Raw genomic sequence first — 104,680 nt, forward strand, 5'->3', positions numbered from 1 at the left:
TAAAAGTGCATATGCCGCTTTCGAAAGATAGTCCCTTGAAAACATCTTTCAACTCCAGCTGTTTGTAGTTTATTGCACAGAGCATGAACAGGTTAGACATGTTGTCAAACCACAGGCACACAGCTGAATCTCTCATGTTAAATTAAAGCATCAAAAATAGACATTGTTTCATAAGAGTGTACTCAGATTGTACTGTAAGCACACATGCAGGTGCCTCATTCCTCACCTGCCTCTGAGAAGCAGCACTCCCTCCACACAACGGTGTTATATAAGCCAAGTCAACTATCTGCAGGGGTCAGTGTGTCAGAGGGCCGAGGGGATTATTTTTAGAAGTAAAAGTCACAAATTTGACTCAAAACACTGAGAAGGGGGAGGGGTGGAGAAAGAGGCGGTGGGAGTGACAGGAATACAAAGAAAAAACAAAGAAACTTAGTAAAAAGATAAACATGTGGAAGAAAAGGAGGTTGAAAAGAGGGGAAAGGAGCTGGAGGGGAAGATAGCCACGTCTGAACAGAGGAGGACAGGAAAAAGGAAACACTGTATAGGAGAGATATACAGTGGGGGAGTGGACAGCTATCCAAACACACAAGGACGCACAGTCACTTCACACCACTGTGGGCATTCAAGCAGCTCTCTGTCAATATATTATCATACCAGAACAAGAGCAGCCTCGAAGCTGTGAATTATCTAATGCTGTCAGTGCTAATGCTCATCAAGACAGACTGCTTTAGATTGGTATATAGTATAAATACATTATTCAAAGATTTTAATCTTTAATCTTATCTTCATTATAATATATTAATTACTGTAATTCGATAAATGTCATCCTTCAGATCACACCTCTATCATGATCCTTAACTACACTCATGTTTTGTAACCTGTAACTATTTATTGTGTTAATATGAGTTGATCCAAACACTAACCTTTTTTCCCTGTGAAAGGTTATTTTTGGGGAGTTTTTCCTGATTCGATGTGAGGTCCTGGGACAGGGATGTCGTATGTGTACAGATTGTAAAGCCCTCTGAGGCAAATTTGTAATTTGTGATATTGGGCTATACAAAATAAACTGAATTGAATTGAAGTGAATACCTGTAATAACTTATCAAGACATAAGAGAGCGCCTCTGGACTTCATCAAAAGGAAACACCTGGAGAACATCATGTATTTCTGATTCTGACTGATAATCCAGGGAGTCAGTGTTGCAATGAGGCAGAGACCCATGACTGTGAGTGCAATGTGAAAATTAAACATTACATTGTATTTTTTAGAAGATTGGTGCTCTCGTCACAAAAATTGTAAAACAGCCAGGTGATGTTTCGACGTCACCTGTACTTAATGTACCTCTTTTGTATATTAACTTAATGTGCATATTTCCATCAGATGTGGAAGCATTTAAACACACATTCAGTGAAAGATATAGTGTGGGAGTGTATTTACACATTTTTGGTCTTGCATTAATAACCTGGATGCTGCTAGAGTAACAAGGTTCCTTCAAATCTACCATCAACCATTGAGGTGCATCTGATTGACATTTCAGTTTCTTATACCTACATTCTTATTTGAATTATGTAAACATACCTCAGAGCAGAATCATAATGTCTAAAGTTATACAATTATGAAGGTTAACAAGTGGAATGTAAAGGGAAATTAAAAGCAGCCAGCTTCATCTTTACTCAGACTCTTAATATGACTTTAATAAAGCTACCGCTTCCTGTCTTCCTGTTTATGATTTTTGCTCATCTGCTTGAGCCTGGACTGAATGTCTGGCTCTGTAAAATGTGTCCATGTGTCCTGAAAATTCTCCAGAGAAAGTCACAAGTGTCTGTTTCTGCCGCTGGTTTCAATATGCTCTCGAAAATATGCAGAGGCAACTTGTATCATGGGCAAATGGCCTAATATGTCCTGTGGCAGTGCTGTCAATGACTCTGTCCTACAGAGGGCAGTATTCCATATTCAAACATTTCAAAATAAAGTTCAGTGTCTTAATGACCTTTGGGTGACAGTCCTTAACCTGACCCTCAATGACACATTAAAGCCACACAACCAGTAATTTCCCCAATTTAAATTAGTGTCTCTTTCAGTGAGACTTTCTTCTGTGAGTCAAACATCTGATGAACTGCAATCAATGTTGTATATCAGAGAAAGATTAAATACAAATCCACATTACCAGGAGTCAGATGGTACAGTAATCCTTTTTATTTATCTGGCAAAATAATAAAAAGGGCAACATTTGGAAAGAGTCAAAGTTAACAGTCAGGAAATACAAAAATATAGATAAAACAATTATAACAGCTGTTTTGATTTATTTCCTTTTTCACTCTCCAAATGGAAAAAAAAAAACTATATTTCTTTGGATCAACAAATAATATGGACTGAATGCTTCAAAGACATCTTTTACACAGGATGCACAAATCCATGTTCAGCCCCATCATGCAAACTCCATCTACCCATCAGTTCAGTTCATGATCTGATGATGAACTGATGGGTACATGAAAAGATCATGTATCCCCCGTCATTGATTTCTAACAGATACCTAAATAGTATCCCCTAATGCACAAAGATGGACCTGCCCTCCCTCTGCCCTCCCTCTGCCCTCCCCCCTCCCCACTGAACCCCTCCAGTCTCTCTCTGGTGAAAAAGATCACAGCGATACCTCCTCGTGGTGTGTCAGGAAGCCTGGAGACTCGCAGCTTGATGGAGGACGATGCTGTTCATGCTTGTGGTTGGACTTTTGTCTGGAGAGTCCTGAGCATGATGCAAAGCATTGACATGGCTGGTCTCCAGGCTCCCCTCTTCCGTCTCCTCCTCTAGTCCTCCAGGGCTAACGCGCGTTTGGATGGGGGAATCAGGTGTCCAGGGAGCGAGGGTGGCAGCTCGTGGCCCTCCAGCTTCACTTTGATCAGGTGGTTGGCCAGGGCGAACTCCTCGTCATCGAGGAGGCCATCTTTATCCACGTCTGCTAGCTTCCAGATCTTTCCCAGGACTGTGTTGGGCAGCTTGGACTTCAGCATCTCCTTCTTGGCTGCAGCGCCGGACACTTTGCCATTGATGGGAGAGAGGGTGTAGAAGATCTCATCATATGTAGGCTTGTCGCGACCCACCACCCACTCCAGCTCGTCGATGCCTTCGCTGGCACCCTCTCCATAGCCATGGCCAAAGGGTCCATTCATGGTTCCCTCAAAAGCTCCACCCTTGACGGACTGGCTGGGCATGGCGGCCTCTTCCTGGCGCACCATGGCCATAAGACGGGCGATGTCGTTGGCCAGCATGTCCTCCACAGCCTCCAGCAGCTTGGGCTTCAGTGCTGCGAACTTAGTGAAGTCCTGGCCATTCAGTTGCTCCTGAAGGGATGGAGGGTTGAGAGAAAACAGGAATTGGTGATAGAAATAGATCAGTCTTCAATGGCTACCATTGGGTGAAGCATACAAGAAGCAGGATTTCCTGACAAACCAGGAAAAATAAATCTCGTTCCCGTCCTGGCCCATCCTGGAGGGCAAGGGCAGGAAAGAAAGGCAAAGATGTGAAGAGAGTAAAGGTTGGAAGGTCATTCTACTCTGAACCGTTTGTTTCCAAACACTATGTAGCACATCAGAAGTAGACTCAAAAGAATGTTTTCATCAGATATGTAACACTGACCAATGTATCCTCAAACAAGGTGTTTTCCTACAAAAGCCAGCAACAAGTGTCTATTTCCGCTCATTACACGCATACAGTCTTTTCAAAATAAACTTCCGCCTTTACAGGAAACTCTGTTAGATTTAGCCAACCAAACTACTTGATAATGTCTAGGAATAGACCGGGAAATACTTAATTAAGTTAAGGAAATGATGAGATCAGCCTGCACTGAATGGTGTATCAGTCTACTGTTTAATCATACCTGCATCTTGGTAATATTGGGGAAATCTCCAGGTGAGATCTGATGCTCCTTCTCAATCTTATGGTAGATTTCTCCCAGGTTGGCTATCAGCTCCTTCTTCTTGGATTCCTTCCCAAACACACTCGGCATGTCTTTTTTCAGAGAGCTGATAATATAGGCCTGTACCTAGACGGCATGAAGGAAAAAGAAAATACTTTCAGTGATTATTGAAACAAATTAATGACCTGAGTTATTGGACTGGGTTTTTGGTGTTCGAGGGTATGTATGTATGTATGTATGTATGTATGTATGTATGTATATATATATATATATATATATATATATATATATATATATATATATATATATATGAATTAGACCGAGAATATATGAATTAGACCCAGAATTAACATCTAAACCAGAGAGGTTCTGAAGCTAGTCTCCCTCCACTCACTGTTTTGCTTATTTGTAATTGTACGCTTTGCTGTGATGAATGATGTATGTGCAGTGTCTGACGCTAGAAGTCTGTTTTCATATTCATCTGCTATAGAAAGACACTTTTTCACCTTGAATCTGATTTTAACACTTGTTTGTAAAATGTTGTGACATCACAACTAGTCTGGAAGCCAAGCATGGTCCTGTATGTGGAAAACTTGAAATCTACAGAAAACCTACACACAGTGAAGGGCTGATTGAAGAATGTCCAGCAGTTAAACTTTAAAAAAAGGATGTATAGATGCTGGATGTTTCAATGGGGCAAAGGAATAAGCCATTTTAAGGGTAAGTATTTCTCAAAATATTTAATTTAGTTAATCAAACCTTTTGTGGAAAAAAGACTTTCATGTGTTTCTTAGGGGGGTTCTAAAGTTGTGAATTTACAAAATATCCATATAGACTTGTAGCAGAAGTAACAAATAATCCCCTCTTCCTTTCTGATTTATCATCATACTTTAATCTTTAGACATAACTCACTTCTTCTTTTGGTTAGTTAAGAAACTAAAAACACGAACATAGTTGCATGAAAATGTGTTTTGTGTAATCCCCGTCTTGTGGGGCTGGAGGTAGTGATGTGAGAATGATTTAGAACGAGATGAAACTTCCTAATCAGGTTTTTTACCCACTCCAGCAGCTTGGAACGTGAGACTGTCTGTCTGCCACCACGTTGATTCTGACCTGAACTATTGGATGAATTCATCTTAAGCTAAAAGCACCGCTGTGGCTAACTGGCATGCCTATAAACTTTATGCATTCCTATACCCATACTATAATACTATTTAGTATGGCATAAGAGTATACAAAGTTTTTGAAATTCAGTATTTTTTTTTTTAAATATCAGGATGTATCTGTTCACATTTTGCATATGTGTTTCTGGGCTATTCTGACCCACAATCCTTTGCGCCGCAAACAATACGTCACAGTCACTGAGCCAACAATGGAGCACAGACAGATGTCAGCCTGATGACAGCTCACTTATGGATATCACATATATTTGTTATATGAACAAGAAGGTCAAAGGTCAAGGCACAATGTAATAACAAAGTAGTGTATCCCAATTGTATACATGCTGCACGCAACAGTACTTTTTTTAACAATTTGGCACGCAGCCTTGGTCTTGTTATTACTGACCTTGGCGAGTCGGGCTCGTTTGATGAGGTCATTGAGTTTGCGTAGAGCTGCGTTACGTGGCAACGACTGGATGTCCAAGAACAGGTCCTGCTCTTCTGCTTCAAACAACTTCCTGTTGTCTGGGACCAACAAGGGCTGCGCCCAGAAAGACCCAATGTACACACGCACCACCTGGAATTAAGTTTGCACAATTTAACCTCCATTAATCTCCGCTGTTCATTAGGTTACATTTAATTGCCCACACAAGAGGAAATAAATCACATCCATGACACTGCAATCTGAAAAATACACTTTAAAATACTATTTAAAAACACACATATGGGATGTGTGGCAATGTAATACAAGAGCATGAGGTTGAGAGTGAAGCAATTTTAAAACTTGTGTGTTCTCTGCTTCACAACTTGTAGAGAGGCTTCACAATACAACACACTGTCAAAGTCAATGAATAATTCTCAACATAATCCAAAGGTTTCTCTTCGGTTTATGAATATGGCCCTGGATCAAACATTAACTAAGCAGTCAGGTAAAAATCATTGGACAAGCTGGGTCAGCTTTTTTTTTTTTTTTACAATGACAAACTGAGTTTAGTAGCTGGAATAATCTTAAAATCGGTCACTTTTCAATTACTGTTTCCTTGGAAAAGTCACGTGACCTCTGTCCAGAGGAGCAAAGAAACCCAAATAGACAACATTTCCCTCAAAACATGAACATTTCAGTCCCAAAACCGAATGAGATCAAAACGTCCATTTAAAAATCAATCTGTGGATCACAAAAGCTAAAATGGAAAAATGTATTATTTTGACCTCAGGTGTGTTGATGATTTTTCCCAAAGACCACATCAGAGCTCCATAAACCCTCATCAGCTGCTGGGTGCTGATCTGGTCCGCCTTGTTCAGGACCACGCGCATTTTGTCCTCATGGTTCTTCAGTGCTCGGATGACCTCGGAGAACTCGTCCGAGATGTCCAGCTTGTGAGCGTCGAACAGGAGGATGATGCGGTCGACGCGCTCTGCAAACCACTCCAGCACTGCGGCAAAGTCGTAACCTGGGAGAGAGTAGAAGAGGAGACCAGCTGATTAGAGACGGATCTGCACAGACACCGTTGTGCCCCTTTATGACTTGCTTTGTGCAGTCGATTTACTGGATATTTCCCCACTCGAAAAAGACAGAATAAAATTACATTTTATATGTATTAAAACAACTATCTGACATTAGTTTTCAAAAATAATATTGCATTATTGTAGCAAATGTTGAGTGAGGACAGGTCGTATTTGGATTTAGCGTAGTATCATGTCAAAACTAGTTGGCAGTTATTTGGAGTACTAAAGGATTTTTAAAGCCAATACCCAAATGGATCTTTATTTATTTTATTCGTTATTGTGCCACATTCAAAACGTTCTGGTTTGGAGAAATACAAGAGTTGAACCTGACAAAGAGCTCAATTGCTCCAAATCGGTCAATAAAGTGTGTGTTGACACAGGTGTGATTGTGAGTTTTACGTTCATATTGATCCACTAATGTTTAGATAAGGGCCTTCAATAGGCAGGACATTTTCTCCCAGGTTACCTATTAACTAGTTTTACTGAGACAGCAGGAAAGGTGTATGAAGGTAAAGGTAGTTTGAAGTCCATTTGGAAAATCTACAGCATGTATTAGGGATGAAATGAACTCAAGAGAGCAAACATTTGGGAGACAGGAACTTCAAATGTTAAGATGAAACGCTATGCAGTGTCAGTGATGACAATAACACCCAAAAGTGCACAGCCTGAGCTGGAGTAGAGAAACTCAATGTACTATACACTTCCTCTGGTTATTTGAGAAACATAAAACAGGGGTGACTCAAGGGGCAGAAGAGGGAGTGAGGAAGAGAGAATTATGGTTCTGATTAGCGTCTGTGTGTCATCTGATCAGAGAAGAATGCCGTTGCTCTAAAAGCTCATCTCGGCTGTTGCACAATCAGCGGTAGATCTGCTGCACATGCATTCCAACATCGCTGGCTTTTGTCTGTGTCTGAGCACATGTATACAAAAGAGAGACAAAATTAGATATGAATAGATAAAAACAGGAGAGAGAAAAAGTGATAATGTGTGAGAGAGAGACTGTGGGCGAATACAAGTGAAAATGAAAGTCCAACGTTAATGCAATAAGCGATGGACAGGAAAACAACTTCAACAACAAGTATGGGCCTGTTTGTGCACATGACGACATGTGAAAGCAGAGGGCGATAAAAGGGGAATATTTAAAAGTCCAAGATCCCTGTGTGCTCATTCTCTCTCATGTCTGTTTCCCTGACACATGGGTCAGAGAATCAGACAGAGACAGCTGCTCAAGCTTAGACTTACTTATAGCACATAGCATGGACAGCTGTTATTCCTTTACCATGCGTACAGACGTACAGGGATTCACCCGCGCACTCATGACAAATCAGACAGACAGACTCATAATCATGTGCCTAGCATTGACAGAGAGCAGAGAAGTGGAACGATCAGGCTGTAGTCTGGTTTAATTTAATGGAAAGATAACGTATTCACTCTCGTACTGAGAGTTATGAGAAGATCGATATTATTGAAGATTCAGCCAGAGGCTAGTTAGCTTAGCTCTGCATTAAGAGTGGAGAATGGGGGAAACAGCTAGCTTTGCTCTGTCCAGAGGCAAGACAATCCTCTCAAAATAGTATGAAAGGCTGAAATATATTCAGTTTACAATCATTTCAACAATGATAGCAACAAATCTGACTGGTCGTAATATCTTGTTTCTACACTTCAGTTTCTATACATAGTTAGCAAACAAGATACAAAATGTTAATTTGTGAGCTTTATTTTGACTTAATTGTGTTACCTTTGTGTTTCCAGCCTTAATGCTGCGCAAAGCCAACTGTCTCTTTCAGTAGCTTCATATCTAGTGTGTACAGACATGAGGGTTGCATATATATATATATATATATATATATATATATATATATATATATATATATATATATATATATATATATATATATATATATATATATATATATATATATATATCCAACTCTAAGGCATGAAGGTGAATACATGCATTTCTCAGTTCTGAGAAATGTCAAATTAGATTCTGACAAATCAATTTTATTCTGTCAGCTAAACTGGCTGAATGCCGTTAAACGAGTCAGTATGCATATCAAGTCATCAGCAACGATTATGGGAAAGACGCCAACCAGTTCTGCAAAATCACAGTTTCGGTATAGTTGTTGTGGTTCACTACGGAACAAGCTGCGACTTACATGCTGACCTCATCAAAAATGAATAAATAATTAAAGAAAGCATTATATGCAACCACAACTTCATTGTTTCTGAATATTAAGCTGGTCACACACACACACACACACACACACACACACACACACACACACACACACACACACACACACACACACACACACACACACACACACACACACACACACACACACACACACACACACACACACACACACACACACACACACACACACACACACACACACACACACACACACACACACACACACACACACACACACACACACACACACACACACACACACACACACACACACACACACACACGATGAATGATGACATGACACAAAGCCTAAGCTGCACAATTCCATCAGTGCTGTTTATATATTACACAGAGAGTACAGTATGTTTGTGTAGTGCATTCTCTGTGTTTATATAGAAACAATTAAGAGGATAACATGTGTGTGAGAGAGTTTTAGTGGCCGGTGTGTCTTTCTGTTACGTTCTCCAGAGTATGTAGAAACAAAACTGAGATATGAGGTGTGGGATTTTGTCTGCTCCTCAGTCTTTTCATTCATACAGAAAACTTTTTTTTGTTTTAAATCAGCATTCATTTATGCTTGCATGTTTGCAGTCACTTGTTTGACCTCTACAATGCTTTGGCAACAGTACTGCTTCTCATCAGGGCTGCAACTTACTATTTTCATTATCTGTCAATGGCATTCTTTATTAATGTAATAGTTGTTTTGTCTATGAATTGTGAGAAAACAGTGAAAAATGCCCCAGAAATGTCCTAAAGACTTCAAATTGCATAATTTGTACTTTGGATCAAAAACTAAAAGATATTAAATTAATAATTTGATAAAAGAGAGTAAAAGCAGCACATCTTCATGTGGAGAAGCTATAACCAAATAATGTTTGGCCCTTCATTGATGAATCAATTATGTAAATAATTGAAATAGTTTGTTGTTGATTTACCTTTACCATCTCTGATATTATGCTCCTTTCCTTCTTGCTGTATCTTGTGAGAAATACAACTCAATAATGAAAAGCAGATTTACGGACTGTGTATCAGCTCTCTGAGGCAGCAGTGGTGGTGTGTGTGTGTGTGTGTGTGTGTGTGTGTGTGTGTGGGGGGGGGGGGGGGGGGGGGGGGGCAGTCTTGGGAAACTCTCTGCTTTGTTTGCCATTTGACTCCACATCCTTTCCCTCAATTACACAAAAACTCTTGTATGTGTGCTTCCTCTTAAAGGGGCTCGAATCAGGTAGAAAAAGCAGAAGCTGTGTTCAGCTGTACTGTTCTTCTGCCTGAATTCTCAGTTCTGTAGGATCATCAAAAGTAAAAGTAACTGTGTATGTAGATGTGTGAAGGTCACATAATTGTTGAAGCATGTGGACAAATGGATAAAAGTATTCATTGATTTAGTTCCACAGCGCATAGGGAAATGACTCTGTTGTAAAGTGATAAATGATGCAACACAGGACAAATAGAGAGGAAATGTTCTCTATTATTACGCTCATTATATCTTTTTATATAAACCTGGATACAGGCCGATCTGAAAACAGAAAGAAAAACAAAAATGAGGGAAGGATGTGGAAGAGGATGGTGCAGTAGAAAGCCACAGGTACAGGACAGGATATGAACTTCAAAGTGCTCTGTACCCTCTCCTTGCTAGAGCCAGGCGGTTCTACATGAACTGTTTGGTGACGATTTGACCAGAGATTGTTGAGTTAAATACAGGTTTGACCGGACTAAAAGCTAGACTGCTAACAGTTGACTATCTACAGCGCATGCCAGACAGAAATACTAAGGCAAGACTTAACAAAACAAAGACTATGTAAAAAGCACGGTTTCCTTTTCATATTTGAACGTGTGACTTCCTGTGGGTTCATTTTGCATGAATGCAATTAAAGTATTTCAGAAGTTTTGAGCAGAGAGGGTGTGGGTCTGTTAAACCATGATAGTACTAGTGACTACGTGAGTGGGTAAAGTGTGAGTGTGTTCATCATGCAGACCTCTGCTTATCCTCTGTTTCTCCCCAGACAGAATTCCAGGAGTATCGATGATACTGATGCTCTCCAGGACGCGGTTAGGCATCTGGGCACACATGAACCTGCAAAGAAGAAGAATGAGAAAGGGGACAGTGCAGGTAACAGAGGGTGGGGGGAGTAAAAGAGTAGAAATAGAGAGAGAGTATGAGGCATAGGGGAAGAGAGGGAGGGTGGAAGAAATGCAAAAAAACAGTTGGGTGAGAGTGTTTATACATAAGCTTGGCATTAAACAGACATTATTCTGGAGCTTTTCAGTAACAACCTTCTTGCTCTCTAGCACTATTGTTAGTGCAATACTCTTGTCGGAAAGTCACACAGCTAGAACACAAAGTCTCAGTGGGTGAAAAGGAAAGGTTTGGGTTCAGGGTGCTACCACCGGTCCATTTTAAGAAGCCCTTCAAGTTGTCCACATGTAGGCCTATAATAGATAAACCAGACTTTTTACACACAGCAAATTAGATGCCTGGTGTTTAATTTATCCTCGACACTAGGGCTGCAACCAACAGTAATTATAATTATTGATTTATCGCCCTACATATTTCTATATTTATAATGAAACATTTGGTCTGTAAAATGTAAAAGAATCTAAGATATTCAGTTTGTAACATAAGACAAAGTAAAGCAGCAAATTCTTACATTTGTAGGAGGTAACCATTGATGTAGGAATGTTAGGGAAACACTGGTACAATACATTAAAAGGTTATGGAAGTCATTTCCAATGCAACATACTGTAATTCACTCCACAATGGTCTCCTGTAAGCTGGGACACTGGGGTTTAAACTTTAAAGGGGAGTGTTGTTCTCCAACAATAATCAAGCAAAGGGACGGACACTCACATAAACAAAGACAGATATACACACTATAAAGTATGAGAGGATGAGTGGTTTTGCATAAACCCATGGTGTCCCACTCAGGACAAAGAAAGTGATTGTTAAGACACGAAACAGTACTACTTCTCGCTCTGCTGGCCTTTTACTCAATCTGAACTGATACTCCCAACATGAGCTCACAGGCACCGGGTCATAAGACCGGGAGAACCATGCTTTTACATTCCTGCTGCAACCACACTGAGGGCAGACACACACACCACAAACCCTAACAGCGATCCCACACCACACGTAGAGAGGAAAAAGGAAAATCCAAGGACAATGAACAAGTCAAAGAAATATAAGAGAGATCCTATGCAAGCTATTATATTACAATAACAGTGACTGCCAAAGATAACAAACATGCAGGTTTTTCCATTGCCTCCCATAGCTGATGGCGTATGATACACAGTTGGAATTTTGGCCGAGGTTTTCCATTTAACTATCTATCCCGACATTTTCCAGACAGAGCTAGTAGGAAAAAATGCACTATGAATTCAAACAGGAATTCTCAGACACAGGGGACCCCATCAGGCACGGGGGCCCAGAGGGCCTTGAACTAGCTGGGCTCCTTCGCTGTTCAATTATGTATTGCGAAAGTGAGAAGCCCATCTTCTCTGTGAGGCTGTGACCCTGGCATGAAGGCCTCTCATGTGATTGGGGGTCTGGCACCAGCTTATGAAAGAGGGTCTTCCTCTCTTGCCCTCACATTGGAAACTCAACTTCCCGAGGAAACAGGGCGGCTGCCGCTAGCACTTGGGATGTGGTCAGGGAGTTTACAATTGTTAAATTTGTCAATTTTTACTTCCTCTAAAATCTTGGGTGTGAATACATTATTTATAGATCATATCTAGACGGGCAGAGCATCTCAACGCTGATTGGGCGTCGGGCGAAAATGCACCTCATTTGATACAAAATTTGCGTCATTCGCATCCGTGCATGGGATTTACTTGCGCAAAAAAATTGCTGCGCTTTTGGTGTGAACGCAGCATAAACTGTGCATGTGTCAACCCCTAGCTGAGTAATGTGCAGAGTCAGTGTCCTGGAATAAAAGGCCCTGTGCAGGACAGGACGGACCTGGACAGTGTCGGCTAGTGCGGAACTTACACTTTGCTGACTCGGTATGACTGACTAATGGCTTACAGAGAGAACAAACACACTGAGGCCCTCTGACTGCGGTGGTATGTTGACTAAACAGAACCTAAAGCTGAAAAATATGCAAGTTTATCTGAAATTAATTTTACAGAAAGTTAGGATTTAGTACAAATCGGTGCACATGCAACGGGGAACACTGTGAAACCAGGCAGTTCAAGATAGAAATAATGGAAAAGCAGTAAAACATTGGCGAGCAAGTAGAGCACTCAAGCCACTAGCTTTTTGGTTCGCCAAATCCAAGAACAAAATGTAGGTGTGTGGATCACATGACTGATTTCTGTTTACTCTCTTCATAAATAACTGATTATATTGAGGGGTAAGTCCTACCTAAGGATGGTAGTTAAAGGCTAATCTGCAGGTTGAATGACTATGGTTAAAAGAGCTACACTGGGAACCGCCATCCCGCTGAGCAAGGCCTTGAGTGCTCCTGATACAGCGTTTTCTCCTCCACCTCAAATCGCTCAATTACCACAATCTGATCCAAGATATCTACCGTTATATCTATCTACTTCTATGAATAAAACACTCAATCAACAAACAGCTGAAGACCAATCCAAATACTGTTGGTCTCCTCAAAAGGAAAGTGGAAAACTGTCCGTCTGAGTGCAATGCAGCCAAGTTCCAAATGTTTGACTGGATCTGGTTCGTGGCAGACTTTTTTTCCCCCCAACTGTCAGCTCTGGGCTAGGTGCCATTACAACTGATTCATTATGCATTAGGCCTACACTTTCACAGAGCTTTCACAAGCAGGTCATGCCCCGGTTGTTGTCATACAAACATTATTTTAGATCATGGGAGCTTTCCCCAAACCAATGAAGGCCACTCAAGCCTGAATTCAAAGAGAGCCACAATTCCCGTGATATCGCAGGCATGCATCCAACAATTTGAATAATGATGCTACAATGGTCAAGAGCCTTCGTTTATACACAATCTTATCAAGTTTCCTCTCAAGTCTGTAATTAACTCCAAAGGGGTGAAGCGTGGCCCGTGAGGTTTAACACTCACCCATTCTTTTGAAATACTATCTGAAATGCAGTACTTTGCAGAAATGTGCACTGATGCACGATAAAGCAAACACTCCACACAATTGAGGGAAGTGATCTCCAACCTCTTCCATTAATATAGTAATGTGTATCTGAATGAGTGAATATTGCCTTGAAGTCTACATGTGGTCAGAAGACTAGAAAGTTAATTTACCAGCTCAATAGTTAATAGGACATGGGCCTAAATGGGAAAGTGTCAAATTGAGAGTGTGTTAGTCATGTGTGTATTATTTGTCCATTGGTTTGTCTGGCTGTGCAGGTTGACACCACCATGCTAGTCACTGAGAAGAGAGGGGATATACCCACATCCTCAACGGAAGTGACACCATCAACCATTGTATGTCAGCCATCTGATGTCATCACACAAACCCCCCACCCCCCCACACAACAGATTGGATTAAGATGTTTTCACCAAACATTGTAACACTGGCTCTGACTCATAGTACACGGCCTGTGCAGTCTCACCTTGCACTCTGGGTTCTCTCTATACTAATAAGTTTGTTTCACTTTTATTTTGCTTTTTTGTATCATTTCCAAATGTCTGCGATTTCATCTTGTACTCATTAGTGAAAGCCCCACCTGTGCAATACGTCATGCGAGTCATCTGAGTTTTCCATGAGGACATATTTACATCAGACTTACTAGGCCAACGTGACTCATAACACTTTGGGAAGTGCTCTGGAGGTTTCCTCACAACCTCTGGATCATCCGCCATGTGGATCAAACTCCAATGAGCTGAATGTCTGAGTGAAACACCTGCTGAATGACTAAAACAACAGTGCCAGAAGATAGACAGTCGCACCAAACACCTTTAAACCTTTGTGATAAGATGTCATCGACACATTGTTTTTGAATTAGGGAGTTGACTTGTCGGCTGCTATTGATGAAGTAACACGTATATGAGGTTTGAAACGTATAGCACCTACATCTGAGGGCAGGACAAGGTCATCTCATTGCCTAGCAACACTTACAACTATTTCTCTGTTCAAGGGGGCAGGCTAAGGCATTGGGAGAAAAAGATCCCTCACCAGCTCTACCAGCTGCTTTCAGTAAGGAGTGCCTGAGGAAGGGCAAGGTGCAATGTCAACTGGCAGGATTTGATCCAAAGTGAAAGGACTTCCTAGAGGTGTTGGAAAGCACCTTCCTGTCATGTGCTTTGCCCTACACAGAGTGGCACTTCCACATAGCTATTGACACAAAACTCCCACATGTTAGATAATAATGAAAAAGGTGAATCTCTCACACAGTCTGCTGGGAACATTGTGAAACAGGACACTAAGCATTTAGGCCCATGTGTGGAGGTACATGTAAGGACACGTAAGGAGGGCATTTAAACCACGGTGAAGAGCTGTTTTGACATGGCTCTTAACACACAGCTGTATTGACATGACATATTCATTTCAATCCTTCATTAATAAATAACTGTTGGGCTCTAACTCTATAATCCAAGTGTATTACATACTTCACATTGCTCAGTATAAGCTCTTCAATGTGGTCCGGCTTTAACGTTACCTGTTCAGAAAAGCGTTGCCGAAGGCGTTGAGTTTGCGGAAGGGCTTCTTGGGGTCGACCACCAGCGCGTTACCCGGTATCACCCCGTCCTGTTCGCCGTGCATCACCGCGATGAACGAGTCCGTTGTCGGCTCGGGGCCAATCCGCATACCGGGGAAGTCCTGCTCCATGAGGTGTCGAATGAAGGTGGTCTTGCCCGTGGAGTACTGACCCACCAGCAGCACCATAGGTTTGTTGTCGAAGTCGGCATCCTCGAGCGCAGGGGAGTGGAAGTCGTGGAACCGATACGCGTCCTCCAGAGGGAACAGCTTGGTCCGGTAGAGCCGTCGCAGCCCCTCCGACACGTTCTGAAACAGCTCCGGGTCCTTCTTCAAGTTCTTTCTGAACATGATGACTGATTTCTGCCCTTCGTTGAAACAGCCGTGTCCGTCTTCCGTTGGATAATTATCTGGTTAGGTGTTGGGGGAGCCCTCTCTCTCTCTCTCTCTCTCTCTCTCTCTCTCTCTCTCTCTCTCTCTCTCTCTCTCTCTCTCTCTCTCTCTCTCTCTCTCTCTCTCTCTCTCTCTCTCTCTCTCTCTCTCTCTCTCTCCCTCTCTCCCTCTCTCCCTCTCTCTCTCCCTCTCTGTCCCTCTCTCTCTCCGCTCAAAAGAGTAGCTGCCTGTTGGAATGAAGCGACAGCTGGGCGAGGTCTTGGAAGTTTTTTCCCCACCCTCCTCTTTGCTAGCTAGCCAGTCATTCAGGGAGCACCCTATTTCAGTTGACGTCGACTCACGTAAGACAGGCAACTACACTCTACCATAAATGTGTAGCTATAGGAAGCCAGGTGTCGTCTAATACAACAGAACTGTGACCGTACAACCTTGATAACTCCGCTTAGCAGTTGGCTAACTGGCTTAGCAACCGGCTGTCAGTCAGTGAACCCCTCTGAAGAAAGCTGGTACGCAGATACCGGAAGTACACGTGTTTCACAATAAAAGCGTCAACGATGCCCGCAAGTCCAGTGACCATTATAGGTTTGTGCTCACGATCTTCACAATTGATCAGTTGTGTCTTTATTTGCAATATTACTCTCATTCAAAAGGTCACAATGATACAGTTTGGGAGTTGTTGCCTTCAGCTGCAGACAGGTTTATACTTTTGTTTTGTGGTTATCAACACAATCGACCACATGAATTTACCCTTCTATAGTAGGAAAGGTAATTATATATAAATGTATAATTGTGTCCCAAACATGCTCTCACAAATACTTTTTTCCACTCTGATATTTAAAAAAATATTTTATATTATAAAAACAACATGTTATTAATAACAATAATAATAGTTATTATTATTATCATTGTTGTTGTTGTTGTTATTATTAAAATAAGAATATATATTTAAATAGCACAACCATGCATAAAATGCTGCACAAATTCTTAATATTAAATATGGTGCCATTGTTTCAGTATGACAGCATTTCATATGTTAAGTTTGTATCTGATATGCTGTCTTGACCTATAGCCTTTGGACACTCAAATAAAAGCATTCATTCATCCATATCAGTAAAACCTCCAGTAGCTTTTTTTTATTTTTTTACTTTGAACAAGTAATGTTGGTTTCATATTTGTATCCAGTCAAATGGTTATATCTAATTGCACTCATATGTAGTCACAATGATATCTACATGTATTTTATGTTCTGTTTCTCAGACTGTGTAATGTGTATTTTCTAATATTTTTTAGTTGTATGCTCCTTTTTTAATTTAATGTCCGAAAACTATTATTAGTCAGACTTTGATCTGTTCCTTTGTGTTGCAGGTGTGAATGGAATATAGCTCTGTAATGTCCATTATTGTTAGAAAAGCAGTAATTCATTCACATCTCAACCAAACAATCCTCTCATCATATCACTCTTAACACTGAAACTGAAAAGATAGTTATATTCCAGTATCCTATGCTATTATGTAAATAATACAGACTTATATGTTTAAATTGTCAGATTTACATGTGATATGTTTGGACATTAAGAGATACAATATATCTTGCTTCTGTATGTAATGTTATAAACGTCTAAGCTTCTTGCATTAGACATTACAACAAAAAATATATATATTATAACATTGAAACTGAATAATGTGATTGGTTGAAAATGAGGGCGACATCTGATTGGCTACAGATAGGTCTGTTTTTAAAAAATGCATTTGCGAATCTAGCCACCGCAGGGGAGTCTCATAAATCCACACACACACATGTGAAGCAATCCACAAACAAATGCAGTGCGATTGACAAATAAATAAACACAGACACATCGTTCTGCGTGCATTTGTGAGTCTAATTTATTTGTAAATCCTTCTGTGTGCATTTGTAAATCAAACATATTTGTAAATTGTTCTGTGTGCATTTGTAAATATTTGTGTTTGCATTTGTAAGTCTCTTTGTGTGCATTTGCAATTATTGAGACTGATCTGACCCCATAATACACACACACACACACACACACACACACACAATATACAGTATATAAAGATAAAGTGAGGTGTCAATGTCATCTATATGTTTTCTCTGTACAAACAGAACAATACAGAAACAGAAAGACAGTCATACAGAATTTAAAGGATCAGTTTAATTTTATTGGCAGAAGCAACCAGCACAGAAATAAGCATACAAATGGCACATATTGTTAAAACAGCAAAAAGAAAGTATTACTGTACACAAACAATATACTTTTTTAATTCAACTGTGTGAACTGCATGTTACAGAGATTCTCGATGACGAGAGGTGTCCCACCACAGATAACAGCAGCTCCACTGGAAGCCAGAGTTGTTCCATATGGAGATGCTGTTACAGCTGGTGAGACCCACAGAAACAGCACAGCTGGCAGCGCGTGCAGGCCATGAGAATGTGGTGGTGGAAATAGACGGAGGTTACACCAAGTGTTTGAAAATACAGTATATGAAGTGTGATTGTAAAAAACTTGTCCATGCTCCTCTGCCCTTGATGTGTGTGTGTGTGTGTGTGTGTGTGTGTGTGTCTGTCTGTCTGTCTGTGTTATATGAGTGTGAATTGTTCAAGTTCAGAATCAAAGGAGTATTGTACAAGATGCCAAATATGTTTCAAATGTAAGATGTTCCCAATCCTACACATTTGAACTGCTAGCCGCCAGTGTGGTAAAAGTTTCACATATGTGAAATCATTCTGCCCTCTTCTGGTTGGGCCTCATTCAATCAAATCATTTTACTGCATTTCTATCTGAGCCCTCATGTGATAATACCACCCACACCTAATAAAAGGTTAATAAAATATCATCAACCATAGTCTTACATCTCCTGATCTTGGTTTTTACTGCTTCTAAGAAACATGTTACTCTTATGACACCAATAAAATGTGCGTCATTCACTCAATAAAAGTGTGATTAGAGTCCGACGGGAGACTTTAGACCATTAAAATTAATCTTTTACACACAGGCATTGATATGGCTTTGAACTCAAGTAGTAAACATGAGTGTGTATCATTTCCTTTTGTACACCACATCTCCTATAGTTTACCAGAGTCTGTCTTAACTTATCCCGACTGAGCATTGACCCTTAACCCTCTCCTTCAGTGAAAAACAGGGCCATAAAGCAATTTAAAGAGTAGACGGAAGAGACTTTCATCCCTGTTGTCTCTTTCAACTTGGTCCACTCAGCTAGTGTATATATTCTATTCAATTCAATTCAGTTTCTTTTATATAGCCCAATATCACAAATTACAAATTTGCCTCAGAGGGCTTTACAATCTGTACACATACGACATCCCTGTCCCAGGACCTTACATTGAATCAGGAAAAACTCCCCAAAAATAACCTTTCACAGGTATATATATTTGACTAGATAATTCCACAGTGAACGTTTTAATTGTGCATTCAGAAAATCTGGGTTGTGAATCTCAGCACTCAAATGAACAAAGTCTGGATGGAGAGTTTGATCTGGTCAGAATTGGGAGAGGAAATCAAGTTTTAGAACATTTCAAACAAGGCGTATGTGATGCAGGGTTGACTCAGCACTAAAAACCCGTTTGAAAAGAGTCAGGTTAACTAATCTACAGAGATACCTTTCTATCCTGAACACATTCAAGGTTTCCGTTGTAAACAGTTGTTATGGTTAATGTACAGTTATAACAAATAGACCCACTCTGTTACAGAAATGAAATTTGAAACGTTCTAACGAATTTAAGAACGATTGCATGTGTGTTGGCTGGCAAACCATAATTCCATCAGGAATCATTTGGAGTTTAATTCAGTTTTCACTCATTTTATGAATTTCCTCAACAACGATTTTGGATCTGTCTATAGCCATTTCACCAAATGAGACGGCGAGACTGTTCGCTGGATGATCTGTGATTGACATTTTACTGATCAAGTAAAATGAATGCACTTCCAGTGACAGGTTTCTCAAGTTGCTTGCCGAGTTGATGCACAGTTGATATCTAATCAATACAAAATGACGTGATAGTTTGGTGTAAATGCAAACTAGAACTGTCTTCGTCCCATCCAGTGATTAATATACAATGAACAAAACAGACTCTTTGATTACTAATCTTCAGTTATATAGCCACATTTAAAAATACATAAAAGGTTCATACTCACCAAGTCATAACTGCAATTGAGGCTTTAATTCAGTCATTAATTCAGTCATTAATTCTGAGATAAAAGTCAGAAAATTGGATACAAAAAGTGTGAGGAAAAGCAAACAAATAAATGGAGAGAAAACAGTTAGTGGGTGAGGATGAGAAAAGACGGATAGAAGCAAGCAGGCTGCGGCAGAAGTCCGTCTCTAAGTAATGGCAGACTCGTCAATCAGGGCTGCTTAAGACTGTGTGGGGGAGAGAACAAATTAATCATTACACTCACTGTAAATATGTAACAGACTCAACCTTCCCATATAAGTCAGCAAATTGCATTCTGTTTGAACACCCACAGACAAGAAGACGGGGCAAAAGCATACAAGATGGAGAGCAGCCAATAAGAGACACCATCAGGCCCTTAAGCACTTCAAATGTGCCTCCTCACCCTAAGGCCTCTTCATTCCCTGTTTGCTTCCGGCCTCTTCGCACACATTATCCGAAAACTACATAGATATCTTGTGTACCTCATGTGTAGCAGACGCAAGTATCATGAATTAATTGATTAAATAAATGATGGAAGAGACAGCTGATGCACCCAAGAAGCATACATCAAAGTTTCAGAGTTTCTTTCTCCATGTAGAGTAAACAAAGAACATATTGAGCTTGTTTTACATTGTTGACATAGTTTAGACGAAAGTTTCCTCAGAAATCTATAACACATTATTGTTTGGTGTCAGAAAGATTATCATGCGTATACATTATAAGCACATGTCTGAAATAGCCCCAGAAGCATTACACATGCTTTCGCTTTTCTCGTGCGGTTCAGTTTGATCTATGTAGGCTCCCGTACTGTTGAAGCGCTGTTGGCTGATGTGTGAGTAGCTGACTAACGTTGTCTTCATGAATATATTAGCTGATATTGCCTCTGTTGAAAATACAATTACACGTATATGTGCCTTTACGTGTTACTTACAAACAAACATTAATGGCTGAAGTGACGGAGAGCTTGTGAGAGTTCCTGGTTGTTTTTAATCGAGCTATCCAGCGAGGCTTCTCGGCTCGCTCTCGCGATTTGAACGTTAGCCACATTAATGCTAATTGTAGCACTCAGCAAAACGGCACATTATCGGTCGATTCATTCATTTCCATTTGGACACATTGTTACACTGCTGCGGTTTTCTGCTAGTAAAGAGTACGTTACAGGACAAATTAAACTTGACTAGCTCGCTAAAGACTTTCCTTTAGCTCAGTGCTGTGTGAAGGAGCTAACGTTACATTAACGTCACCATTGTATTCCGAATATGACACAGTGAACACATGAACTTTTCTTGACGTCACAGTACTTGTTTAACATTACTCTGGTTATCATGGCGTATTATTCCTATCTATTATATAACTATTGGTTTGTGTACAATGTGTTTCAGGTCAAGATGGCAGAGCTAACAACACTAGAGAGCCTGCTGGAGATGGGCTTTGAAAGAAACAGAGCGTGAGCGACACCAAATATCAAAATACATCCTGGTTCATGTAGTTCCTAAACAACTTTCAAAGAAGTGAAAGTAAAACTGTGTAACAGTAGATTGAACCTGTCTGTCTTTTATCTCGTGCCTTTCAGGGAAAAGGCAGTGGCCAACACAGGAAACCAGGGAATAGAACAAGCCATGGACTGGTGAGACACACACACAGGCACGCATGTTGAAATGACTGGATGGACATGGTCCTCTGTCATCACTGAAAGTCACACAATAGGTCTCTCTTCTAAAACCTAGCCGTGCTACTGATTCCCCATTATATTTTGAAATTTTCGTCATGAACAAAGTAAGCATCCCTCATCTTTCCTGTGTGATGTGCTGTCCTCAGGCTGATGGAACATGAGAACGACCCAGACATTGATGAGCCCTTTGTGCCGCCTGTGGGGAATGTCCTGGGAGGAGAAGCAGACAGCCAGTCCACCACAGAACAGCCGTCACTAGCCGACACCGCTGAAGGTCGGGGCAATGGAAGCACGCTAGACGCCACCATAAAAGTCATCTAGGGATGTCCAATATGACAATATTGTTTTATTCAAACAATTAGACAAAACATACATATAAGCTGTTTATAGGGATAGGATATATTAATGTTCTAATATATATATATATATATATATATATATACACACACACACACACACACACACACACACAACAAGATACATATTGATATTCTGATATAATGTGACAGGATTTTATTCATATGGCTTATAGTCACCATTTATAAACAAGGTATAAACTCCAAATTAGCGTTAGTAAATTAAGTGGGTGTCACTGTTAATTTACACTGAACATGATGTGATTTTCTTCAGTTTTTACTTTCTCTTCCTAGGGACTTCACCTCCACCAAGGAGATTTAATTGGTCCGTTCACTTAGTGTTTTGTGATTTGATGTTTTCTTTATCCTCACTGAGGATTGTGGTGTTAGGTGTGTAGGTTAGGTTCACCTTTTATGTTAGCAAGCATTTTTGTTATGAATTTTTGTTCACATTAAGGTATTTCAACATACATATCTCTTTCTTATGTATTTTGGCTTCAGGGACAGCAGGTGGAGAAGGCAGCTGCGATGATGATGACGCAAGTGCAAGGATGCCAATGTCGGAGGAGGAGAAACTTGACCAAGTTAGAAGGTCAGAGTTCACATTATTGATACAATCCCTCCAGTACTGTATGTCTAACTCACAGGGTCTTATCCTTACATAACAAGGTTACTTAACTATATATATATATATATATATATATATATATATATATATATATATATATATATATATATATATATATATATATATATATATATATATATACACATACATACATGCATACATTGGGTCTTATCCTTACATAACAAGGTTACTTAACTACACATATATATATATATATATATATATATATACATACATACATACATACATACATACATACATACATACATACATACATACATACATACATACATACATACATACATACATACATACATACATACATACATACATACATACATACATACATACATACATACATACATACATACATACATACATACATTCAGTCAGTGGCGGCTGGTGGAATTTGTTTTGGTAGGGCCATCCAATCAATTTCAGAAAACATTCCAGTATGAATAAATGCAAAAAGGTATCATAGGAAATATCTGTGTCTGTCTTTTGTTCAGGCTAGAGGAGCTGATGCGGGTGAAGCAGGCGGAGAGGCGAGAGCGAGAGCGGGCAGAAGAGTTGGAGCGGGAGAAGCAGCGGAGGAGACAGGGCCAAGAGCTGCAGCATATTCGCCAAAAGCTGCAGGATGATGATATGAAAAAGCTTACTGATCAGCGCATGAAAGAGAAGATGGAGGACAAAATGGCAAGGTACGGTATAATTATTATAAATTTTCCCTGGGTAGTAATAACTTTTCATGGACCATATTATCAATAATGCAGTACCTAAACATCCAAAGATGTTTCCACTTAAAGATGTTTCCACACTGCATATTTAAAAAATATTTACTTGACTTCCCTCTGAAGATAAGCAAAGGAAAGTTAATTACTAAATGCAGCTAATGCAAGCTAAGACCAAGAATGAGTGACAAATTCGCATTTACTTGAACAGACATGTTACCTTTTTTAAGTCAGTAAACTTTACAACTGTCAAAGTAAGAAAACTATTCATACTTCATTCTTGTGTTGCTTGTCTTTTTTCCTGCCAGGCAAAGGGTTAAAGACAAGATTGCACGAGACAGAGAGGAGAGAGCACAAAAGGTAACCCAGTCAATGTTCATCTAGTCATTTGTCCTATTTCAGTTCTCCTTTTTTCCTGTCACTTCCTATGTACCGGTATTCCTTTTTACCACGCCTATTGGAACCAATAACAAATTATTATAATTTTATAATTTTTCCTTGTTTAGTTTGGAGGCGGTGTACCCCCGAGCACCGCAGCATCGTCTCAACCTGCCCAGCCCAGCCCCTCGTCACCCACCAGTCACGGCCCTCCACCCACTAAGAAGGAGTATGATGAGTCCAGGATACAGGTACAGCCTTCAGTCACAGTAGTATGATGAATGCACACTTCTCTTTACACCACTGAAGAGCGCACACAAACAAATGAATCTCACTGGAAAAGTGATCCATTTAAACACAAAACAGATAATCAGGAATCATAACTAGTTTGGATTTAATTTTAAAATATCTGTTTCTTATTTTAATGTTACACATTTCTTTGGCATGAAATGGTCAAATGGAAAGATGGAAGAAGAATCAAACCTCCCTTATCCACTGCCCACCTTTTCTCTCTTTCGCCTTCTGTTCCCTTGCTCTTCGGTAAAGGTACGTCTGCTGGACGGCTCGACCATCACCGCAGTCTTCAAGGCCCAGGAGCCGCTGGCTGCAGTGCGCGTCTATGTGCAGGTGAACGGAAATACACCTGAGGGTCAAGACTTCACGCTGCTGTCGCCCTACCCCCGTCACGTCTACACCGAACTGGACATGGAGAAGCCCCTCAAAGAACTGGGTGAGTGCTGGAACTACATTTGAATATAGAGCACACTCCCTGTCGTATACATTATTTAACTTAATTATCAGGGTTTGTGGTTTAGCTTCTGTGTGGACCTAAAACCTTATTTTGTGACTTTCCTTTCCGCTTTTAGGTTTGGTGCCTTCAGCTGTGCTGGTTGTTGCCAAAAAGTAAGATCAGGAGAATCTGCTCCGTGAGCCTACCTCGCCACTTCCACTGCATCAACACCAGATACACCAGAAACAGATGGAACCGGGTACAGAGCCACCACCTCTTTAGTATCACTCAACAAGTCAGCTAACTGAACTACAGCAGAGATGTAGCTCAAGGCTGCGTTAAGATTGTTTCTATCTACTCTTAAGAAGTTTACAGAGATAAACCGTTTAGGTAACTCACTGAATGATACAGATTTTTTTTTTGTGCAATGAGATGGACAGTGACTTTTACTTACTCAAAAACAAAGTGAAGATAGCTGGCTTCTGATGGATACTGCTTCATGTTCTCAACAACACATTTATAAAAGTGATTCAAAACCGAATTGTTTAATTTTAACCTGATCTTTACAAAGCAAAGTACCACACAAGATCTACTTGTTGAAAAGGCCTTAAATTTAAGCCGCACGATTTTCCTGATTTTGTGACTACTTAGTTTTTTTTTTTGTAAGTTAAAATATATTGATGACAGTTATGTCTGCATAATCTCCAAGAATATACTTAAAATAAAGCTGACTCGGAAAATCAAGATGGTGGACTGAATTTTGTAACAATCATTCATTTGTAACCTTCTGTAAGCCTGTCCGTCAAAGAATACCATAAAAAGACCAAAACCAACAAATTGAATTGATTCTGTACTCTGATATTATACATCTATTCAATCGTCCACACTTGCATTTTCCTTCATTGCGATGAACACAATGCTGTAAATACTCACTAGAGCACCACATCTATGGCTTAAAGTCCCCAAATTAACTATTTACTCCCATGAGTAAAAAAAAAAAATAGAAATCCCAGCTGTTATAGGAAATTATTTTCATAACAAAATTAAATTAAGCTGTACATTTCAACCCATTAGTTTTATTGTTTTCCGTAAGAACAAGTGGGCTAAAGAGACAAGCACATTGGGTTTTGTAGTCTTTTCATGTGATTTGTTAAGAAAACTAGAGCATCAGCATCTTTAAGTTTGTACAGATGTCATCGCCTCATACTTCAGATAATGAACAAGTGCACATAGAACAAGGTGCTGTTTTGCAGCGAACATATTAAACTGAATTCTCAGACTTCTTGCAACAGTATGTGACCTGGTTAGCTTCAGGCTTTGTATTGCACCATGCAAAGCTGGAATAGGCCAACACGCTTCGGACAGCCCCCTGGATTTTAAAACATCTAGAGGACTAAAACGGCATGACCTAAAAAATAAGATGCAAGATGTAAATTGGTGTAAATGAATGATGGCTGCTTCAGTTTAAAAGGTCCTGGCACGGCTTACGGGGACACTTGAATAGAACAGAGCTGTCCGGTAGTAACACATGAGTTTTACCTATGACAAGTGAAGATGTCTGTTATAAATGCTTATTGACATTCGGCAAACCGGTTTATACACACATTTCTTCATAAGCACCCAACGTCAGTGTCAGTGGACTGTTGCCAATGATCCTGCTTTTGGCTGACGACACCATATACGATTCAAGAGCTTTAATATAAAAAAGGGAAACGTAGAGCCTGTTCCTTCCTTTGCTTTCAGGCTATTGAGATGAAGATTACAGCCTCTGAAAACCTGCATCACAAATTGATTTTGTGAAAATGAGATTCTCCTCAAATTCCCACTGACATGACACAAGCCAATGCACTTAGAATACTCTTTCCCAACATTTCTAGAAATACTGTAGATACGTGAAGCAAGAGTTGACATTTTATGCAAGTACAAGTAAACGGACACATGACACAAACTGTTCTGTTGTGACACTATAAAACACCTTTATATACATTAGAAAAAACAACAAATATCCTACTCTGGAATGGTACAAAATGTCAATCATACATCACCTGTGAAGTTGGATAAACTGGATGAGTTTAAAACAGGAGCGAAGAGCTTGCAAACAAATACAAAAATAGTTCTGATTAAAATGGAGAGACACTGATGCACAGAATAGGAGTGGGCTCCTTTCATCGTCTTTCCACTTGTCACTCAAGACTCAACACTGAAATGACACAACATGCTAAAAGAGCTCAAATCCGGACCCTTATTTAATCACATCCAGGACAGTGAGGTAACTCAGAGGAAGGACGGGGAGGAGAGGATGCTGGGATATTATTTTAGCAGGTGGTTCAGTTTGTCCAGCTGATAGTCATCCTGGGTGAAAACCATTTACTGTGGCTTTTTGGTGTCACAGTCACTTAGCTGGGAGGATAGTAGCCTTGGTTGTAGTTCCAGGTGTTTTGGTAACCGTAGCTGCCGTAGCTGCCGTACTGCGGTTGCTGGAAAACAAATCACAAATCACAAATAAACAAGTATTGCCTAATTGTAGTAGTAAAATATCACACTGTCCAGAAAAAGTGGAGCACGGATTGGGCAAGTTTGTTCTTTATGCAAAAAAAGTGTACAAATGTACTTAGGGAATTGTATTTCGGGTCTGGCAAGTGAAAAAAAACATTTTTAAAAGAAAAAGGTTCTTTAGGTCAGTCGAGTCATATTTGTTCATTTACAGATTTCCGTGAATATATTTTCATCCACACAACATTATAAACTCAATCTCACCTGGTACCAGCTGCCGTATCCCCCATAGCTGGCCTGTGAGCTGGTGTCTGCGCCGATCACGGGAGGAGGGGGTGTCGTGATGGGGACATGCGGCATGGTAGGTTGGACTTCAGCAGACACGGCAACAGCTGAGCCGTCGTCACTTTTGCTCAGCTTCTCCGAGTCGTCATCACTAAAAGAATTGGAAAAAAACTATTTAATTTGGCCTGTTTTGAGAAGATTGATTCTAGGACTCAATAGTAAACAAAGTATTGTGAAGAAAGAGGAAGAAACAAAAAAAATAAAAGCATACATCATGTTCAATCGTCAATATTGAAGTTACAAGGCTAACTTTATTGTTATACATTAAAATCTGATGGAACTTTGTGGATTAAGATTACGACTGAAACCCGTCCAACATGAACAAACAAAATACTATTTATGACACTCGCACATTGTGATATTTTATGTTAAACATGAACAGCTGTAACAGAGAGAAATGTTTTTAATTTGATTGAATTTACCCGTTCTCAGCTCCTCTCTTAGTTCCACCGAGCTCCTTCAGCAGCTTCTGGTGCTCCTCATAGACAGACAGCACACTGCAGGGGACACAGAGGCAATGAAGAACTACATTCAGGACCAAGGCCACGAATGGTTTGTTCATCAGGGTTTACAGAACCACACTTGTGGCAAACTCTGACCTCTGGATAGAGTTGCTGTAGTCCTCCGCAAACTGCAGACGTCTCTGGGAAAAGAGGATCTTGGTGTGTGGGGCGAGGGGAGCTGCCAGGGCTCGCGTCACACACTCTTGCACCGCCTCCGCTGAGGGGTCCCCCGACACCTCCAGCTCCAACAGGTTCAGGTGCAGCTTATCGTTATCCTGAGGGGGGTCACAGAGACTTATCAGAAGATGTTTAGAGATGTTAAATAAATGTTAAAGAACTTGCTCTGCATTTTAAGCCACCAATAAGCAAAGCTTGCTGCAAGCTCAACGTTTCCAGTGTTCAACAATGACATTCTTTAACTTTTGGGATGAGAGAAGATTGACCAAAAGCCTGTGTTATTGGTTGAAATATGTGTGGGTGCCAATTTTCTCACCGGACTTATCTCCAGCGCCTCCTGTAAAACTCTGCGGGCTCTGCTGGGGTTCCTGCCCACCTTCAGCAGCAAACGAGCCAGCTTGATGGAATAAAAAGCGTGTAACGTGGGCTTTTCTTTGGATTCATTCACCGCCTCATGCAGCAAGGCCTCCGATTGGTCCAGCTGGCCCGCTCGCCTCTCTAAAGCTGACCTGCGAAGACGGACCACCGCCAACCCTGGTAGAGTTTTCTCCAGAGCCTCCAGCACTCGTCGGGCCTCGGTTAAGTCACCTGATGGAAACGATGAGGGAGATTTCATGAGTGGTGATAAAAAGGTTTATTTTTATTTTATTTATAAAATCAGTGTTAAACGTCTAATGAGGAAGGGATCGCATTGAAAATGTTTGCTTGACATTGAGAATACACATAGTGTTGGTGAGTAACACCGAAACCTTCATGGGGCACCTTAAATGCGTACGGGGCCCAAATTAAAAGACCTTTATAATGGTATATATTCAGTTTATGACAAAGAAGTGAAAACCTAAAATCAAGCAAAATAATTAGTTTGGCCGTTTGACTGTATTCGTCACCGTCACAAAGTTTTACCTTGACTGACAGTCACAAAATATTTTATTGGTTACATCACAGAGTATCTTTAAATGAATAGACCTGCATACTGAAAAAGTTAAGACCGACTTAAGGCATTTTACATTTGAAAGAAAACAGAATAAAGCTGCGTTTGTACAGTGTGTTCATGTTTCGTCGTACCGTGCCTCTCCTCGAACGTGGCCCACTGCATGTGGATGTTGGGTTTGTACGCCAGGTGAATCTCACAGGCTCGTTTGAAAATGGCCCGTGCCTCGTTCATATTCTGTGACTCCAGGTACTGATTGTACTGAATGACACATACGAGAAGGTGTTACATAGAGATCTCTCACATATACATACATTTTTACACACACACCACCACCTCCACCACCTCCTCCTCCTCCTCCTCCTCCTCCTCCTCCTCCTCACCCTTATCCAGAACTCCTCATACAGAGCGCAGGCGATCAGACAACGTTCGAAGAGTATGCGAACCCTGCTGTCGTCATGGGCAACCGCAGCGACCTCTGATTCCTCCTGAGGCTGGGCTGTAACCTCCGGCTCCTCTGTCACTGCCTGCTCTGGATCTAAAAGGAGAAAATGGCATAAAAAGTGAGAACGCTTTCAGATGTTACCACAGATTTGTAGACCCTCAGACAGGTGACAGCTGACCTTGTTGGGGGTCTTGGGGGTCTTTGGTGTCCTTGTTCAGCTGAGCGATCTCCCAGTCCAGGTAGGAGTGCCAGGCCCGCAGCTGGAGGCGATCCAGTGGCTTGACATGGAAGTAAGGACGTTTGATCTACAGGCCAGAGATAAATAAATCATTAAAGTGTGTAACCAGTTCAATAAATATACATTTAAAAAAAGGGCAATAGAATATTTACCAGGATTCTAAATATTTTGCTGTAAAACTGCAAAAAAAATGAATACTATTTGCTCGTGACCATTTTGGGATTCGGTTTTCCGAAAGATGTCAATATTGAACCCCAATACATTATTGAAAGCCACTCAAATGTTTCCATTGCAGTGTTAAAAACATAAAGCCTTACCTATTGTTTGATCCAAGAGTTGGCATCTTTTACAAAATGAAAAAAGGCCTTTGTAAAAAAAGTTACTCCCCAAAGTAAGGTATCAAGAAATTAAGTTTTTTCTACCAGTACTAAAACTCATAAGCATCAAACGTATCAAATGTGTTAATCTTTGTTGTCAAGCCTTGGTTTTTACATTACATGTCATTTAGCTGACGCTTTTATCCAAAAGCGACTTACAGTAAGTGCATTCAATCATGACTACAAACTCAGAACAACAAGAATCGAGAAAGTAACATTTCTTCAATAAAGTTAAACTACAAAGTGCGATCAGTAAGAGCCATTTAAGTGCTACTAAAATGCTACATTTTGAGTTTCAAACAAGTAGTGAGGGAGGAAAATCACAAAAAAAAAGATGGAAGTAGTAATTAATGAACAGAGCGGAGAAGAAAGAGAGAAAAGGAAAACTCACAGCGTCTTCATAGTGCCATCTCTTGCGGACTTCTCCCTCGTTGTCCTGGTACACTTTGTCCCTGCGAACCAGCACTTGTTCCCTCATCTTCTGCATCAATTCCTCCTAAACACAGAAAGTAGGAACATATAAAAAATAATCATGTATTTGACCATGTCTTTAACTTATGGCTCACTAGTATACAGGTTTGAAACTTTCAAACCGTGTGCGAGTCACAAGTTACTCACCGTGTCTGTGCCCTCGGGTGTGACGGGCTCTTCCTCCCCTGGCGGCCTCTCCGCCTCCACCTCCTGGGCTTGTTCGGCACGCTCTGCCTTCTGACTCTGCCGGCACAACGTCCTCAGCTCCTCATACTCCTCCGGGGAAAGCACCTCTTTAGGCTCCTGGCTGTTCAAGTGCTCTTTGAACCTGACGGAGGAGAGGATGCAAAATTAGATTAATCGCAGGAGAAAAGAGTGAAAGGGGGAAAAGGAGAGAGGAGGAAGATCACAATAGTATGTTGATTTAATGCTGAAAATATTAATTACCTAACAAAATACTAAAATAACATTGAATTTTTCTTTCATAATTTGCTTCCAAGAAATTGTGATTGGCGCACGCACTTGGCTCATGTGTGTGTGTGGTCTTACTTGTCGTAGTGGGTGTTATAGAGCTGGGTGGGGACTTTGAGGACTCTGTCCAGGACGGCTGCTGCTTTCTTCATGTTCCCCTGCTCCTTCTCCCACTCGACATAAAGATCCCAAAGCCTGTCTGAGTGGAAGTCCACACCTGCTGCCACAACCGCATCCTCAAACACACTGCGGGTCGAGGTTTGGAAAACAATTAAGACACAGCTTTAACGACAGCCATTAATTGTTATTTTACTGACATCAAACAGCATAAAACACAACAACAAAAGATGTGACTTTAAGTACCAGCGAATCCGCGTGGGCGACTCGGGCAGGTTCATATCCAGTGTTCCCAGCAGCAGGTTGATGTAGTGGATCCACAAATCTACACTCAAAGGGATTGCCTGGAGCCCCTGAACACACACCTGACACAGCACAAGAACATTGAAACCAGTGAAAAACACTTTCTAAATAAACTTTAAAGTATTTATAATGGTGAGGGCAAGAACCATTACTGAATTGTAAACCTTCTCTCCAGTTTTACCTCCTCTGCTTTGTTGTTGTACCCAGCACGGCGCTCAAGATCAGCAAATTTCTTCCAGTAGCCGTAGCAGAGTGGATAACGAGTGAGGAAAGCCTCCAGCGCTCTGCGTGACGCGGTGATGTGACTCTGGACATATGAGAGAAAATGTAAATCAAAATGTCACTCGGAGCTACTGCAAGCCTCCAGACCAAACATTGACTGGAGGTCAATATTTTAAACATAGCTTTACTAAATGAGAATATGATAGTTTCCAAATTTGTTTTTGATTTGAACCCTGTTGATTCTGCTCCGACTCTCACGTTAAAACAACTAACACACACACACACCTCTTGCTCGCAGTACTGCAGCAGGTCAGTCCAGCTGGTGAAGTCTTGAGGATTGTCGTGGGCAGCCTTCCACAGGCGCTCAAAGTCTGCGGGAAATTCTCCCTCCTCGTCTTCTGCAGGTGGTGGCATTGAGAAGGTAACAGGGTCAGGGCCTACGAGGGCCTCAGGGGCCACGGCGGGACTGCCGTTCTCTTCTGACATCTCTGCCATTGCAGCCGGAGGCGATGCAGCAACCTCAGAGGCCTCCATGGCTGAAGAGGGGGTAGATCAAAGGGTAATGGGTCAGTCAAGCTCCATTTGTTATGATTTTTTTTATCATAACTTTTTTCATGAAGCTTTGGCCCTTTGGCCACAAACCCTAACTCCCAACATCCTGACAAACAGAAACACAACAATATCACAGCCAACTCTTTCATTATATATTATATTAAATTGAGGTTGAAGGCACTTACTGTCGGAATAATAGACAAATGATATTAACCTCCATAAAAAAAAGGCACTGGTCAAATAAATGCAAAGTGATGCGATTCATGGATCTTCCCCTGCTACCTGGACACCAACAGGTGCTCCAACAATACAACAACAAAGTGTGGAAATTAATACAAACTATAAGGAAACCAACCAAAACAAATAAGCAGATAGACTACAAATACAGTGCAGAGTAAGTGCTTTGATAAAAAACCTAAATATATAAATATAGCATTGACCAGTCACACTAGTTATGTAGCTGAAGCAGCGACCGCAGGAGGCGAGACAAAAATAGTCAACAAAACAAAAAGTAAATAAGTAATGTTCTGCTTTTATTCTCGAAACACCTGCAGATATCGGTTTCATTCACATAAAATAGTCCACACGGGTTTGATCTCTGACTCTGCTACCTTTAGGGTGTTATGGACATAACGACATAACTAATAATGATATGGACCGCAGACCACTTTTTTAAACCCCGGGGGTGAGGTGCGTTACAGTTGGTGAACGGACCTCTGAGCTGGGTCGTTCTGTGTGTAACGTTATTTGAAATCACGTTAGCCTAGCTTAGCTTGTCATGCTTGTCAACAAGCCTCCAGTCGCATCGGACCTTCATTTAAAATACTTGCAGATGAAAACAATGTTCATTAGTATCTGTGAAACTAGAAAACGGCGCATCGTACATTCATAAATACTGCTCTCACTACCTGAAGACTCCTCGAGCTCCCCGTTGCCGCTCATCTCCTCACAGCCTTCCGCCGCCATGATGGGAAACGTCTCACTGACGTCATTCACCCGCGACACGACGCTGACAAAAATAAATGAACAGCCATAAAATAATCGAAAGAATACCTTGTTATATAAGCGTTGTGTAATATATGTTAGTTACATCTCCCTCATGCAGTTTGAGGTTGACTGCATTGCTTTGTTTTCTTATTTTTTAACGTTTGATATTTTTATTGTACAATACTTTAAACATACAAAAAACATAACCCGTTGTTTTTGCACCTTGGTTGTAGTATTTAATTAAGATGTATTCAAGATTTAAAGTACTTTCTTGTTTATTTGAAACACACACACACACATATACATATATATTTACTTATTACTAAATCACAAATGTAGATTTCTACTAAAAACATGTTACATTTGTAGTGCTGTTCAGGTTCTAAATGTTATATGGATGTACTATTTCTGATTCTGTTCATAAGAAAGGGTTAAAACATGATTTGTCATACAAATAATTGAACAATTGTGCATGAACTGTTTGCCTCTTATTTGCAAGCTAAAAGGCAAATGTGAAAAAAAAGACTTCCCTTAAACTCCTTTTCAAATTTCTGCAACTAAGAAACTATGTGCACAGCCAATGTTTAAAGAGGGCCTGTGTTTAGAGATGCAAATGAGTCCTGATAAGCTGGCACCTTCGATCTTGATCACCTTATGGACGTTATATTTACTTTAAATTAACTTTTTTTATTTGATTTCAGCAAAGCTAGTTAGGTTGTGGTATGTCTTGTTTTATCGTCCCGTGAAAGGGTCAAATAATCGTTTTGGGATTTTTTTTCTTTCTTAACACACCTTAAATCTCCACGTAGCCAGTGTCCAAAATCTCTTTGAAACAAATCTGGTTTAAAAAAGAAAAAAAGAAAGTGAAATACACCCAAACCAATATGAATAAAATCCAGTCCTGTCCAAAATAAAACCTGTCATTAAATGTACTTATTCTTTCCATTCTTAATATTGTAAACATTTGCACATCCCCTTAAAAATATTTTGACATTGTACAACAATATATATATATATATATATATTTTAATGAAATATTTTCTGTATGTGTTTCTTGTCTATGTACCAATACATACAATTTAATTCCTTGAATGTGAGACTCTACTTGGCTTTGAAATTACAGAAAAGTTTTAGGCAAGACGACAAAAACAAAAATGACTTTTTACATTTGGTCAACTTTATTTTTACTTGGTCTTATCTTTTAGTACATGACAACTTTGAGTTTGTTCCTTCACTTACATTTCCACCAATTTAAGCCATCACCAACAAAATTGCAGCAACATGTACATTAATGATCATAAAACAAAGACAAATTCATAACAAAACCCCTAAAAGGTCCAATGATTTAACAATCCAGTCTCCAGAGAATCATTTGAATATTTATGAGTGATCTGTGTGCATTTAGGATTGATTTATTGTGTAAATCAAAAGGCTATAAATGAAAATGTTCTAGGGAAACACCCCATTCAAAATATTAGATTTGCACCATTCATTAAGATCCAAATGACACACTGGAAATCCTGGATGATCTTGACATCTAGAAACACATGAAAATCTAAACAACTTTTAAAGTTCTCACTCTTCCTCAAGTGCATTAAAAACAATCTAGTAAACAAAGCTGGGAAAGCACTCAATAAAATAAAAGAAAGCATGTCAACAAGATGATCCGCAAACATCAGTGGTTCAGTCCCCTGAAGTGATTCCCCACCGCTGAAAATCTCTCTGTGCAGCAGTTTAACAAAGTTAAGTGTAGAGCCACACAGCTGATTGTTGGCATGCCACCAAAATACATGAAATGTGGCACCAGTACAGAAGGTCGAGCTCCGAGCTGATTGAAATGCTCTGCTGAAGAGTATCAAGTCAAAAACCGAGAAGGGGAATCACCAGCAGGTGGAGCGTGTGCTTTGAATGTGAACCTTCATTTGAATAGCAAACAATCCCTCAGTGATCTTTCTTCTGAGGCAACAAATTGGACAATACAAAAAGTGTGCCTGAATGTTTTCTTTCTTTACCCAAAAGATTAATTACATTTTTCTCAATTGTTATCTATTTGTAAATGTGACAAACATAATTATCTATCTATTAGTAATCTCCTTTGTTGTTAGGTATTACAGTGTGACTGAAAACAAGAGGGACATGGCAGCGACGTTACGTGGCTCAGTTCGACTGACAGGTTTTGTGAGTGTGTGTAAACTGTGTATTCAATGTGTTTGTCCTTTATTTTCCATGATGGCCACCCTGTTGTCTTGTTCATCGGCACCTTGCGTCTCCGCTCTCATATTCAATCCATTTCAGTCAATTTCTCCTCTCTCCATGGTTACTGAAGCATCACGTTCCAGTCTAACCCTGCGTTCATGCTGGGCTTACGAAGCGTCAACACCGACATGGAGGCATCAAAGTCAAACTCTAGCTGGCTCTCCTGACCATCTGCAAAACACAACGAGAGACGGGATGAGAGAAAAAAAAAAGGGTACGCAAATCTCATCCCTCACGTAGCCAATCTTTAAAAAACATGGACGATAAGATCTCTAATTCTGAGGGTACAAAACGACCTCCAGGTTACGGCAGCTAAAGTGAAATAAATCACACTTAGTTACACCCGGCGTAATTTAATATTGCACTCACCAGCAGTCTTGAGGGTAACCTTGCTAGGCTTACTGGCTCCCAGTATGACGATTCGTTCAAACCAGGAGCGGGTGGAAAACTGGGCATCTGGAGCCAGGTTCCTGTGAACCGAGCAGAGACATGGACTTAATATCTGTACAACACAATTACTTGATGCTAAAACAACTCGTAAATGTTTTACAGTGTCATATCTGTATTAAAGATCTGATCTGTATTTAAATATCCAACTATAAAAATATCTATTTGAGAGTTGATTTTTGCTTAAAATGAAGCAGGAGAATATTGATCACTCACTCAGAAGAGAGCATGTTGTTGGCAAAGAAGAGCTTTCTGTGAATGAACTCCTTCTTTTCATAGTTGAAGGTGTGGCCATCATCTATGTAGAGCTCTCCCTCTGCAGTTCTCTGTCAAAGAAACAGTCAAAACACCAAGTTGGACAATGCAACATGTCAGAACAGCAGGAGATGAACATTTAACTAGATCCATTGTTTCACATTATAGGAGCGATCCCTGAAATGGAAATATTGGCTCAAACACCACTGCATCCAACAATGGCAAGACAGATTAATGATGCAAAACAGAAATATTTCTAAACCGATGTACTGATTGAATTGTGAATTTGGCCAAAACTAACATGCGTTTCTTGAAAGGTGTTTTTATTTATTTATTTTCTATCTTTAAGTCTTTTTCTTGTTATGTGGATGCACATGATTTATAATGTTAACTGAATGGTTCTTTTTAAATAATATTTTTTTCCTTCATTTTATGACAAAGCAGCGGTGTAAATTTCCAAATGTACGTAAGTAAATAACCAAACCAAAAAACCCACAGCGGCTGAGAGTTGTGTCTTGGAGCCGTCTTTGGGGGATGAACGTTTGAGTTACCTGGGGGTTAAGAGCCACATATAAAGTGTAAGGATCCTGCATCATGCAGGTGGAGGACCTGCGAACCCGACTCTTCCTGGGAATAATGGAGCCGCCACGCTGAAACACGGGGATCTGAAACGAAGACAGAACGCTCCATATTAACAGCAGAGGATATGAGGAAAATACTAACCATTAAAAGAATGTGGACAGAACTTACAGAACTTATGGTGACAGGGATGTAAAGGTTCTGGGCCCCGTTGTGCTTTTGGAAGGTGTGGACATCAAACCAAACCTGAGGAACACAAGTTAAGATGAGCTTTCTTCATCACCAACGACACCTGAATCAGCCGTCATGTCCTATAAGAAGACCTTTTCTTGACAGAACCATTACATTCCAACACTGAGCTTCAGCCTGAACACAACAGAAAGATAGTCATTGTAATGTGTGTCAACGCTTCCATGTTTCTTCCTCTTACCTCGTCTTTACCAGGTAGGTAGGCGGTGACTCCCCTCGCTCCTTCCTCAGTGACTGGGTGCACCAACAAGTCTCTCCCTGAAGCATTAAGTAGCGTCAGTGGATATGATAATCGCTTTAAACCACACCCGTCTTGCTGTAACAATTAATTTCAAGTTATCATTCTCGTTTGTCCTGTTCTCCGGCTGTGACGATTTGGACAACTGAGCAGAGATTCTATAATTAAAATCGCTAAATAGTTGGAAGGCACTTTCACCTCCAGACACGGAATTAAAAACTAAAGCTACAAATAGATCTAATGATGGATTTGATCAAACTAGGCAGAGCACATCATGTAAGTTCTGCTAAGACTATAACAAAAGGAAGCCCCTGTGCTTACTTCAGGCACACCTAAAAGTAAAATGCTTGTCGTCTTGCGCCATCTTACCGATCAAGAACTCGTCATCCAGAGCGAACGTAGCAGGATCCTGAGGATACTCCACCCACAGTGGTCTGAAAGAGATTTAAAATATTTTCATCTGCAACAAAGCAAATGACTGAAATCTGCAGTGAATTTAAACAAACAATATGAAGTATTTCTGTACATTGGGATATTATGCATAATAAGTCAGATTAGGTAACATATAGTTTCCGTTCATTTGAACGATTATTTAATCTTTCCTGTATAAAATCCTCACCACTGTTCCCTGCCCTGTCCTCACCTCATGATGGGCTGTCCTGTGCGGTGTGAGTGGTAGAACTGCTGGTACCAGTAGGGCAGCAGGGTGTAGCGCTGGCGTACCGCTTCACGGATCAGTGCCGTGTTTTCCGGACCAAACAGCCAGGGCTCTCGGCGGGGGGTGTCCAGGTGGGCGTGGGCCCTGAAGAACGGCTGGTACGCTCCAGTCTGGTACCAACGCACCAGCAGCTCGGTGCTCGGAGACTTGAAGAAACCACCAACGTCAGCTGTGAGACAGATGAGGTCAGTACTAGTGTCAGAGGGTGACATAAATAAAAAGAACCACCTCAATCTTCACTCCTTAGAGCCAATGGTTGGAACCGGAGGGGAATTTGTAACTTTCTCGTAATAAATCAACTTTATTTAATGCAGGTGCATTGACAAGTCAAATTATTTTCAAAACACCGATTAAATGCACTTCTTTTTTCAGCATCCATCCTTAACTGCTAAAGTCATGTGACTGGCAGCTAATGTAGGCTCTGGTTATTTAATTATAACGCCTTTAATACACATTTCTGCATAGCGCTAGTTTCCATTTGACAGTTTGATTTTACGGGTATATTTAATAACATGTTATGAAACATTATGAGGATACGTCCAAATTCTAGACTAGTACCTACCGGTGTATACAACGATTTAACCATGAGGAAATAGTATAAATTGTATTGTAAAATCTTTTTACATATACTTAAAATACAAACAAAACAACTGTTTCAAAAGTCAGCCACAACATTTCTCAGAATATCTTTTGGGTGATATTATTGTCAAGTCAAGGTCAGTTAACACCGACTGAAGGGACAAACTCACCGCCGCAGAAAGAGATTCCAACCAGGCCCAGACTCAGACACATGGGGATCGAGATCTTCAGATGGTCCCACTCAGCAGCATTATCTCCCGTCCACACAGCACCTACAGACACAAACGCACGTCAAGGTCCGGTGGCTAAAATAACCTGCCATGAAAGATTTCTAGAAGGAAGAAAGAAAAGTAGAATCCGTAAAGGGCTTACCGTAGCGCTGTGACCCAGCAAAGAAGGCTCTGGTCAGGACAAACGGTCGCTCAACTCCCCCTGACCTCCGGATCAGACCCTGCGCTGTGGCCATTTGCTGCAAGTTGTACACATGATAATCAGTGATAGTTTTTGCCCATAGCATCTTATGTGTATTGTTTGGTACAGTTTCAAAGCCATTTGGGAACTATGACAGTATAATGATGTCAAAAAGATTAATTAAAAACCACAATGCCCCAGATTTCAATGTCACTGCTGGAAAAAGGTAGCATAGCATCAAGGAAAAGTACAGAGGTATATCTTTATCTGTCTAAAGTCACAAGCCACTAGGGGGCATTATATTTGACTAAAACATTGATTTGGGTTTATCACTCTGTTCTAATGGTATATTTGTGGGATTTGTCATTCTTAAATACAAATAGAAAATTAAGTTCTGCAGTAATTTTCTGAGATAAATCAACTACAGTAGTTACATACATGCATGAACACTGAAAACCATGAGGATGAAAACGTTCAGTCTTTAACATTAAGCCAATGACGGATATTGTGCACTCACCACATAGAAACCATACAAGTTGTGCACGTCTCGGTGCTCCCAGGCTCCGTGCACCGCGTCCTTGTGCATGGTCACCTCTGGCCCGTTAAAGACCGACGGCTCATTCATGTCGTTCCATGTATACAGGTTCTCCATGGAACCCTGGAGCGGACAGATGCAAGTGTTGGAGCCAGAAAAACTATATTATTGGAAAAGGGCCGTTTTAAATCCACGAACAAAGTCGATAAACCGGTGAGTCAGTGGCCAACAGAACAAAAGTGGGGTTGTGGTTGGCAGTTCCCAGGTGAGATTATTTTTAAGTCACTGGGTTTTGCAGAAAAAGAGCATGCGACCTTTACCGGTTAAATAAAAAAGGTTGAAAGTTTATCAATTTTGTGTGTTTTAAATCATTGCCATTTTTTTAATAAAAAACTAGCATACTGCAAGAGCCAACATGCTAAAACGTCAATATCTCACTTGCACATAGTTACAGATTAGTGACCTGTTTGACTTTAGCTGAGCAACAGAGAGACGAGTGTGCTTCAAACTCACCTCATACTGATCGTAGGCAAACATGCTGGCCCACCAGTCCCTCATGTCGGCACGAGTGAAGTCAGGATAGCCGGCACTACCTAAAGGACATCATCCGAAGCAGAGAAAGGAATGAGAGAAATATTAAATTGTAGTAATCTCTGTACACTGAGCAACATGTCACGATCAATGTCAATGAGTCTCATCGACGAGCTAGTTCATGAAGAATTTATTACCTTCGCAAAATACTTTTGCGGAGGTTATGTTTTGATCGCTGTGTATTTATTTGTAAATATGTCTGTTTGTTATTCGCATAACTCAAAAAGTATTAAACCGAATCGCATGAAATTTGGTGGGATGATTGGCTGTTATCCGGGGACCATTTGATTAGATTTTGGGAGCGATCGGGTCAAAGGTCAAGAAAAGGTCAAAATCTTATTTTTATCATAATGCGGTACATTTTTATCCAATTGGCATGCAACTAATGCCAAAATGTTCAGAATTCAATGCCCGATCTTGTGATATACGACATGATACCAAAAAGTGGCTGCGGCGAAGGTATGCGCTCTACCGAGTGCCCGTTCTAGTTACAAATGCATTGTTAAACATTTTCTGGTAAATGATGCAAAGTTGTCAGTCTCTTACCAGGCCAGCACCAGCCCTCGTAGTCTCCACCATCTTTGTTCTTGATATAGAAAGCCCGATTTCGGATTTCATTATGGATCTTGTAGTTGCTGTCTACTTTGATATGAGGGTCCACAATGGCCACCATCTATAAAAAAAATGAAATTGAAAGTAAAATGGACACTGGAGAACTTCTGGCAAAAAAAACGAAATAGTGGATCCTAATATAATCTGCTGGGACTGTGATGTTGGATTATTTATATTATGTACCTTGCGTTTCTTGTCCATGAGACCCTGCAGCATTTCCTTTGGTGTTGCAAACTTGTGTGGATCCCAGGTGAAGTAGCGCTTGCCATCCGTGTGTTCAATGTCAAGCCAGATGTAATCATAAGGGATGTTGTGCTCGTCAAAGCCTGCATCCACTGAAGTCACGTCCTCCTGGTCGTTGTAGTTCCAGCGGCACTGGTGGTAGCCCACAGCTGCTTCGGGAGGGAAGGACTGGGTGCCTGATGGACGACAGTAGCAGGAGGTAAGAAGACATGAGAGGAACTGAGACTGGGTAAGCAGATTATTTGGCTAAGTAGATAACCAGACTGGTATTAGGTTGTAAAACATCCAACTTGATCTTGACTTTATCTTTAATGGATACAGAGAGAAATAAGTTAATTTGACAAATTCTTGATGAAAACTAAGCCAATGCATTTGTGATTAATGTCTGAACCGTCAGCGCTATTTAGTAACGGTAATTTTTTTGTGATAATTAAACTTGATTTAAGTGAAACAGCTAGCTGTAAATCAACAAATGAATTGTTTATCTTTATTTAAAGAGTCAAAGTTCTGTCATCTGCAGCAGACATTCAATGCTGGCTCAAGTCCCAGGAACTAATAGGTCAAATTGAGAAAACAGATCCTCTAACTTTAGTATTCAGAATATGCATTGAAAGTGATACTTGTTCAGCCAACCTAAACTACAGGAAGCACTCTTGAGTCCTGACCTGAGAACACATGGGAAATAAAGCATGCTTCCTACCTGTAAGGGAGGCATACTGAGAGAAGACATCTTTTGGTGTTGGCCCAAGCATGATGAAGACATCAATTATGCCGCTTTCAGAGATCCAACGCACATCTGTCTGTGGAGTCTCGCTAGAGCCTTGAACGTAATCCAACATTTTTCCAAACACGGTCTGGAAAGAGACAAAAGTGAGTGAGTGAAGCACTGAGCTTTGGTGCAGCAGAAATTCACTGCTGGCCCAAGTCCCAGGCACTAAGGAAAAAGAAAAAAGGGACATACCTTTCCAGCTGTGTTGGAGCTGATATCCACCCAGGTCTCAGCAGCATTGAGCCAGAAGATGCCTGTGGTTCGCTGGGCGTTATGGGCCAACATGACTGGGACAGCGCCATAAAGGGCCATAGGGTTGTACAGCTCGTACTGGAACACATCCAAGTTATAGAGACGATATGGATCTCCATTACTGAAACAGAAAAATACACACTCGAGCTTGATCCAATGCAGAGAAGATCACACCAACCCACTGTACATGACTTGTTGTTGCCACTCACTCTGTTGTTTTGAGCCTGAGGGTGTCTGCGTGTTCTGGGATGCCGTAGACGTGCTCAACACCCGGCAATGAAAAGTCTAAACTAATAGCAGATGGACCTTTGAGGCAAGATCAACACATTTTCAGTTTGAGGCGAGTTAATCCTTAATGCAGGTATTATGGCAACAGTAATTCATCCAACTGAATTAACTAACTGAAATGATTACCATTAGGTTTGCTGTCTGAGTGCGATTTAAACGTTTCCTCCCACATCCCATCTTCTACTTTCTCTTCCTCTTCTTTTGCTTTCTGGCAGGCAAACAGGAAGAACAGTGACATCACTTACAAGAGAAGATACCGCACAGCAATGGTGCGCTTAAAATGGAGAGGAAGTGTAACAGAAAGGTTATTTTAGTGTGTCGTACCTCTGCCTGGTTTGCCAGATCAGCCTCCTCTTTCTTCTCGCCCTCTGGGTCTACCTGACTGCTCCATGGCACAAAGCGTGGAGGGAGGAGTTACAGGAAAGATAAAGATGTGTCACTTTGGAATAGTCATGCCATCTTGGGAGAATATATAGGGTTATAATTAAACCATGATAAAAAGGAAAATACATACAAACTGGGAGGTTGGTGAATACTCCCCGACTCCACATTGACAACTAGCAAATAACCTACAAGGACTTAACAAGGATTGACTTAACTTTAATGACAAAGGGGACTGAGCAACTCCCTACCTTGTGGCTATTTCAAGCTAGGCATAATGGGACTGGATCTTTAGAGGCGGCTGCTTGTAACAGACGCAAAGCTCCTTACAGAACCAACTGGTATCCAGTGGATCCCCAGTACACCATGGTGCAATCAAGGCCATAGTATTACACTGACATTTTGTATTGACATACAGCTGTGGATGTGCATGATCTGCAGCAGCGCACACGCAAGAGGCAGTGGTGCAAACAAATATTTTTGAAAGTCTAGTACGCCGTATTCACATTTCAGCAGAAAAACAAGGCTTGTGTGTTGCACAGCCTGTGTTGCTCCGCAAGAGGTGAGTGAGTGGGGGGTTTGTAGAGTACTCGACTACTAAAGCATTTTTACACTAACATCAACAGACCTATTACGGACCAAAAAAAAATAAAAATTTGATGCAGCTGAACCAGAAAGTGTTTTTGTTCCGTTTGGTCTCAATATGATGATTTGGTATTGTACAGTTTCGCTCAACCCTCATTTATTGATTGAGCCTCCATCTTAAATTGCAACCTTCCCGAAAAAAGAAATCTGTGCGCGACTGTCTCAATGCACCACAAACACAACAATTATGAAGGTGCCTACAAAAGCTGTCTTTCCGCAAAATTAGTGTATGGTTTAGAGCTCAAAAGAAGCAGTTTTGAAAACTTTTAACTAAAATGCAAACTGAAGTATAACCACAAAGAGAGATGTTGCTGTTGGGTTTGGGAACTAGGGTGCCGTACTGGAAAATAAGACACCAACTATCTAGTGGGACTAACACTACTATGTGTGTGAAGACAAAAAAGTTTTACTTTTATATCCCTTCTAAACTGGTGCACACCTGCTGCCACTATTATATTTCATCTATCGAATTTAGCTCTCAACATGAGATGAGCAAGCGACACAGTCAGTCATGCAGTTATAATGTTAGAGTTAGATTTGCTAGATTGACACTACATAGAAAGTTCATTTAAATGGTCACTGATCCGACAAGACAATCAAATCACTGGATGGTACAACAGACCCTACATCATTCAGATGAATGTATTTTTTAATGATCGGGATGATTTTTTCTTTGTTTCATGAAATGAGATGAAAAATCGACATCTTAAGTGGCAATTATTTAATCATTAGTTTTAATGATTTTTTAAAAACATGGAGGATGATAACAGGAGGCTAGACTCATCCTTTAATTATTAATCGAATTAAACACCGACATGCACACGCTCAGTCACACTGTATTTGGTGTGATGGGAGTTCCTATAATTTTTGTCACTGTTGGCAGCATTAGCACAAGGAACAGAATACACACTTACAAATCTTAAGGGTCTTTACCTAGAGAATACCCTCTTGATATTATCCCACACGCTAGCCACTGTGCTAGTTACTTTATAGGAGAAACTAGGATGATAGGGAGAAGAGGACAGAACAACGAGTCAGAGACAATACTTAAAAAAACAAACCATTTCATGGGAACAAAAATCGAAATCATCCATTGAGTGAGGATGTGGATTGAAAAAAGAGGGCTAGCATTTGTAAATGTGAATGCATGTGTGGTTTCTCACGTGTCCTTGCGCATCCTCAGCTGCTCAAAGGCCAGCAGGCCGCGCGAGTTTAGAGACATCAGCACGTCTCGCCCTTCCATGATGTCCAACCGAAAGGGCCGGGCACTGACGATGACCCTCTGAGACTCCGACCCCAGTGACAGCACCACCCCGTTCTCGTCCTGAGACAGGAGCGACAGGCTGAGAGAGCGAGAAAGAAAGGAGGTGAAATTAAAGAGAGAATTTGGTTCAGAAAAACAAAAGTGAGGCTGAAAAATGTAAGAATTCAATTACTATCTATTCTATCTATATCTAAATGATGTAGGGTTGTCTTATTAAATGCAAATGAAGCAAAACTAAACTTCAAGGATGGAAATGTATTTGAAATGAGATTCTGAGAGAAAGCAATTATCTGAAAAATGCTGGCTGTTTTTCATCTTGTTTTACTGGAAGAATGTCACCCTGGGTACATGCTTCAACCTTCAGTGGAACGCTGATAGTTTTGTTTCCATAATATATAAAATATTCTTGATGTGTAATTATTCATTAGGTGTTAATTAATTCAGACATGCCTATGGGCACAGGTATTAATACGATTAACAATGGCTCTGTTCTATTCAAGTTGCAGGACCCTGAAACTGAAGCAGCTAATTGGAATACAATCATCAATAATTTTATTATTTACACTTCTGCTTTCTGTGACATGTAAAAATAACATGACTGAAAAAAGTTCTAAATTATCATTCTCTTTTTCCATATTGTACAGTCCTGGAAGATGATAATGCTTTTTATGGCCAGTTTCTGAGCTGAATAGAACATGCAAGACAAATTTCTGATTTTGGGCTAAATGAATAAAAATGAAAATGGCAAGACAGCACACAAAAGGTGTATATTTAGCTTTTTCAGCTTGATTCAGTTATATCAAAACATCTAGCCACCCTACACAGTCAGTAACACCCATGGGAGACTTACGGCTCTGTAGACGGCTCCCTGATGAGCACGTCTGGGACCTCATAGCGAGGCTTCAGCGGCTTCAGCTCGTTAATCTTCACCCGTGTTATGTTCCCCTGGAGACGGTAGAGCTCAAGCAACAGATGCACCTGAGAGACAAATGCAGAAAGAGAGAGCGGTAGAGGGGTCCACAGAGGAGAATGAGGAAAAGCAAAAGAGGGTGCAGAAGAATTTCATTATAGTCTCAAACACTACAGCAAAGCCAGAAATTGGAAAACGGGTACAGGCAAGGGACAGTTTTTTGGCATTCCACTCAGTTTGCCATATTAGGCATTTGGACTAAATACTACAAAGAAGGGAAACTGGTAACTTGGGTTTTCATAATAACAGGCTTCACATATGGGCATATTTATAATTTTACAAACAGTTAAAAAAATTCTAAATCACAGCTCTTATGATTTAAAGTACAAACGAGACTTGATGTTATGCCGTTAGTCCCTTATCTTTATGGCAGCCATAATTTCTCTTTATGCGAACTGCTTCTCAATGTGCGGTTTACCTTATTGTTGTCATTGATCAGCTGCAGCGTGAGTCTGGTGCTGGTCAACTCCATGGTCTCCAGCAGGGCTCGATAGGGTGACTCACCAGGCTTCAACGCTCGCTGACGCCTTTTGGAAATGTTTGAAAAGAGTCAATGATAAATCAGTAACTATGTGCTTGTATTGCAACTCCATTTGCACTCACTTGCAGAAGGCACTCTGGTCACAGGTCTTGAAGTTGCCCTTGTCCACAGCCCACGTCCCACTGAGGGACATCACCAGCCAGAGCATCAAGACAGGCGCCATCCTACAGAGACAACCTAAAGTTTAGATGGTCACCTTTCCAAATAATTAGGTTGAATAATGCACAAGTAATTGCCCAGGACGTGAGTACGTATACAGGGGTTACGGTTCAACAGACACACACAAACGGACTTTAATATCTCTGTGCTGATCAAACGTGTGCTGAACTGAAAGGCAGCATCTGAAAATAACTCAGGCAGCAAACCCCATGTCCCGTATCCTGGTCATGCTGCAGCTCCAAACCGTGCATATATTAACATTTTAAACAGTAGACAGAAATCACGTTTTAAACGTTAGAGCCCGAGTCTGCATATAAAGACGTATTTTCGGCCCTCACATTTCTCCCAAAGGCGTACGGTGTTCTTGAAATGATGGCAGAAGACAGTTAGCTGAAGTATCGGCTAATGTCATTATGTGCGATACATTCAGTTAGTTTGCGATCGGATTTCTGGAAAGAAAAGACACCAGAAAACAGGCACAAATGACTAATTTGACTACAATAAAGCGCCGGTCTTTTACAGACGGACTAAAGTCTGATGTCTGACAGTGGCGGTGTCGTTAATTTGAAATATAATCCGATCGTAATATCGTGCTAACCTTGCTTGCGCACTGTCAATCCGTTAGCTTTAATTCAAATGGAGATTTTTCCAGAAACGTTGTAATTCCCCATGTATGCCGTCACACTTTGAAACAATACTTTTGCTTACATGTCTCCTAGTTGTGTACCTACATATATATAATCTCTGGCCTCCGGAGCGCTGATAATATATCAAATATCAAATCCGCGGTGTAACGGCGGACGTGCTTTGTCTTACCTCTCAGTGAAGGCGGCCATCTTGATATCCTCCCGCTTGACTCCGCCCACTTCAGTCCGTGACAAAGATCGTGAAATAGTAACAGAAATATTTACTTTGTTTTTTTTTAACTAATAAAGATGTGAATTCAATTACACGATTTCAACAAATACAGTATGGAGTTTGATTTCACTTGATCCTGGTTATCTTTTATCTGGTTGGTGATAAAAGGAGGATATACATTAATGGGGCGTTCACACCTAGTTCGCGGTTGAAGATAAGAGGGGGGCGGTGTTTAGCGACGTGACCTCCTCAGGGGACGGACACGTCATCTCTAAGCTCCAGTCCCTGAAGTGCACACATTTATCCTGGGTTGATTTCCAACCAATGGATAACATATAAATGGTGGAAACACGTGTACAGACAAACGCAATCCACCTCTGGAAACGTTATATTATTTATTTATAATATATATATAAATATATATATATATAATATATATATGGAAATAATAAAAAAATATATATATATATATATGAAAATAATTTAAAAAAATATATATATATACACTTTTATTTTTTTTATTTCCTCACATATATATTATTGAAATAAAAAAATGTATGTAATATATATATGATGATGAAATCCTGGTAATTAAAGTGATTACCACAAAGTTCAGTTGTATAATGTTTTTTTAACTTTTCAATTCAAGACACATTTTAGGACCAAATTATTTATTGAAAGTGGTTTAAACAACAGTTTTGGGGCATATAACAGATAGAAGGCATGTTTGTAACCACAATTTTAGAACATATGCAATCTGAAAATAAAACTAAACAATGTAAAAGTGAATTAGCTGAGTTAAATTGTGTTTTCCAACCAAAATCACACATTAAGGTTGTGTTTTGTGTGGAGCAAATTCTGTATTAACATAATATACATGTGTGCCATTTGTCTTGTCCCCTTGTCTTTGTCACAGAAACAACTAGTTAGAGAAAATAACACAAACACACACACACACCAACTTTTTATTTCTTGTTACCTGCTCTACACACAACCCTTTAGAGCTGGAACCGCCAGCACAGATGTCCCAATCTATCAATGTTTTTATGCAGGACACTGTGAATTGGTGCCACGTATCTTGCCACGTCACCGTCCCGAGAGAAATCCCTGCAGAACAGCCCCTTCTCTGAGCTGAAGACAAACTTCTGAGGCATGGGCCCATTGCCTCTCACATACTCCCACACAGCCAGGAGCAGTAGCCTCACCTCGAAGGGGGTGAGGTGGGGGAAGGCTTCGTGGACGTTGGCCAGGATGGGAGGCAGGAGCTGGCCCTCTCCCATGCAAGACACCAGGAGGCAGGAGGCCTGGAGGTGCCACGGGTAGTCTGTGGACAACATCTCACGGGATGCCTCCCAATGGGCCAGCAGAGTGGCCAGGAGGCCTCTGAGCACAGCTGAGCAATAGCAGAGAGCCGGGCGTCCAGCTGCCACCACCTGAAGCAGAGGGAAGAGCACCGGGTGGGCCTCAAAGCAACGTCGAATGTGGATGTCTCGCTCCACCGTGGTGCGGGCATGCTCTTCCGGGGGCCAGGACAGCTCACCATTGGCCACATCTGGACAGACGTTTTCCACCAAGGTAACTGCAACAACCTTGGCTGCCTCGGCGTTGATAGGCAGCGGCTCGTCTGGCTCAGATGGTGGTGAGAGCCGTGAGCTGCTGATAGAGCCGTTGAGACCAGAAGAGCTGCAACACTGGACTACGACAGTCAGCAGAGTCTGGACGTTCTACAGAAGAAACACAATGAAACATTGAAAGTCTTTTCTGCTGCAGCACATCAAACACTAAATACACATAATCACAGTATCATTTACAGGTATAGTTGAGATAATAGTCACATGCAGGATACAATTCTATACATTTCTCTAGATTTGCATTGTGTATAATAAATGAATGTACTTGGGTGGGCCACCCACATAGCTCTAGCTCCACCCAATACATTTGTTATGAATTTCCTGTCAAATGTTTAAGTGAACATGTAGTTTCAACTTCAACTTGAAAACAGTTGAAATGTGCATTCGTGACCTAATTCATAGGGAAAAATATCTTCCCTATTTTGTACATCGACAGCTCCAATTTTATCTTATGTCATCCAAATTTGGCCACATCTTACTAAAAAACTAAAGTTCACAAATTGTGCAACACACCTGCATGACGCCCGATGGGTCCAGCAGCTGTGTATCAGTGCGGACCTTCAGCCCCTTGCCAATCACCCCGGCATGAAACACAGACCACACGCTGCCAGAGAAGTTGACGATGTTACCGAATCGACAGTTGATATCGAGTAACGAGGCTCCGATGTCAGGAGACACAGATGGGGAGGGCAAAGGGGCACCAGACATGTCTGCGATCTGCCCTCCAAACAATCCAGCGTTGCCTTTATGGAGGGATCCCTCAACCAACTGCTGAAGTACCGCTTTGAGAGTGAGCGGAGAATACGCTGCCAAACGAGACAGGAGCAGGACTGAACAGTTCACCGCCTCGGCTGCCTGTCCCCCATCTCTCCCCACCTTCCCTCCTTCTACTCTTCTCCGCAGCGCCATAAAGAAATGAGTGACGGCAGCACGTGAGAGCAGGAGCAGGTGTGCTGGGGAGGATGTGCGTGGGAGTGGGCTACAGGACAGGAGACGCACCGTGGCATGAGATACAGAAGAGTCACCATGGAGAAGGAGTGGGCCAAAATCATGGAGGTGTCCTGAGACCGCTGAGCCCACCTGGATGGCCATGGAGGACTGAACACCTGCTGCTCCTCTTCTCTCCTCATCCTGACTCTGGATCACTGTAGCTAGGTTAAGCAACAGCTGCTTCAGCTTTCGGGGCCCCAGAGTGTGTGTATGGATCTGGGCTACACAGCGAGCAACAGCGGCCGGAATGAGTCCTGCCATGCAGGAGGAGAGTGTGGTGTGCAGCTGCCAGGCCAGAGCCAGCTCCTCTGGGTTGTGGGCCTGGGTGAGTAGCTGGCAGAGAGCCTCAGTGGCAACACTGGGACCTCCATATACCGACAGAAGACACAGCAACTGGTGCAGCCAGAGGTGGCGCTTCCTTTCCAGTCGCAGTGTCTCTGCACAGAGCTCACCTACGTGAGACTGCAGCTCCTCCAAGAAGGGGATAACCCGCTGGGGTTGAGAGGAAGCCGGGTGATGGGAGTTGACTTCGGCTCCATCTGAGCGGTTGAAGACCAGTTTGTGGAGATGCAGTAGCAGCATCTGGAGGAGGCGATCACAGCCTTCTCTGACACCTTCATGAGGGGAGGGTGTAGGCCCAGAGATGATGACCGAGGCCGGAGTTGCTGTGTCTGCCAGAAAACGGAGGACCCGGGATCCTCCTGATGGGCTCTGGCTTATAAGGTGGACCGCGAGCCCCAGCATGTTATCCAGTTCCTCTCTGGGAAGGCCTTGCAGCAAGGCCTGCAGCTGGAGCAGAACAGGAGGGCGTAGCAGCTCTACAAGCTCCGCAGACACTGCACCAAAAAGGTTGGGGGACATTGCAGCCAGCTGCAGCAGAAATGGTACTGCAGCACGACGATGTTGAGGAGAACTCTCCCAAGATGTTGAGGATGAAGTAGGAGATAGAGGACTTGACGGACTCAGGCTTTCCTGAAACATCCTGAGCAGCTCCTTTCTGATGCTGGCTGAGTGGTGTACTGCAAGGTGTCCAAGGATTCCCACCACTGAGCCAATCTTTGGCACTCTACTGCCTTTATCCCCGACCATCACCATTAGCCCTTGATCCTTAGCGCCATGAGAGCAGAAGTCCTTGAGTCCACATGCCAAGACTCGGCTGATTATAGTACCCGGGAAGGCGGAGCCGATGTGAGCCACCACCCAATCAAAATGTGGGGAGTGCTGAACTGAGGTGTCCAACAGCGCATTCACACACCCATCAGGGCACCAGGCCAGCATGGCAGCCAAACACTGAGAGTAGGCCTCCATGAGGGACCGGGTGGCAGCACAGGACATCCAGAGCTGGAGCAGCTCGTTGAGACTGGATGAGTGGGGGGCCACCCTGCGGCCGGCGTGCTTGCTGCTCAGCTGGCCCAACAAGTCCACAGCCCAGGTGGACACCAGAGGGGCCCAGGCTCGGGGGTTGAGACAGATGAACTCAGACAGTACGCCATGAACCTCCTACAGACAAACAGAAATAACTCATACCATTTTCCGGGGACTTTCCAAACCATTATTATAATTACTATACATACATATATATATATATATATATATATATATATATATATATATATATATATATATATATATATATATATATATATATATATATTATTTATTTTCTATGAATGCAGGAAGACATCTAGGCTAGCGAGATTGAGCAGGATCTGGATCTGTTAATCTTGTGGACCCATAAATACAATGTAATGTTCTAATCTTTACAGACTGCTCACTATTTTCATCTCTTTGTGATTTTCAAGAAATGGTACTAGTTTTATAAGAAGCTATAATCCTTGCGTCATCACACCTGTATGATGTCCTCCAGGTTGGCGCTGACCGCGGAGCTGGCATCGCTCTCTGTCTCCAGGTTGTACAGGAAGGCAGAGACATGCTCATCATACACACCCCTCAGATGCTCCAGCACCGCCCCTCGACAGGCCGGGACCGAGCGCAGCAGGCGCACAGCACAACGGGCGTGTTCCCGGACACTGAGCTTCCGGCCCTGAACAGTGTCAATGCCATTGATGAAGGACTTGATCTCCTGGGAGAGTTCCTGGGAGCTGGAGGAGAAGAGTGAACATGATGGGGAAAGTGGGAAGTTGAAGCAAATGATTAGGAGAATGAATGAATGATAAATGAAAAGAGTTGTGTGTGTGAGTAGGGAAGGTTTATTCAGACTCCACATGAAGATCTATTAACATCACTACTAACCAGACGGAGAAAGATATATTTCAGGGTTGTGTCAAACAATAATATTCAAGATCAATCAGAAAGTTAAAGTACCATGAAATATATAGTTCTAAAAGTCTATTAATCTATCTTAATAATTTATTTATCATTTCAATAGTTTATCGAACAAAAGCTCAAGTACATTGTATTCAACTCAACAGAATTGACTGCTTTTCAGTTGAAACCTGAATATGCTTACGTTCTTAGTTGGGGCATGTTCCCACTACTTCTGACATCCGATACACTAAATGACTGATGTTATACGTGTAAAATCTTTTATAGAATAAACACACAAAACATGTGCTCTACAAATACTAGCTTTGCTCCAACTGATATATTTTAAAGAATTGTTGGGTGTTGGTCAGGACAAATGTCTATAAAACTAAAACAAAACAACAATTTGGGGATGCAACAACTTGTCACGTGTCAGGTTATTTAAAAGAAAACATTAATAGAACACATGAATAATCTATTAACTGAAAAGTACTCAATGTAACGTTCGACCTGACGTCTTTTGTTGATTCGGTAACTTTCAATATTAGTTGGCTCTAAAGAATACTGTCGGAACATATGACGGTCTCCCCCACTATTCTTTGCCCACTTTCCTTCAGTATAACATGTACTAAGCTGACTTGAGAGGGTACATGTACTCGTTCTGTCAGATAAGCCGCTTCCTCTCCACGGACCGTGGACGTTACCACTCACCTCAGGGCAGTCTGCGGGCTGTGAGTGTGTGAGCTCTGCATCGCTTTCAGCGGACTCCCGTCCAACACCACAGACATAGTTTGGTCTTTTAACATTAAACCTTTACATCAAATCCTCCTCGCGTTTGAGGGGCATCGACGGGAGCAACGGTGACAGCTTTTTTGTTGATTTCTCTGTCCAATTCAGGGACAGAAATATATGGAAAGGGCGCTATGAGCCGGATGTTGGGACTTCTTCGTCGTTAGAAAAAGGAAAACGACACTGACAGCTAACGTCCCTAGCGACATCTAGTGGTAGTGAGTGGATTCATTTATTTATTTAGTTAGTGTCTACGTGGTCGATCTCCTCACTTTACCATTGTGCCAACTAATAAACTAAGATACAGGTAATATAACAATAACCTGATTAGTCCCCGGAAGGTTTAAATTAAGTAGAACAGGTTTATTGTCCAGTAGGTGCCAAGAAAAAGATGGAATGGTCTAAAGGATGTGCACGAAATTTCTTGAGAGATGTTCCTAACCAAGAAACAGATATAAACAGATAATTAGATACATATAGATATGTTCTAATTTGATGATTTATAATTTGGTGTCCTCAGTATGTACACTGTAAAGAAAATACCCAAACTTAAACTTAAAAAATATATGATCATTTTGGTGGATGTAGCTCGAGGTGCTGTTGAATTTCATTACATTATACAGGTCAGGTGTTTCTGCTATTTAGCCTACACCCTCAATGATATCAATAGAGTGGACAAAATAATAAACACCTGTTAACAGACTGCCATACAATGAAAACCTTTTCTTAAACACAAACTAGTTTTTATTATTATTTGGACTACAAATATTGCCTTTATTATTATTTATATTATATTATTTTACGAACTTGTTGTTACTGGAACCATCAGCGTAATGTTTGCGTGAAGCTTTTATTGTGGCTTTTATTCTGAAGGAGCTCCAGATATAAACAACAATCAGCTAAGTTTCGGTTTCTCTGGTGTGGTCTTTAATATCATATAACGAGCTGAGGACATCGTGTTTCCCGGTAAGTGGACGGACTGTTTGAACACATTAAACCGTAACGTCAGCCATGGCGGTGTTTTCGTGATGCTACATTGTGTTATAACACTGTTGTGTTAAAGGCCTTCGGGTTACGTAAACACAGCAATCACTAGATTTCGGGTATCTTCATGTTGGCGAAACTTAAAATATGAACCGAATGACAAACCAGGTCTACATTACAGCAGGTTGACAGCGTTATTTAAATCATCATACGCTCTTTATTAAAGCGTACGGACATACGATGCTGGTTAACAATTTACGTTATCCAATAATAAGACCACAAAAGGAGAAAAGAACAAGGCTCAAATTGTACTGCGGTCATGTGAGCCGACCGCAGTACTTCCTGGAAGTGTCTATCGTTGCGAGAAATGCTAGCTTTTGTTAGCCTATATTAGCTTAGTTTAATCAAAACGAGGAGCTATACTATTACAATTTGGCATTTCTTTCCTAAACTACCAACCGTTATACTCTCAATGACCTTAATGTATTGTTACACAGTCAGAACACGAAAGATAAGCTTAAAAACGGCAACTGCCCCAAACAGTTGCAGCTGCCACAAACAGTGGTAACTGTCGTGACAAGTCGTGGCAAGTCGTGTCAAATGAGCTTTGCCACGACAGTGCTACAGCCAGAATTCGAAACAACTACTGAAAAAAGTACGAACACTTACTATAGCTATAACACTTAACTATAATAACGTTAATTAATTCCAATAACTCTGCATTAAAACCTAGCTTTTATGAAGGTTATAATGGCATAAAGGTAATGCAACATAGTCTCTAATTCAACGTTTTGATCATTTTAGAGGCTGTAGTTTGTGGTGCTGTTTACTTGAATGGCATTTTACTGACAGTTGTTTCTAGTATTTTGTCCACTGCATTTATATCAATGAGGGTAAACTAAATAACAGAAACTGTCAAGTCAAACAGGATTTTTATTTCATGTAGATAGAAGCAATAAAGGACAAAAAGAGATGAAGATCATTGTAAATAAAATAATAAGTAAAGTAATTCATATTCTGACAATCTTGAGTATATTCAGAAAGGAAACCGGGGCGGAACCACTCAGTCTGGAACACAAGATAAGCAGACAACGCAGTAATGATGGTCCACAGTATGCCTGATTGTTAGTATAATTACATGTAGTGAACACATAGTACCCTAAAGGGAACATACACATTATATTATCAGTAAAGCATTACATGTAAATATATTCTTAAAATGCTGTGTTACACCTTTGATCTAACATAAATCAAGAGCAAAGTACAACTGTATCAAAAGTGTTATCACAGATAACGTGAACTATTAAAAAAAAAAAATTCTGTATCTTTTAATTCAATTCAGTTTGTTTTGTATAGCCCAATATCACAAATTACAAATTTGCCTCAGAGGGCTTTACAATCTGTACACATATGACATCCCTGTCCCAGGACCTCACATCTCACACTCTTCTCCATAGCTTATGTTATGTGCTAACTGGTCTACGATTTTCTCCTGCAGGTGCTGAAGGTCAAGGAACACTGACATGGCTCCGACACTGGTTAGGAAATTCTCACTTTATCAGAATATAGAAAATTACATTACATGTCATTTAGCTGACGCTTTTATCCAAAGCGACTTACAATCATGTTACATTCATACACTGTAGACACAGCTACAGGGAACAATTCAGGGTTAAGTGTCTTGCTCAAGGACACATCGACTAGGGCGGGGATTGAACTACCAACCCCCTGATTGAAAGATGGACCTGCTAACCACTGATCCACAGTCGCCCACAAATTGGACTTTTTTCTTTTGCTGCTGTTCTATTATAGCAATTACATGTCATTATGCAACTTGTATAGCATCTGTTTGTGTTGTTCTAATCCAAGTATGATGAGAAACCAGAGGTTGGAGACTTGATTGAGATCTTCCGTGGCTCCTATCAGCACTGGGCTGTGTATGTTGGTGATGGCTTCATTGTCCACTTGGCACCCCCCTGTGAGTCTCTGTCTCTGTCTCTCTGTGCTAACCTGTCTTAGAATATCAGATCTTTGGTTAACCTAAAAAAATCAAAGACAAAACATTTTCGATATTTAGTGCATAAATCCACATAAGTGATATCTGTTTCTCCCCCTTTCTTTTTGATATATAGCAGAGGTCCCGGGTTCAAGCGCCAACAGTATGATGTCTGTTCTAGCTGAGAAGGCCGTGGTGAAGAAAGAGGAGCTGTGGGATGTGGTGGGAAGCGACAAGTGGGAAATCAACAACAGCCTGGACAAGAAGTACAAGTCCCGCCCGGCTCACGTCATTGTGAGGGATGCCTGTGCGAAGGTGGGCGAGGAAATGCCATACTGCGTCTTCAGGGGGAACTGTGAGCACTTTGCAACGGAGATGCGCTACGGAAAGGCTGAGTCCCGTCAGGTTGGTGGACCCATGTGGGGTGGTGAAGAGAGTACTTATGTTGGACAAAAACATAAATGCATTAAGGAGTTCAAATGTTTGTACTGGTAAGATTTTAAAAAACATATTGGCTATAAAAAATGTTTAAATTTATAATGTCAGTTACAATGGATTCCTATAGAGACCGGTTTCCGTGAGGGGAAAAAAAAGAAATCCTCACAGCATAATCTACATTACTGTTGTCCATTAAATGATAATATAAAATTTAATTTAAGAGGGACCGTAGTTTTGAATGTAAAAGAAGGCTCAGCTCACTCACTAAAAGGTGTCCGTTTCCCTCTGCAGGTGCGTAAGGCCGGAGAAACTGTCGCTGTGGCCGGCTTGGCTACAGCGTTGGTTCTGGGTTTCGCATACATGTTTTCTGGCGGCAAAAAAGAAAACAAGAACACAGAGTGATTGACGTTCTGGATCGCCTGTTCAGGGATTTGATGAACGGATCACCAGCAAAGCCTAACTTGTACTTATTAAATCATTTACATCTGTGATATAGCCAAATATTGTATTAATTTTCATCTTACTTGACCTCCATGTGTCCCTTATGCCTTCTTTAGTTCGATTACAAAGCTGGTTGGTTTGAGATCAAACCCTGTGTTTTTCAGACTTTTTAACTTCAGCACATATGAGCACATGAACACTATTAAAAGAAATACGCGGCAAAGATGCAATATGTTTAAATGTTTTTTAATTTGAACTGAAGATTTTGAAGACACATATTTATCTTTTTTGAAGGACGTGAGAGGTCGTGGTAGGGGAGGTGCTTTCTATTTATATGAACAAAAATGGTCATTCTTAATGAAGGAATAATGCTACTTAAATTAAACCTATGGAGAAGAAAAATATGTTACACTATCAAAAGAAGATCATATGATGATATTGTGACTGAACTAAAAGAAAAGCTGTGTAATGCACTCTAACTTTCTATTTAGTGTAAACAAAACTGGGGATCCTGGGCTGAGAGGAAACCAAACTAACGTTCCTGCAGTTTTCACAAGACATCTCTGAATAACACATGGTCTTTCTCTGACATTTAATTGTTTGTAATGGTTTTGAATAAAGAATAATTTGTGGTATTCTACAAAACCATCTGGTCCCAGTCATTTTTTAATGTATGTGATTTTTAACTGTTCACTTATTTCCCATGGTCCCTTTTGCTCATTTGAATCTACTCATTTTATTAGAAGCAGCATTTGAGTAGCACAGTGTTGTGGAGACAAACCTCCTCCTTTTATCCCTGAATACAAATCTTTCTGTTTATTTAAATTACATTACCGGTACATTTGTCTCTCCTGCCCATCCCAGACCTCCGATGGCAATTTTAGCGACTTCACAGAATCATTTGTTTTTTCTAGTTTAGCAGTATGACTTCCAACCCTCTTGCATTGGTGAAAACATAGCAGTAGAGTGTTTAAAGGCAATACAAATGTAAAAAGCAGTAACTACAGGATATCAAGTCGAAATGTGAATAGTCACAAAGAACTGCACACAGAATATAAATGAATGTAAATGAAAAGCTTGCTATTAATGGGTAACCGGTATCATTCAACCTTATTTCACCATGTTTTTTGTGGTAAGTGACAAATGGGGACAACAGGTCTTGAATTTGGTCCAGTGTTGAAGGAGAGCGCTGCAGATGGTTGTAATATAGCCTAATCGCTCAAACAACTCCTCACACTCAATTTACGGAAACTGAACGTGCTTATTTTGGCCACCGACAGGCTCAGATCTTAACGTTGTATTCAGTGAAACGTTAGACCATTCATTTATCGTTAACCAGTCTTTAATTTCCTTCATTTCCTTAATGGATGATAAAGTGGTGGAATTTGACAGATTTTTAAAATATTTGTTAAGCTTTAATCTGGTACTAAATACAGAATCTAACAACTGAAGATGAAAAAACTAGTGGTGGTGGTGGATGTTCTCAGCATCGATTGGCAATTCCGTTAGCTGAAAGTCAAACACAGCATCCACAAAAATATAAGTGTGAAAACTGTTTTCTCCAGCTGCTAGGTCTTATAACTTGCATCCCAGGGAGACGGTTAGGTGTGGTGACTGAGGGGTCAGTCAGTGGCAGTATAAAATATACACAGTACACACACACACACACACACACATATATATATATATATATACATACATACAGTATAACTGACAATAAAGGGATTCAGAGAAAGTTTGAATCTCCTGATATGACACAGAGTTCTCGTGCCGCACCAACCGCAGAAAAGATAGATGGACAAGGTTTAATATTCTGAGGGGGATCAAATGCCTTTGCTACGATCAGAGGGAGGTTTTGGATCCAGGCCATTAAAAGATCGGATTGGGTACGGTGGTCCTAAAGGCAGCAAGAGTCTGTGCAGAGCCCACTTTGTGTCTGGTAACATTAAGTTATAACATTAAACTGTTCTTTTGATGTAATAAGTGCTGCCGAAATGTACAGTATACACTGTAAAATGTGTTTTACTTGTTTGTTATTTTAGGATATTATTCTGTCAGTATAACAAAAGATTATTGAAGTTGTTGTGATAACACATAATTACTAGTTCGCAACATCTCAACGACAAACCAAACGTCAACCTGAAAATTTACATTCAATTGAATTAGTAGTGTAAATCAACTTGATTAATGAGGTAGTCATCACATTTTTGCGACCGTTATCAATTAAATTCAATTCAGTTTATTTTGTATAGCCCAATATCACAAATTACAAATTTGCCTCAGAGGGCTTTACAATCTGTACACATACGACATCCCTGTCCCAGGACCTCACATCGGATCAGGAAAAACTCCCCAAAAATAACCTTTGACAGGGAAAAAAGGGAAGAAACCTTCAGGAGAGCAACAGAGGAGGATCCCTCTCCCCGGATGGACAGAAGCAATAGATGTCATGTGTACAGAATGAACAGCATTTACAAAGTTACATAAACACATTACATGAATATGACAATGTATGAATGGAACTCCAATCCATGAAACAGAAGGAGGGGGGGGGGGGGGGGGGGGGGGGGGGGAGAGGGGGCATCAGCAGGGCCAACGCGGGAGGCCGGCTCACCAGGCATCAGACACCTCCAGGTCCAATGGACCCTATGAGACGTGAAGTCACAACGACTCCGGGGAGGAAGCAGAGTTAATAAGGTGCAATGGAGAGATGTAAATTCATCCATAAGGAGAGAGAGAAGAGGAGATAGGTGCTCAGTGTATCCTAAAACATCCCCCAGCAGCCTATTAGCCTATAGCAGCATATCAAGGGGCTCGACCAGGGCAAACCTGATTCAGCCCTAACTATAAGCACTATCAAACAGGAAAGTCTTAAGTCTATTCTTGAATGAGGTGACTGTGTCTGCCTCCCGGACTGAAAGTGGAAGCTGGTTCCATAAAAGAGGAGCTTGATAACTGAAGGCTCTTGCTCCCATCCTACTTTTTAGGACTCTAGGAATCACAAGTAGCCCCGCATTTAATGAGAGCAGCTCTCTAGTGGGGCAATATGGTACTACAAGCTCCTTAAGATATGATGGTGCATCACCAATCAAAGCTTTGTAGGTGAGGAGAAGAATTTTAAATGTGATTCTAGATTTTACAGGGAGCCAGTGCAGAGCAGCTAATACAGGAGTAATATGATCTCTTTTCTTAGTTTTTGTGAGTACACGAGCTGCAGCATTCTGGATCAACTGGAGGGATTTAAGAGACTTATTAGAGCAGCCTGATAATAAGGAGTTGCAGTAATCTAGTCTGGAAGTAACAAACGCGTGAACAAGCTTTTCTGCATCTTTTTGAGACAAGATGTGCCTGATTTTTGAAATGTTACGTAGATGAAAAAATGCAATCCTTGAGATTTGCTTAACGTGGGAGTTAAAGGACAAGTCTCGGTCAAAGATAACGCCGAGATTCTTTACAGTGGTGTTGGATGCCAGGGCAATGCCATCTACAGAAACCACATCACCAGATAATTGATCTCTGAGGTGTTCAGGGCCAAGTAAAATAACTTCAGTTTTGTCTGAGTTTAACATCAGGAAGTTGCAGGTCATCCATGTTTTTATGTCTTTAAGACATTCTTGAATTTTAGCGAGCTGGTTGATCTCCTCTGGTTTGATCGATAGATATAATTGAGTATCGTCTGCATAGCAATGAAAGTTTATGCAGTGTTTCCTGATAATATTGCCCAAAGGGAGCATATATAAGGTAAATAAAATTGGTCCAAGCACAGAACCTTGTGGAACTCCGTGATTAACGTTGGTGGTCATCGAGGCTTCATCGTTTACAAATACAAATTGAGATTGATCTGATAAATAGGATTTAAACCAACTTAGTGCGGTACCTGAAATGCCAATCGACTGATCCAGTCTCTGTAATAGGATGTCATGATCAATGGTGTCGAACGCAGCACTAAGGTCTAATAATACCAGTACGGAGATGAGTCCTTTATCTGATGCAATTAGGAAGTCATTTGTAATTTTCACCAGTGCTGTCTCTGTGCTGTGGTGTTTTCTAAATCCTGACTGAAACTCCTCAAATAAACTATTCTGATGTAGGAAGTCGCACAACTGATTTGCGACTACTTTTTCAAGGATCTTAGAGAGGAAGGGAAGGTTAGAGATCGGTCTGTAGTTAGCCAACACCTCTGGATTAAGAGTGGGCTTTTTCAGGAGAGGTTTAATTACAGCTACTTTGAAGGAATGTGGTACATGCCCTGTTAGCAAAGACACATTAACAATATCCAGCAGAGAGGTGCCAATTAAAGGCAACACGTCTTTAAGCAGCCTCGTTGGGATGGGGTCTGAGACAGGTAGTCAGATGTAACTGATGCAAGAGATCATCAATCTTGCCTCTAATAGTTAAAATCTTTTCATTGAAGAAGTTCATGAAGTCATTACTACTGAGGTCTATTGGAATACACGGCTTATCAAAGTGCATTATGGGGATTTGGCGGGCGAAGTTGACTTTCCTCCAGTCCTGTCCCTGTTTCAGACCAGGCTTGGGTGACATTGTCTGCTTTGACTGTTTTCGAGGTGAGTAAAATCATAAGTGTTTATATATAAGTGATGTATATATATTAAATGTATGAGCTATTGGGCCATCGCAGGGACCAACGTTAAGAGCAACGGGCCAGTGAAGTTACATTATGTTATAATAAGCCAGTTGCCAAACCTCGAAAAAGTAAAACATGAATTTAATTTAAATATTTTTTTCCCCAGACGTTACTACGTCTGCTCGACTCGCGTAGACTTCAGTCTTCTCTGCCCGTGTCTGTCTCTCTCGCTACTTCAGCGGTGGCTGGTTTGAACTCGGAGATGCAAGTGTCGGCTAACGTTAGCTAACGTGGGGCCGTTAGCCGCCTTTTTTCCAGGCAGACAAGCTAGTTTAATGGAATACTGTTCACCCGTGCTCCTCGGCTGGTCCGAGATGCACCGTTAAATAACGTTAGCTAACGTACGTTAGCTAAAAACTGAAGAAAGACCGCGGTTTAACGAGCTAACGTTAGATAACGTAGCTAGTTAGTTAAGTTAGTTAACGCCAAGTCAAATACTGTCCTCCCGTGCTTCTTGGCTGGTACAGGAGTAGCGCCCGAAGTTTCTGCATTAAGCTTGCTTGTGCACGTCATTCTGTTCATTCATTGTGTAAACCTGTAATTTCTGCACAGTTGCAGATAAAGATTAGGCTACACTATTGTGCTGAGCCAATGCCACCAAAATTCAGACAACAGGTTTTGTCAACCTAAGTAAGTTATTCAAGACATGTAGCTAACGTTATACCGTGGCAAATAAAAAAAAAAACACGTTATTGTTAGACCCTGCATGTTAAATCCATATAGCTAGTAATTTAAAGTGGTGTTATTGAGACTTGCATGTAAGCTGCATGAATGAAATGTTCAGATATGCCACCATCCAAATTATGAATTGACAACTATGTTTATGTCAGTGCATTATACCATTTGATTTTTTCCTTACATTAAGGTTAGTTCAAATGTTTTATTTTTCACAGTTTTGACATTCAAGCATCACATGGGTACCCCTCTGCAGACACCAGTGAAACTTAACCAACACAGTGGTAGAACAGCTGTCTTGTCCTTCCCAATAACAGTAAGTTTTAAGAGTTTTTTTTATTGTTCCGTAATGAAGTGATGTTCAGAAAATGGTCTCAATAGATTAGACATTCCAACTGCAGTCTGTTTTTGATGCATTGCTGCAAATATTGTTAATGGTTAGATTGAAAAAATACCACTATCCCATTCTATGGAGCCCCAAAGTAATCAATATTAAATATAACATTATAAATTTTGTGAAATATATAGAATTATCCACAAAATTGTGAGACGTTATAATAGATTGTTGAAACTCAACTCACTATTATGGAATTTCATCATTCAGATTTAGTGAATAACATGTCTGGTGGATTTAATTATATAATTTATTTTAAAACAACCATTTACAAAAATCTTTGATAAATGTCATGCATTAGACACGGCAAGTCTGTCTTCATCTTCCCATGAGGAGGGCCCCAGTGGTAGCCAAAGTCGTCAGCTGCCTCAGTCATTTGTCATTCTTGCCTTTTCTTTTGAAAGGAAATGAAGCTTACCATAAAGATGGGACACTTATTGACATATCAAAAGACATGAAATCATACATCTTGGATAAGTTAGCAGAAGCTATATATTCCCACAACCCCTACCCAGCATGTGAAGAGTATGATCATGTGGCCCAAGCTCTCATCATCAAGCATCCTTGTCTGAAGGAACCAGGGTCTGTCCATGGGTGGTACTGTTGAAAGTTCAGTCTAAAGTTCAAGATGGGCAACTTCCGGCAGAAGCTGCGAGTGGCTGGATGCACCGAGCTCAGTCAACTCACGTTCCTCTGGAGGACCTGGGTCAAAAAGACTGAAGAGAGCTAAAAAAATCTGAAGTACATTTTCTGCCAGATTTTCCAGAAGGAATAGCCCTAAGTGATCTTGACATGGACAGATCAGCCATGGTCAGTGAGATGAAGAAAAGAAAGGTTGACTGGAAGCAAATTGGTGGAATGATGAATAACACATTCCCCCTACGGAGAAAAGAGATTGTAGAAGAACCACTTGTGGCACAAGTCAAAGAATGATGGCCAGCCTTGTTTGCTGAACGACAGGTAAAATACGCTGTTTTAGATTTTTCTTAAACTTTTGTCTTGGTGACAAATGTTGTATTTAATTGTTTTTGTACGAAATTTACTTTTTGACCACATCCAACCGATTGAAGCAGAATTTGCTCGCCTTACATCAGTTGACTTGAAAGGCTCCCTCTTCTCTGGGCTGGACCAGTACCTGGCGAGGTTCCTTGAGCTCTACAAAGTAAAGAGTGGCACAGTGGGCCTGACCAGGATCACAAGATTGCTTGATGATGATGATGATGATGATGTAAGTGTTCAAATGTTAGTTGTTCTTCCAGTCGTCCCACATTTGTTGTTAGCATTTTGTCAAGTAATGGATAAAATAGCCTATGTTTTTGACTATTGAACATCACACCTTTGGTATTTTTGAATACCGTGGTATATCTTAATAACATGATACCACACAGGCTTAGAGATAATTGAAGACTGACTTTAGGATTTCTGATTCGACATTTAGTATTTTACCTTTACCAAATCAGTCATGGAAGGTTGGATCACATTTTCTGCTTGCATGTGCTGATAAGCCTGGCTAATATTTAATGCTGATCATATTAAAAGACTGATGTAATTTTGTCACCATATGTAAGCAGATGGTGCACCATATACAATAACTGGTATTTGTTATTTTTTTAATCAGAGCTCAACATCCAAGAAGAGGTCAGTTCTTCTGCTGGGCCTTCCTCATTATCTGAAAGAGGAGCACTTGTGTCTTTTCAAGACTGTGGAGGTAAGCATTGTTTATTAAATTGTGTTGCAGTGGTCAAGAATTAGTCAATTAATTAAAATTTGTATTAATTTCTACTTTTAAATAGGAGATAAAATCCTAGACTTTCAGGCTCCCCTTGTAGATGCCATCATACAAACTGCTACAACAAACTGAAAATATGGTCAATGCCATTTTGCTACCTTTAAACTCTTGTGTAGGCCACAGACAAAGAGGATGTATGGACTGACGGGATGAAAGTTGGCATTGTGAGGGTGAAAGAAGGAGAAGACATCATCGACGTGTCAGTGGTCCTTGAGGAAGCAGTTATCCTGTCTGATCTGAAGGACCTAACAAGCGCCATTGCCATGCTGATGTGTTTGCTTTTTGCACTGAACATAGACTATCTGAAGGAACTAAAATACACATTTGAGGTTATTCAGAAGGTTCTCATGAACATTGGTGGAGGACAGTGTTCATCACTTGTGCATGGATTAAGAAACAGACTCCTGAGAAAATCCATGTACGGTTGTTCTCTGATGACTCCTCGCATTTGAGTGTTCAAATAGTTGTTGATGTATAAGTTCAACGTTAGTTACACAACTGACGAGTACAGGTCCATAAGTTGTTATTTAATTGTGTGTTTTGCACATTTGAAGTTCTCTTTTTTTGTTTATTTTTTTATTACTTCATGAGCAGACTGTAGACTGCAGACAGTTCGCAGAGGAACATATGCCTATCTAAGTACTGTGGTACAGTAAAGGAACACTTGTACATATAATGTACAAAGTCTTCATGATCAATGGTGATCAATTGTTGATGTATAAGTTCAACGTTATAGTTACACAACTGACAAGTCCAGGTCCATAAGGTATTTCATTGTGTGTTTTGCACATTTGAATTTTTTTACGTAAGTTATAAGTGTTTATAATTAGAAAATGCACCAATAAAATGGTTGGATGTAAATTGGTTGTTTCTCTTTTTTAATCAACTGCCATGTATTATAGGTTATTATAGAACAATTCAAAAAAATAATACATTTAATTAAAATGAACATACCTTTTTAATTCAGCTGACATAGTTGCAACTTCAAACAACTACCCAAAGCAGTTAAATCAATGAAAAAATCTAAATCAACCATACTAAAACAAAAGGTTTACACAGCTGACCGTTTTAGTTCAGTTGAATTAGATTTGCAAGTCCAAACAACTATACTAAGCAGTTTAATCCGTTAACAAATCTAAGTTAACCGAACTAGGACACAGGTTTACACAACAAGGGATATTTAATCAAGTTGACATTTAGTGAAGTTCAAAGAACAAATTATATTAGTTCAAAGTCACTACATATCCTTTAAGAATTCCTACCTGTGATGGTCGGGCCAGGATTCTTTCTCTGTGAGGTCGGGTTGTATCCCTCCCTACGTTCTACAAACAGTTATTGGTAGATGAAAGATGAGAATGCTCATAATGCACATAATTACAAATAAATCAGGTCTTTTGAAGCTTTAGTGGAGCAGCCCCTTGTGATAAAACAACCTAAGGGATGCGTTCGTGGGGGAGTGTTGACGGCTGGCATACATAAACAGTTCCACTGTTTATGTATGTTTTGTGACCTCTCTTGAATTATTTAAGTTTGGTACCGTGCAGTTTAACTCTGAAGCTTGAAAACACTTCTTTCTTATCTCAAACACAGCATGTTATCTGTAAACGATCAAACACAGCAGAAGTAGTATGAAAGCCACCTGGTGGCTTACACTCTGATCTGAGCTCTGATCTGAGCTCTCGCTGGTAGCATTAGATGCTGTTTCTCTGGCTCTAGATGAATCAGACATACTGGGCTGAAACTCAGATCTAAGGTCCTGTCCTGAAGCCCGGGATGATGATAAAGGGGAGTTGTTTTGTCCTCGGGGGCCACGGCCACAGCCACGGCCAGGGTGTAGCTGCTGAGGCTGGAAGAAATTAACGTTCCAGGTCTTCTCCAGTTTGTCTATGATTCTTCTGCAGGACATCTCAAAGTGTTCAAGATCGCCATCAAACCATTTGAGCATGTCTTCCAAAGAGTCCTTAAATTCTATCGTTCTATTCAAGCTTCTCCACTTCTTGAGGAAATTAAATTCAGGGTCTTCGAGGAGGCCTTCTGATGGGATGTTGGGACAAGACTGGGAACGCAATGGACATCTTCTATCCTAAGCAGAAGAGAAGGGGTATTTCTTTCAGATTTTCCTCAAAAAGGATAACCATACAAATCATATTATGCTTAACAGAATATATATATATATATATATCAATATGTAAACATAAACAAAGTTCTAAGTAAGTCAACAAATTTAATTAAGAATATAATTGTTTTCACCTGGCTCTCTTTGCGCTTCAGCTTGGACTTTATTCTCCTGAAGATTCTCCTGCGGGATTTTCCTTGTGACCGACGCTCCAGGAATTTGATGGCCGCTCTCAATTCTGCTTGCAGTTTTTTCAATTGATTCTGTAGTTCATCAACATGCTTCAACAAGTGTCTCCGAGGAGAACTTAAAATCTCGATCATCAATCTATGAAGTTCTTCTTCCAGACCACCAGACTGTTCCTCTAGTTCTGTCAACTGATATTCAAGATAATTGGAATCAAATTAGTCATGATTTCAAGGAATGTTATGTTCTTTTAATAATTGGCTGTGGAACATTTTAAAGCAGACAATACATGTAATCATTGAATTTGAATGGATGTTATTTTTTTGGTGATTTGTGTATTATTTAGTATTAATTATTTGATGGATATCTATTAATTATTTAACCTGCATTATTTCATTAATTGCAATATTTGATATGATAGATGTTATATATTCATTATTTGATCTTGTTGGTTGTTTTCTTTATCTCATATGGATATTCTTTATCTAACGGTTAGTAACGGCAATATTGTTATGAATATTAATCTTTTGATGATCAGACCTGATCTAGATCTTCAATTGTTCAAGTTTGTATCCCCAATTACTCAAGTATGGCACAAAGAGACACACAACCAGCTACTTAGGTCTAAAAACAAACCTTTTAACTGTATGTATCCCACTGTTAATTTAGGTTAACCTAAATGTCATTTAACCTTTAAAATACCAAAATGTTAACTCAGTTAATGAGAAAAAAAGTATATCCTTAATTTAATGCTAAATTATAGTATATAATTATAGCAGCGGGGAATGCCAGACTGTTGATAGTTAGTTACCTAACCAGCAAATGTGGCTCTTAAAACAAAGTTCCCCCTTTTTATTTGAAGAAATAACAACACATGTGATATTAGTTCTTGAAAAAGTCTGGCGGAAGAAGCATTACGATATTTCACTAAGTCAAAGCAGCAATGACAGTGTAAAAATGCTCTGTTACCAGTTACAATTGTATTAATTGATTTATATTTTGTTTAATAATCTAAATCTGCAAAGTAAGTTACAAATGTTGATAAATAAATGCCGTACATTCCACCACTGGAAGGAAAGAAGAGTCAGGATAGAACTACAGGTGACAGTCAGACAGAACTGAAACTATTGCGAGACAAGAAGATAGCTGGTTTCAATAATCATCTAAAATGGTCTCCAGAATTCTTTATGGTGCTACATGCCATGAAACATGTCTCTTTTGTCTTGGTTAATATAGGCAAAGAAAGGTAGATGTATTGTTCTCATTCTGGTAATTGGGTCCTTATCAAACAGAGATATTATTAGGGTCCGAGCGACTGATTATTCCGCTTTTTATTTTAGAACATTGGGCGCATATTGGGGGTACTTATCAAGCTTGAAAAGTCACGACATTTTGCAAGCTTGTCAGGCTTGGTGAAAATAGACGTATGATATAGACGTCAAATTTGTCTTTTCAAAAATTGCTCTCTAGCGCCCCCTCAAAGTTTGACCGGCGACGCCCCTCATCCAGAATGTCCAATTGACTTGAAATTGTTGACACATGTCCATCTCCACCTGCTCTACAAAAAAGCCTCTCAGACCCCTAAGCTCCGCCTACTTAGATTTTCCGCCATTTTTAATTTTGTGAAAAACACATAATTGGCCAGTACTCCTATGCGCTGGGTCCGAATCATACAAACATGTATATCAATCAGATCAATGAAGCCAGATGACCTACAATATGTCAACCGTTTTTTGATATCTCATTGTGGTAAGGATCTATGGCCCAATGAACCTCTTAGGGGCGTGTCTTGTATTTCAATGCGCATAACTTCAACACTATTGGGACTAATCACTCAAAAAAATCTCGTGCGATTTGAACACTAGGGGGCGCTATAATAATTCGCAGAATTTGGCCTTTTTTTGCTTGTTTCTGTCACATTTTTCTGTCTGTGCATTGACTTTGCATGGGATCCACTGCAACGCGTTTGGTGTGAACGCAGCATTACAAGTCACGGCCTGAGGATATCGACAAGTCTAGTGTCAGTCAGTCATAGCGCCACCTACTGGCGTAAGAACATCAGCGTTACGTGACAAACGGTAAAACGTGAATGAGCGAGGACCCGTTCATCGATTTGATTGTTATTGTTATTAGTATAACGTCATCGTTATTTATGTGCAACACTAAAACGCATACCTGATTCAAGTCCTCCAAAATCAAGGCATCCAAATACCCTGCCTGCTTGCATGCCAGTCCTTTCTGCAGATGCTCTCTTGTGTTCAAATCCTGGAGTTAAAGAGTTCAAACAAAGATGTTACCCTTGTGTGCGTCAGATCAAGGCCATTCCTAAAATGAATAAAGATGGCCACATAACTCAAATACATGTTTATAAAACATATTTGTTTTAAAGATATCACCCCGCCCCACGAATTAAGATAAATAAATAAAACGGAGATCTGTAACAAACGCACGGTTCTAGTTGGCCTTCGTGTAAAAGTGCGTAGCCTACCTGAGTTAACTCCGGTCGGTCGTCCATAAAACTCCTGAACTGATTTGTAAGCGCAAGGAGCATCATTATCAAACGGTGATACACATTATTATTACCCATCTTCATTCTTTTCCAAGAAAAAAATAACAGTTGTTCAACTGAGCAAAGTGTTCTGGTTTGATCTGGTTTATAGACGCTTTCACTTTCAGGGTTGCAAAAAATCGCAACGCTTTTGGCATTAGTGTGTTAAATGTGGGCTGTATGTGATTATAAAGTGTTCAGCCATACAGGTATGTTCAAGCAGTTTCAGTATATTTAAATGTTTATGTTTCAATTTAAAGTCCAAACGCGTTGCATTTGTAAATAGTTTTTGGCATAGTGTCTGATTGTTCTTCCGCCTGTTTGTAAATAGTCTTTCGCAATATCCTTCGGGTTTGGAAAGGTGTCATTTGAGACGCTCTAACTTTGACAATATTATGGTTTCGCGAGGAGGCAGAAATCTCAGAGATGGATGGCCTCCTGAAGGCAACTCAATACATTCTTGGCTCATACATTTACTGTCAACAGCCTTTAAATTCAAATCAGAAACGTACATGTATATAACTTATCTTTATTTTTAGAACAACTCACATGCTACATGATTTGGATTATCAATGGAAGGTTGCACCCGGTCTTTAAGTCAATCTGAACTAAACCCAGCTTCTTCCCTCACCTGACCACCTCACACCAGGACATTAGCTCCAAACGTGATGGCTGTTGATTGTGTTTATAGAGCTCCTTGCATGGTACGCAACCCCAAACCTAACAATACCATATCCAACACAGGAGATATGGGGGTTACACTGAAAGGTTCGATGAAAACCCAGAATCTGCTTGCGAGACATTTTTAGGTTGAAATGTTCCGTTTAAACTTGAGTTGTTGCAAATGATCCTACAGAGCAGATCGGTTCTATTAAATAAAAGGCACAAATAAAAGGAGCAAAAGGAACTTTTAGAGGAACTCCTTTACCCTGACCACACCAATTACTTAAAAAATATTTATGGGTTGAACTTACTGATGATCCCAAAAGGTTTTAGTGAGATCTGCAGGATTAAACATGTACTTTCAAAAGATTTCAAAATAAAACTCATTGGATTTCATAAACTCCTCCACAACAGCACTACTAGGACACACAGGAAAAAGGGTTGTAAACACATACATTGATTTTCCATTGAAACCAGTTCACCAGCATCAATTTAACTTATTTCCATCATATGTCTGCAGTGCATGCGACACATTAACAGATCTGAAACCAGTTAAATGTGTCACCTTTCTGGCCAGTTTACTACAGTAAAATGCAGTGTTGAATGTGCAAAGTAAATACAACATATTTGTAATCCTGTGCCATGAAACCTTTTGTTAGGCAATAAAAATACACAAGTGCATGCATGGGTTGATTTTTAGTCTTAAATCTGTAAGTGACGGCTGAACTAAAACATTCATATCCACTGTGTGTGTGTGTGCTCAAAAACATTCAATATATTAAAAATGTTTGATTCTGAAATATTGTTATATACGTGTATGTATGTATATATATATATTTCTCAATAAAAGAAAAAAAAAGGTAATTTCTTCATGTCATTTTAAGACAAGATGCAGTATTTATATACATTTATTTTACAAATGTAACGTTATGTTATGTATTTAATGTGATCACCTCGAGCTGCAGGGAGTGCTGCTCTTCCACTTTTCTGTCTCTGTTTGTTTCAGCTCTCCACAATAATGCATTCATAAAGGACTGGATTGTTGCTTCTTGGCCCATCTGTCAGTTCCTGAATGAAGTAAAAGAGGGAATCCCAGCGCTGACAGTCATCTAGTGTACTAACCAACTGTAATGTTTTCTTTTGACGGTTCTTCTTGGTCCTTTGTTTGTGGAATATCAAGCCTCCATCTACTGCTCCGGGTCCAGTCCCTGTGGTCCATGTTCCTCCCTCTCCAACCCAACCCAACCCTCAAATCTGTCTTTGCAGCCCTGTCAGTCCAGTTTGCGTGCGCCCAGTTTAAGAGGACCTTTAGCAGCTTTGCGATCTGCCCGTTTCGCCTCCAGCTCTTTCCTCCTCTCCTCCCGTTTCTTCTTGGAAAGCTCGGCCTTGCTGAGACCTGATTGACAGTACAGTATATTAGTTAATGGTAATTCAACAAGAATAATTGAGTGTTAGTGTACATACAGAATAAGTAAAAAAAAATGGTCCAGTGATGACACAGATAACAGTTTCATATTTCTGATAAGGGAGGCCAGCTGAGAAACTTACCCTGGTTCCCATCCACAGACTCCCAGCTCTCTTCAGCTCCCCAGTCTCCTGTTGCCTCTGCAGTCCAGCCATCCCCAGTCTGACAAGGAGAAACAATGCACATGTCACTGTACAGAAATGCTTATACTCATGATATTCCTCATTTCATCAGAATTTCTTGACCTACAACATTTCATCAAGTGAGAGCAGTCATATTACCTTATTTAAAAAGGAGGAGTCTTACATTTAGGAAACTAAGTTTATTCTCATTCTTGTTAAGAGTTAGGTGGAAAGATCAATATCAATCTCATGTCTGTACACTTAATATAAAGCTAGAACTAGCAGGTGATACGCCAAGCGTAGCATAAAGACCTGAAGCAGGAGGAAACAGCTAGCCTAGCTCTGAAAATGTTTCAGCATCCAACTCCCTGTGAAACCATAACTTATTGTAATCACACTTTGGTTGTAGAGATTAAACAAATGTGATGTAACATGTCAAGTTGTGACCTACGGAGGTGCTGGTGAATTTGTTTTAACCTTTGCACAGTCGATCACCATTGCCAGTCTTCACGGTAAGCTAAGCTAACTGCTTCTAACTTTATATTCATTATACAGACACGAGCGTGGAGTTAATCTTCTCATCTACCTCTCGGCAATGACTAGTATATCCAAAAAGTAAAAATCTTCCTTTAAAGCAGGTAGTTAAATCTTCCATATCAGCCAATAGTTTATGTTTAAAATATTCTTCAGAGGCCAACTGTAAAAAAAAAAGCTGAATAAATAGATCTACCACCAACATTCACAATTTCTGACATTCTGTCATTCCAAATCCAATCAACCTTTCTTTATTCTGTCTATCTGTTGCTCGTGTGTTCTTGCCTTCCCCGTTCTCACCGTGGTGGCAGCAGTGCCAGCTGGGTTTCTCTGAGACACGCTGGCGAACAGATCATTCTGATTGGCCCCCTTGGTGGCGGAGTTGCTGCTGTCCCAGTTGTACTCGCTGGCTAACCGAACTCCTTCTGGCAAGGGCAGCGTCGCATTGGCCAACGTTGTGTCCGCGTCCTCCTCCGCCCAGTCATTGCCCCAGCCTTCCTCGCCGGCAGAGCTCTGCCCCTGCCCTTCCTTCTCGTTGGACCAGCTGTCGTCTGCGTCCCAGCCGGAGCTGCTCCAGTCAGCGCTCTGCTTTTTCACAGCCATGGAGGAGGACGACCGGCCCACCTGGACATGGGAAAGATTTGACGGTTGAGATGGAGACTAATTGAAGTAATATACATTTCTTTATATACATACAGTCAGGTCACAAACCGTGACGGTGAAAGAACCAAAACACCTGTACACTGACAATCAAGGATGACCTACTTTTGCTAAATTCTGTGGCTAACAAATATGTATGATACTAACATGTGTTCAGCAAGGTTATCTTCATAGACAACACTACTTTTATGATTTTTTAAAAGCATTAATACAATAACAAGAAGCAAGGCACTAACGTCACCACCGTCACGTGACTTCGAGTCACCACCAACAATAAGCTTTCGGCAGACTAGCGTTTGGCAGGTTTGCCGTGATGAAGTTTTGTTGTCTCATTTAGCCACTTGTTAGCAACCGCCTTTTTAAAGACACGTAAAAGCTTAAAAATTCGCGAGTAGTATTTAGTGACGGGTTATATGTTGAAATATATGTGTTATTTCAGTCATATAACCAAACACCCATTAAAAGAAGAAGAAGAAACATCTACTATGAGATTAGGGAATCGGAAGTGCACAAAGGCTAATTTACTTCACTCCCGCAGTACTCTAACAACATTTGGAAAGATTTATGACATTTTCACAATTACGGTCTGAGCCCAGAAACACTGTTAATAAAGTGAATACAAGTATGTGGGATTTTTCTTGATGATTCTTTCACATTTACAGACACACTATTTCATAATATCACTACACAATGTTATAAACACTAATTCTGATGTTCAACGTGGTAGTATTAGCACTAAAGATTGTATTGTATCATGGATGAAGATTAAAGGGCTCATACTCCTTTGTCACTGGCTTTCTTTTTGGATGATGCCATTCCTGACCAGTCACTGTTCCAGTCATCTGGCTCAGTGGGAGTTTTCTCTGGCGCCTATATGAGACAGTGTCAAAAATCGATGAGATTTGAAATTACAATTACAGATAATACAAAACACAATTTGTCAAAAAGTGATGACTTACCTCCAAACTTCCCCAGTCCTCCTCTTCATCCCAGCGGTCTCCTATTGACTCGTCATTGTTGCATGTTAATTCATGAGTCTGTGATTGGTTGGCACGGCTAGTGGCAGCATGTTGAGTCACAGGGGCTTGGGGAGTTTTCTCTTCAGAATCTGCGAAAGAAACAGGAACAAGAGATATGCTTCAGACAGATATATTAAGAACTAAAAGGGGGGCGTCAGATTGTTACACATAAAAGTGTGTCTACATGGGGGGGCATTTCAAATGTGAAAAAAGGTTGTATAAAGTCCATTGTGGTACAAAAATCTGATAAATTGGCTGAGGTGAGACTCAGTTGAAGACTACATGTTTGAAAATGAAACAAATGATCTGGAGGTGTGGAGTTAGAAGAAGTGAGCTTGCTAGAGCTCTAAAGCCTACTCCTCATCTTCGCTTTAGGTTTGCAGCTCGAGGCTACCTCAGCTGTTAACAGCACAACACAACTGAATCTGTGACTGTTGGTGTCAAGATGAATTGTGGATAATGTAGCCGCCAGGTTTTGACAAAGAAGAACAATGTGTGAATTGTTTTTTTAAAGACAACACGTGATAACCCTACCAGGTGCAGGTGCTCCATCTGTGGCACTGGTAGGGCTTGTGGCATTGGCGGGGTCGCTGTCCTCAGCTGCTGCGCTGCCCTCTGTCCCTGGAGCATTGCGGATCAGTTTAGAAGTTATGGAGGACATGCCAGTCACAGCCCAGCCGGCCCAGCTGGAAGACGCACCTGCAGGCTGAGCACAGGACGCCACATCCTTTTCTAAAGGACAGAAAGTTTAAAGTTTAAAGTTTTTAGTTTTACAATTTCAGAAATATAACTGAAAGAAATGAGTCGGTTTATTTTACTTCTGATACTCAAGTCTGATGCAGAAGTGTTTTCTTTTCCCCAGAACATGTAGCATGGTATGCAAATATGTAGCATGTAGACATTGGTTTCCTTGCTGAACGAGACATAAAAGTAGAGCGCAGACTCTGCAGCCCAGTGCAGTGTATTACATACCTATATCCGCCAGCTTGGTGGGGTCTTCTGACACAGTTTCCAACTTGGAAAGGAAACTCTTGATGGCTTTGAATCCCTGACAGAGAGAGAAAGGCAAGAGAGGCAACATCTTGAACAGAAATACATCAGCATGTTCAAGTTAATCAAAGATATTATAGTCGCTGTGGTTGTAGTGACGAGGCATTTTGCAGTCAAAAGCCATATGGAACCCCAGGTAGTCACAAATCTCCATTAGTCATGCGTACCTGGTCCCTGACGCCCTTATCTGGGTCAACAGTAATGGCACAGAGGGTAGGGAGGATGCGGGCGGCAATCTCTGTTACGCTGTAGAAGTTGTGTGTGGCGGCGAAGCCCAGTACACCGGCGGAGCGTGAAGCTGGGAAGGGATCTTTAGTTGCTCGTGAAAAGGCAGAAATCAGGACACGTTGTCGAGTCTGTGAAGAGATGGATGAACAAATTCTTGCATTTGAACCAAATCGTGTTTTTGGCTTTGAATGAATTTAGCACAGCGGTGTGGGTGTACTCTACCCCTGCGTTGAGGTAGGAGGCGATCTTGCCCAGGCACACGGTGGTGTTGCACCGGATCGGGCCTTGTTCGTCTCTGGCCTGCAGTCGGGCAAAGTGGCGCATCAGCTCCTGGTTCAGGTTGGTCTCATTCAGCTTGGGAGCCATCAGCAACATAGACTAGAGGGTGATACAGAGAAGAGTTATGGCACAGGAGGATGAATAGGTAATATGTAATAACACCTCTTGGTTTGTGGTCTTGTTTAAAACATGCAAACTACCTTGACAGTCTGTTCTCTGATGGCAGGGTTGGTATCTGTGAAGCCGTGGACAACGTGAGGGAAAATCTGGGAATTGACTGCTGCATCATTCAGATACTGAATGAACTGCTCCATCTGAAACCGAGAGACATGGACAGAGACAAGGAACAATGTTAGAGCAAATAAACGTTTAAAGCCTTTAACACAGCGATATAATTTACTGCCTTTCATTCTACATTAAAATGAATTGTCTTTGCTTGCTGGATGGAATACTGAAAAAATGAAATGAAATGAAAACATAACCAACATGTCCACCGTATAATAATAATAATAATAATAATAATAATATTATATCCTTTATTGATCCCTGTGGGGAAATTCTTCCCTGCATTTGACCCATCCTTAATTATTAAGAAGCAGTGGGCTGCAGTGAAGTGCCCGGGGAGCAATTGCAGGACATTCTCAGTGGCTAGAAATGGCCTTACATACCTGCTGCAGCAGTCGTATCCTCATAGCTCTGTCTGTGGAGGAGAACATCTTCACGATAACAGGGATAATCTTCTGTTGGTACTCTTCAGCCGACAGAAACTTCCCCACCTAGCCGACAAACAGAAAGATATGAGGGAAATAAAAACAAAAAAGAGGATAGAAGAATAACTTCCTAGTGACACAGGCATAATACCAGTAACAATGTCTTACTTCATTTGGAAAAGTTTTACTTTAGAAATGATCAGAGACGCTGGAATATACAGTCTGATATTCAATAAGGTGTGAAAGTTGAAAGAGTCACCTTGAAGAGCGGTGTGAGGACTACAGCACCTGCATTGCCAAACTCAAAGGCAGTAAGCAGCTGAGGAAGGACTTTATGTTTGCAGAAATCTTCAGGGAAGGAGTCCAGATTGTCACTCAGATCCTGGAAGAACTGCTGCTTCTCAGCCGGCTCCTTGATCTTGAGAGAGAAACGGTTTACTCAACATTGAGACGTTACTGTTGAGGTGTGATTGTAACATTAATACAAACACCACTGTTATACATGTCTGTATTCAAGTCTGTGGACCTGTATCTCCTCCAGGAAAAGGTTGCTCTCCACAAAGCTGTTACTGAGAAATCCTCCGGGGGCTCTACAGTTCTGGAGAAAGCGAGCTGGGTTGGGCCGAGCTCGGGGGTTGGCCCCCACCAGCTCACAGTAATGAGGGACCAGGGCTTTGGGGATCTGTGGGCACAAAGAGGACACACAGGAGAGAACACAAGACTGAGAACAAAACTTTTTCACGTCACAAACTACAATCATTTTAGCAGTCACTGAAACCATGAAGGTTAAATTCAGTGCTTGAAGGCAAGTTAGTAAAAACACGTGTGTGTCATTCACGGTCTCTGTTAACTCTTCTCAAGTTCAAGTTGAGAATGCTTCTTCTTTACATGAGCAAAATATATCTGCCATCTAATGATAAATAAATATAGAACAGAATCATCTATTTGTGTCTAATCTTCTGTATTTCTATTTTTTTAGAAAATGTTAAACAAAAGAAGTCTATTTGACCCCACCAAAACACATCTTCAGTACATATAACTACTACTACAACAACAAGCATCTGTAGAATATCAATATGCTATGGAATCAATGACAATCATGCAGTAATAACACAAAGGAACTCTGGATGTGTTATACCTTTCCCAGTGAACGAAGCTGAGGACGTGCGAGGCAGTGACCCGTTAAACACCTCCCAGATCAGGCAGCCAAGCCGCCACACCTCCCCTGCCCTAAAACAAACATGCATACAGTTCAATTGAAACATTTCCACAAACTAGGCAGTAACCAATGGCAGGTTTCTCTCATCCTCCTTTGCTCTTTTTAATGCTGCTCCCCTTTTCTTCCTGTACAACATTATTATTACATTATTATTGTTCTTTCCCAGCCTTCTCTTACCATTTCTCTCCACTGTTGTTGGACATCTCTGGTGGGTCATATCTCTCCATGTCTGGGTAAACAGCCTTTGGGGTAGGGAGTGAGACCCCACTTGGGTCACCTTGCTCAGGCGCCACATGATCGAGGGCACCAAGCTTCCACTCCCCAGCTCGATCCACAAAAACAGCCGATACACCCAAGTTGTTATGAAGCAGGTGGCAGTCATTGACCAGAAAACTCAGAGCTTTCTGTAGGAGGAGGCAAAGAGCAGAAGTGGCGTTTCTCATTACAGATAAATGGCACCCCTGAAAGTATCCAATGGCGCTCTCTGCTATCCTTACCACTATCTGGTGCAGTCCCCAGGAGACCTCCAGTTCCCCAGAGCCCCCCTTCTCTGCCTGGGCCTTCAGGTGGACTGCCAATGGTGTGACCTGCTCAGTAACCAGGTACAGGCTCTTCTCGGTCTGTGAAACAACCACAAGAGGGCTGTCACACTATCACAATATGATAATCGTGGCCAAAACAATTTACAATAACGATATTATCACAATTTATTTATATTTATATTTATATATATATATATATATATATATATATATATATATATATATATATATATAATGACTTAGAAGGCCCTGGATTATAAACATTGCATTATCAAATGGGTATTACTGGTATCATCAATACTAGTAAAATCACAAGACCCCTGTTTCACATAAAGTTTGTTTTATCACCACAGATTTCCATTGAAAGGCAGTAAATGTTAATACTGCCGTATTACCCAGTACTTACCCCTACTAAACTGGAATTAAAAGGAATTCATGGCAGGAATTATACTAAGCTAGGAAGTTTGGCAACATCCAAGTTGCTGCTCAAGTTGAGGTAGTGTGTTCAGTGGTAAGCCTCCTCAGAATTATGAATATGTAAAAAAAAAGAAACAAAAAGATGGGACAGTCAAACTGTCCCACTTCCCTTGTTGTATTTGATTTTCAATTAATTCTTTTGGCAAGCCATGCAATAAATGCACCAATTTCACGTGTGTGGTTGTATAATAGTTAGTGTAATTTATAGCATAGTTAGTTAGTATATTTTATGATTTGTTGATAAAATATATGCTTATATTATGTAGTGCACTACAACTATTAAGCCTACAATGGCATATTCACACTCACCTCTATCTGAACGTAAACATGCAAAGATGGTCGAGATGAGACACTAATTGTATGACAGATACATGAAACAAGGTCACTCACCATTTTTTAAACATGTCACTAAGCAAGCTGAGTGACATGTTCCTCTGAACGCCATAAACACAGAGACACATACCTCCAATCCATCCACATAAGCCAGGATGTTAGGGTGACGCAGGGTCTTCATACGCTTGAAGGCAGCCTTGGCAAGCTGGGTTTGCTGCTCTGTTCCCTGTGCCAACTCGTACAGAAACACCGACACTGGCTCCCCATTGGTCTGAGGACACAGACAGGGTATAATGGTGATTTGTGATATTTAAAACATTATGATTTATAACGTTTATGCTTTGTAATCACATCAAACAGAAGAGGATGACAAAATCAAGTATCATATCCCCACATTATATTTACTTAAATGACAATGAACGTGATGAAAACAGGAAGCAGGTGCTTGGTTGTCTTTGGACATGCAGGGGTAGTGATGATGGTGACACTTAGAGACCAACGTCAGCTGCTCAGCGATAATCACCTGGACATGCAGGGGTGTGACGTGCTGACAGCAATGAGGGGCGGCATCTTTACTAATGTGATCAAACTTGAGCCGGAGAACGGCTCCAAAAACTGTAACTCACTCGGCTGAAAGGAGGTGACGTGGCGAGAAAGACGTGTCTGTCTATCACAGTAAACAAAGCTCGCTTCGTTAGCGAAAAACTAACGACACACAAGAGCGAGAAGAAAAACGAGCACCGGCATTGAATCGACGAGAAACACGAGAAAGACCCGACCAGACCCGACACGTAAACACGACAATGTGCCGCCGGGCATCGTAGCTAGACGGCAAATCAAAGTGGCGAACAGACACTAAGGCTAGCTAGCCGGCTAAGTAACGGCCCTCTCTTACCTTCCGCTTCCCTCGATGCAGAGTCCATATTCCAGACTCCTCTGCGTCTGGAAGAATTTCATAAGCAAAGTCTTTGACCGGATCCCTGGCGAAAAAGGACCACATCTCCTCTTTCCTCCACACCTCATCAAACAATAACACACACGGCGACAGGAGAACTAAACAGACCGCTAGCTCGAGAGCCACAGGACGCTAGCTGACGACTAGTACGGAAGTAAACTGGGTCCGTGTAAACTTTGTCTCTGCACATTGGTTCCGCAATAGGTTTAACATTAATTACCAATAGGACGGTGACGAAGAACTGCATTTAGATAACGCTGAACCGAGATACATTGTTCTAGTTAGTACAATATGAAATGATATACATTAATTTTGTTGTTGAATCACAACATGACCTTTTAGATATTATTGCTCTTTGGAGCACTGAACAGGTATGCTGTATTCCTAAGTCCACACTTAGGAAGTTCATGTCAGTATTAAAGAACGATATTTAGACATTACCACAAATGTCCCCTATTGTTTACAGTTTGTGGTAATTCATTAAATATTCATTATATTTATTTGGCCCATGCAACACAAAAGCACATATCCAGAGTAGCTGTCTTATAGAGTGCCCAATAAATATTAAAATTGCCCTTGATCGACCCATATGGAAATTGTTATAACATGATAGATTAATTCTAGATAGCATGTTAGCAATTATGTTCCCAAGGAGGACTAGGGGAATTGGAGACAGTGACACACCAACTAGAGTTAAGTAGTGGGGATTTAACAAATATGCAAGTATTTACCATAGACTGTATGGTAAATACTTTTCAGACTACTTCCAAATATTTGGCACATCAAGAAACTGCTATGGAAGTAAGTTAATCTTAAGCATTTTAATTTAACGTTTGGATTTTAGGCTATTTAGTTTGTTTTACTCATCTTAAACAGATGGATTACAATGAATAAACAGCTGCTCTGGTGACTTATCGGGCCAACTTTATACATTGTCATTTGAAAAGTAATTCAGTCACACACACACACACACACATTACATTGTATATGTCCAGTGTCAGGAAAATATCACACCGAAGTTACACCATCAGGGTTTCTGTCGTGTTCAGCTGATGGGGTCCTTTTGGTACCACAAACAATGCACCTTTATACCTTTTTCCTAACATTCAAAGAATGACAAAGTGAATATAAAAGGTGTACAATTAGGTATTTGACATTTTATATAACAATTTTGTCAGCCGTCTAGAATCCCCCCAATAAACTGATTGACTTTCCCATTACTTGCAGTAACACTGAAACTACTTCTCAACGGCCTCCTGCAGGCATGATCCAGTCAGCAACATAGAAAAAGCATTAGAATCAACAACATCCAGAGCATTTAACATCTTAGGCATTAATAATGGTGCGTTCACACCAAACCGTTTGGTGTGAACGCACCATTAGAAATCTAAATGTTTAAGACCTAGACACAAGTAGCTTGATTTGATGGAATCATCATGTCGGTGCTTAAGGGCCTTCATCTGCAGGCGTGTAATGACTTGTGCAGCACTTATTTAAACAAAACTCAAATTGTAAGCCAGGGAAAGTTTTATTGATTCATACATTAAAAAGATAGAAATACAATTCAAACATGTTTCAAGTATAAGTTACCCATAACTGCCCGACTCTTCACCATCTAGGTGATTAACGCAAGTTTGTAAACTAATAGCTCAACACTGGGAACTAACCGCTTTTGATTTTATGAAATCCATATTAAGGAAAAGGTCCTTGAATGGCTACATCAGTTTCTAACACAGCATACCATAAAAAATAGCAAGACGCCGCAGGGGATTGAACCCTGTCCTGACAAAGTCAGGAGTGCCACCACCAGAGTCTTTTGCTTTTTTTGTTGTTGCTGTATGAAGGGCAAAAGCAAAACCTGGAGGAACAAAAACAACCGAAGTAGTTTGTTCCTCCAGGAAAAGAAAAACCACTGAACACCTGGCTGCTATATTTTCCTGTCACCACCTGGGGATTTCTTTTGGTCACGAGGCTGAAACAAGACAGACACTGGTTTCCCCAATCCCCAGCATTCCCCACGACAATGCATCGTTACAAGACAACGCATCATATCCAGAACAAAGCCGCAATACCAGCATCCCTGTTGAAACTCAAAGCCGTTTTCCCTTTGACATTCAGCTGGACTTGCGGGTCATACGGACAGGGAAGTTAACAGCTGCAATAGAGAAAAAAAAACAAACACACAATTTAAGCCCCCCCCCCTCCCCCCACCAATTCTGTCAATGTGACAATTTGTCAATACGGTTAAGGTTTACCGCAACTGGCGTAGCAGCAATTACCGCAGCTATTTTTCCTCAGTGATGCATTAAAGAATGTATCCTAGAGGCTGGCTGTACCAAGTCATTCCAAGACTGCCTGTGGAGGTTTAGTCGCCTGGCTCAGTATCAAGTTAAGCTGAACGAGAAATCTGAAAGGAAGAGAGAAGAATGTTGTTCCCCCCCCCCCCCCAACCAACCGTGACCAAATACTAATGCAATGTTTGAAAACGACTTTATGAACAGTAGGTTGTGTGTTACGAATAAAATGTTATGCAGAGCTGATGTGCATGCAACATGTTGAGTTACACATTAAAGCCATGGCATGTTAAAGAAAAATCAGGGGAACCAAAATCACTTAACTTAGCACCCATGAGACTGAAGTGATGCAGTATATGAGACAAGCTTGCAGCTCTTGGTCTTAATGCGAGTGGATTCTCAGTGCGGCATCACAGGTTAGGCCATCCCAGATGACAAATTAAAGGCAATTTTAGGGAAATTTCGACCTGAGAAACCAAAGGGGAAAGAAAAAAAGGCACACAAACACAGAGCGGAGGCGGGGCTTCTGCGAAGGACGTCGGGGGGGTTCAGATTTAAGCGCAAGCGCACAAGGGGTTGGTACTTCATTCAGGGACCACTCATATTTGCCGACAGCGTCCACAGATGGCTTTGCATTCAGAGGCAGGCGAGATCGGAGTAGACAGACGAAAATGATCTGAAACAAAGAGTGATCTACACAACACCCACCACAAAATACTCAAAGATTCAAGTTCTACTCATCTTTTAAGATGCAAAGCAGTAGGCCCCATGGCCAGAGTATGCTAGTAAAGCATTGTTACTGATGATTTGAGGTTAACATAAAGCCAGTTCCAAGATGTCATTTTGTCAACTACAACATTGCAGAAGTTTATTTTAATAAATTAAGCCAACATCTTACTACACAATCCAGGTTAGAGGACTTCACTCACGCTTGAACCAGTCGCGCACTTGATGTCTGCAAAGAGAAGTGTAGCGAAATACCCAACCAAAACACAACACTAAAGCAACACCGTTGCGCTGCATTTCACACCAAATTAAAGCTGCACAATGCACAGCTTTCCTCAGCTACTTACATTTTGTAAGAACTTCGCACAGATGCACGACTGCAAGTAATTTAGTATGACCAACCTGCCACTTGCACAGGTGCACAAGGGCAAGCAGCTGAGGGCTAATTGTACCAGTCTATACATATAAAAACAACCTGACTCCATTTGTTCAAACTGCGTGGTGGTTGATTTCAAAGGGCAGGGTGATTCCTGTGTTGTCCTAGTAGGTAGACTGCATTCTTCCTTTGGACTGTTCTGTAAGATCAAAAAGGCAGACAAGAGACACCCCTATACCCCCCCCCCCCCCCCCCCCCCCCACAGTATCGTAGAACTGACTATTGTTATCCTTACCCAAATGCTTTACTGAGGATAACATCAGAGTCAATGAGGGTACATCAAATCTTCCCATTATCGCAAGACTCTTGTTAAGAAAGCACAACAGTGCTATTTCTACAAGTATAGCAAGTTGCTTTCATTTCAAGGACAATGAGTTGAGCCCAGTCAAGATAAGACCCTTCTCGGGTGGAGAATTTTCGATTTTCCAACATCAATATCCGATGGATTCAACTTATCTGCCTTCAATTTCCACTTTGAAAAGGATGTCATTCAAGCCCCGGTCACATCCGTGCTCTACCAAGCTCCAAGCTTTAGTCATACCTGAAAAAGCACAAGAAAAGCTCCCCCACACAAGCCCCCCAAAAGAACAAATGCATACCAAAACTGTATTCAAATCACAACAAGCTATGCATTTATTACGCAATAAGAAAATCCTTTACAGATAGTTCACTCATTGTATTGTCAATACAAGGCATAGTAACTAATTGCAAAGGAATTGCAATGGAGGTATTTAGCCAGACAATGAATGTTAAGAGAAATGTGAGCACGTTAAGTGACCTTACGTGATGCTCGATGCGCAAGGAAACTTGTACAAACAATGAGTTAGGAGAGTTCCTGATGGTCTCGGGTATTGGAAAGCGCACAGGACACCGCACACTGAAAAATGCAAAGGAAAAAGCCACTCCCCACAATACCCCTCCAATGATGCAGTACAGAACTACAAGAACATTACTTGCATTACAGTACTCCAATAAGGACACAACTTGTATCATTACGAATACAACTCAAAGAGATTTAAGAAATTTCCCAGAAGAACATTTAAATACCGCAGGCCTGAACGCGATGGATTCCTTCCTTAAGAACTGTGGACGTGGACTTGACTGTAGACTTGTCAAGGGCGGGCCATATAACTTAATCTGCAAGAGTCACAAATACACAAGCCCCTCCCAACCCAACAAAGCAACGTGAAGCCTGTACAGAATGACAATGACTTCTAGTAAAGAGATTTGTTACCACACTCCCTGGAAAAAAAGAGCATCTTGCTACACCAGGTGACTAGTTTTGAAGTTGCTATCCTGCGAGGCATAGAGTCCAATCGAATCTTGTTTGGTGGACCTGGTGGTTTCCTATTCAAGCCATTTTGCGTTGGGTAACATGGAGCTGTGAAGTCTAGGGGAAGAGACTGATTAACGCCCCACAACCCCACCCTCCCATTTCCCAAATGATGTGCATGAAACCCAGTTTACAACACATTCCAAATAGGGTAGAATCAATAAAGCATCCAATGGATTTTTTGAACAATACCAAATACCTTCCTACATTTCTTTAAACCGCAATGGGTGCGAATGATCCCGATCCACAGCGCTATAATAATTAAGATGAGCTCAACTTGTACCGAGCCGTTAGCACCGGGGAGGGGAGGGGGGGGGGGGGATTCTTTTGATGATCAGCTTTTGGGGCCAGGCCTGTGGAAAGAAAAACTCGAAACACGTTTTAAATGCCCCCTCCCCCCAACCCTCCAAGAATTTTCTTTACTAACTAGGTTCAATTTGAAACATATTTCTCCTTTTGTGTGCAAAAGTTACTATACTAAACAGTATAGGCAACAAGGAGTTAATGTACAGGATAGTTACACCCAGATGTACATGTCATGCATTAACTCACTGCTGAGGTTAAGCGGTAGAAGTAGCTGATCTGTACCAATGATGCGCCGCTGAAGTACTGAAGATTGCAGTATACACACACCAACCGGCCGGGAAGGAGACCATCCACGCTCACACTCCAATGCTGAAAGCTTCTTTGAGGACCTATCGAACAACAAAGGGACTGCATCTCCCTCTGGCTTGGGGAACTACTTGTGATCGCAGGGGGTAGAGAAGTCCGATAAGATGTTCCTCTCGCCAGCACACTACCAAGGCATTCATCACAGCAGACACCACCACACTCAAGTCAGCGCACAACAGGAGGGGTGACGACGGTACACAACGATTTACCCGGCTTGCCTGTAAAGAGGAAGAGAGCTGTGCGAGAAATTGTGTTCTACAAAAATTACTTTTGGAATAATAACTAAATGCCTGAGATTGTTACAGGAATACAACCACCCAATATACAAACCAAACACCACGCTTTAAACTTGTAGGGCTAGAAGACACGAGCCCTGTCCCCCACCCTCATCACTGGCTGGCTTGCTCTGGAACTGCTTCAGCGATGGCCACTCTGCTGCTGCTGCTGCTACCCTGCACTGCGGCTCTGGCTCCCTCTGGTGTACACTCGCCGCCAGCTACTGCAGCTGCTCTCTTGGGCCCCTCTGCTCTTCCCTCCACGCCCTTTGGTCCTGTTCTGCCTGGAACCACTCTGGTGCTCCCACGCCCTCTGGTCCTGTCCTGCCTGGCTCCACTCTGGTCCTCCCCGTGTAGCATGGCCTCGCGCCGCACTGGTCCTGCGATGTTCCTCTAACTAAGTCCATTTCCTCCCCTTGACAACTCAGTCCATTTTCCCCAAGGAACAAAAAAAAAAAAAAAAATCTTCCATATTATCTAAAAAAAATAAATTAAAAAAAAGGAAAAAAAATGACACCTAAAAAAAATTAATTGAATTGCCTTTTCTTTAAAAAAAACAAAAAAAAACGGAAACTCACTGAGCAACACGAAAAATCAAGAAAATAAATGCTGGTCTAGACAATGGTATAGATTGAAGACACTACGGCCAGGGCCTCGTCCAACATATCTAAAAAGTCTACACAAATGGTTGTCGGCTTACAGACGCCCTAGTTTCCTTTGTTAACCTTTTTCCATTCAGTTGGCCAAAGACTTAGCGATTAATTCTCATAATGACGCTTACTTCGGATCTTTAGTCTCAGACTGGTGCGTTTCTCCTCGGGTTATTATATAACAAATATGTCGATAATGCAATTAATTGCATGTTTATCACAATTCCTCTCGCTTTGTATAGCTCGACTGCGCTCTGGAATAAACTGTGCCGTTTGAAGTCGGCTTTTTTTTTATCATTATACTCTCGTAACATTCTGCTCTATTTAATTTTATAACCAAGACTCATATCTTATCGTCAGCGCACCATTGAACGACCATATTTGCGGTCTCTTTAGGAAATAGCCTTGCGGACATGGATAACCTTGTAACTCGTCAAATCATGACCACGACGGTTGAAACACTGTAGTTACCTCACGAGGTATTCAAATCAACCAATAGCTAACAGTTACACGCTGCTACGTCACGGCTCCCAACTTGAGCCAACTCCTGTTACCAAAATGAGAAGAACCAACTTGGATTGGCTCCATTATAGAAAATATAATTAACCGGTATATAACGTTACTTAGAAAAGTCAGGTAACGCTAACTGCTTTCAGGTTTACCATCGTTATGGAAGTTATACCTGGCTCGCGTGGCCTGCGAGTTGGCTCTATAACTAGTCGACAAATAAAAAAACCTCACGACGCTGACATTTTGCCCACTTCAACAGAAACTTGATACTAAAAAACAGACGTATCGTTCCGAGGGCCTAACGTCCACTGTCTCCGACAACAATACACAAAATTAAAAAAGTATCACGTAACGTTAAGTCACGTTAAATCAAGACAGCCTCGTCCCTCACGACCGAGAATCGGGGACAATAAAATGAAACAAACAAGATCGGTTTAACCTGCCCGCCTCACATCACGCCGAATTCGTATCAAATGCTGTCTGAGTTAAAATGGAGTCAATGGCAGTATTTATACTGTTTGGGTGATCCGTCTACGGCAAGAGAAGGTATTCATCCATGAAGAAAAATAGTCCTACTTTTACGCTCGGATAACGCTTACAAAAGCTTATTGTGGCTTTAGGTTCGAGTTCAAAACAGAGAGTTGACTAAAGTAAATGAGAAAACTAGACTATGTGGGAAAACTAAAGTTTAACACACATCGTGACTAGATGCATGCGGAGCTTCTCCCATTCAAATCGGCTCAGTAAGACAATGAGTTAGTAATGCGTTTTAATGTTATATTTTCTGCTAACCTTACTATTTGGAAATGAGTTTTTTACAGTGAAAAGCAACACGAAAACTAACAGACAAAGCAGCTGACGTCACGCGAACGGCTGTGCGCATTAATCGTTACTTGTGTGTAAAACGGTCTGACAAACCGGACCAAACTAGAATGAGGTTGTGTTGCCGGATCTCATTCCCTTTTACTGCAATGATAAGCTACTTGTCATTGACAAACAATAAAAAAAAAACAGCCAACTCATCCCCTATAAGTTGGATGGCTCATGTTCTGTAACGTGTGTTCCTTTTTGTAGATTTATTCATTACCCTAAAAGCAGCAGAGGGTGGCAGTCTTTTTTATTAAATGCATCATGTACTTTCAAAGCCTCAATTATGTTATTTTTGTTGTTAATGTCCATTTAACCTGAACGTGAGCGATTACAGTAGCAGCGTTGGTGTTGGCTGTTTAGTGTACGTGATAAAACTAGCAATATCTATAAACACCTAGTTCCTGAAAAATGTGTTGCTCTAAAAAGGGTGGAAAATTACCAGACTGAAAGGCCAAAATGGGAGTTACTTGTACTCACCAGCAGAGGGTGCATTATCCCTCCCCCTCCCATTGTTTATCCTGGACTGGACAAGTCTGGGCAACCTCCCATATGTAACTTTTCTCTTGATGGCTTTCTGTCATTGACACAAGCATTCCTTGTATGTAAAACTCTTACTTTCCTTGCAAATAAAGTATTATATCCGGGACACGCATCCAAACTCTATGCGTCTGGTGTTTCCTCTGAATGAATTTGGAATCTTGTCCATCTTTACGCCATACTCATACTAATAGTCATCAACAGACAATTGGAAACTGGAAACTATGTAATAGCTTATTACTAGTTTAAGTTATGCATTGGGCAAACATTCCCAATTGGGATTAGCTGCTTTTCTTCTCATAGTTAATTGAAGATCTTTGGGTTTTAGAATAAATAACTCCATATTCTAAAAACATTCGCCAAGAAGGACTAGATGTACACCATTTATTATTTGTTGACAATCGCTCAAGGTGAATTCAAAGGGTGGGCAGGATGACTCACTGCCATTGATCAGCAACAGCCGGGTGTGGGGAGTTGTCCTCTGTGTGAGTTTCAGCCCCTCTCCCAATGAATTGATCTTTGTCATGTTGTTACACAGGAAATAGTCACACATATTAGAAAAAACATGCCACGCCAGGCTTTTAATGCTGAAGGCTCATCAAGACCTTTGTGTGATACTTGCTCATCAAAGTCATTATGAAGGTGTTCTTCTCAATTTGCATTGAGTGGCTGTGGGTTTGTGTTAGAAGCCGTGGAGCGTAATCAATTGTAATAATGACTGGGAAGTTTTGGAAGATGGAAGCTGTATCAGCGGTTGAGTTGTGAAATATTCAGATACTGCACATCACCACAAATCAGGTCAATTGAAACAGTTAATTAATTAAATAACCTGAAAATGAGTGATGTTTAGGCCAAACCAGAAATTAGATACTTCACAAATCAATGCGCTTCATCACGTTGATTCAAAACTCATATACAGTCCATAACAGTCTTGCTTATGGCTTTGCAACATTGTCAATATTTATTTACAACAACCGCAGACCCAAAAGGGATAGCTTCCACAGTAAACATTGTATGACATAACCTCTGATTTAAACATCCCACAGTATCTATCGTCATATCGCCCTCCCCTCCTAAATGTGATCACATAGGCCTCATAAACATAATGGCAAACCCTCCTTCTGCAAGATATATCAGGGGTTAAATGAAGCCTGTTATAGATCCTGTTCCGCAGGGCTCGGTTCGATTGTCTCTTGTATGTGGACAGCTCGTTCAATGAGCTGTTACATCAGGCAAAATCAAGCCACCAACCAGGAATTCATTCATTATTCTGCAGCCAGTCTCTGAGGAAGTCAAACAGAAACAATCCGACAACTGGATACTTTGTAGAAACACTTTGAGATTTTTCTTTTGTTGAGACAGAAACTTTTTGAGGACCAAACTCCTTATTATGGTTTAGATTATAATTAGTTTTTCCACAATAGCTCACCACATGCTGTACTTTCATTTGTGGTCAGAAACAGCAGTAGATTACTGTCCAGTCTGAAGCTGGGATCTCGGCGGCTGATATTGACAGACAAGTTATAGCCATTTAGAGAAAAAGAGAATAAGAAAAAAGAAACGAGAGGAAACAGCTGAGTTCCCCATCAGTGCCCCTCGTCAACCCAACCAGGACCCCACAGTCTACCACCAGTGAAGAGACAAGTGATGGAGAAGTTCTTTAAGCCTGTTCACAGCCCCTCTGGCCCGGGTGAGACCAAGCAGCGGAAGCACAACCATCATCATCATCATCATCACCTTCCCAATCACCAAGACCCTCAGCCACACAGGTAGGATGCTTTATTTCACTCTGATTTACATTTATTTCTAATGGCATTTAGAAATACAGTCACATTTTAGGCATTTCTAATATAATACTTAGTATAAATTACACATAGGCATCTGCATTTTAAAATCAAATATACAAATTCTGGTAAAAGTTTTAAAGTTATAAGTTTTAGATCCCTGGGTCCTTGTGTTGTAGGTACACAATGTTTGATGAGACAGACAGAAACACAGATGAAAGTCACGGGCACCACCATCCCTATCAACATGGTCGCTGTCTCAACAACAGCCCTCATCACGACGCCCGTCAACGCCATCAAATACAACAGTTTCACCACAGCGAAGAGGACAAGATACTGTACAACCACAGCACACCTGTTACTCTCTCAAGGGCCTCTTCCTCTTCCCTCTCTTCATCCTCGTCCTCTATTTCCTCATGGTACACAGAGGAAAATGCAAATGATCCATTCTCTCTTCGTCATGCGGAGCAGCCACAGCACTCCCTGTCCTGCTCCAATATCTCAGATGTGCACAGGGGCTTCAGGGAGGAGGAGAGCAGCACGCCCATTGTCTTTGCCACCATTAAACATGGCAAGAACGGCAACGTTTGTAGTAAGACACATGAGAGTGTACAAAAGAGGGGAAAGCAAGGTTTTGCTTCTCTTGACCGAGGTCTAAGCAGAAGTGAAGAAGGCCTCCTTCAGGGTAATGAAAGTGATCTTGGAGGAGAACAATCCAGGGTACGACACATCAACCATGGACACCTGTATAAGGCAGCTAGTTTGAACCGAAGCCTGGCTTTCAGTGAGCAGGACTTTCTGTTAGGGGTCTCCAGGGGCCCCAAAAGAGCCGTGTCCTCCAGTCAGCTACCCTGCAAAGGCATCCTCAAGATTAAGGAGCCTCACGCTGACATTCGCAAGGCTAAGTCGATGGAGGTGCTTTCCCCAAGAGTCTCCAAGGGACAAGGTCCCAGTGGACAGAAAGGGAAAGGGACCCCTCAAGGGGAGAAAGAGCAGGCCAAGGCAAATTTTGTGCAGGGAAAATTGAAATTCTCAGCCTTTCTAGATGAGATTACGAAACAGGTCATAAGTCCGTCGGCTCTCACCATCTTGGGTGTGAACAGTGATCAAGGTACTGGGAAGACACCTGCCCCAGCTCAAACATCTGGCCCCGTCAAGCCTCAGCTCCCTCCCAAGAAGCACAGAGAGAGCTCATTGGAAGACAGGGAGCAGCGCCCGAGACAGGAGAAAGCGGCTCACAGCCCTCGGAAACAATCAGGCTGCTCCCTTCCCGACAATCTGATCTCATATGCAGCGAGGAACCAGCATGGTAGCCCCCCGCCTCATCACTACCCCCACTCCCCCAGCCACAATACTCACCAGGAGAGCAGCCGTAAAGACAGGAGGCCGTCGCCTACTGGGGGCTCCGTGTCAGGGGACAGATATGTTAGAAGTAGCCCTCACATGGATGATGGCACCAGCACCAGCCCTGAACCCAGCCAGCCCAAACAACGTCGCCAACGCAAACAGCAGCCCACTGCCTCCCACAGTCAATACACACAACACTTCCCTCAGCACCAGCCTCAACCGGTGCACCCCGGCCCTGGGCACAGAGCGAGTGAGGGTGTGGGGCCAGGCATCGGATCTGAGTCTTCCTCCACAAAATCTGATTCCCCCAGGGCCAGAGACACGGCCTCCACAGCTAGCAGCTACACCTCGGAGCAGAGTGGTCGACACCAGTCACAGCAAGGGAAGCAGCACAGGGTGAGTTTACTGTTTCAGCTCTTTTTAATAAGGTACACTCATATGTAGTGATGGGAGATTTCAGGCCTCAGATCATGAATCCATCCATCCATCCATTTTTCAATACCGCTTATCCTCATTAGGGTCGCGGGGGCACTGGAGCCTATCCCAGCTGACATAGTGCGAAGGCAGGGGAAAGTGAAATATCACGTGTACAGCGCACAAACCTTTATTCAGTTTAGAAAAGTCAGGACAGATGAAAACTTGTTTTGGTTGATAACATCATGGTTAAATGTTATAAACACATGTGCTTTCTGCATTCTGTAAAAATGTCAGGACTGATTTATAAAAACGGGGGGTAACATCATGGTCGAAAACATTTTCAACACATATTCATCGGACTGGGTGATGTGTTTTTTCTAGTTATTCAATAAATACATAATCTATGTGAAATAACCACATGGTTTGTGTGAATGAAATACTTGACAAATGAAAAGTACTATTTAGCAGTATTTTCTCATGTAATTAAGAACTTTAGTGCAAAATAATCAGATTTGAGATTTGAGTTAGTATACGCCTATTATCAATTTAGACTAAGTGATTGTGTATCACAATATCCTGATATATGATTTCATAACAATATGATTCCATTGACAGAGAAAACGTTTATAGTATTGAATTATCGCCCAGTCCTACATATTCATGTATACAGTTAGATTCTTTAATAAGCTTGTTTCTCTACTGTCCTTCGGCAAACTTTGATGATCGCAGTCGCGATAAGTCACAATAAGTGACAAATAGATTACTTGTCATTCCTAAGAAATATACCCCAGTCCTTTAAATTATATTTGGACATTTTACAACATTCATCAAATATAATTGTAAACCACGAATGGCCTTCATTTGGTTGTGAGAAAGACACAAATCAAAGAGTGTCATATGCTGTCATGCGTCAGACTCGAAGGAGACTTTCTGAAGAAGAAAGATGAATCATGAGTCTAACTATAAAAGGAGTCAGCGATGAAGCTCCTGAAGGCAACACACTGCCCTGAAGGGCGGACAGAACCGGAGGAATGTAGTGTTGCTCCTCTCTTGCAGAGGCAGTAAGCTGAGTCACAGGCTGCGTGTGACGTGTCAAACACGACGCACTGCAAGCTGAGTCATTCCTCAGCAATGCAGCAAACGCTAGTCTTGTGCTTTGAGAGCAAAATACATTTGGAGCGACCCGACACCATCATTTGAAATGGGGGTTGTTTTTCAAGGCTCAGCTACTGTATGTTCTGTGATATGGTGATATTGTCAGAGACAGTATTAATCACACATCACATCCGCTTTCAGTATTAATGTGAAAATGTAAAATGTGAGAGTGAGTTGGTTGGATAAGTATCACGTTGCTCTTATGTAATAATCTGCTCAGACTGGCACTCTTATGTACTGATAAACACACACACACAACATTACATAACATTGACTTTCTTTTTCCATTTGGTCACTGTGTATGATTTGGTCTCACTGAGTTTGTCTTGTCAAGTTAAGGTTCAGTGAATTCACACGTACATGTACATAACCACACACATAGAAAGGGGCTAATCGATTCTATGTCCGGGAGCAGGTCTGCCAAAACTCAATAGTTTATAAAATCTGTCATGTCCTCAGTAATGGACTGGTGACCCATCCTGGGTTTTACACAAAGGCTCCTGTAATGTACATAGAAAATAAATGGATGCATGTGATGGCAATATTCTTAGTATCGTTCTTTATATATCTACGCTTTTTCATTACAGCACCAACTCCAGAATCAGTCCTGAATTGCTAGGGTTGTTTGTATCTTTGCATGTTGTATTTTGACAGTGATATGTTTGGCATTGTTTGGGCTCTACTCCAGTAAACTGAGATTAAAATGAAACAATGACCATGAGGTCGAGTGTTCACATTTATATTGCCCATTTGACTTTCTGAGGTACAAAAAAAGGGCCAAAAGTTTATTTTTCGAAACAACGTGCTGGAGTACAGTGGCGAAACAAGATGGTCTAAACACTTGTCTTCTGTATCTCACGAATCTTAAGTCTTCTCACCCTTCTTCTATTCTTTTTCTAGGACATACTGTATGATACCGACCATTTCCAGTAAGTGTGTAATATACTTTCTGTCTGCTCACATTCCAGCGCAGCTTTTCAGATGTCTCTCTGTCTCATGCTGTCCTCTCTCTGTCTGTCTATCTGATGGGTCAGTAGTTATTGATCACACTATTGAGCATCCTCTTTCTCTCCACTCTTGATTGGACAGGAAAAGTTGCGGTAGTTATGGAACTGTTTTATACAACAATATGTTGTTAGAAATTTAAATATATGACGGAACAAATTAAGAAAGACAAGACAAAATAACATAAGCAACAAATGAAAGAGGACTTTTAACATTTAAACTACTACATTTTGTTATTATACCAAATAAAATATTTGTCACTCACATTTTTATTGATGCAGTTCCACTCATATGATTTTGTTTTATAAATGGGCACAGATTGATCTTGTTTTTGTTATTATTATTATTTTAAAATATGCCGCTGACTGCCAGACCTCTGAAGGTTGTTTGAGAGTCAAAGCTCTTTTTCATGAGGGATTTATATAATTTAGCTTGAGCCTTATGTGTAGTAATGAAGTTTGATATTGACATGATGTAAATTGTTGCATGTTTTTACAGTTAAAAATCCCCCAAATCCCCCAAACTTTCTGACCATGCACAATGAATAGACTCACAAAATGGAAGCATGTGACGGAAGGCCTCATCTTGAATATTTCTTTAAGTCATTACTGCCAAATGACTTGATTTCAGATCTACTGTATATATATGTAAGATATCAAAACAGCCCATTTTTTTTTTGTGGTCCAAAAAGGCATCACCTCTAAATACTCTCCAGGATTTATATATTCTGTGACAAAACTCCATCTCCCATCATTCCTCTATGTTTAGGGCGCTGCATGAGGAGAATACAGATCTTCACCAGAACCTACTGCAGACTGTGGTTTGCATTGAGAGCCTGGAGGCGGAGTTGCAGAGGACTAGGGACGAGCTCAGCCATGTCAAGGAGAAATATAAAAGGTTTGGTATCATAAACAGAACACAATTCAACAGGCACAATTGATTTACATTGTTATTACCCTATATGACTTGTGTGATAATAAGATTCTACCACATGTAGTACGATGCAGTACATGAAGGACAACATGCTCCTATATACGCGACTGAAATGGTGTAACGGATGCACACATATTGACTTGAGAACCAAAACCCATCAAGTCAACCGTTGGCTTTCCATAACAATTTGGTAGATTACTTGATCGTTGGAACATACTGTACATTCTCCTCATTGCATTTCTTTTGAGTGTTTTGGTTCTGCACTGACCTCTTTTCCCCAGCCAATAGAGACAGGGGTCCGCAAGGCATCTGTCATGTCCCTTCACACCCACCCTGTCAGCAACTGGAGTGAATGGTCACCTCACCCTAGGCACCAGTTGGGCGTCAGTTGTTACATATTTGTTTTGGAGAGTTAGTGAATGCCAGTTGGCCTGACAAACAACTGTCTTTAACCCCAGAAAAAAAATAAAAAATAATAATGATTATAGGTATGTTTTCATGGTTGTCATTTCTTCTTTAATCTTCTTTGGTTCTCTGTGTCTTTTAGCCTTCTAGATACCCACACTGGGACCAAGCAGGCCAATAATCTACTGGGGGAACATCTGCATATAGCGGTGAGAACACCAAGGGGCAGCATGTAAAAGAGGGACCTTATACGGTATTCACTGCATTCACGATCCATGAGCTACTTTCATGTAAGTCTCACCTGATTGTATGTCTTGGTGTGTGTGTGTGTGCAGTCAGAGAGCCTGACCAGTGAAAGGAAGTACCTACAAAACCTTGTGTCACAGCTGAGCTTAGAGTTGGAGGACGCCCACAAGACCATCGCAGCCCTGGAGAACATCAATGTGAGCACAGTGCCGCCTGCTGGACATCCATGCACACTTCAGATAGCAGACATTTGACTAAATACACCATTGGGCTGAATCATTCTTTTCCAATCCTTCTTTAGGCATGTCATTTCAATATTTCAAATGGAATATTATGAAACCACATCACTCTGTGCTCATGTTATCACAAAAAACTATGTTTGCAATTGCACGCGTGTTTAAGCCATTTTCACTGTCTCATCATATAAAGTGATGTTTCCTCTTCTGTTACATGGACTTAACGCAGAGTGAATGTTTGTGTGTCTGGATCTCAGGTGCCGTGCTTGATAAAGGAGTTATTGGAGAAGCACTTAGACTCATCTGCGTCTATCCAGAAGTTTGTGTCGACTTCTGCTCCAATCAGCCATTCTGCCACCTCCACGAAAGCAGACGGCCAATCCCACACGCCTAAAGTGGAAGAAGCTCCACATGATTGGGTGACGAGATCAGAGGCCCGTCCGAAAAGGGTCACAGCCTTCATACCATTTAAACAGGTGGTGCCAACAGCAGTATCTGAAGGCAATCTCTCTGGTCAGCATGAATCCTGCCACAGCCCACCTTTCTCTGTATCTGACATCAGCACTGCTATCTATAATAAAATGGCTGCCAGTTATGCTGCCAGACCAAAACCTCTCTATCCCCAAAGCCAACAGCAGCTTCCCCTGGGCACCAACCACGCCGACACCCGTCCAACGCAGCAGGCCCGTGTGGGCGGTGACAGCTGGGGTGGGAATCGTGGGGGAAAGGTAACGCTCTTGGAGCAGGATGTTGTGGAAACAACCTCCATGTCCGCCCAGCAGATCCTGGATGACTTCCTGCAGCAGCTGCAGCCCTATAAGGAGGCGGGCCGAGGGAAGGAGCAGCAGGGTGTGCAGGAGTGGGCGGGAGGAGCGGAACAAACAGGCAAAGTGGACGAATGAAAATGTCATCCAACAACATGGCAGAGTGAATGTATGTTCTCATCTTATTGCATTGAAATGGGGTTTTATTATATATATATATATATATATATATATATATATATGTATATGTATATATATATATATATATATATATATATATATATATATATATATGTATATGTATATATATATATATATATATATATATATATATATATATATACATATATATATATATGTATATGTGTGTGTTTGTATTTATTCATTTATGTATCTCCAAAATACCAGATATTGGGGTTGTATATAATATTTGGAATTTTGGGTGTACTGTTAAGGATTTTATAAAAAAAGGAAATTCTTTAATATTCAAACATAAGAATTGCCTAAATGTATGTATTAGAAATGTGAACATGCAGTAATAGAGAATATCCACACAAGTATAGGGAGCTATTTCCAAGTATCTATTATAAATATATTTCCATTTAAGTCGTAACTTTAATTAAATGCCATTTGCTGTGTTCCCTTACCCTGCTGCCCTGTAATTTCTCTCCAGTTTAACAGAGAACATGCCAATCACATAACATGTCACTTGCGTACGTCTTCAGTGTCACTGTTGAGTATCAAAATGGCCTCTGTGCTTGTATGGAAGCCAGTGTGAGGAGAGACAATTACACAAATAACTCATCCAGTGTTGCCTATGTTTATAGACATTGAGTTGATGTGGAGAATTGAGATACATGCTGAATATTAGGATCCATATTAGGATCTATCAAGATAGAATCAGCTCTTAATTTAAGGAGTGAGCTCAACAGCTACAGTTGACCTATTAGTACAATGAAATACCAGGTTTTTAAATGTAATTGGTATTAAAAACATTTTAATTTATGTGAGTTAGCAGTGCTATCAATTGATGTAACTTAATAAATGACAGAGACTGATGATAAAATGATAAAACTAACAACCTTTTAAAATCCAACACAAGCAGCTGCAAAGAGAGACCCACAAATATCTGCTTTATTCTGCTTCTAGCAGATGACATAAATAGTCTTCTTTCAACAACAGTTTTATTTTTTACTTAACAATAATCATTCAACCAGGCTTGATATTTCTACAAAGAAATAATATTTGTTTGCACTGTATATTTAATAATAACTGGTATTCCAGACCAAGGAAAACTGCAGTTAAATGGCTATAAAGTAAAAACAAAATGTATATATTTACTGATTTATGTAGAATAGAATTTCAAATGAGTATAAAATTAAAAATGTACAACTTTACATGCAGAAAATTGGGTAAATATTAATTATGTACATAAAATACATGACACGTGGTGGCCCTACCGTTCTGATATATCTATATAGATATATATATATAGAGATATTGGTCGGTGTTTAAAGCTGATGTAGTGCGAAGAACAACAATGTCAAAGTATTGTGATGTAGCTTAGAGTGCAGCAGCGACATATTCATGTTATTCTAATCTGTATAGCCCCCATCTCCCATTAGTGTACATGTTACCCTCTGAATTATGCAATTATGAATACTGCTAGTCTATTAAAAATGTAACTGTGTCATGACAGTTGTTCAACCAATAAAAATAATTATCTTAAATTACTGCAACATCTCAGATTACAGTTCATGTATTCATTGTTTCAGATTCACTCTACTTGTTTACTTCACACATCATTTTTGACTAATCCTTCTTTATATAACAGAGACAGCTTTGCTCTTCTTCGACCCTTAACATTAGCTGTACTACAAATGTAACAAGCACGGGGGTGTGGTGGCTAGACAGGCTTTCGATGTGGAGCCTGCAGTCTCCCCGTGTGAGCGTGGGTTCTCTCCGGGTTCTCCGACTTCCTCCCACAATCCAAAGACATGCATCTTAGGTCAATTGAAGACTTTAAATTGCTTGAATGTGTGGATGGGAGTGTGAATGGTCGTCTGTCTCTATGTGTCAGCCCTGCCATACATAGTCTGGCAAACTGTCCAGGGTCTCCAATGTCGTCTGGGATCCAGCCAACATGTTGGATGGACAGATCGACTGACCAACATCGGCATCTCTGCCACTCGAGAGCTGAGTAAGTTCACTCATTATATCAATATGAGTCTCCATCAACCTCAGTATTTCAAGACATAACTGGAGATGTGATTAATAATAAAAGTGGGTAAAGAAAATCAATGGATAATATATAGATATGAGGTGAGGGTTTGATTGAGTTTTGTGTTTGGTTTGTTGTGAGAGCTGGGGACACAAGACTGGCTTCAACCTGACTACAGCTCTGACTCAAGCTGTCATAAATATTTATAACAACAGTTTAATCCTATTGATCCAGCCCCATCAACTCCCTCCCTATTGCAGAGTATACATAATCCCATACAAGCACAAGTCTCCTCTTCAAAGTACTATTTTTACTTCACATAAAAGAGTCTCTGCTACCATCCTCCACAAAATCCTTGAGATAATTTTGGGGACAAAAGTCACTTTCTCTTTTTGTCATACAGTTGTATATGTCGTTGTAATGCCACTTGATAAATAAGTCGGTTTTCTGTTTTATAAACTTGGAATTGGCTAATTTGTTTTGTATGGATTTGGGTTGAGGTCTGCTAGTTGGGTAAAGGTGTTTGTTAAAGCAAACATTCTGCAGTAATGGAAAGTAAAAGTTACATTTTGAGGTACTAACTGTATCACGACCACTCAGAATTATCTTGTGTACCTTTGGAGGGACCTGACCCTCAGGTTGGGAACCACTGAACTAAACTACCAAACTGTGTATAAAGTATAGCTCCATCTCGATTTGCTACAACAGTAAAAAGTTGCGTACTGATGAAAGAGTATTCAAAGTCTTATAATGTCATCAATAATTACATATCAGTCAGAAGCCTTAAGGCTTAAGTAGTATTTTGATTTACTTTAAGTAGTGTTACACTGTTGTATCGGTACTTCTACATAAGTGAATGATCTGATTGCTTCTTTAGCCAGCGTTTGAAGTCAAATCAGGAACCTTTTAGGTATGTTTTAAGTCTTCATTCTCATATCTTACTGCATATCTTATTATACAGTAAAAACATGTATTGCTGCTAAATTAGATTTACTTCCCACACTCCAACAATCTCACGATGTGGCTACCATTGAACCTCGGCCAACTGCGTCTATGTATCTACTCGGTCTGTGAGGCGTCCATAGTGTCCAGCCTGTGCTGATGGGTCTCAGGTAAGTCCACCTGTCCTAATAGTCCAGTAGTCCCTCCCATACTATATGTGTCTGTCAGAACATGTTTGCTGATCACACACTGGCCTGCTTTCCCATTGGCCTCTGGACTTTAATAGGATCCCAGGGACTCTGTTTGGGGGATTACGGCTCCAAACTCTCGACTTTGGCCAGTCTCTGTGTCCTCCAACCATGGGAACAGTGGTTTAGGGGGTCACCGCACAGACCCAGACCCAGACCCAGAGGGGCGCCATCAAAAGACAACATCACCTCAAGAGGAAAGAATCACCTTGAAGGGGGTCTACGGCATAGTGACCAATCAACTTGAGGGGAAATCATCATCTCTGGAAAACGAAATACCTCTTATCTTCTATAATTAATTATTGAACTATTATCTAACATTTCCCATGGTTTTTCTGCACTGATTTGGATTATAAATGATCTTTTTGGGACAATTTCGGCATCCATGTGAAAGCGTTTGGATTATCCTCTGAAGTCTACTGTGTCCTTTATCATCTGAGGGATCTACCTGCTTATCCCCTCCACCTGGAACAATTTAGATGAGCTCAACCTGCTAACAACTCATAACAAGCGCGAGGTCTGCAGTGACCACTGTATTTCTGGATTGAAACAACATTTTTGACCACAATTGACTGAACTTTTCCTCTCTTTCTCCTCTTCTCTTCAGTCTTTGTTAATCGGTGCATGGTAGAGAGCCATGGCGCTGCTGAAGATAAAGTTCACCCAGCAGCGGAGGGTGCATCTGGCCCAGGGCCTGTGGCTGCTGTCCTGGATGGCAGTGATGTGGGGGGGCGTCATCTTTTGTCTGGGGGTTTACCTTAAGACAGAGCTGCTCCGTAGGGCCGAGGTAGGGAGATGGAAATACACTGATATCCACACAGATGATTACAATGTCAACTTAAAAACTTGAGTTTAAGTTTAAAAACACTGGATTTAATTCATTTAAAGTTACACAAACATAGGTTTAAATTTGTTGTTTACTGAGTATCCTGAGTTGCCGCTTATCGGTGACTTTTATTTCAACTTAGCTCTTCAGTTTAATCCACAAACACAAACAAGCAGCACACACACAATACCAGTGTAAACATGCACACAGGGACACTCATGCATGTTAAGTCGTGAGGACATTGTGTTTTATAAAGCCGTTATAAAAATCAACATTTGTTTCCAAAGTCATTGGGGTTCAATGTGTATTGAATTTAGGTAACGTGACCAGCAGGTGAAGGTCATGGCCTCCACCAGCTGTCATTGTGCTAGATTGATCACTGATTGATTTGGATAGGTTGCATGCAGTGATATGCAGTGGGCTGCACAGGAAAGCTGCAGGCCATGAACATATGGCTTCAGATAGTTATTGATCGCCAACAAGAAATTCCATAATCTCTGGGTTGTGTAGCAAAGTACTTGTTAAATATATAATTTAGACAGTTCATTTTGCACTTTACTACAGATCATTGACACACCTGACTATCCCATAATCAGAGGACGATGTTATTGTCCTGAACTGAAATATGGCTAGATAGATTATTACGAAATTATTATGTTCCAGAATTAGTTTTTTAATGGATAATCGTAAAAAACAACAACAATGGGGCAAAGGTGCTTAATGGCTGACAGGTTATTAAAAACTCTGCCAAGAATAAACTCAGCTTATAATTGACTTTTGCTTTAACCAGGGCAAATATTTAAATGTGTTATCAGATTGCCATAGTGGCCTTTGCATCAAGCATATCAGCAGCTAATTTAAGCTCTTGGCTGAATTGATAAGGCTAATTAAATGCAGAATTATTACCTGATAAAGTGTTTCGAGGAAATTACAAAGTGACCTGCAGTTGGCTGCTGCTCTTGTGTCTAGAATTGTCTTTGACTGTGCTCTTGCTTTCTCGAGGTGATGGACAACACAGAGATCCACGTGGTGCCCAACATCCTGATGATGGTGGGCCTGGCCTCTATCGGCACCAACTGGGTAGCCAGTCGTGTGTGTCAGGACTCGTTGGACCCGACCCGCTTCCCCCGTTGGAAGGTTCCCCTGCTGGCTTGGTTTGCTGTAGCGACGGTGCTCTGTTGCCTGCTCATAGCTGTCGTTGCGCTCAGCTACGCCCTGCAGGGAAGCCTGGAGGAGTCCCTGAAGGTGGGGTCACCAGTAATGATTGTGACAGATCAAGAGGTAGAGGAGGTGTCAATAGATGTCTGTCCCATAACAAGATGGTGTTTTCTGATCCTCAAGCAAGACACATATCTTTGACTGTGCTCTTGAGCTGCTGTGAATGAGAGAGCCAGCAAACTGCCGTAAATGAAAGATGAAAATTGTTTTTAGGGGGTTAAGTACAGAGAAAGTCTCATATTCTTTCAAGATCAGCGATGAATGCAGATAAGATTTTTTTTGTAAATGGAACACAACTGTGTGCATTGATCAGTATAACAGAAAACATTCACCATTGTCTGGTCATTTCAAACGTATTAATTTATTAACCGACAATATAGTGAAGGATTAAAGCTCTCATCCTTGTTTAAGTGTTGCACCGAGACCAGAAAGTCTCCTATTGTTTCAGGGATGTCAATGAAATAATTTACAATGGGAGAGGATTTAACCAACAAAGAAGAAGTAATTTCATTAATTGAAATAGATTTCAAATTAGAGAGAAAATCTTCTTCATATGTCAAATTCTTTAACAGATATACACAGAAAACAGATGTATCTTCGAAAAACAGTACAGTAAAACCTTTGTTGAAAACACCAGATAAAGCAACTTCTTTATCTTTGTCCTCTCTCTCTCTATTGTCAGGTCGGCCTGAGGAATGGCATCCGGTTCTACAAGGACACAGACGTGCCGGGCCGCTGTTTTCAGAAAGAAACCATTGATCGTCTGCAGATGGAGTTTCGCTGTTGTGGAAACAACAACTTCAAGGATTGGTTTGAAGTGCAGTGGGTCAGCAACAGATACTTGGACTTCACCTCCAAGGACGTCAAGGAGTGAGTGAATCACAATACAGGGAACATAAAGTTTATAGATGCAGGGCGGTGGGAGGATGAAAGAGAAGAACCTGGAGTGTTGAGGGGTTTACAGGGGAGAGAGGAGAAATCTAGATGAATGGCAGATAAGTAGACTTCACATCCAAAAAGGTCAAACAATAATATAGAGGGGATGGAGGGAGAAAGAGAATGATTTTAATGTGGAGGAAGAGTGTAATAAAAATAGATCTGGCCTTTACTTTTAAAGAGAATGATAGAAATGGATTAAAGGTTGGTCATGAAGCAAGCAAAGAAAGGTTGGTCAAAGATGAAATGATTGAAAAGGAATGAATGAACAGAAAGGTTATGACACTTGAAGAGAGGGGCTGCTCATTGCTTGCTAATGTTAAGTGTGTATTGAGCAAAAAGTCAGGCCTTTAACTTCTCTCTACTCTTCCAATCGGTTTCGATCATCTGTCCTCTCAATGTTCCTGCCTCTTCTGTCTTCAGTCGTATCCGGAGTAACGTGGACAACCGTTACCTGTTGGATGGCGTTCCTTTCAGCTGCTGTAACCCCACCTCCCCTCGCCCCTGCCTGCGGTACCACCTGACAGATAACAACGCCCACTTCAACTATGACTACCAATCAGAGGAACTCAACCTGTACAGCCGCGGTTGTCGGCAGGCGCTGACCGACTACTACATGGAGCTGATGAACTCAACTGGTCCTGGTGTGTTGTCAGTCATCTTAATACAGGTGGGATACTTGATGGCATGAACATAAACACACACAGTTATTCTGTCCGTGGTGGTAAAGTCACAGAGCGGTCATTTAACCGTCACAGAGTGAGACAGAGATACAGACACACGCACGCAGAACAATGTTTGAATAATAATTGTCTCCTGACGCACTGACTGCCATGAAAAAGCACCAGGAAGAAAATCTCACTGACACACATTGATTTCTATCTTTTATTCAAACATGTACTTTCATTCCTTTGCTAAATAACAATATTGACAGCACACTGTCAAACAAGGCCTCAGGCAACAGGACACTCATACACATGTTTGACAGTGCATCATTACACACCGCCTACAGCTAAACAAACAATCTAAACTTTGAAATGCAGAGCCTCACCATGGGGCTTTTTCTAGTCGTCTATGATGGCAATAGATGGCTGCCATGCCAAGAGTTAATGAGGCCTCATGCTGAGTTCTGGTTAATGTCTGATTTTCAAGCAATAGATATAGCCCAAAGACCAAACAAAAGGTGAAAGAGGATGAATTAGAATAGAAATGAGAAAATATTTTTTATTTAAAACTGACTAACAGTTACACCAAATACACTACACCAAATGAGATGCAGTTTTGACATCCTTTGAATTGCTTCTTTCTGTCCAGCTGTCAGTGCTTCTGAGCTTGCGGTACCTTCAGACAGCTGTGGAAACAGCGATGGTTCTGGAGGACCCAGAGGGCGACAGCGAGGGTTATCTCCTGGAGAAGGGTGTGAAAGAAACCATTGAGGACCTCAAAATCAATGCCCTCACCATGCTAAAGTTTGGTCAGGTTGACCCCAACGCTGCAGAGGGGTCATCTGAGGTTGCAGACGCTGAGAAAGATGAGAAGGATGCGCCCCCTAGTCCTGCAAGTTAGAGGGGAACAACTGTTGAGCTGAGGGGGAACGGATGGTTTCTTGGTTGTGTGAATCGGTAGGTGGCGGGTTAAACACCTTTGCCACAACTCTCTCGCACATGGCCAAAACAAGTCAATAAAGAGGGAATCTTATCAGGCCCTGCACAGACACTAAAACATCTCCTCTGTGAAGGACCTTGTGGATGTGTAACCATCAGAGAATCTGGCAAAGAGATGTTTAGTACTTTTTGTTGTAACTAGAGAGTGCGTTCAGTTTAAAGAGGTGTAGTGTTCACACACAGACACATATTTAATATGTTTTGACGTTTGGCTCAAAGCTGGAAAAGCCATCACATGATGCTGAAGTTCATCTCACGAGAACTGTATTATTCATCGCACGGCTGTAGAGTTTATACTGAACTGCAATGAAATGCTTAAGAACCTGTTAAAATGGCACTTGAATTATATATTAAAGGTAGACGTTTTTAACTGCTTTGTAGTGTTGGCCTCCATTTGTACAAAAAGTAATACAATAGAGGAGCGAATTTATGAGAATGGGTTATCTGAGTTCAGTTCGGAGATTCGGATTAAGTGTGTGTGTGTGTGTGTGTATATGTGTGCATGAGTGTGGTGCCCTGCATGAAGCTGTCATCTTGTCTATTCTGGCAGCTCGGAAACAATCTGATAATCCTGATGTGTTAATCCCCGCAGAACTGCTGCACAGGCAGTTACAACACACATGCTGTCATGCAAGGACAGACAAAGCAGACGGATACAAGATGTTGAAAGTTATTTTATAAAGCAAAACTTTTTTTCAAATTCTTTTTATTTGCAAAGTATATAGCATTGTGATCTGTCCTAGCTACCGTGTGCTCATTCTTCTTAAATAAAACTCTATCACAGAATAAGGTTAGTGAATGTTTTATTTGAGCAGATAATCATGCTTTCAGGGGTTGCAGAAAAACATTGAATATGTGGTTTTAGGCTTTGTTCCTTCAAAACTGTCAATACTTCAATTATTTATATTACAGTAGCACAATGGGAAGT

General features: G+C 41.0%; 9 protein-coding genes across 15 annotated transcripts; 3 read left to right on the forward strand and 6 right to left on the reverse strand.

Annotated features, from left to right (window-relative positions):
* Positions 1 to 2,173: 2,173 nt before the first annotated feature.
* On the reverse strand, positions 2,174 to 16,315 carry ehd1a (EH-domain containing 1a). Its single transcript, XM_034543126.1, has 6 exons — positions 15,368 to 16,315; positions 10,756 to 10,853; positions 6,286 to 6,527; positions 5,483 to 5,653; positions 3,878 to 4,042; positions 2,174 to 3,341 (listed from the first exon to the last, which is right to left on the reverse strand). The coding sequence occupies exons 1-6, from the start codon at positions 15,754 to 15,756 to the stop codon at positions 2,808 to 2,810; spliced, it is 1,599 nt and encodes a 532-aa protein (XP_034399017.1). The 5' UTR covers positions 15,757 to 16,315; the 3' UTR covers positions 2,174 to 2,807.
* A 4,433-nt stretch (positions 16,316 to 20,748) lies between these two features.
* Positions 20,749 to 25,228, forward strand: ubxn1 (UBX domain protein 1). 3 transcript variants are annotated; one of them, XM_034544132.1, is made up of 10 exons: positions 20,749 to 20,821; positions 21,372 to 21,436; positions 21,563 to 21,616; positions 21,808 to 21,935; positions 22,519 to 22,609; positions 23,155 to 23,346; positions 23,685 to 23,736; positions 23,883 to 24,005; positions 24,301 to 24,484; positions 24,621 to 25,228. In XM_034544132.1, exons 2-10 carry the CDS (start codon positions 21,378 to 21,380, stop codon positions 24,659 to 24,661), a joined length of 924 nt encoding a protein of 307 aa, XP_034400023.1. In that variant the 5' UTR covers positions 20,749 to 20,821; positions 21,372 to 21,377; the 3' UTR covers positions 24,662 to 25,228. The 3 variants fall into 3 exon arrangements, with proteins under 3 accessions (XP_034400023.1, XP_034400024.1, XP_034400025.1); XM_034544133.1 differs by having other exon boundaries at positions 20,810 to 21,139; XM_034544134.1 differs by lacking the exon at positions 20,749 to 20,821 and adding an exon at positions 20,836 to 20,955.
* A 1,155-nt stretch (positions 25,229 to 26,383) lies between these two features.
* Positions 26,384 to 33,110, reverse strand: si:ch211-114c17.1 (pre-mRNA-processing factor 39). Of its 2 annotated transcripts, none has more exons than XM_034543939.1 (15): positions 33,038 to 33,110; positions 31,863 to 32,113; positions 31,537 to 31,662; positions 31,299 to 31,417; positions 31,014 to 31,181; positions 30,612 to 30,792; positions 30,385 to 30,489; positions 29,557 to 29,683; positions 29,317 to 29,471; positions 29,068 to 29,194; positions 28,319 to 28,590; positions 27,922 to 28,100; positions 27,745 to 27,819; positions 27,242 to 27,413; positions 26,384 to 26,961 (listed from the first exon to the last, which is right to left on the reverse strand). In XM_034543939.1, exons 1-15 carry the CDS (start codon positions 33,093 to 33,095, stop codon positions 26,881 to 26,883), a joined length of 2,196 nt encoding a protein of 731 aa, XP_034399830.1. In that variant the 5' UTR covers positions 33,096 to 33,110; the 3' UTR covers positions 26,384 to 26,880. The 2 variants fall into 2 exon arrangements, with proteins under 2 accessions (XP_034399830.1, XP_034399828.1); XM_034543937.1 differs by having other exon boundaries at positions 33,014 to 33,099.
* Positions 33,111 to 34,271: 1,161 nt separating this feature from the next.
* Positions 34,272 to 47,169, reverse strand: ganab (glucosidase, alpha; neutral AB). 4 transcript variants are annotated; one of them, XM_034543134.1, is made up of 25 exons: positions 46,915 to 47,169; positions 46,002 to 46,103; positions 45,817 to 45,925; positions 45,279 to 45,406; positions 44,328 to 44,507; positions 44,098 to 44,163; positions 42,463 to 42,520; positions 42,265 to 42,346; positions 42,060 to 42,156; positions 41,791 to 41,971; positions 41,530 to 41,683; positions 40,770 to 41,005; positions 40,521 to 40,647; positions 39,897 to 39,976; positions 39,366 to 39,506; positions 38,810 to 38,906; positions 38,608 to 38,709; positions 37,784 to 38,027; positions 37,510 to 37,574; positions 37,084 to 37,160; positions 36,825 to 36,899; positions 36,626 to 36,739; positions 36,036 to 36,145; positions 35,742 to 35,842; positions 34,272 to 35,543 (listed from the first exon to the last, which is right to left on the reverse strand). In XM_034543134.1, the coding sequence occupies exons 1-25, from the start codon at positions 46,932 to 46,934 to the stop codon at positions 35,434 to 35,436; spliced, it is 2,856 nt and encodes a 951-aa protein (XP_034399025.1). In that variant the 5' UTR covers positions 46,935 to 47,169; the 3' UTR covers positions 34,272 to 35,433. The 4 variants fall into 4 exon arrangements, with proteins under 4 accessions (XP_034399025.1, XP_034399026.1, XP_034399027.1 ...); XM_034543135.1 differs by lacking the exon at positions 46,915 to 47,169 and adding an exon at positions 46,830 to 46,895; XM_034543136.1 differs by lacking the exon at positions 46,915 to 47,169 and adding an exon at positions 46,807 to 46,827.
* Positions 47,170 to 47,615: 446 nt separating this feature from the next.
* On the reverse strand, positions 47,616 to 53,384 carry ints5 (integrator complex subunit 5). Its single transcript, XM_034543207.1, has 4 exons — positions 52,554 to 53,384; positions 51,427 to 51,679; positions 49,101 to 51,077; positions 47,616 to 48,680 (listed from the first exon to the last, which is right to left on the reverse strand). Exons 1-4 carry the CDS (start codon positions 52,646 to 52,648, stop codon positions 47,955 to 47,957), a joined length of 3,051 nt encoding a protein of 1,016 aa, XP_034399098.1. The 5' UTR covers positions 52,649 to 53,384; the 3' UTR covers positions 47,616 to 47,954.
* An 85-nt stretch (positions 53,385 to 53,469) lies between these two features.
* On the forward strand, positions 53,470 to 56,720 carry LOC117737327 (phospholipase A and acyltransferase 3-like). The gene is made up of 5 exons (XM_034543208.1): positions 53,470 to 53,597; positions 55,114 to 55,153; positions 55,485 to 55,593; positions 55,748 to 56,016; positions 56,341 to 56,720. The coding sequence occupies exons 2-5, from the start codon at positions 55,139 to 55,141 to the stop codon at positions 56,449 to 56,451; spliced, it is 504 nt and encodes a 167-aa protein (XP_034399099.1). The 5' UTR covers positions 53,470 to 53,597; positions 55,114 to 55,138; the 3' UTR covers positions 56,452 to 56,720.
* Positions 56,721 to 64,890: 8,170 nt separating this feature from the next.
* Positions 64,891 to 69,828, reverse strand: LOC117737460. The gene is made up of 4 exons (XM_034543444.1): positions 68,787 to 69,828; positions 68,474 to 68,563; positions 66,247 to 66,489; positions 64,891 to 66,079 (listed from the first exon to the last, which is right to left on the reverse strand). Exons 1-4 carry the CDS (start codon positions 68,889 to 68,891, stop codon positions 65,591 to 65,593), a joined length of 927 nt encoding a protein of 308 aa, XP_034399335.1. The 5' UTR covers positions 68,892 to 69,828; the 3' UTR covers positions 64,891 to 65,590.
* Positions 69,829 to 70,061: 233 nt separating this feature from the next.
* Positions 70,062 to 79,256, reverse strand: scyl1 (SCY1-like, kinase-like 1). The gene is given in 19 exon segments (XM_034543443.1): positions 70,062 to 70,905; positions 71,058 to 71,136; positions 71,931 to 72,254; positions 73,071 to 73,160; positions 73,250 to 73,398; positions 73,844 to 74,041; positions 74,282 to 74,357; positions 74,527 to 74,715; positions 74,810 to 74,965; positions 75,067 to 75,180; positions 75,535 to 75,642; positions 75,836 to 75,994; positions 76,103 to 76,258; positions 76,715 to 76,732; positions 76,734 to 76,806; positions 76,973 to 77,199; positions 77,293 to 77,415; positions 78,278 to 78,418; positions 79,043 to 79,256. Coding segments are annotated over 19 exon segments (2,610 nt in total). The 5' UTR covers positions 79,148 to 79,256; the 3' UTR covers positions 70,062 to 70,780.
* Positions 79,257 to 95,693: 16,437 nt separating this feature from the next.
* On the forward strand, positions 95,694 to 103,654 carry rom1b (retinal outer segment membrane protein 1b). The gene is made up of 6 exons (XM_034544259.1): positions 95,694 to 95,866; positions 99,716 to 99,895; positions 100,937 to 101,179; positions 101,835 to 102,022; positions 102,512 to 102,758; positions 103,403 to 103,654. The coding sequence occupies exons 2-6, from the start codon at positions 99,746 to 99,748 to the stop codon at positions 103,652 to 103,654; spliced, it is 1,080 nt and encodes a 359-aa protein (XP_034400150.1). The 5' UTR covers positions 95,694 to 95,866; positions 99,716 to 99,745.
* The last annotated feature ends 1,026 nt before the right edge of the window (positions 103,655 to 104,680 follow it).

This window comes from Cyclopterus lumpus, chromosome 10, assembly GCF_009769545.1.
Source record: "Cyclopterus lumpus isolate fCycLum1 chromosome 10, fCycLum1.pri, whole genome shotgun sequence".
Taxonomy (NCBI): domain Eukaryota; kingdom Metazoa; phylum Chordata; class Actinopteri; order Perciformes; family Cyclopteridae; genus Cyclopterus; species Cyclopterus lumpus.

What these genes read in the sequence shown, in the direction of transcription:
- ints5 (XM_034543207.1), bottom strand. Translation starts at nt 52,648, where the DNA reads ATGTTAAAAGACCAAACTATGTCTGTGGTGTTGGACGGGAGTCCGCTG. An exon ending in AGCCCGCAGACTGCCCTGAG is followed by an intron (nt 51,680 to 52,553) that starts GTGAGTGGTAAC and finishes CTTCTCCTCCAG; the next exon opens with CTCCCAGGAACTCTCCCAGG. An exon ending in ACCCATCGGGCGTCATGCAG is followed by an intron (nt 48,681 to 49,100) that starts GTGTGTTGCACA and finishes TTTCTTCTGTAG; the next exon opens with AACGTCCAGACTCTGCTGAC.
- rom1b (XM_034544259.1), top strand. Translation starts at nt 99,746, where the DNA reads ATGGCGCTGCTGAAGATAAAGTTCACCCAGCAGCGGAGGGTGCATCTG. An exon ending in ACCTCCAAGGACGTCAAGGA is followed by an intron (nt 102,023 to 102,511) that starts GTGAGTGAATCA and finishes TTCTGTCTTCAG; the next exon opens with TCGTATCCGGAGTAACGTGG. An exon ending in TGTCAGTCATCTTAATACAG is followed by an intron (nt 102,759 to 103,402) that starts GTGGGATACTTG and finishes CTTTCTGTCCAG; the next exon opens with CTGTCAGTGCTTCTGAGCTT.
- si:ch211-114c17.1 (XM_034543937.1), bottom strand. Translation starts at nt 33,095, where the DNA reads ATGGCGGCGGAAGGCTGTGAGGAGATGAGCGGCAACGGGGAGCTCGAG. An exon ending in ACAACAACAAAGCAGAGGAG is followed by an intron (nt 31,418 to 31,536) that starts GTAAAACTGGAG and finishes GTGCTGTGTCAG; the next exon opens with GTGTGTGTTCAGGGGCTCCA. An exon ending in CCCCCAAGACCCCCAACAAG is followed by an intron (nt 29,472 to 29,556) that starts GTCAGCTGTCAC and finishes TTCTCCTTTTAG; the next exon opens with ATCCAGAGCAGGCAGTGACA.
- ehd1a (XM_034543126.1), bottom strand. Translation starts at nt 15,756, where the DNA reads ATGTTCAGAAAGAACTTGAAGAAGGACCCGGAGCTGTTTCAGAACGTG. An exon ending in GAAACAGAGGATAAGCAGAG is followed by an intron (nt 6,528 to 10,755) that starts GTCTGCATGATG and finishes ACTCTCTCCCAG; the next exon opens with GTTACGACTTTGCCGCAGTG. An exon ending in AAATCATCAACACACCTGAG is followed by an intron (nt 5,654 to 6,285) that starts GTCAAAATAATA and finishes ACTTAATTCCAG; the next exon opens with GTGGTGCGTGTGTACATTGG.
- LOC117737327 (XM_034543208.1), top strand. An exon ending in TGTCCACTTGGCACCCCCCT is followed by an intron (nt 55,594 to 55,747) that starts GTGAGTCTCTGT and finishes TTTGATATATAG; the next exon opens with CAGAGGTCCCGGGTTCAAGC. An exon ending in GAAAGGCTGAGTCCCGTCAG is followed by an intron (nt 56,017 to 56,340) that starts GTTGGTGGACCC and finishes TTCCCTCTGCAG; the next exon opens with GTGCGTAAGGCCGGAGAAAC.
- LOC117737460 (XM_034543444.1), bottom strand. Translation starts at nt 68,891, where the DNA reads ATGAAGATGGGTAATAATAATGTGTATCACCGTTTGATAATGATGCTC. An exon ending in ACCGACCGGAGTTAACTCAG is followed by an intron (nt 68,564 to 68,786) that starts GTAGGCTACGCA and finishes CTTTAACTCCAG; the next exon opens with GATTTGAACACAAGAGAGCA. An exon ending in TGAAGCGCAAAGAGAGCCAG is followed by an intron (nt 66,080 to 66,246) that starts GTGAAAACAATT and finishes TCTTCTGCTTAG; the next exon opens with GATAGAAGATGTCCATTGCG.
- ganab (XM_034543134.1), bottom strand. Translation starts at nt 46,934, where the DNA reads ATGGCCGCCTTCACTGAGAG. An exon ending in TGATCAATGACAACAATAAG is followed by an intron (nt 45,407 to 45,816) that starts GTAAACCGCACA and finishes TTTGTCTCTCAG; the next exon opens with GTGCATCTGTTGCTTGAGCT. An exon ending in TTGCCTACGATCAGTATGAG is followed by an intron (nt 39,507 to 39,896) that starts GTGAGTTTGAAG and finishes TGTCCGCTCCAG; the next exon opens with GGTTCCATGGAGAACCTGTA.
- ubxn1 (XM_034544132.1), top strand. Translation starts at nt 21,378, where the DNA reads ATGGCAGAGCTAACAACACTAGAGAGCCTGCTGGAGATGGGCTTTGAA. An exon ending in GGCTTTGAAAGAAACAGAGC is followed by an intron (nt 21,437 to 21,562) that starts GTGAGCGACACC and finishes CGTGCCTTTCAG; the next exon opens with GGAAAAGGCAGTGGCCAACA. An exon ending in ATGGAGGACAAAATGGCAAG is followed by an intron (nt 23,347 to 23,684) that starts GTACGGTATAAT and finishes TTTTCCTGCCAG; the next exon opens with GCAAAGGGTTAAAGACAAGA.